This window comes from Melitaea cinxia, chromosome 17 (assembly GCF_905220565.1).
Source record: "Melitaea cinxia chromosome 17, ilMelCinx1.1, whole genome shotgun sequence".
Lineage (NCBI taxonomy): Eukaryota > Metazoa > Arthropoda > Insecta > Lepidoptera > Nymphalidae > Melitaea > Melitaea cinxia.
Window position 1 is genome coordinate 2752845 of NC_059410.1, and position 144179 is coordinate 2897023.

The 144179-nt window shown below is 38.1% G+C and overlaps 2 protein-coding genes, 3 long non-coding RNA genes and 2 other non-coding genes across 7 annotated transcripts; 2 read left to right on the plus strand and 5 right to left on the minus strand.

Annotated features, from left to right (window-relative positions):
• Positions 1-7777: 7777 nt before the first annotated feature.
• Positions 7778-69963, minus strand: LOC123661798 (phospholipid-transporting ATPase ABCA3-like). The gene is made up of 34 exons (XM_045596738.1): positions 69574-69963; positions 68219-68345; positions 67346-67443; positions 65284-65407; positions 65116-65201; positions 58706-58864; positions 57968-58196; positions 57612-57779; positions 56984-57162; positions 56417-56560; positions 55736-55853; positions 55140-55294; positions 52704-52931; positions 50041-50179; positions 47421-47670; positions 47163-47221; positions 46972-47084; positions 46500-46728; positions 45931-46013; positions 45621-45831; positions 43004-43266; positions 42130-42510; positions 33681-33927; positions 32002-32124; positions 29672-29780; positions 24794-24917; positions 22657-22801; positions 20994-21107; positions 20789-20922; positions 19947-20094; positions 19652-19859; positions 13042-13190; positions 12152-12237; positions 7778-8952 (listed from the first exon to the last, which is right to left on the minus strand). Exons 1-34 carry the CDS (start codon positions 69751-69753, stop codon positions 8782-8784), a joined length of 5481 nt encoding a protein of 1826 aa, XP_045452694.1. The 5' UTR covers positions 69754-69963; the 3' UTR covers positions 7778-8781.
• A 5590-nt stretch (positions 69964-75553) lies between these two features.
• On the minus strand, positions 75554-99053 carry LOC123661734 (peroxisomal leader peptide-processing protease). Its single transcript, XM_045596678.1, has 10 exons — positions 98701-99053; positions 98188-98351; positions 97464-97567; positions 95330-95457; positions 93753-93919; positions 79956-80062; positions 78889-79057; positions 78005-78146; positions 76227-76390; positions 75554-75693 (listed from the first exon to the last, which is right to left on the minus strand). Exons 1-10 carry the CDS (start codon positions 99051-99053, stop codon positions 75608-75610), a joined length of 1584 nt encoding a protein of 527 aa, XP_045452634.1. The 3' UTR covers positions 75554-75607.
• On the minus strand, positions 83197-83512 carry LOC123661735. Its single transcript, XR_006744392.1, has 2 exons — positions 83378-83512; positions 83197-83281 (listed from the first exon to the last, which is right to left on the minus strand). It is a non-coding gene; the product is annotated as an uncharacterized LOC123661735 (long non-coding RNA).
• Positions 91169-91484, minus strand: LOC123661736. Its single transcript, XR_006744393.1, has 2 exons — positions 91350-91484; positions 91169-91253 (listed from the first exon to the last, which is right to left on the minus strand). It is a non-coding gene; the product is annotated as an uncharacterized LOC123661736 (long non-coding RNA).
• Positions 99054-102651: 3598 nt separating the features above from the next.
• On the plus strand, positions 102652-102724 carry Trnav-cac. Its single transcript has one exon. It is a non-coding gene; the product is annotated as a tRNA-Val (tRNA).
• A 409-nt stretch (positions 102725-103133) lies between these two features.
• Trnay-gua lies at positions 103134-103220 on the minus strand. The gene is given in 2 exon segments: positions 103134-103169; positions 103184-103220. It is a non-coding gene; the product is annotated as a tRNA-Tyr (tRNA).
• Positions 103221-108791: 5571 nt separating this feature from the next.
• LOC123661679 lies at positions 108792-132952 on the plus strand. The gene is made up of 3 exons (XR_006744379.1): positions 108792-108807; positions 117917-117921; positions 132869-132952. It is a non-coding gene; the product is annotated as an uncharacterized LOC123661679 (long non-coding RNA).
• Positions 132953-144179: the final 11227 nt, after the last annotated feature.

A 144179-nucleotide genomic window follows, 5' to 3' on the forward strand; every position in this document is an offset into this window, starting at 1 on the left:
AAATATAATAAATAGTTAAATATATATACAATATATAATTGAATAGCTGGTGGCGCAGTTTGTAGTGGCCCTGCTTTCTGTTCCGCGGTAGGTTCGATTTCCGCCTACGACTGGGTGTAATATTTGTATTATATTTATATATGTATTATTTAAATGTATATATACATATATAAATTAGCTATACCATCCGGCTGTTATCTATAACACGAGCATTAAGTTGCTTACCATGGAACAGACGACCGTGTGTGTATGCTATAAGATATATATTTATTTATAATAATATAATGCTTCAACTGTGTCGCGTTGCTGTGATATCTATAAGAAATAGGATTAAGTTCATTTTAAAATGCTTTTTGTGTAGAGCTTAGGCACTTACTCGTAACTAATAGTGTTAAATGTGCGCAATGTAATTGTGTAAAATACAAATGTTTAATTTTATTCTTCCAAAGATATAGAGATATTGATGTTTCTATTATTTTGTATTTTCTTTTGTTTAAAACCTTGTGTTATTAATGTGACTAAGTTTTGTTACAGTTATTACGTTCTTTTTCACATGTAGTATTTTGTGATAATTAAATAAAAATGTTATTTATTATCAAAGAATATGTTATAAGTTTAACTAGTAATAGTTGTTAATAAGACAAGAAATAATGTCTTCTCTCTACCAATTATGTTAGCTAAGACTTAAAAAATTATGTTGTTTTTCTAACTTAACAATAATATACAAAATAATTGTTGTGATACATTAAAATATATAGCATTTAAATTACTAAAATGATAAAATTATATACAAGTGACAGAACACAAAAAAGACTGCCAGAACATAAATGACAATAGACGTTATTAATTAAACACTTAGGCCCGGTTTCACCGATTGTCGAGAAAGTATATCCTGCACATAACTTACGAATAGACTTTAATAGCAGGAGATAGAATAGGCCTTTAGAACCCGTTTCTCCTAAATTAATAAACTACAACTTCTAGATTCCTATTTGCGGATAGAAATATCTCATAACTTCATTATTATAGCGGAATACAATGGTAAAAAAGAATAATATATCTAAAACTTTTACTTTTTAATCTGTTAGATACCGCCATCGCAAATAGCGTAATCCACAACCGGCGAACCTGAACGGTGCTCTTAATAGTATTATTATTATTTATTAGTAAAACGTAGCATATATAATATTGGGTATTCGAAATTTTCCTAACATTTTAATATAAGCTGTAACTTTATATAATTTGTACTTATTTTTGATAGCAAACAAAGTTTAAATTATTGGTGTTATTTATAAGACTGTAAGCACTGCTTAATAAATTAAAATGAATGTGAAACTCAAAAAATCTGTTGTTTTTTTTAAGGGATATTTTAAATTCCTACCATAAAAACATCATCCAGCAATATATATTCGACTGCTAACTCTAGTCATTCAAAAGGGTTACAAAACCTGTAGACGTATAATAGATCACGCTCCGCGTGAAAAATATCCTAACCTTTTTTAAAATTTTACATTGCCTTAATACACGAACTAATCTGCCATAGTAACTGCATAAACCGTCCAACGAGTGCGTAAGCATGGCTATAATTTACAATGAAACGATGGACAAACTAATATACAGAATGTCCCAAAACTCAACGTCAAGCCGAAACGGGGTGGAAGGGAGGAGGATTGATTGTAACTATCATGGAGAAAAAATAGAAAAAAATCCACCCCATGCGGCTTCAAAATTATGGGCATTTGAGAAAAACTTAGAAATTTGGTCAAACTGTAACCATTTTCCGGTTATTGTGGTTAATTTTTATTATTTTTGTTAATTTAAACTTTGAAACCGTAACCTTAAATAACATTTCTAGAACCACAGTTAAAAATAATGACACAATTGCCTCAAGTTTTCTAGAATTAAGACTATTTGTTGAACTATGAATTTAAAATTTTCAAAATTTATATATATATATTCTTTATTGCACTAAGTAAATTTTACAATAGTCATAATAATAAAGGAAGTTGGCAAGGGCGAACTTATCTCTAAAAGAGATCTCTTCCAGTCAACCCATGGCAGTGAGTTATAATGTGAAACGCGGGGCAAAGTAGTGCAGGAATAGAGTAATAATAATAATAATAATAATAAAACATATAAAATGCATACACCACACATACATAAACATATATAAACATACACAGATACATCTAAATTCATACATACATACATACATACATACATACATACATACATATATACATACATACATCTACATACATATATACATAAAACATAGATATAATACATATATACATCTCATACATCTGTAGTGATTTTGGAAAGCAGATAGTTCTTAAGATTGTTTTTAAAAGTGGACAGCGATGAGCTTTCTTGGATGAATTTTGGGAGATTATTCCAAAGTTTAGCGGCGTATACGGAAAATGAATTTAATCGGAAGTTGGTGTTATGCCTAGGAACTTCAAGCATTGTTGTTATGCAAGAACGTCTAGAGCGGGTGGGGGTAGGAAGCAATTTGAAACGGGATCGAAGGTAAGGAGGAGATTTTTGATCATGGAGTATGTTATAAAGGAAAGAAAGGATGTGCATATCACGGCGAAGGTGGATAGGGAGCCACTTAAGTTTAGTACGAAAGTGGGAGATACGATCATATTTGCGTAAACCAAAAATAAAGCGTATAGCAAGATTTTGTAGACGCTCCAATTTACCAAGTAGCTCCTGTGTCACATCTAAATAGCACACATCTGCATAGTCGAGAATGGGTAAAAGAAGGGATTGCGCAAGCAAAATTTTGGTTTTAAATGGTAAAAAGAATTGGAGACGCTTCAGAGAGTGAAAGGTATGGTGCATTTTTCTGCTGACCTCGCTGACATGAGCTATCCAAGATAAGTTTTTGTCTATAACCAAGCCCAAGTTCCTAACTTTTTCACAGTAAGAGATAGGTGTGCCACGGTACAAAATGGGAGGAATAGCACTCCAATCGATTCGGTTTCTTAAGCGACTGCTACCGACAATTATTGCTTGTGATTTAGCTGGATTAATAAGAAGACCGAACGATTTAGCCCACAGGTCAATAGCTGAAAGGTCTACGTTTAGAGTTTTAATAGACTCATGCAGCTCGGTCAGCTCAAAATGACGATATATTTGCAAATCATCTGCATACAGGTGGTAGGGAGAAGAAATAGCACGAGATATATTATTAATAAATACAGAGAATAATAAGGGAGACAGTACGCCGCCTTGTGGGACACCAGCGGTGAGATCCAACCAGTCAGACGAGTTATCATCGGACGTTACTCTCTGCTGGCGTCCAGAAAGATAAGAATGAAACCAGTCAAGGACAGCAGGTGAAAAGTTAACTGCACGGAGTGAGCCAAGAAGTATGTCATAGTCAACAGAGTTGAAGGCACTACTGAAGTCCAACAAGACCATTGCAGTGAGCTTGGTGTTATCCATAGCCCAACGAATATCCTCCGTGACATTCAGCAGCGCTCCAACAGTGCTGTGGGACGGACGGAAGCCAGACTGGTAAGGACATAAGAGAGAGTTGGAATTAAGGAAAGAATAGAGTTGATTGTGTACTATAGACTCAAGGACTTTGGATAATATTGGGAGGATGGAAATTGGACGATATTGAGCGGGGCCGGAGGGGTTAGCGGTCTTAGGAAGTGGAATGACAATTGCTTTCTTCCACAATGTTGGAAAGACACTGCATGACAGTGAGAAATTGATAATGTGAGTGATCACAGATGCAATGTCGTCCAACACCGGAAGAACCATCTCCAAAGAGAGATTGTCACTACCTATGGCCTTCGTGGAAATGGAACGGACATACTTCTTTACTTCTTCCGCCGAAACTGGTTTGAAGGAAAACAGAGCCACGTCGGGGAGAACAACATCACCCAAGAGAGACAAAGTAGTGTTCTTGACGCTGGAGTCTAATGTTATAGGTGGAGTAACGAAGTGTGAATTTAACAAGTCTAGATCCATTGTGCTCTGGGAATCTTCAGTGGATTTGCCCACCCCTAGTGACCGCAGGAATCCCCAAACTTGCGTTTGGCTAAGATTCAGAAGTGTGTTGTGAATATAGCGACGTTTAGTATCCCTACACAGTCTGTTGCAGAGGTTCCGCAAAGTTTTGTATTTGCTTAAGTTTTCTGGCGTCGGAAATTTTTTATTAATAGACTTAGCTCTGTCTCGCTTAGACATGGTCTTTTTTATTGCAGGAGTTAGCCAGGGAGCTGGAGCCTGTTTCATCCTTACTGGTCTTACAGGTGCATGTGTGTCATACAACTTGATCAGTTCAGTAGTCAATGATTGAACCATATAATTAATGTCATCTGCAGCAAACACCGAAGACCAGTCGATTTTCTTCACATCTTCTCTTAATCGTTCCAAATCCATTTGTTTAAAATTGCGCTGAAGGAAAATTTTACCTCTAATTTTAGGAGGGCGTACTTTGTACGTTAGATAGATTAGGTCGTGGTAAGAAAAGGGGGACGTCATTTGCCCATGAGAAAGAACAAGGTTAGGACTGGAGACAAAGGCTAAGTCGATAAGAGATGGTCTGGAGTTAGGAAAGTAGTGAGTAGGATCAGACATCGGCAAAACGCACAGACCGACGGAAGAGGTTAGCGTATATAAATTTTGCGCTCTAGTGTCATTCTTTAACAGGCAGGTGTTAAGATCACCCATGCAGATAACGTGTTCATAATTAGGCATCAAGTTTACAAGAATATCTTCCAGGGTTGCAAAATAATTTAATTTGTCATTTGGACAGTAAGCAACACCAATAAGAATCTTTTGACGCCTAATTACAACTTCCAAGAAAAGGTATTCCAGAGCGCCTAACGAATTTGAGGAAGAGCAACAAACAGTAGTGGCAGGGATGCCACCGCGAAGATAAATACCAACGCCACCGCCACCTCGTTCCGTGCGATCATTACGAAATAACCGATACCCGGGGAGAGAACAACTAGTGGATGGAATGGAAGGCTTAAGCCAGGTTTCGGATATAAGGATGCAATCGACTATGGCAGTGCTAAAAGATGCGAGGAGGTCAGAGTAGTGAGCAAGTATACTTTGCGCGTTGATGTGGACCAGAGAAAGGAAATTATGGTCATTGCTGCAGATTTGCGATAATTTATCCGCAATTGTTACCGAGTCTGAAAGTGAAGTATAGCTGCTGTGTCCAGTACTTTCGAGTTCATCAGAAGAACATGTAAAATAATCATCCTCTATCATATTTTACCATAAAATACATACACACATATATATACAATAAAAATAAAGTAAAACGAATAAATACAAAAAAATAAATTGAATAAAAATATAAAATAAACAAAAATAAAGAAAAAAGTATACAAATACAATAAAATAATATGCTGATATAAAAAAAAATAATAATAATGTAGCACAAAAACAAAAACAACAAAAAAAAAAGTAAATACTAAAACGGAAGAAAAAATATTCACTCTCGCCCATAAGTTGACTAAAGTATATATAAAAAAAAACATGTACATGAAAAATAGGTAAATTAAAGAAGTAAACAATGGCAACAGTTCATAAAGTTCTAAGTGCAGTACTCGTACGCAACTTAAGATTAAACATCAATTATTTCTCAATACAAGAGTACAATTCACTTACATGAGAAACTACAAACACTAGAATTAAACAAAAATATGAGTATATAATTTATGTTGGGTACATCGCAATATAATATGTAAACAATTCATAGTCGAGACAAGAAATTAATAATATGTAGGGTAAAATATATTCTCAAGTTAACAGAAATATGCGCAACTGGAGTGTCATTGTTAAGGAGTTATATTATGTTTCATTATATCACAAAAAAAAATATTATAATAGGAGTCTATTCATATTTAATTATTTATTTAATTTATAAAAGTGAAAAACGTTGTCATGCACTGTTTTGCTTTACCGTGTGTATATAATTTTAGCATATTTTTTTTATTATTATTCGTAAATAAAGTTACTAGATTATTAATTAGTTATAAAATAAAATAAGATAAATAAATATCTTTAACTAACTTAAGAAAAAAAGAAAAAATATGACATTCTCGCCATGGTTGACTAAAACTGCGCATAAGATTAAAGAACAAGAAATAAATACACAAAGAAACAACTGATTAAAAAAAAAATACCACTGTTTACCAGTTCACTACAGGAGTGTTCGAACGTAACATATTTTATGCAACAAAAGTAAAACAAAAACAAATAATGGCAGTGACGTTAGACAAAATAAATAAATATGAAGGTAGAAATAAAAATGAGTTAATGTAATATGTTACGCACATTAGAGAGACAAAAAAAAGTGAAGGTAGTAAAAAAAAAAAATGGGATGTGTATACCCACACAGGACACAATTATGAGAAAATGACATGTAATATAAATTAAATTAACCAACTGGATAAAATCAAAGTAAACAAAACACTTATTTGTCCTTTGTTTGCGAAATGGAGCATTTAGGGTGCTGCGATGCTAGTTTTTTCAGTTCTGATGACGATGCAACCTTGGCTCTAGACTTGTCAGGTAAAAGAACAACTATGATACCATCAGCAGACCAGCAGTTTCTCATACCAAAGTGGCTGCGCGCCGATGCAAAGATATCCTGACGGGTCTTGGTTAGGAATTCCGTAAGGGTTAATTTCGTGCCTTTTAACAGGGTTTTTGCTTTCCAAACTGTGGTTCGAAGTTGTACTGAAGCAAAGCGTATCAAAATTGTCGATAAAATTTGTCGATTATTAAAGGCCCTCTTTAAAAAAAAATACTAAAGTGCCATTAAAAGTTTGCACATTTAATCAGAATTGTAAAATGGTACAATACTTGTTAGTTTCATACTAAAAAAAAAAAGTAAAAAATAAAAACCTCAAGTAAACCGATTTTTGCTAACCTATTTTACTCAGTTCAAATGTTTTTTATTCGCACAAGCTCTTGGTAGTTTCTTAATTTTAAGACAAAACGATGAGAGAAGGATAGTGGACATGTTTGCCATGAGTGAGCGAGACAGATAGTGACGCCACTTTTCGTGACCAAAGTCAACAAAAGTAAGTAAAATTAATAAAATAATGAAAAATCTTGAGCTAGTTTAGTTTTAGGTTTATTGTAATAAAAGTCAGATAGGGAACATTTTTTATTACAATATTTGTTGAACGTTATTTCAAGTGTTGTAGTACTGAGTTTTGAGACATGAGAATTTGCTCTGCATTTTTCTATCTTTTATGAGAGTAATGTGATTTTTTTTCCATGACCCTTTTTTTCCTATAATTTTAGAGGAATCTACAAATATTCCTTTCTTAAATTTACTAAAGTATAACTTCTTTATGATTATTAACTACTGACTTGGGGAGTAAGCTGGTGAATGCGTGACGAGAGAATTACGAAAAGGGTGATCGGGCGAGGCGAACGGTAGTTGAGTGGGAGATATAAGTTAGTGAGAGAGTTACGATTTGTATATTCCTGTAGGAGATAAGTAGTTAGTTTTACTTCAGACGTGTCTAAAGCACTATTAATGCACACTCGTTTAAGAAAGGAATAGTAATCGTCTTTCTGGTGATTACAAAAGTTACGAAAAATTATTTTGTGTCATAATAACGATTTCTGCGATAGCTGAGTGATAGCGTCATCAGATTACTGTTCACTGGTCCAAGAAGACGTTTAGAGTTTAAAGATTAAAAGAAAATTAGAGTTTTTATTTTCAAAATACAACAAAATACAAGTTGGAAAATGTAGGATTTTATTTAAAAAAAAAAATGTGTATTTCTTTAAATGTTTTATTTACAGAAATTTACCAATAGACATAAGTGCATACATTTTCATAAAAATTACATTCAATCAGTCATACCTATAATACGGTATAAATATTACACAAAAATTCTATACACACTGTGACTTATATTTTTACTCGATAATTATTTGATCATTCTTGTAGATATTTTTTACAATACTTTGTAAATACGAAACGACACGACCGACGCCGGATCGCAGACGCGTTAGTTTAACTGGCACAGGGTTTCTTTCGAAATCAGTGGTGCCGCCAGCGTTATGACTTAGAAATAGTTGCTAAAAATTAACACAGGTAATAGACAGCTTTATAAGTTCTAAAAAATAAATAAATCCGTTATTTATTTGGTTTACAGTTAAATCATATAGTTACAAATCTTATATGTATGACTAAAATGTATTTATCTGACTTATCGGTATTTTATCTGAATAAAAGAGTAGCTGTCTTCTTGAAATTGAGCACATGAGACATATTGTATCTTAATTGGACAGAGTTTACCAAATAATTCGTTCGCGTTTTAAAACTATAGAGAGACTATACGTTAAGCTAATGCTTTTAAAATGAGATTTCGAAAATTGACAGAGCATTTCCAATTTTGCCTCGAATTCGGAATAATGTTTATATACTTTACAAAAGTTATAAGACCGTAATATACTTAATAACTTGTAAATATCACATTTCCATAAAAGTACTTAAGTTACCATCATATTAAGTAGACCTATACAATTAAAAATGGTGGATGAATTTCTTTGATAATAAATATTTTTTATATGGAAAATATGTTTAAATGGAATGCTTAATACTGATTCCTTGTGCAACACATATTTTTTATTTTTAGCACACAAATTATTAGACATATAGTCGTTTAGTGCCATAGACACGGCATATGACATTTTAACTGATTGACCTTCAAATTTTATTTAAAGGTTATTTAAATAATTAAAGTGTTTTAAAGTTAAATATAACACGTGCATGGTCTAGACGGGTGCGGGCCCGTCCTCCCGCGCCAGAGACAAGAACACTTCCTCGAGCGTGGTCTCCGTCAGCGAGTAGTCCTCGAACAGCGCGAACTCGCCCTTGAGGCGCTCCAGCTCCGAGAACAGCTCGCTGTAGCGCAGCGGGGACTCGATGTGGTAGTGCAACATCGTCTGCAAGAGAGTTTTGAGTTAATATGTTACTATAAAAATATAATAGGTCGGGGAAATAGTCCTATCGTATTTTCTAGTATAAAGTTGCATTACAATCTTTTTGGTTACTGTATTGTTTGTAATTTGTGGCTAGTTTCGATACCATGCAAAGGTGGCATTTTAAATATGAAATCAAACGTAAGTAGAAAACAGTTTCCCACCATTTTTTATTTGCTTTTCTTTCCGCCAAAAAAGGCGAATTCAAGAAAGAAATTGGTACACTTTAAAGTTTTACTTTAAATAAAGGTAGAAATCCGACTCAAGCCGCGAAAAAATTTTTGTGTCGTTACGGACCTAATGCGGTGTCAGTAATTCATTTATTTTTTAATTAGTTTTAGCGTTCTCAGTCAGGAAATTTTGATGTCAAAGTTGCATTTTGCTCTGGTCGTCCAGTTATGGATAAACGTGACGACATTTTTGAAAAAGTGGAGCTAGATCGACATTTGAGTATTATATATTGATATAGCTGAAGATCTAAAAATTGAGCATATAATAGTTTCTACCCACTGGAACAAGGCTGGCTTTACAAAAAAAGGATCAATATATGGGTGCCACATGAACCCCCTGAAAGAAACCTAATGGACCCGGTATTCATTTGCAATTCTCTCTCAGGTTGATTACAGGTGACGAAAAGTGGACCACGTAATATCATCAAAGATCGCGCACAGACTATCGCGAAACTGGGGAAATCGCACGAACCTTATGAAAAACATCCCGTAAGGAAACTTGAGCGCCAAGATAGTAAATACTGCGAATAGCCCTTCTTTGCAATATAAGTCTTGACATCCTATGAGACTTAGGCAAAAAATTGAGAATAAGCGGCCATAATTGATCAACAAAAAAAATTTGTTGTCTTTCATCACGATACACTCGAGCATATATCTTTGTCTTTCTTTTTGTCTGTAGCCAAAACAAAAATTGAGAGACTTTGACTGGGAAGTCTTAAAGCATCCACCATACAACCCTTATCTTACACCCTCAGATTTCTAAATAGTAGCAAAATATTTTGGGCACAACAGAGCTAATGATTCCAGGCGAAAGCCTGACGGCCCATCAGCGTCTCCTTGTCGAGGGCGATTTAGTCCAACCGAAAAATAAACTAGCCGTGAAAAGCTAACTTCCTAGTAGAGGTTGAGAGTCAAAATTTGTAAGCTCACACCAGAACTGCTCAAGAGTTTTGGGATAAAACACAATCCGCAATCACTGTGATAGGAAAGTCACAATGGCGTTTCTAAGGTGACTAAGTGAAGGTGGTGATTCGAGCAAAGAAGACTTAGCTTAAAAAATTAAGCTTTTAAAAATGGACAACATACGAACTCTCCTGAAGATAGTGAAGTGTACAATGCTGCCAAACGTGCCAGCAAGAGAGTGGTAGCCATAACCCGTAGAGAGAGTGTATCACCACTATATGGTAAGCTTGAAATTGCGGAGAAGCAATAGCTTACAAGCTGGGCTGAAGATCTTTACATTAGAGACTCTCAGGACACGCTGCTTTGTAAGCACGTCTCTGTGAAGGATAGATGGAAAAGCTACTTCCAGGGAGTTCTAAACATCCAGCACCCATATAATCTTCCAAGTGAGTCACTACATAACCCAGAACTTGTTGCTCTAATAACATCTAACGAAATCCGTGATTGTTTTCGCCATTTGAAAAATCGGGAATCGACTGGTAAATCGAGTATTGGAAGTCTTTGAGCTCCCTTCAACTGCATCTTGTATATTGGAACCTAGCCAGTGACGCCTTAGCATCACCATCCCCATTTACAAGAACAGGGACAGTATCTAAGATCGCGGTCTTACTATGGGAGTCAACTTCCATAGAACATGGTCAAGTGTCACAATGTAGCTCTTCTAACGTGTTATCGACCGCAAGCTTCGTTAGGGGTGTGTTGACTGACTGTCAGTATAGGTTCCAGCTAGGATCAGGCACTATATATCCCTTTTTTGCGCTCAGAACTTTGATGAAAGCATACAGCAACAAAAGGAGAGCTTTGTTTTTAGTTTTGTAAAAGGCTTTTGACTTTGTGCCTCCTCAATGTATTTAGTGGGTGTTACGCTTGAAAGGTATGCTTGAAGCCTATATTGGCATACTTAGAGACTGTTATCGCAATTCTGCTTCTCTGGTTAAACGCCGTGTTAGCGCAACGGTCACAGCCATGTATTGTACCTGTCACGCTGGCGGTTGCGGGTTCGATCCCCGCACATGACAAACATTTGTATTGGCCATACAGGTGTTTGCCGTGGTCTGGGTGTTTGTGCAGTCCTTTTAGGCCTCCCTACCGTGCCTCGGAGAGCACGTTAAGCCGTCGGTCTCGGTTGTTATCATGTACCTGATAGCGATCGTTACTCATAATAGGGAATATATCCGCCAACCCGCATTGGAGCAGCGTGGTGGATTAAGCTCTGATCCTTCTCCTACATGGGAAAAGAGGCCTATGCCGAGTAGTGGAATATTACAGGCTGAAGCAAAAGCAGGTTAGAACCGCTGTTGCCGAAACCTGATTCTTAACGATTCCTGTAGTTAGTGTACAAAGGGCCCGGCTCTTTGTTCCTTCTTAAAAACAGCAGTCTCAAGCTAAATGTGGCGAAGTATGAGTAAGTATCGATCAAGCTTAATGGACAGATATACAAGAGCATTATTTAACCGGTCCTCTTTTATGGAACTGAGCGCTGGCCAGCACTATCTCTGCACACTCAAGAACTTCATAAAACGGAAATGAAGATGTTGCGATTATCGATAGATTGTGCAACTTCTTTATAGGAACTAAACCTCCCGCATAACAAACAAAGCGCTGGCTAGATGTCGTCGACATAAGGGCCAATGGTCAAATCGAGAATAATGAAAAAGATCGTGCAGAGTGGAGGAGCGTTAGTCGTAAGACAGATCTTGGCAATAAAAGCTATGATTAATAAAGCCAAGTAAAAGAAAAAAATTACACAGCTAATAGGAAACAAAGTATTTTCCTGAAAACTTAAAAATCCAAGGATTTATCATATGGACGAATGTCCGTGACATACACCGTATATGTCGAAGTTGAGTCACGAGCTATTTTTATATGTTTAAATTGTTTTTTTTTTAATTAGTAAAAACTTTCTATCAAAGCATAATATTAAGTATGAATATAGAGTAAGTGTTATTGAAAGTGATAATAAAGTTTACCTTATGTTCATCTCGTAGGGTGCAGTTAAACGCTTGTTGCAGAGCTGCTTTCAAACGGTTTACTTCGGATTTAGAACTATCAGTCACTGAAACAAATAATGAGTTTTACGAATGTGGAAAATCTAAGGCCGATAGAATATACATAGGAAAATTAGATGCTTATCGAATTCAATTATAGAACTGCGTATTGTAACTATCAATTTACTTTGTAAAATTTATATATTGCAACAAAAGTGGTACTGTAGTTGAACTGGGGGAGAAGGTCGCTACCCTCGGTACCACTGCCACCCTTCGGTACCCCATGGTTATGGAGATATCATGGAGATATCTATGGTTAAAAATTTTGAGATGAGAAGAAGAATTCCGCAGCTTTCACACGTTATATTCACATTTCACACGTTATTTTCACATTTTACTCGTTATTTTCTCATTTTACGCGTTATTTTCACATTTCTTTTATTTATAACAGGAATACGTAAAAATGATCTCGACTGCAAGATCTACAAACGAAACAACTTACGTTGCTCATGCTCCATTCCGCAGCTTTCACACGTTATTCTCATATTTCACGCGTTATTTTCACATTTCACACGTTATTTTAACAAACGATACGATGTTTTTTACTTAAATATATTTTATTCTCACTTATTTACTGTCATATACGAAAAATATTGAATATTTCATTTCATTTTTAATGATTGTTACTGAATATATGACAGTAAATAAACTATATTTTATACATATTAAAAACAATTCTTTGTCATATTTATTTTAACTATATATACTAAGCCCATAGTTTTTATATATCAGCTTATTTCTATTATTTATTTAACGTGATAAAGAGGGAGAAGCAATGCCGATGAGCTTATCAGTAACAAGATTTCGTTCACCATCAGTAGCTGCAGGGGTGGTGAGCTTGATGAGCACGGCGTGTCCCGCCGCGTGCGCCGCGCGCAGCTCCGCCGGCTCGCCCAGCGCACGCACCCGCCCGCCCGCCATGATGGCGATCCGCCCGCACAGCGCCTCCATCTCGTCCATACTGCGGACACGTCGCACTCGTTACCGACACTCATACAGGTGTAGCACGTCACACACACACACACGGCCGGCTCGCCCAGCGCACGCACCCGCCCGCCCGCCATGATGGCGATCCGCCCGCACAGCGCCTCCATCTCGTCCATACTGCGGACACGTCGCACTCGTTACCGACACTCATACAGGTGTAGCACGTCACACACACACACACACGGCCGGCTCGCCCAGCGCACGCACCCGCCCGCCCGCCATGATGGCGATCCGCCCGCACAGCGCCTCCATCTCGTCCATACTGCGGACACGTCGCACTCGTTACCGACACTCATACAGGTGTAGCACGTCACACACACACACACGGCCGGCTCGCCCAGCGCACGCACCCGCCCGCCCGCCATGATGGCGATCCGCCCGCACAGCGCCTCCATCTCGTCCATACTGCGGACACGTCGCACTCGTTACCGACACTCATACAGGTGTAGCACGTCACACACACACACACGGCCGGCTCGCCCAGCGCACGCACCCGCCCGCCCGCCATGATGGCGATCCGCCCGCACAGCGCCTCCATCTCGTCCATACTGCGGACACGTCGCACTCGTTACCGACACTCATACAGGTGTAGCACGTCACACACACACACACGGCCGGCTCGCCCAGCGCACGCACCCGCCCGCCCGCCATGATGGCGATCCGCCCGCACAGCGCCTCCATCTCGTCCATACTGCGGACACGTCGCACTCGTTACCGACACTCATACAGGTGTAGCACGTCACACACACACACACGGCCGGCTCGCCCAGCGCACGCACCCGCCCGCCCGCCATGATGGCGATCCGCCCGCACAGCGCCTCCATCTCGTCCATACTGCGGACACGTCGCACTCGTTACCGACACTCATACAGGTGTAGCACGTCACACACACACACACGGCCGGCTCGCCCAGCGCACGCACCCGCCCGCCCGCCATGATGGCGATCCGCCCGCACAGCGCCTCCATCTCGTCCATACTGCGGACACGTCGCACTCGTTACCGACACTCATACAGGTGTAGCACGTCACACACACACACACGGCCGGCTCGCCCAGCGCACGCACCCGCCCGCCCGCCATGATGGCGATCCGCCCGCACAGCGCCTCCATCTCGTCCATACTGCGGACACGTCGCACTCGTTACCGACACTCATACAGGTGTAGCACGTCACACACACACACACGGCCGGCTCGCCCAGCGCACGCACCCGCCCGCCCGCCATGATGGCGATCCGCCCGCACAGCGCCTCCATCTCGTCCATACTGCGGACACGTCGCACTCGTTACCGACACTCATACAGGTGTAGCACGTCACACACACACACACGGCCGGCTCGCCCAGCGCACGCACCCGCCCGCCCGCCATGATGGCGATCCGCCCGCACAGCGCCTCCATCTCGTCCATACTGCGGACACGTCGCACTCGTTACCGACACTCATACAGGTGTAGCACGTCACACACACACACACGGCCGGCTCGCCCAGCGCACGCACCCGCCCGCCCGCCATGATGGCGATCCGCCCGCACAGCGCCTCCATCTCGTCCATACTGCGGACACGTCGCACTCGTTACCGACACTCATACAGGTGTAGCACGTCACACACACACACACGGCCGGCTCGCCCAGCGCACGCACCCGCCCGCCCGCCATGATGGCGATCCGCCCGCACAGCGCCTCCATCTCGTCCATACTGCGGACACGTCGCACTCGTTACCGACACTCATACAGGTGTAGCACGTCACACACACACACACGGCCGGCTCGCCCAGCGCACGCACCCGCCCGCCCGCCATGATGGCGATCCGCCCGCACAGCGCCTCCATCTCGTCCATACTGCGGACACGTCGCACTCGTTACCGACACTCATACAGGTGTAGCACGTCACACACACACACACGGCCGGCTCGCCCAGCGCACGCACCCGCCCGCCCGCCATGATGGCGATCCGCCCGCACAGCGCCTCCATCTCGTCCATACTGCGGACACGTCGCACTCGTTACCGACACTCATACAGGTGTAGCACGTCACACACACACACACGGCCGGCTCGCCCAGCGCACGCACCCGCCCGCCCGCCATGATGGCGATCCGCCCGCACAGCGCCTCCATCTCGTCCATACTGCGGACACGTCGCACTCGTTACCGACACTCATACAGGTGTAGCACGTCACACACACACACACGGCCGGCTCGCCCAGCGCACGCACCCGCCCGCCCGCCATGATGGCGATCCGCCCGCACAGCGCCTCCATCTCGTCCATACTGCGGACACGTCGCACTCGTTACCGACACTCATACAGGTGTAGCACGTCACACACACACACACGGCCGGCTCGCCCAGCGCACGCACCCGCCCGCCCGCCATGATGGCGATCCGCCCGCACAGCGCCTCCATCTCGTCCATACTGCGGACACGTCGCACTCGTTACCGACACTCATACAGGTGTAGCACGTCACACACACACACACGGCCGGCTCGCCCAGCGCACGCACCCGCCCGCCCGCCATGATGGCGATCCGCCCGCACAGCGCCTCCATCTCGTCCATACTGCGGACACGTCGCACTCGTTACCGACACTCATACAGGTGTAGCACGTCACACACACACACACGGCCGGCTCGCCCAGCGCACGCACCCGCCCGCCCGCCATGATGGCGATCCGCCCGCACAGCGCCTCCATCTCGTCCATACTGCGGACACGTCGCACTCGTTACCGACACTCATACAGGTGTAGCACGTCACACACACACACACGGCCGGCTCGCCCAGCGCACGCACCCGCCCGCCCGCCATGATGGCGATCCGCCCGCACAGCGCCTCCATCTCGTCCATACTGCGGACACGTCGCACTCGTTACCGACACTCATACAGGTGTAGCACGTCACACACACACACACGGCCGGCTCGCCCAGCGCACGCACCCGCCCGCCCGCCATGATGGCGATCCGCCCGCACAGCGCCTCCATCTCGTCCATACTGCGGACACGTCGCACTCGTTACCGACACTCATACAGGTGTAGCACGTCACACACACACACACGGCCGGCTCGCCCAGCGCACGCACCCGCCCGCCCGCCATGATGGCGATCCGCCCGCACAGCGCCTCCATCTCGTCCATACTGCGGACACGTCGCACTCGTTACCGACACTCATACAGGTGTAGCACGTCACACACACACACACGGCCGGCTCGCCCAGCGCACGCACCCGCCCGCCCGCCATGATGGCGATCCGCCCGCACAGCGCCTCCATCTCGTCCATACTGCGGACACGTCGCACTCGTTACCGACACTCATACAGGTGTAGCACGTCACACACACACACACGGCCGGCTCGCCCAGCGCACGCACCCGCCCGCCCGCCATGATGGCGATCCGCCCGCACAGCGCCTCCATCTCGTCCATACTGCGGACACGTCGCACTCGTTACCGACACTCATACAGGTGTAGCACGTCACACACACACACACGGCCGGCTCGCCCAGCGCACGCACCCGCCCGCCCGCCATGATGGCGATCCGCCCGCACAGCGCCTCCATCTCGTCCATACTGCGGACACGTCGCACTCGTTACCGACACTCATACAGGTGTAGCACGTCACACACACACACACGGCCGGCTCGCCCAGCGCACGCACCCGCCCGCCCGCCATGATGGCGATCCGCCCGCACAGCGCCTCCATCTCGTCCATACTGCGGACACGTCGCACTCGTTACCGACACTCATACAGGTGTAGCACGTCACACACACACACACGGCCGGCTCGCCCAGCGCACGCACCCGCCCGCCCGCCATGATGGCGATCCGCCCGCACAGCGCCTCCATCTCGTCCATACTGCGGACACGTCGCACTCGTTACCGACACTCATACAGGTGTAGCACGTCACACACACACACACGGCCGGCTCGCCCAGCGCACGCACCCGCCCGCCCGCCATGATGGCGATCCGCCCGCACAGCGCCTCCATCTCGTCCATACTGCGGACACGTCGCACTCGTTACCGACACTCATACAGGTGTAGCACGTCACACACACACACACGGCCGGCTCGCCCAGCGCACGCACCCGCCCGCCCGCCATGATGGCGATCCGCCCGCACAGCGCCTCCATCTCGTCCATACTGCGGACACGTCGCACTCGTTACCGACACTCATACAGGTGTAGCACGTCACACACACACACACGGCCGGCTCGCCCAGCGCACGCACCCGCCCGCCCGCCATGATGGCGATCCGCCCGCACAGCGCCTCCATCTCGTCCATACTGCGGACACGTCGCACTCGTTACCGACACTCATACAGGTGTAGCACGTCACACACACACACACGGCCGGCTCGCCCAGCGCACGCACCCGCCCGCCCGCCATGATGGCGATCCGCCCGCACAGCGCCTCCATCTCGTCCATACTGCGGACACGTCGCACTCGTTACCGACACTCATACAGGTGTAGCACGTCACACACACACACACGGCCGGCTCGCCCAGCGCACGCACCCGCCCGCCCGCCATGATGGCGATCCGCCCGCACAGCGCCTCCATCTCGTCCATACTGCGGACACGTCGCACTCGTTACCGACACTCATACAGGTGTAGCACGTCACACACACACACACGGCCGGCTCGCCCAGCGCACGCACCCGCCCGCCCGCCATGATGGCGATCCGCCCGCACAGCGCCTCCATCTCGTCCATACTGCGGACACGTCGCACTCGTTACCGACACTCATACAGGTGTAGCACGTCACACACACACACACGGCCGGCTCGCCCAGCGCACGCACCCGCCCGCCCGCCATGATGGCGATCCGCCCGCACAGCGCCTCCATCTCGTCCATACTGCGGACACGTCGCACTCGTTACCGACACTCATACAGGTGTAGCACGTCACACACACACACACGGCCGGCTCGCCCAGCGCACGCACCCGCCCGCCCGCCATGATGGCGATCCGCCCGCACAGCGCCTCCATCTCGTCCATACTGCGGACACGTCGCACTCGTTACCGACACTCATACAGGTGTAGCACGTCACACACACACACACGGCCGGCTCGCCCAGCGCACGCACCCGCCCGCCCGCCATGATGGCGATCCGCCCGCACAGCGCCTCCATCTCGTCCATACTGCGGACACGTCGCACTCGTTACCGACACTCATACAGGTGTAGCACGTCACACACACACACACGGCCGGCTCGCCCAGCGCACGCACCCGCCCGCCCGCCATGATGGCGATCCGCCCGCACAGCGCCTCCATCTCGTCCATACTGCGGACACGTCGCACTCGTTACCGACACTCATACAGGTGTAGCACGTCACACACACACACACGGCCGGCTCGCCCAGCGCACGCACCCGCCCGCCCGCCATGATGGCGATCCGCCCGCACAGCGCCTCCATCTCGTCCATACTGCGGACACGTCGCACTCGTTACCGACACTCATACAGGTGTAGCACGTCACACACACACACACGGCCGGCTCGCCCAGCGCACGCACCCGCCCGCCCGCCATGATGGCGATCCGCCCGCACAGCGCCTCCATCTCGTCCATACTGCGGACACGTCGCACTCGTTACCGACACTCATACAGGTGTAGCACGTCACACACACACACACGGCCGGCTCGCCCAGCGCACGCACCCGCCCGCCCGCCATGATGGCGATCCGCCCGCACAGCGCCTCCATCTCGTCCATACTGCGGACACGTCGCACTCGTTACCGACACTCATACAGGTGTAGCACGTCACACACACACACACGGCCGGCTCGCCCAGCGCACGCACCCGCCCGCCCGCCATGATGGCGATCCGCCCGCACAGCGCCTCCATCTCGTCCATACTGCGGACACGTCGCACTCGTTACCGACACTCATACAGGTGTAGCACGTCACACACACACACACGGCCGGCTCGCCCAGCGCACGCACCCGCCCGCCCGCCATGATGGCGATCCGCCCGCACAGCGCCTCCATCTCGTCCATACTGCGGACACGTCGCACTCGTTACCGACACTCATACAGGTGTAGCACGTCACACACACACACACGGCCGGCTCGCCCAGCGCACGCACCCGCCCGCCCGCCATGATGGCGATCCGCCCGCACAGCGCCTCCATCTCGTCCATACTGCGGACACGTCGCACTCGTTACCGACACTCATACAGGTGTAGCACGTCACACACACACACACACGGCCGGCTCGCCCAGCGCACGCACCCGCCCGCCCGCCATGATGGCGATCCGCCCGCACAGCGCCTCCATCTCGTCCATACTGCGGACACGTCGCACTCGTTACCGACACACATATAGGTGTAGCACGTCACACACACACACGGCCGGACGGACGGACGGACGGACGGACGGACGGACGGACGGACGGACGGACGGACGGACAGACGGACAGACAGACAGACGCACACGCACGCACACACGTTACCTGTGCGAGGTGACCACCACGGCGCGGTGCGGCTGGGCGCGCCTCAGCGCGGCCCACACCCTGCGGCGCGCGGCCACGTCCACCCCGGCGGTGGGCTCGTCCAGCAGCGTCACCGCCCCCCCGCGACTCAGCGCCGCCGCCGCCGCCAGCCGACGCGCGCAGCCGCCCGAGTAGCCCGACACCGCGCGCCGTGCGTACTGCTCCAAACCTGCGGCACGGGTAAGTCACTTCAATACTATCCACAGGGAAACTATATGGAATCGGTCCTTTCCCGTCTCGGATCTGAGTCGCTCACCGACGGTCTCGATCCAAGCTTTGATTTCGCTCTCGACGTCTGCGGCGTTTAGTCCTCGTAAGGTCAAGAGCAGCTTCAAGTTGTCATAGCCCGTGAGGAACCCGTCGAGCCCGGAGAACTGAGGGCAGTATCCGAGCGACTGCATATACTGTGGACATGAAATTTGTAAGTACTACGCGAACAAATTGCTAAACCTTTATGAAAATGAGCAATATGATTTTGTTTTGTGAGATTTGTGTTGATGATTTCAAAGATAATCTAATTATTTTGTCACCAGGTTCAACTACACTAACTTCATCGTGCCATGTATCGCACGGCACGTTCTCGCAACACATAAAAAATACGGCTTGTTCTACTTCAGCATATCGCAGTCCACTGCTAGAGGTAGGCATCTCCAAATTCGTGATAAACATCCCGGTGCTCCGCAATCCACATCCAGCTTTCACCGGCAATCTTACGTAGATCGTCGGTCTATCGGACCGAAGAATATCCCACACTGCGTTTGACAATACGCGGTCTCCAATCCAGGAAACGTCTACTCCAGCGGCCATCGGTCTGCGACCTTGCTTATTCTAAGGATAGGTCGGTTACTTCCGCATTGCGAAATCTTTGAAGCGAAGAACGCCCAGCCCAACCAAATCCTTCCATTAGCTCCCTTCTCAAAGATGTTTCAACCAAGTTGAATGCTATGGCCTAGGTAGGCATAATCCTCCCAGGGGAAGTTGCTAGATCTCCTACTGGGCGTGTCCCCCGAGTGGCGGATGGGGGCATGTCACTTGCTTGCCCTGCTTGCGAGTGGTAGGGGTCGTAGATTTGGATATAAGAAGTATCTAGAGACTCACATCACTCGAGAATCTGGACATGAAGTGTCCGTTAGCGAACAGAGAGCCCCGCGTGGGCCACTCGATGCCCGTCATCATCTTGAACGTGCTGGACTTGCCCGCGCCGTTGACGCCCAGCAGCCCGAAACATTCACCTAAATATTATCATAATAGTTATTTTTCTCTGTCGACATGATACATGGTGATTCTAGAAGAAAAGTCGTACCCTTTTTAACTGAGAAGCTGACGCCTTGAACTGCGTTGCACGGCTTGCCGAATATGCGCCAATATTTCTTGTGAAGGTCGTTAACAAGCATCGCGTCCTGGATCTGCTTTTTTGCTAGGAGACAAATTGTTTTACTGTTATAGATCATTACTTTTAGTGTGAACGTAGCAACTAAAAGATTTATTTCCTTGGAACCGGCGAATTGTACGTTTATTAGAAATTTATAGTACCAAACATAGTTTAGACACACAAAATTAACGCAAGTCAATATATATATATATATATATATATATATATATATATATATATACATATCTTCCGGCGGACAAATATATTGGACAAAACCGGGCTAAGCTCTAGACTAGGAAAAACCGAATTATGGCGTTTTTGGGTGTGGAGGGCGGAGGGTGTAGGGGAAGCTATACAAGGTAACACTGCCACACTTCGAAAGCCCCATGGTTATGGAGATATCCATGGTTAAAGTTTTGAGATTAGAGGAAGAATTTAAAGCTATTATAATACCTTTGAGCTCCGCGTCGTCGTCGGACTTCACCTTAGCTCCGGCGCTGCGGGCAGTGCAATCCATGTACCGTTTCGCAACTTTATAAGTTATTTTCGAACAGGAGTACGTAAAAACGATCTCGACTCCAAGATCAACAAACGATACAACTTGCGGTAAGCATGTTTAGTTCCGTAGCTTTCAGATGTTATATTCACATTTCAGACGTTAAGTTATTATTTTCACACGGTTTTTTAACAAAAGATACAACTGATGTTTAATGACTGAGATATAGATGCTTAAAAAAAAATGGCGCGCCACTTATCGTTTCGCTCATGAAACGGAACATAATTAAAACATAACATGAAACAAGGCTGTATGGTCTTAGACCTTTGGTATTACAGTTATTTAAACAAAAACAATGAATTTATGCTTACATTGTTTTGGAGCGAAACGATAAGTGGCCTGTCATTTTTTATTAAAACATCTATTTCTCAGTTGTTCAACATTAGTTGTATCGTTTGTTAAAAAACCGTGTGAAAACGTTAAATTAACGCGTGGAATGTTAAAATCAAGTGCGAAATGTGAAAATAACATGTGAAAACTATGGAACGGAGCATGAGTAACGTAAGTAACGTAACGATACAATCGTTTGTTGTTCTTGGAGTCGAGATTGTTTTTATTTTGAAAATAACTTATGAAACGTGAAAATAACGTGTGAAATATGAAAATAGCGTGTGAAATGTGAAAAAAAAACGCGCGTGAAATGTGAAAATAATATGTGGACGCTGCGAAATTCTTCTTCTAACCTCAAAACTTTAACCGTGGATATCTCCATAACCATGGGGTTTCGAAGTGTGACAGTGGTACCAGGGGTAGCGTTCCCCCCACGGTCCCGAAATTCGGTTTTTCCTAATCTAAAGCTTTACCCAAAACTGTAGATGATCTGCTGACACAGAAATTAAGAAAGAAAAAAAAAATTGGGCTAATGTAAGTTTGAGCTTAAGTTAGGTTAACGTTGACTAATCACGAGAATAGTATACATTTTTTATATAATGAAATCGCCCTCTGGATATAAAGGTAATACTTATTACTTTTACAATAAAATAGCCCTCTTGAGGCTCAATTGTGGATGTTCACTTTGAATAATGGTACAATACTCACGCAGCGCTATAGCTTTCTCGACGTAAGTTCTTTCGGCGCGAACCATCTCATCCGGGTCGACGTGTGACGTGGGGCGGTACCTCATGTTCAGAGCGCGGTCGAACAGCATGTTGAACACACCGTACTGGGTTAGAATCACTATGGCCTGGAATATGTACGCGAATGATATACAAGGTCGTCTTTAATGTTACAAATTATCGAATTTGTCTTACATTGTATTGTTATAACAGATAAAAAAAAAATACAGCTGAATTGAGGAGATTCTCTTTTTTTTTAAATCGGTTAGCAAAATGAAAATTTTTATTTGATTATCTCTCTCGAGTCAGTACCTCATAAACGAGGATAGTGGTAAATATCAGGGTTGCATCTGGTGCGGATGATCTACCTCCTCTGGTTCCTGTCCAGCGCGTCTTTTACGGCAGAGTAGAAATTGGGAGTAGTCTTTTATTTGATCGGTCCAACTTGCTGGTTAATGGCCGCGTGATTTTTTGCCCTCAGTGTTCCCTACGACAATCAGCTATTCCATGTTTTCACTATTAGTGCGTTTTGCAGTCCATGGAATTCCTAGCATCCGCCAGCACCACATCTCTACCCCATACAGTAAGATGGGGAATAACAAGGCTCGTATCAATCTGGTCTTACTTTTGCTACCAATTCCTCTCTTCTTCCGGGTGTTGTTTAAACGGGTCATTACACCTTTGGCCATCCCGCTTCGCCTTTCGCCTTCTAATCTCGGAGACACAGATGTCGTAATCGCAGTTTTGGGAGCCTAGGTACATGTAGTGGTTGACGATATTAATGCCAGGTATGTTGAAGGTGACATTTAAAGGCTCGCTGGCTCGCTCCACTATCATAACTTTGGTTTTCGAGCTGTTCACTGCGAATCCAATATTGTTGTTTTCTAACTCAAGTCTCCGGAAAAGCTCTCTCATATCTTCCATGGATATTGCTAGAAGGACGGTCTCGGCGGCATATCGGTGATTAGATAATCTCTTTACATACAACAATTACATATACAATTACATAGGGAAACCTTTTTCCAAGTTCACGATGGTTTTCCGAATAGTGTACTCTCCATATATGTTAAAGATAGGAGGGGACAAAATCCCTGTCTCACGTCTGTTTTTATACGGAACATATCTAAGCATCAGTACCTATCCTGATGTAAGAACAGTTTTCAACATACAGACTCTGGACTAAAGCAACGAGGTGTTCAGGAATACCAATTTTGACAGTTTTCACAGTTTGTTCTATTGTGCGCTGTCAAAAGCTTTTGTGTAGCCGACACAAGATAATACAATACACATAACTACAGGGCTGTTGCTTTCCTCTTGTTTTTTTTTCTTGTGATGTAGCGGACGTTAATTATTTGTTCCAGCGTTCCTTCGGCCTTCACAAAACCTGTATGCTCTACGGGTATTTGTCGGCTTAAAAAGTATTATTTATTTTTACATTGCCTTTGAATGCGTGATAATCTTTGCGTCAGTTGCATAATATTATCTAGCAGCCAAATAAAGTTCATAAATTGTATATATATATATATATTTTTACGCATACAATTTACGAGAGCCGGTAGAACAGCTTCAGAATCGCTAATCAACTTAAGGCGAGGCGTCACAGTAGTATATTTTTAACCGAGTTCAAAAAAAGGAGGAGGTTACTCATTTCGACCGTATATATATATATATATATATATATATATATATATATATATATATATATGTTCGGGGATAACTCCGTCGTTTAAGAACCGATTTTGATAATTATTTTTTTGTTGGAAATGAGTTATCCCTAGTTTGGTACCATGATAAGGAAACCAGGATCTGATGATGGGATCCCAGAGAAATCGAGGGAAACTCTCAAAAATCCGCATAACTTTTTACTGGGTGTACCGATTTTAATGATTTTTAATTTAATAGAAAGACGATGTTTATCATGTGGTCACATTTTTAAATTTCATCGAGATCTGATTACAACTTTTGGAGTAATCTTTGATAATGCGTATTTACTTGACTATTTTTTCGTCTACCTACGTAGTATTACTTGTCGATATAATTGAAGGCGGTTTTTCTTCGTTTACCCGCAAACACAATTATCAGTTTTAATATTATACGTTTATTCATTTCAAAACACTTACCATGTAGATTACAAACTGTACGAACAGCACAATCATGAGTCCACCGGGAGTCTTATCGCTTATACTGAAGTAGTTCAATGGTTCTGTGAGATTTGCTGAAAGTGCAACTGAAAAGGAAATAATACTTTATTTTTAAAACTGTGTTTACGTGTTCATTGGAGGGTTCATGCAGAATAACTCGAGCAGAATAGCTTGTATATTATAGCTGAAAAATAACTTAAAACTTAAGCTTAAAAAGGGCGGTAAATGTTCTATTACACCTACATAACCCTTATTTTTGAAAGACCGCGTATAGTAGTTAAACATCTTAGCGTTTATGCTAAGAATAACAATAGTTAAACTCCTATATTGCAAAGGATCCTCATAGTCGCCGAAGTCCTTGTGCTCGTCTATAAGCTATACTATATAAATACAAATATACAGATACAATACCAGCGTTGAACCTAGCGACGTGTGCGCAGCGGACGGCTCCGGCCGTGAGCGTGTGCGGCGCCAGCGAGTAGCTCAGCGCCGACAGCACATAGTCGCCGAAGTCCTTGTGCTCGTCTATAAGCTATACTATATAAATACAAATATACAGATACAATACCAGCGTTGAACCTAGCGACGTGTGCGCAGCGGACGGCTCCGGCCGTGAGCGTGTGCGGCGCCAGCGAGTAGCTCAGCGCCGACAGCACATAGTCGCCGAAGTCCTTGTGCTCGTCTATAAGCTATACTATATAAATACAAATATACAGATACAATACCAGCGTTGAACCTAGCGACGTGTGCGCAGCGGACGGCTCCGGCCGTGAGCGTGTGCGGCGCCAGCGAGTAGCTCAGCGCCGACAGCACATAGTCGCCGAAGTCCTTGTGCTCGTCTATAAGCTATACTATATAAATACAAATATACAGATACAATACCAGCGTTGAACCTAGCGACGTGTGCGCAGCGGACGGCTCCGGCCGTGAGCGTGTGCGGCGCCAGCGAGTAGCTCAGCGCCGACAGCACATAGTCGCCGAAGTCCTTGTGCTCGTCTATAAGCTATACTATATAAATACAAATATACAGATACAATACCAGCGTTGAACCTAGCGACGTGTGCGCAGCGGACGGCTCCGGCCGTGAGCGTGTGCGGCGCCAGCGAGTAGCTCAGCGCCGACAGCACATAGTCGCCGAAGTCCTTGTGCTCGTCTATAAGCTATACTATATAAATACAAATATACAGATACAATACCAGCGTTGAACCTAGCGACGTGTGCGCAGCGGACGGCTCCGGCCGTGAGCGTGTGCGGCGCCAGCGAGTAGCTCAGCGCCGACAGCACATAGTCGCCGAAGTCCTTGTGCTCGTCTATAAGCTATACTATATAAATACAAATATACAGATACAATACCAGCGTTGAACCTAGCGACGTGTGCGCAGCGGACGGCTCCGGCCGTGAGCGTGTGCGGCGCCAGCGAGTAGCTCAGCGCCGACAGCACATAGTCGCCGAAGTCCTTGTGCTCGTCTATAAGCTATACTATATAAATACAAATATACAGATACAATACCAGCGTTGAACCTAGCGACGTGTGCGCAGCGGACGGCTCCGGCCGTGAGCGTGTGCGGCGCCAGCGAGTAGCTCAGCGCCGACAGCACATAGTCGCCGAAGTCCTTGTGCTCGTCTATAAGCTATACTATATAAATACAAATATACAGATACAATACCAGCGTTGAACCTAGCGACGTGTGCGCAGCGGACGGCTCCGGCCGTGAGCGTGTGCGGCGCCAGCGAGTAGCTCAGCGCCGACAGCACATAGTCGCCGAAGTCCTTGTGCTCGTCTATAAGCTATACTATATAAATACAAATATACAGATACAATACCAGCGTTGAACCTAGCGACGTGTGCGCAGCGGACGGCTCCGGCCGTGAGCGTGTGCGGCGCCAGCGAGTAGCTCAGCGCCGACAGCACATAGTCGCCGAAGTCCTTGTGCTCGTCTATAAGCTATACTATATAAATACAAATATACAGATACAATACCAGCGTTGAACCTAGCGACGTGTGCGCAGCGGACGGCTCCGGCCGTGAGCGTGTGCGGCGCCAGCGAGTAGCTCAGCGCCGACAGCACATAGTCGCCGAAGTCCTTGTGCTCGTCTATAAGCTATACTATATAAATACAAATATACAGATACAATACCAGCGTTGAACCTAGCGACGTGTGCGCAGCGGACGGCTCCGGCCGTGAGCGTGTGCGGCGCCAGCGAGTAGCTCAGCGCCGACAGCACATAGTCGCCGAAGTCCTTGTGCTCGTCTATAAGCTATACTATATAAATACAAATATACAGATACAATACCAGCGTTGAACCTAGCGACGTGTGCGCAGCGGACGGCTCCGGCCGTGAGCGTGTGCGGCGCCAGCGAGTAGCTCAGCGCCGACAGCACATAGTCGCCGAAGTCCTTGTGCTCGTCTATAAGCTATACTATATAAATACAAATATACAGATACAATACCAGCGTTGAACCTAGCGACGTGTGCGCAGCGGACGGCTCCGGCCGTGAGCGTGTGCGGCGCCAGCGAGTAGCTCAGCGCCGACAGCACATAGTCGCCGAAGTCCTTGTGCTCGTCTATAAGCTATACTATATAAATACAAATATACAGATACAATACCAGCGTTGAACCTAGCGACGTGTGCGCAGCGGACGGCTCCGGCCGTGAGCGTGTGCGGCGCCAGCGAGTAGCTCAGCGCCGACAGCACATAGTCGCCGAAGTCCTTGTGCTCGTCTATAAGCTATACTATATAAATACAAATATACAGATACAATACCAGCGTTGAACCTAGCGACGTGTGCGCAGCGGACGGCTCCGGCCGTGAGCGTGTGCGGCGCCAGCGAGTAGCTCAGCGCCGACAGCACATAGTCGCCGAAGTCCTTGTGCTCGTCTATAAGCTATACTATATAAATACAAATATACAGATACAATACCAGCGTTGAACCTAGCGACGTGTGCGCAGCGGACGGCTCCGGCCGTGAGCGTGTGCGGCGCCAGCGAGTAGCTCAGCGCCGACAGCACATAGTCGCCGAAGTCCTTGTGCTCGTCTATAAGCTATACTATATAAATACAAATATACAGATACAATACCAGCGTTGAACCTAGCGACGTGTGCGCAGCGGACGGCTCCGGCCGTGAGCGTGTGCGGCGCCAGCGAGTAGCTCAGCGCCGACAGCACATAGTCGCCGAAGTCCTTGTGCTCGTCTATAAGCTATACTATATAAATACAAATATACAGATACAATACCAGCGTTGAACCTAGCGACGTGTGCGCAGCGGACGGCTCCGGCCGTGAGCGTGTGCGGCGCCAGCGAGTAGCTCAGCGCCGACAGCACATAGTCGCCGAAGTCCTTGTGCTCGTCTATAAGCTATACTATATAAATACAAATATACAGATACAATACCAGCGTTGAACCTAGCGACGTGTGCGCAGCGGACGGCTCCGGCCGTGAGCGTGTGCGGCGCCAGCGAGTAGCTCAGCGCCGACAGCACATAGTCGCCGAAGTCCTTGTGCTCGTCTATAAGCTATACTATATAAATACAAATATACAGATACAATACCAGCGTTGAACCTAGCGACGTGTGCGCAGCGGACGGCTCCGGCCGTGAGCGTGTGCGGCGCCAGCGAGTAGCTCAGCGCCGACAGCACATAGTCGCCGAAGTCCTTGTGCTCGTCTATAAGCTATACTATATAAATACAAATATACAGATACAATACCAGCGTTGAACCTAGCGACGTGTGCGCAGCGGACGGCTCCGGCCGTGAGCGTGTGCGGCGCCAGCGAGTAGCTCAGCGCCGACAGCACATAGTCGCCGAAGTCCTTGTGCTCGTCTATAAGCTATACTATATAAATACAAATATACAGATACAATACCAGCGTTGAACCTAGCGACGTGTGCGCAGCGGACGGCTCCGGCCGTGAGCGTGTGCGGCGCCAGCGAGTAGCTCAGCGCCGACAGCACATAGTCGCCGAAGTCCTTGTGCTCGTCTATAAGCTATACTATATAAATACAAATATACAGATACAATACCAGCGTTGAACCTAGCGACGTGTGCGCAGCGGACGGCTCCGGCCGTGAGCGTGTGCGGCGCCAGCGAGTAGCTCAGCGCCGACAGCACATAGTCGCCGAAGTCCTTGTGCTCGTCTATAAGCTATACTATATAAATACAAATATACAGATACAATACCAGCGTTGAACCTAGCGACGTGTGCGCAGCGGACGGCTCCGGCCGTGAGCGTGTGCGGCGCCAGCGAGTAGCTCAGCGCCGACAGCACATAGTCGCCGAAGTCCTTGTGCTCGTCTATAAGCTATACTATATAAATACAAATATACAGATACAATACCAGCGTTGAACCTAGCGACGTGTGCGCAGCGGACGGCTCCGGCCGTGAGCGTGTGCGGCGCCAGCGAGTAGCTCAGCGCCGACAGCACATAGTCGCCGAAGTCCTTGTGCTCGTCTATAAGCTATACTATATAAATACAAATATACAGATACAATACCAGCGTTGAACCTAGCGACGTGTGCGCAGCGGACGGCTCCGGCCGTGAGCGTGTGCGGCGCCAGCGAGTAGCTCAGCGCCGACAGCACATAGTCGCCGAAGTCCTTGTGCTCGTCTATAAGCTATACTATATAAATACAAATATACAGATACAATACCAGCGTTGAACCTAGCGACGTGTGCGCAGCGGACGGCTCCGGCCGTGAGCGTGTGCGGCGCCAGCGAGTAGCTCAGCGCCGACAGCACATAGTCGCCGAAGTCCTTGTGCTCGTCTATAAGCTATACTATATAAATACAAATATACAGATACAATACCAGCGTTGAACCTAGCGACGTGTGCGCAGCGGACGGCTCCGGCCGTGAGCGTGTGCGGCGCCAGCGAGTAGCTCAGCGCCGACAGCACATAGTCGCCGAAGTCCTTGTGCTCGTCTTCGAAGGCGTCCGACACCGACTTTATAGTGGGTGTGAACAGACCTGAAAGAAACACAAGTTAAGTACTATTTGAAGTGGGATAAGGAAATATGCGAGTGTCGGATTTAGATCGAGTAGTTTGGTCTGAGAAACGATTAGAAAGATTTTAAAATGAATTTTAAGCGAACTTGTAATCAAGTTATTGAGTTGTGTTTGAGGTGCGGAACTTGCATGAAACTATAAATCAACACGAAATATACTAACATAAATAAACATAGTATGTATGAACATACATACATACATATAATCACGCCTCTTTCCCGTAGGGGTAGGCAGAGACCACTTCTTTTTACTTGCTAAGATCCTTACATACTTCTTCTTTCTTTCGCTTCGTCCACTTTCATTATTCCCTTCATACATGCTCTTCGGTTTAGGGTACTCTTGACCTGGCCCTTTTAAAGACGTCCCTTATTTGGTCTCGGGACGTCCGCCTAGGTCTACCCCTTCCAACCCTTCCATTCACACTCGCATTATACACTTTTTTGTCAATCGTTCTTCACTCATTCTCTCGACGTGACCAAACCATCTGAGCATACCTTTCTCAATTTTTGTCACTACACCTTCTTTCAGACCACAACGTTTCCTTATCTCACTATTTCTTATCCTGTCACTCAGTTTAACTTCTATGATACTTCTTAACACTCTCATCTTAACTGCATTTATTCTGCTTTCGTGTTTTTTCTGCCATACCCAACTTTCACTTCCGTTCATGAGTGTCGGAACCAATACCCCTTCATGCCAAACGAGTCTTGCCACGGTGACGCTTCACATCCCTGTCTAACACCTTTTTCGATATTAAACCATTCAGTGTATACCCCGTTTATTCTCACACAAGCACTAGAATCCCCATAAAGAGTAAGAGAGTTCTTGCTTTCTTTATTTCGTCATCCGTTGCCTTTTGAACTTTTTGGTTAGCTTTTGTTGCTAACTAATCACACCACGCTTTCTTCTTTTTTTGCATAGCCTTTTGTACGTCTTTATCCATCCACACATTATAGTTCTTTCGTTCTTTTAGCTACCCCGCATACCTCAATAGCAACATTCACCACCCCATTTTTAAATGTATCTTACAAATCTTCAATCACACCTATCTCTTCTATGCTTTTAAAACTTTCTTTCAGTTTCTCTACATCCTTTTCTTGTAGTTTTTCCACTTTCACTCTGTCCAAAACACTCGCAGGCTCGGCCCTTCGGTGTCGCCATCATTTAAAGAGGTCACGCATTCGGGCTATGACCAGGAAGTGGTCTGTATCGAGGAGGCCTACACCGTGGTATGCCCGAGTGTCTTTCTTCCTCACTCACTCAGTGTCACTTTCTTCCTCCTTGGTAAGTTAGTGTGGGAAATAGGAAATGTAGGATATTACCGCCCAGAGGGTAAGTGATAGGACAGTAATAGCTAGGGAAGCCGGGGTCGCATACCCGTATTCTATACCACAACTACCGGACAGGTAATTGGGATGAGTATATGGATAACTTCGTCGGTTATAAACCGATTTTGATAATTCTTTTTTTGTTAGAAAGTGGTACCATGTAGGTACCATGATAAGGACTCAAGGATCTGATGATGGAATCCTAGAGAAATCGAGGGGAACCCTCAAAAATCGTCGTGACGACTAGTGCGTTTGTTAATTTTTTTTCGTTAACTTACGTTGTATTATTTGTCTATGCAATTGAAGTCGGTTTTTTTTCGTTTGCGAGCAAACACAATTATTTAATGTCACTTCTAGTTTAAATACCCTCATTTAAAAGGTTACAAAAATTTATCTAAACAGGCGTCCGGCTTCTATATACCTCTTACCGTCTTTTTAAAGAGAAAAAATTTCTAACACTTGGTTAGTTTTTCTTTGCCATAAGATACACATATATATACATAAATATATATTTCAATCAAGTAGAATATCAAGAATTATGAATATTTTATGCAGAATAACTAAGTAGAGTAGCTTTTATATTATAGTTGAACTTAAGCAACGCTGGTCTTTATTCTTATTTTTGAATGGCGGTATAGGTTAGCCGAGCACCAACATATTTTGTATATATTATATTTGTAACACAACGAACCATTTTATCGGAAATTGTGATATTTTTATCAATATTTTGATTCGCTTATGGCATTGTTTATTTTAATTGATTGTATAAACACAAGTCGGACCATTTTTCTATTATATGATTCAAAAACATGTTAACAACATTATTATGTTCCCATAATAAAAAAATAAAGTACCGAATATGAACACCATAGCGACGAGTAGGATGCTAGAACCGCGTTCCCCTAAGTTGAAACTGACGATGTAGACCAGCGCTAGGAACGCAAGTATTCCTAGCATCAGTGTCATGGCCATAGCACCTGAAATATAATAGAAATTGCTAATAAATTATTTATTTATTTATTCAGAAAACCAACAGCTTCTTATATACTATTCATATCATAAAGCATATTACAAAAAATCAAGCCAATAACAGGTTTCCCTAAAGTTAACAAATTGTGGAGATATCGTTGACAAAAAAGAAAACAACAGTCACAATCAGTACATTCTGATACACAAAAAATGCTTATAAGAGATGCAGTTAACTTACACTTAACAATATACATATATAAATACATAGTAAAAGAGGCATATATAAAGAGAGCTACACATCATACATATACGGATACATAATATATACTTATAGTTTATACATTGTTACGGTGACTCAGATAGTATTTTTATTATATTGGTTTTAAATATCCTTTTAGACTTTGTGAAGATGTCGACGTTTATTATTTAATTATGATATATCTTGTCGTCATTTTCACTTTGAACCTAACGTACTTAGGTGATATACGTCGTCTCTAACCACTAGATTCTACGGAACTTAGACGTTGTCTAACTTTTCGGCGGCGTTACATAAGTCACGGTCGCGAGTAACTAAAAACTTATATCATGTCCCTACACTGCACGTTGCACAGAAAAATAAAGTGTACAACCTGTTCATATGCTTAGCATTATTTGATTACGAAAAATAGAGACAAGATTCCATTTGTGCTTACCGTATATCAAATTACAGTACAAGAGGAACTGCAGCGAGAAGTATGACAGACATGTAATCTCCTTGAAGTTACTTATCGCTACGATAGAAAACGTCTTTGTCTGCACTTGGCAATAAATCAACTGCGGGTACATCATCATCATTATTGACAGTACCATCATCATAGTGACTCTAGAGGACCTTGACGTAATGTTATCATACAAAACCACATCGAATAGTCCAACTTCAAGAAAGACGTAAAAGTCCCTTTGGACGGCAAACTTTCAAAATTTTTTCGTTTAAAATTTCTTAATATCTGAAGACCAATCTTACAAAAGGCGTGTTGATATTGAGGATGGGTCCCATTGTTCATTCGGAACTGTTCTTGAATCTTAGAGTGAAAGTAGTAGTCTCACCAATGAAATTGGGAAGCGTGCATACTTCGAAAACTTTCCCTTATTATTTTGAGAACGTTCTAGAAACCTAGAGCAGTAGTGCTAGTTTCACCGGGGAAGTCGGGTCGGTCGATGGTGTGGTCCCGCTCGAAGGCGACGCAGATGACGATGATGGACAGCGCGAGTGCGTATATAAGCGCGAGAACGTTCTAGAAACCTAGAGCAGTAGTGCTAGTCTCACCGAGGAAGTCGGGTCGGTCGATGGTGTGGTCCCGCTCGAAGGCGACGCAGATGACGATGATGGACAGCGCGAGTGCGTATATAAGCGCGAGAACGTTCTAGAAACCTAGAGCAGTAGTGCTAGTCTCACCGAGGAAGTCGGGTCGGTCGATGGTGTGGTCCCGCTCGAAGGCGACGCAGATGACGATGATGGACAGCGCGAGTGCGTATATAAGCGCGAGAACGTTCTAGAAACCTAGAGCAGTAGTGCTAGTCTCACCGAGGAAGTCGGGTCGGTCGATGGTGTGGTCCCGCTCGAAGGCCACGCAGATGACGACGGCGGGCAGCACGAGCACGAGCGCGTATATAAGCGCGTGCGTCAGTAGTGTCGCGGCCCAGTGCAGCGCGGGCGCGCAGCCCGACAGCACGTGCGTGTGGCGCGTGCCGCTCGCGCGCTCCTTGCACGGCAGCGACACCGCGTTTACGACAGTTGTTAGAATCACTGTGAGCAGAAAAATTTGGTAAACCTAAATACACACAAAACTTTAATCAGTGACAGACCTATGTTTTTTCACTGATTGTACAACACATCCAAAAAACCACACCTTTACTATACCTTTACAACTGTACTATACTTTTACTTAACCACACCTTTACAATATAAATACGCCGTTGCAAGGTGATATGGCTATTATTTAAGAAAAACAAAAGCAAAACAATTTTGTCTGGAGACCTAGGTATACGTTGCAGTCAAAACTCTTAACCAGTCAAAAGCGCTATTGACTAGCAAAATCAGTCAAAAGTACTTTTGACCGTTTGCTTTAGTTAATAATACTTTTGACTAAAATAACAGCTAACAGTACTTTTGCCCAATGGAGCTGGTTAAAAGTACTTTTGACTAAATGATTCCGTCAAAAGTTGTTTTGACTGGTTGTATCAGTCAAAACTCTTAAAAAGTTAAGGTGGTCGATAAAAATAACGACAAACGCACATATAAACTTTTATATTACTCATTATTAGTGGAGAACGTGCTGATATTAAAACAAAAATGAGTAACTACGAAAAGAAAGAAGACTTTTTGCAAAGAATTTTAGCGATGGAAGATATGAAAGATTCATTTCAATGTGATGTCAAAAGAAACATTTGAAAAGTTTGCAATGGATGTGGAAGACGCGAAATTTAATGAAAAGAAAACACCATTACAGTACAGTAAACTACAACGCTTTAACATCATTGAAGTTTGTGGTATAAAAAAAAATACTTACAAAAACAGAACCTGTCAAATATTTTTTGCCGGCTGAGGAAATCTACGACATTATTGATGCTGCTCATATTTCTATAGGGCATGATGGTCGCAATAGACTCAAGAATGAAACGGCAAAAAAGTACGCTTTTGTTACAAAAGAAATGATTAATATATATAACATTATATACAGTCGTCCAGTCGTCTCTTGGCATTGTCGCTAAACACACGCTTGTTCGTTTGAATAGTTATTTTAGTGTTTCTCAAACTTTTCACGATGTTTTCCTGCTCGAGTTGCGGTCTTCAACACTCTGACGGTCCAGTGTGTAGTTTGTGTAAAAATCGGTACGACTTCGGTTGTGCTGGAGTTACTGAGGCCGGGTTTCGGAAGCTTGGTGACAGAAGGAATAACTGGCGCTGTCCGAAGTGCAAGGCGGGCCCATCACTTTCATCGACTCCTAACTCACCAGCGGTTAGTCAGATGGACAATATACTTGAACAACTGAACTATATTAATCTGCAGTTGGCTCCATTGGCATCCCTGATGGAAGACATCAAATCCATCAAATCTGATGTCAACAGTCTGAAGTCATCGCTAGAAATGGCACACGAGTCAATAAATCAATTTTCGAGCACTATAAAGTCCTTGGAATCGAGGGTAGCTAAAGCTGAGGAGATGGTGAATGATGTGCCGAGGCTGCGGGAGGAATTAATCAAGTTAAACCAGGAACTTGACGTTAGGGATCAGTGGGCTAGATCCAATAATGTTGAAATCAGGGGAATACCACAAAAAAATAATGAAGATCTCTATGATTTAACTCAGAAAATTGGTAATAAGTGTAATTTTCCTATAAAAAAAGAAGACATCAATTATATTGCCAGAGTGCCCACTCGTGTACTGAATGTTGAGAAACCAATAATTGTTTCTTTTAACAACCGATATATTAAAGAAAATTTTGTTTCGTCTTCGCGCAAGACTCGGCTGTCGGTGTCGGACTTGGGCTTTGCATCTACTGGATATTGTTACGTGAATGACCACCTAACCCAACGGAACAAGGTTTTGCTGAGTAAAGCCAAATCTCTGGCAAAGAATAACAACTTCAAATACATATGGGTTAAGCACTCAAAAATTATGGCTAGGAAGTCTGATACTTCTCCAATATTTTTTATAAGGTGCGAGAAGGATCTTGTCAGAATAATTTGAATATCACTTCGACATCTTCTTTATTATACTTAAATCTTTTATTTTTATATGAAGCATTGTTACAAGGTTTGAGAGCCGTCACCGTTTATTTGTTATCGTTTAATATTATTTATAAATACAATTGTGTTGCAGAGTTCAAGCTAATATCATACGTGAGTATGCAGCCTTTGACGCAAAGTTCACCTGTATGGGTACGTTTATACATTATCGTAGTGCCCATTTTAGTTTGCGCGCTACTTAACTTAAGTTTAATTTCGCCTGTCAATGACCTCGACTACTCAAGACCCATTATTAACTATTTCAAATCTACCCTACTGTTTAATGGTGTTATTATTTGTTATTTTAATATAAAATTAGTTCGAATTAATACTAATATAATTCTAAATGCCTATCCCTCCAAGTACTATACGCGTAACGGTATATTATTATTACCATTATTACAAAATATTTATTATATACTTTTATATTTTACAGATGTGTATTCTTTGTTATTAAATGTGAGTACCCGTCCCTTCGGGGATTATCTGCCTGACAGTGTATTTATATTGTTATATATACATACTTATATATATGTAATAATGAAGTTATACTTCATTTTGTTATGTGGGAGAGTGAGTGATTGTTGCACTCCTACGTCAACTGGTCTTGTGGTTGTCTATAGTGACAATTGGTACCTCATATTATTATTATTTTACCCTTTTGATAATCCTATTATTTGCGGATTTGCTCAGATCGTTGATTCTATTTATATGTATTTATGTATGTGCGTGTATATGTATGTAAGTTTTTACACGTATATGTATGCGTATGTATGTATGCGTATGTATGTATGTGTGTGCATGTATGTGTATGTGTGTGTGGGTATATATGGATATATATGTGTGTATATGTGTATCATGATTACTGATGGCTTCGTACGACCTTAAAGTGTATTACCAAAATGCTCGGGGACTACACACCAAGACTCACGCGTTCAAACGGGGTGTGCTCCTGTCCTCTTACGATATTATCTCACTAACGGAAACCTGGCTTCCGGATGGTCTAGGTGATAATGAATTATTCGATGATAGGTATATTGTCTGGCGGCGTGATAGGAATTATCAATCAACACAGTTGAGGTATGGAGGTGGAGTATTGCTTGCTACTCACCGTCGGTTAACCGCAGTGGAACGCCCAGAATGGCACTCCTCTGCTGAAGACATCTGGGTTACAATCACAACGAAAAAAACTATACGGGGATCACACTCAATTAAAATTCACATCTGCACTCTATACTTATGTAAGGAAAATTTAGGTAATTCTTTCAATACACAATTGCAAAACTTCTCAGAGAAGCTGTCGCTCATTGTTAGTTCATGTCCGAACGACTTATTTCTAATTTTGGGTGACTTTAACTTAAGCAACATCAACTGGAATGGTGAGATTAACTGTTTGCAGCCTAATGGGATCGTTGGCGAATCGCAGGTATTATTTTTCGATACTCTAGCAGAGTGCAACCTTAATCAGTTTAACTTAAATAGAAATATTAAAAATAGAATACTTGATTATGTTTTGTGTAACGAATACGTGTGTGTATCGGCATGTGACGATCCTCTGGTACCAGAGGACCCTCACCATAAGTCGTTAGATCTAACTTTGACCTGTGCTCTGCATGACTCACTTGGAACTAATCGCAGACTTAAATATTTTTATGACAAAGCAGATTACGAGGCCATTTCTTCCTCACTAAATGAAGTGAACTGGGCGATGGACCTGAACAATAGCCCTTTGGACAATGCCGTTGATATATTTTACCACCACTGATACAATATTAGAGATAAACATGTCCCTCATAAAATAATAAGTTCTTCATCATTTCCACCGTGGTATAGCTGTTCACTTAAGAAACTACTGAAAGAAAAATATAAATATAATAAAAGATATCAAGTTTATGGTAATATGGCTGACCTCGACACTTTTCGACTTCTTCGAACTAGGGCTAAGCGTCTGGAACAGGAGTGCTACAATAATTACATAAAACGCACGGAAGATGCGATAGTTAGACAACCAAAAAAGTTTTGGTCGTTTGTAAAATCCAACAATAAGGGTTCTAACTCGCTTCCGTCTAAATTATACTATGAGGGACAGTCTGCGGATACTGGACAAGGTGTTTGTGATCTTTTTGCTTCATTTTTCCAATCCACTTTTCTTTCTCCATTGTCACATAGGAACAACTTAAATTATTCACCTTTAAACCCAAATAACGTCTCTGTTTGTATTAGTAATATATAAATCAGTATAGATTCAATTAAGAAATTATTAAAGGCATTGGACTTAACCAAGGGTTCAGGACCAGACCAGATTGTACCCATCTTTGCCGTCAAATGCGCTGAATCAATTTCCGTGCCTTTATCTATTATATTCAAGCGCTCAATCTCGGAGGGACTCGTACCTCGTATTTGGAAATCCGCATTTATTTCCCCGATACATAAAAGTGGTAGTAAAAATGATGTCAAGAATTACAGACCTATATCTAAATTATGCCTCTTCGCTAAAGTGTTTGAACGCATAGTGTATTCTCAAGTTTATCAATCATTATCATCATTCTTTATTCCAGAACAGCATGGATTTTTAGCGATGCGTTCTACTTCGTCTAATCTTTTATCTTGCACAGATTTTGTTACAACTGGCATGGATTCTGGGGGTCAAGTTGACGCAATTTTTACGGATTTTAGCAAAGCTTTTGATTGCATTGATCATCAAATATTGCTACAAAAACTTCTCTTTGCTGGAATTCATGGTAATTTATACCGATGGTTTACCTCCTATATCGAAAAGAGATCGCAAGCAGTAGTAGTGAACGGATTCTCATCAAACTGGAATAATGTCCCTTCTGGAGTTCCCCAGGGGTCATTGCTTGGGCCCTTGCTTTTTAATATTTTTATAAACGATGTAGCCTCCTGTTTCCAACACTCTAACTTCCTTCTGTACGCCGATGACATGAAAATATTTAAAAATATCGATTCACCAAGCGATTCTAAGCTATTACAGGAGGATTTGGAACGTTTCGAGCAATATTGCCTTCGTAATAACTTACAGCTAAACATTCAGAAATGTTACTGTATGACTTTCACTCGTAAATTTAAATTCCTGAAAACTCTATATAAATTTACAGATCAGGTGTTACACAGGGTAAATGAGATCCGTGATCTGGGTATTATGCATGATTCTAAATTAACATACGACAGGCATATAGATCTGATCTGTAAAAAGGCTAATAAAACTATGGGCTTTGTTTTTCGGTCAAGTTCCCAATTTAATAGTATAAAGGTAATTAAGGTCCTTTGTTGTTCCTTGGTGCGTAGTATTCTCGAGTATTGTTCACAGGTTTGGAATCCACGATATAATGTCTACATTGATAGGATTGAGTCCATACAGCGTAGATTTTTGAAATATCTACAGTACAGGCTGGAAATCAACGATTGCAATTATGAGGCAAGGTGCCGTAGACACCATTTACTACCCTTACGGGAACGGCGACAAATTGCCTACGTTGTCTTTCTAGCCAAAATTGCTCAAAACGTATAGATTCTCCACATTTACTCTCGAAGATTAATTTGAGGGTGCCTTATAAAACATCTAGGCAACCTTTATGTTTAGACATTCCGCAGTCCGCATCAAATTATAGACAAAACTCTTTTTTTATTCGTGGCGCTAAAAGTTTAAATAGTGTGGTGGCATCCACTCAGCTTGATCTCTTTACTTCTTCAACACTTCATTTCAAAACTACTTTGACGAACACTTGGTTTGACGGCTCTCGAACTGATCCGTAGGTGGCATTTATTATTTTAATACAACTGTATCAAGTGAACAAGCTTTTGTAATTTAATTGTGAAAACATGTAATTGGTGTATAGTTTTCATTTGGATATGTTTTTTTTGTAATGAAACACTGTTTGTTTTCCGAATAAATAAAAATAAAAAATAAAAAATAAATAAATAAAATATTTATCAAAGTCAAAGTTCCGTGGAAAGGGCTAATCAAGATGTTGAAAATATGCTAGCTTCTTGGATGGAAGACAATTAAACCACTAACTGGTCGAATGGACTTAAATTTGTTCAATTCATGAAGAACAGAGCATTTCACTCAGGGATAAAGCAGTCTCCGTATTAAGCAATGTTTGGAACGGAACCTAAAGTGGGGCGAACAACATCTAATCTACTATTTTTTTTTATGACAAATAGGCAGGCATTTGACCACAATCTCATCTGATGTTAAGTGACGATGCGGGCGAAGGTGGAGCATGCCTGCCTAATAACAGCCTATTCACTCTGGCCTTGAAGGCACCCAGATTGTATCGTTCGGGAAACACAGACGCGGGCAACGAGTTCCATTCCTTAGCTGTGCGCATCAGGAAAGTAGAGCCAAAGCGTTTTGTACGCGTAGGTGGCATATCGATGACATAAGGATGGAACGATCGACGGCGCCTAGTGTCCCGATGGCGGAAGGTTGTTGGGGGAATTAGATCGTGCAATTCCTTCGCACACTCACCGAAATATATTCTGTAGAACACCGACAGACGAGCTATCCTACGCCGATGATCGAGACTCTGCAACTTAGTGTCTGTCAGAGTAGGGTCACCTATGAGTCTCTTAGCTCGTTTTTCTACCGAGTCCAAAGTTGCCAGTTGGTATTTGGCGGATCCATCCCAAAGATGGCAGCAATACTCCATACAAGACTGAACTTGTGCTTGATATAGTTGAAGCAACTGTTCTGGAGTGAAGTAACGCCTGACCTTAGAGAGAATACCTAGTTTTTTTGCTGTAGTTTTTGGTTTGGACTCGATGTGTTGCCCAAAGTTCAGATTGGACGATAGCTCTACACCGAGGAGCTGTAGGGAGTCGGTAATTTCCACAGAAACATCCCGGAAAGTCGGAGCCAGGTGTAAAGGGCTCCGTTTAGAGGAGAACACACACGCCTGTGTTTTTGTAGCGTTGAACGTGACCAGATTGGCATCGCCCCATTCGGAGACTGCCTGGAGGGCGACGTTCAAGCGGCTGACCATATCCTCTCGACAAGACTGGATAACATCCTTACTAGCCCTTGCACTCGAAAAGTATCTATCCGTCACTGCGCTGTCGTCAGCATACCCAAAGGTACCGGTGACGAGCAGATCGTTAATATGCAGCAGGAATAGGGTAGCGGACAAGACTGATCCCTGAGGAACACCGGCGTCGATAGCCTTTTGGTCCGACGAGTACCCGTCAAGGACAACTACTAACACGAAGAAGACTTGAAAGTTGCAATCCCAGAAATGAATCAAAACTTCGATGATAATGAAGAGAACCAAGACAAAGAAGAAAAAATTGAAACAAAAAAAAAACAGGTAAAGAACAAGAAGAAATCAAAGAACAAAGAGAAAACAAAGAACAAGAAGAAGTATTTGAACCCAACAGAAACGAATCAATGATATAGGAGAACATAGAAGAAAAAAAGCTCATTTGAATTTAGTAAAACAAGCAAAGAGAACGAAAACAGGAAGCGATCAATCTCATCCACCACTAAAAGTTGAAGACAATGTGACCATACCAATCCCAGATATAGACAAAGGAAAGGCAGACCTTCGTGATTTAATTGGAGTTGATTGATTTCACTCACATTTAATAAATATCTTTTTTATTCACATCTAACGCGTTAATAATGCTTTTGACTGACGCTTTTTTGCAGTTAAAACTACTTTTGACGGAGAGCGTTAGTTAAAAGTATTTTTAACCGCAAATTTGCAGTCAATAGTACTAATAACCAATAATTTTCAGTCAAAACCACTTTTGACCAACTTGTCCAGTCAAAAGTACTTTTGACTGATTTCGCTAGTCAATAGTACTTTTGACTGGTTAAGAGTTGTGACTGCAACATATATATATATATATAGATTCTGTAGAATCAAACGTCACCGTGATTCAGCGGCTGCGATCAGCCGTATCGTGCGATCGTACGCTACTCGCGCCGTTGTATACATATATTTGTTATTATAATATTCTAGCGCGATTCAGCAATGACTCGCAGTAAATAAATATAAATAAATTTTCTAAACATGAGTTTTCATCACTTTATTTTTATATATTTGTTTTGGTAGAATCGTCATGTAATGTGGTAAACGAATAGTGAACTATTGTTGCTTCCAAGGAGTGTTTACACTATTACTATTTATATCAAAACAATCCATATTCTTGTGAATATACATAATATCGTTATAAATATGTTCATCATCATCATCATGAGGCATTACAGCCGCGGGTGGGCCTTAGCCTGGTCCAGCAAAGCTCTCCAGTCCGATCTTTTAGAGGCTTTCTCTCTCCAACTTGTTGCTCCCAAGATCTTGATATCTTGCTCGACGCCGTCCAACCATCTGAGCTTGGGCCTGCCTCGACTTCTGCGGCCCTCCGGTCGGCCTTCTAAAAAGCGCTTGGGTACTCTGGCGTTGTCCATTCGTAACACGTGCCCTGCCCAACGCAGGCGTCCGATCTTTATGGTCTTAATTACATTTGGCTCATCGTACATTTGGTATAGCTCGTGGTTATAACGCGTTCGCCGTCCCTCATTTTTCATCACAGCACCGAAAATGCGTCTTAGTATTTTCCGTTCAAATACCAACAAGGAATTTTCGTCTTTTTTGCTCAGCACCTAACTTTCGGAACCATAGGTGAGTATGGGCTTTAGTAAGGTTTTGTACAAGAGAAGTTTTATGCTTCTTGAAAGAAGTTTCGAACGTAAGTATCTTAGTGGTCCGAAGTAGCACTTGTTAGCCGCCATTATTCTTCTACTTATTTCTGAATACACATCGTTGTTATCAGTTACTAAGGATCCCAGGTATACGAAATCATTGACGCTAGCGAAGGTGTTGTTTCCAATGTGAATTCCTTGTAGTAGAGTTTGCTGGTATTTTGACGCTTTCAGGTACTTTGTTTTTTTTTTTTTTTTAACAAGTCTTATACATCCACGGGCTTATGAACCCATGTCCTTTTTTACTCTAATACATGCAAATTTTAATTTTAATTTTTTTTCTATTTCAAGGTAGGCGTTACGAGCTTTCAGGTACTTAGTCTTAGCCATGTTAATTCGGAGACCGACCTCCGCAGCTGATTTTTCAAGAGCAAGGTATGCATCTTCCTATCACATCGAGGTCATCTGCATACCCTAGAATTTGAACGGATTTGTGGTAGATAGTGCCTTTGGTCTCGATCTTTGAGTCGTGAATAGACTTGTCAAGAGCGATGTTAAATAGTAGGCACGAGAGCGCATCCCCTTGTCTTAAGCCGTCATTGGTTCTGAAGGGTTCTGATACATTTGTTTGAACTCTGACAACGCTCTGAGAGTTTCTAAGAGTCATCTCCGTCAGGCGCACGAGCTTTGTTGGGATGCCAATCTCCATCATAACCTCTGTGCACATTGTCATAGGCAGTCTTAAATCTATATATCTCTTATAAATATATTGCGACGCAATTTTTAGTTAGCCTCGAGCTCCAAGATTGAAAACGACGCGAACAGCCTTTTTTTGCAAAATAAATAGCCTCAATATTTGTAGCATCATCCCACAGTAACAAAGCGTAAGACATAACCTATGGAAATAGCTAAAATATATTAAACATGGAGTAACAACGTCGGTCAGTTGTCGTACTTTTCTTACTGCGAATTTTGCGGAGCTGGGTTTATCATTCAAGGATGACAAATGGCAATTCCACTGAAGTTTGGAGTCAAAATTTAACTCTAAGAAAACTGTTGTATCATTGACAATAATCCTCATGTTAGTTATTTCAAAATTATAACTCGGATGCTTATTATTGGGTAACGCAAACATAACGCACTTGGTTTCCTTGGCGTTCAAAACCAAATTCTTTGTTTTAAACCAACCTTGAATTCGCGATAAGGAACTGTCTACGTCATTATAATTTACGTTTTTTCCATCAACTTTAAATATAAGCGATGTATTATCAGCAAATAGCACTATATTACAAATACCCTTAACATAAAATGGCAGATCATTTATACATATTAAAAAAGAAAAGGACTTAGAATTGATCCCTGTGGGACACCCATTTTTAGTATAGATCCAGAAGACTTTGTTCCGTTTATTGATAAGTGTTGAATTCTATTAGATAGATATAAAGCAATTAGATTAAGAGCTTTACCATTAAGACCGTAATGCTCAATTCTACTTTATATAACACGTGGTTCAATAAGTCCCAAAACTAAGTACTAAAAAAAGGTCTTTTTTGTAAAATTAATTTTTATTCATCAACATAGTCTCCTCCAAGAGCGATACAGTCCCTCCAACGCTTTTCTAACTTTTCTATCCCATGTGTGTAGAACGATTTGTCTTTGGCTTCAAAATAAGCCTCCGTTGCTGCGATAACTTCACTATTTGATTCAAATTTCTTACCCTGAAGCATTTTTTTGAGGTCTGCAAACTGCCAGTAATCGCTGGGGGCCAAGTCTGGCGAATAAGGGCGATGAGGAAGCAATTCGAAGCCCAATTCGTTAATTTTGGCCATCGTTCTCACGGACTTGTGACAAGGCGCGTTGTCCTAGTGAAACACCACTTTCTTTTTGTTCATGTGAGGCCGTTTATCCGCAATTTCGTACTTCAATCGCTCCAATAAGCACATGTAATAGTCACTATTTATATTTTACCCCTTTTCAAGGTAGTCGATGAAAAGTATTCCATACGCATCCCAAAATATAGACGCCATAACCTTACCGGCCGATTTCTGAGTCTTTGGACGCTTCGGGCGGCTTTCACCAGCCGCTCTCCACTCCGCTGCCTGCCGATTGGATTCCGGAGTGAAATGGTATATCCAGGTTACATGCATTGTTACATACCGACGTAAAAAATCCTTTTTATTATGATTCATCAGCGCCAAACATCGCTCTGAATCATTGATACGTTGTTCCTTTTGATTAGTTGTAAGCAAACGCGGCACCCACTTAGAAAAAAGCTTTTTCATGGCCAAATTTTTATGTAAAATAGTGAAAACACTACCAGCTGAAATCTTCACTATCTCGGCTATCTCTCGCACTTTTACCTTCCGATCTTCCAATACGATTTTGAGGACTTGGTTAATATTTTGTTGAGTCACTGCTTCATTTGGACAACCTGAGCGTTCCCCATCATTGGTGTCCATGCGACCGCGTTTGAAGTCGGCATACCACCGACAAATGGTTGCTTTAGAGGGAGCTGATCCTGCATAACATTTTATAAGCCATTGCTGTGCTTCAACGGTATTTTTTCCCATTAAAAAACAATGTTTTATCAACACGCGAAACTCGTTTTTTTCCATTGTATCAAAATTACAACCGTAGCGTCACTTAAATGTTTCAAAATCAATAATTTTATTGTTCCATTTTTAAAAATTTGACACATATTCTTGTATTGATAGCCAGTACTTTTTAAAAATCAAAAGAGTTTTTAATATATGCGCCATTTCCAGGTTAGTCTCGGGACTTATTGAACGATCTAGTAATTAAAGTGGAGGTAAAAGTTTAGCAAAGCCGATTGTGGTCAGGAATAATGAAGATCAAAACATTACGCCTTCATTCATAAACAAGGCTGATCAAGCGAGAGATCTTCCAAATTTGGTCTAGTAGGATAAAATCGCTTGACAGGAGCCAACAGAAGTAGATCCGTTACGGATGCAAATTTAATCCGTCCTCTGCATTGAAGTAACGACCTTAAGACAGATTAGAAAAAACATCTCTGTACAAACTTTTGTTTAAATACATACTCAATAACTCACCGAATGCCACGAAAACAGCCCACAATGCAGCAGCAAACATATGTTTAACTTCTTCTTTGTTTGGTTGGGAGTCCAAAGAATTGTCGATCGGATGGTTATAGGTAGTGATAGTTTGACCATCTGCATAAGGTAGCAACTGAGTTGCAATCATATTGGTCAGTAAATTCAGTGCCACTGGCGCAGCGTGACGAACCACTGTTGTATATAATATCTACAAAAAGATAAAAAATACATCAGAGAAATTTAAAAACACGTTTCGAGAATTTTGTCGTTTATAGTATAAATATGTGTTACACATGAAAAATCTTACCGTGGCATCAGTTTTGTTAAGTTCAATTCCAAATAGGTACTTATTATATTCGATGATGTCATTTTTACCGGTGCGAAGAACCGCTGAAAATCGTTTTTTTTTTTTAGTTTTTCAATACGGAATTACCCATTTCCAAGTAGGCATTAAAAGGACAGCGGCAGAACATAATTAATTTGTTGGTCTAAAGAATTTATATGCCTATCTATTATAAAAGAAGTAGTGATTTAAAAAAATCAGAATAATCGTCTAATTTCACATAATTAAAATCACATTTTTCTTATTTTTAAATTTAGGAATTCCATGAAATGTTGCGTGAATGTCCACAATTCAATTGAATATACTATTTGTTTAATATCGACGCATACTTTGGACTTTTGGAGTATACACTTTACAGTCACGTTTTCAAAATGTTTCTGACACGTGAAACTTAAATTTACATTAGAAGAAAAAATGAAACTTTAAAAAAGAGTTTGTTCGAATATGCTATAGTTTATTGTTTCGTAATTCCGTCATGCCAGTATTATATAAATTGAACACTGATTCGATATGAATTATTTTTGTATGCTTACCACCATAAACGTCTGGTGTAGTTTCAAAGTCAACTTTTGGATTTCTATCTCTGATGGTCTTCAAACTGTCTTCACTGACGCTGTAAAATACTCTGCGTTTGTCCATTTTATCGTAAACACCCAGATCTAAGGATATTTTTGTATCATCTCGAGTATTATCCGTCGATATGAAATCATTGTTGGTAAGTAGCGTTATACCAAAAATACATAAAATAGGTATAACTACTTGCTGAAAACGAAATTAAAAACAAACTTTACAGATGTTTCGTAACTTTTTTACTTTTACTTATTTACTTTCTCAAAAAATAATCATAGTGACGTAAAAATTATAAAGAAAGTTTTACAATACGGACTTATCATAAATAAAAAAAACAAATAATAATAATAATAAGATATATTTTTTAATAATAATAATAATAGTAATCATTAAAGAGATTATCTATTAAATATATTTATATATTAATTTACTTACAATAATTAGGAAAGATATCTTTTTCGACCAGAGATATTTCAACTGTCTCATAATAAGTATGGATAGCTGATTGAAGTAGAGACGCGGGCCAGTCATCAATTTGAAGGTCGGTTCTGTAGGGAGATAATTTTGAATTGATTATGTTTAGAATTACAAAGAAAAGGACTAAAAGCGGGTTTTTGTATACTTACCTATACTATCACCATCGACTGCATCTTCAGAAAATTCAGTAGTGACGTCACTGCACAGCCTGTTAGACGGACAAATTTAGTTGCCTAGAAATAAATCTTATCGAATAGTAGTTCAGAAGTAATAAAGAAATTAAAAATAATTCAAAGTTATTTTATACAATAAATAATGAGCATTAGTAATACTTTGTTTACTTGCAATGCAGCGATCAAAGCGCGTCTTTTTAAAATACATATTAAAAAAAGGCAAAGCACACTAACTTTAAAAACACTTCTTCTAGCGTCGAAATTCCTACACCGATAGAATTGATTCCTAATTCTGATCTTTTAGACTCCAATATGCTAAAGAGTGAAGGAAATTTGTCACTGCTCTTAGAGGGGAGGTTGTATGAGATGGAGTTGAGAGAGGTCTCCTTGACTGTGGCTTCCGGTATCTTCGAGGTGATGACAGCGGTAATGGCTGGCTCGTCCGGGAGTCCGATTGTAGTGAAAGAGAGACGGTAACCAGTTCCTACAAAAATAATAAGAAATTACTACCTACAATCAAGAAAATAAAACATTGAAAAGAAAGTGTAAATAAATGTACAGTGAACCGAACCGAACCGAACCGTACCGAACCGTACCGTACCGTCACCGTACACTCACCGAGCGCGCGCTTGAGGTGCATGGTGGTCGCGTGGCAGCGCAGGCGGCCGGCGTGCTCCTACAGTACAGTACAGTACCGTACCGTACCGTACCGTACCGTACACTCACCGAGCGCGCGCTTGAGGTGCATGGTGGTCGCGTGGCAGCGCAGGCGGCCGGCGTGCTCCTACAGTACCGTACCGTACCGTACCGTACCGTACCGTACCGTACACTCACCGAGCGCGCGCTTGAGGTGCATGGTGGTCGCGTGGCAGCGCAGGCGGCCGGCGTGCTCCTACAGTTCCGTTCCGTACCGTACCGTACCGTACCGTACACTCACCGAGCGCGCGCTTGAGGTGCATGGTGGTCGCGTGGCAGCGCAGGCGGCCGGCATGCTCCTACAGTACCGTACCGTACCGTACCGTACCGTACACTCACCGAGCGCGCGCTTGAGGTGCATGGTGGTCGCGTGGCAGCGCAGGCGGCCGGCGTGCTCCTACAGTTCCGTTCCGTACCGTACCGTACCGTACCGTACCGTACCGTCACCGTACACTCACCGAGCGCGCGCTTGAGGTGCATGGTGGTCGCGTGGCAGCGCAGGCGGCCGGCGTGCTCCTACAGTACCGTACCGTACCGTACCGTACCGTACCGTACCGTACACTCACCGAGCGCGCGCTTGAGGTGCATGGTGGTCGCGTGGCAGCGCAGGCGGCCGGCGTGCTCCTACAGTACCGTACCGTACCGTACCGTACCGTACCGTACACTCACCGAGCGCGCGCTTGAGGTGCATGGTGGTCGCGTGGCAGCGCAGGCGGCCGGCGTGCTCCTACAGTACCGTACCGTACCGTACCGTACCGTACCGTACCGTACACTCACCGAGCGCGCGCTTGAGGTGCATGGTGGTCGCGTGGCAGCGCAGGCGGCCGGCGTGCTCCTACAGTTCCGTTCCGTACCGTACCGTACCGTACCGTACACTCACCGAGCGCGCGCTTGAGGTGCATGGTGGTCGCGTGGCAGCGCAGGCGGCCGGCATGCTCCTACAGTACCGTACCGTACCGTACCGTACCGTACACTCACCGAGCGCGCGCTTGAGGTGCATGGTGGTCGCGTGGCAGCGCAGGCGGCCGGCGTGCTCCTACAGTTCCGTTCCGTACCGTACCGTACCGTACCGTACCGTACCGTCACCGTACACTCACCGAGCGCGCGCTTGAGGTGCATGGTGGTCGCGTGGCAGCGCAGGCGGCCGGCGTGCTCCTACAGTACCGTACCGTACCGTACCGTACCGTACCGTACCGTACACTCACCGCGCGCGCGCTTGAGGTGCATGGTGGTCGCGTGGCAGCGCAGGCGGCCGGCGTGCTCCTACAGTACCGTACCGTACCGTACCGTACCGTACCGTACACTCACCGAGCGCGCGCTTGAGGTGCATGGTGGTCGCGTGGCAGCGCAGGCGGCCGGCGTGCTCCTACAGTACCGTACCGTACCGTACCGTACCGTACCGTACCGTACACTCACCGAGCGCGCGCTTGAGGTGCATGGTGGTCGCGTGGCAGCGCAGGCGGCCGGCGTGCTCCTACAGTTCCGTTCCGTACCGTACCGTACCGTACCGTACACTCACCGAGCGCGCGCTTGAGGTGCATGGTGGTCGCGTGGCAGCGCAGGCGGCCGGCATGCTCCTACAGTACCGTACCGTACCGTACCGTACCGTACACTCACCGAGCGCGCGCTTGAGGTGCATGGTGGTCGCGTGGCAGCGCAGGCGGCCGGCGTGCTCCTACAGTTCCGTTCCGTACCGTACCGTACCGTACCGTACCGTACCGTCACCGTACACTCACCGAGCGCGCGCTTGAGGTGCATGGTGGTCGCGTGGCAGCGCAGGCGGCCGGCGTGCTCCTACAGTACCGTACCGTACCGTACCGTACCGTACCGTACCGTACACTCACCGAGCGCGCGCTTGAGGTGCATGGTGGTCGCGTGGCAGCGCAGGCGGCCGGCGTGCTCCTACAGTACCGTACCGTACCGTACCGTACCGTACCGTACACTCACCGAGCGCGCGCTTGAGGTGCATGGTGGTCGCGTGGCAGCGCAGGCGGCCGGCGTGCTCCTACAGTACCGTACCGTACCGTACCGTACCGTACCGTACACTCACCGAGCGCGCGCTTGAGGTGCATGGTGGTCGCGTGGCAGCGCAGGCGGCCGGCGTGCTCCTACAGTACCGTACCGTACCGTACCGTACCGTACCGTACCGTACACTCACCGAGCGCGCGCTTGAGGTGCATGGTGGTCGCGTGGCAGCGCAGGCGGCCGGCGTGCAGTGCTGCTACGCGGTCTCCGAGCGCTTCCGCCTCCTCCATGAAGTGCGTGCTCAGTAGCACTGTGCGAGAGCCGCGGAGCGACTGCGAGAGAGAGAGAGAGATTTTGCGCAATTATTACTTGTTCAGTGTCCAGCTTCTATATACTCAAGTTTCCCCAAGTAGGGGGGGGGGGGGGGTAGAATGTTAGAATGATAGAATATGCTTTAATGCACACCACTCAGAAAAGATTTACATAAAACACTACAATTTTATGTTGTTGTTATTGTTATTGTTATTATTGTCGTTGTTGTATTAGAGATCACGGTCCGCATGGAAATATAATTATTTACCACTGTGTAAAAATCACAAAAGCGAATGCGAGGAACAAGCTTCTTATATGTATACTATGGTATACATATTTTTTGCTATAGCATAAACCCATCCAAGACCACACTATTAAATGAATAATTTTTTGTTTTTGAGAGTACCAAATCTTTTATCATGTTGTGATTTTTTATTTATTTATTAGATAATCCAAAAGTTTCGATACACAGGTTATTTTCTTAAGGTATAAATGTAACAATTACTAACAACCAAAATAGGATTACATAGTGTATAATTTGAAAATCATTATATTATTTAGTTATAATTGATAGAATAGTTCTATAAAATAAAACTAGATGGCGCTGCCCTGTGTTTAAACATGCTAACGTTTCGTTTTCTTAATTACATATAGTTTAAGAATATTTTTAATAAATTGCTATGCGTTTTCCGGGTACATGGTAGTTTTACTGGCCCTGGCTCTATCGACTGAGAAACAAAGGTCCTTCGAGCCGGATCGTTTTTTGAAAAGTATATTGGTACACCTAAATATTAGTTCTAATCGAGTAAAAAAAAATAGTTCAGTGATAGTTGACGAATTAAAAAGGTCGCCGTGATTGTGCAAAGTTTACAAATTAAGAAGTCGGTGCAGCAGTGGCGCTACCTGGTGGAGAAATTTGGAACTAACTGGAGGAGGAAAATATACACTCTGGTGAAGTGGTAAAGTGCAACAAACTGTGAGTACGCTAAAATTTGAATCTTATTAACAGTGATAATTTATTTATTAATTAACCTAGGATGGAAGAAATACTGGGCTCTAAAAGATATTATGAAAAATTCGGAAATACCAATAGAAGGGAAGAAGAAAATATTTAATACATGCATTCTACCAAGCATGACCTACGGATGCCAGATATGGAGTTGTACAAAGAAAAATATCAAAACACTAGAAACCTGTCAACACCGAATGGAAAGAAGCATACTCAACATAAAATTAAAAGATAAAATTAGTTTAAAAACAATCAGAAAACGAACTAAGATTAAAGATATAAAATACCAAATTAAACAACTGAAATGGAAATGGGCTGGCACATAACAAGAAGTAGGACAGAAAAGTGGACAAACGAAGTGACGGAATGGTGCCCTAGATATAATAAGAGAAGTAAAGGCAGGCAGTATCGAAGGTGGGAGGATGATATCAAGGAGGTAGCAGGACCATGCTGGATGAGGATAGCAAGAGATCGATCGTTGTGGAGAACACTTGGGGAGGCCTATGCCAAAGAGCAAGACAATCACAAAACCGGTGTCTAATACAAATAATAAAATTAATTACGTTGCTTTCATAAACAACCAATTTAGTATTAGTAAGTAGTACATAAGTAGTTATAAGATGAAATGTAACATATAAGATTGTTAATAAAGGCTTTTATTATTATTATTATAACAGTGATAAAATAACTTAGAAAATATATTATTAAAAGTGGACTTGTAAAATTTTGTGCTGCGTGGCTACAGCACTAAAGAATTTAGCCACCCCTTCTCTTCCCGTGGGTGTCGTAAGAGGCGACTAAGGGATAACAAGGTTCCACAACCATCTTGGAACTTAAGAAGCCGACCGATGGCGGGATAACCATCCAACTGCTGGCTTTGAAATACACAGGCCGAAGACGGGCAGCAGCGTCTTTGGTGCGACAAAGCCAGTACTGCGGTCACCAACCCGCCTGCCCAGCGTGGTGACTATGGGCAAAACACATGAGTTCACGTTATTTTTGACGTAAACTTGTGGAGGTCTATGTCCAGCAGTGGACTGTATAGGCTGTAATGATGATTGTAAAATTTTAAAGTGTTTGTTCTTAAATATATTATTTTACAAACTAGAAGACATATCTTATTAGCGTTTGCAAAAAATTAAGCTACGAATCTAATTGAGTGAGTAGTGTGTGTGTGTGTGTGTGTGTGTGTGTGTGTGTGTGTGTGTTTGTTTGTGTGCGTGTGTGGGTGTGTTTGTATATATATATATATGTGTGTGTGTGTGTGTGTGTTTGTGTGGGTTTGTTTGTGTGTGTGTGTATTTTTTTGTATGTGTGTGCTTGCGTGTTTTTAATTTTTTTTTATTTATTTAAACTTTTCTTTAGGAAATTATTCACTTTGAAGCTTAAAATAATTAACTGTCACTTGTTCATTGTTGTCAGTATCATTTACACAAACCATTCATACATAGAATTTAGAATTCTTTATTATTTTGGTAACCGTATATTGGTAGGCTATGTTAGTTGAGCTTGGTATCAGAGGTGCATATACTTACGAGCAGAAGATCCCACAGTCCTCTCCTGGTCTCCACGTCCAGACCAGAAGTGGGTTCATCGAGCACCAGCACTTTGGCGTCTCCAGCCAGTGCGCAGGCCAGTTGTAGTCTGCGCTTCATACCACCTGACAGTTGCCTGCTTTGGTAGGACGACCTATCGGCCAATCCCAGTTGTTCGAGAAGAGCTCGTGATGACTTTGTTGCTTCCGTGTAGGAAACGCCTTTCAGCTGTTCAAATATAAACACACATCACAATCCTAAACAAAGATTTCTGTCTGTATATGTATTTTTTTAGTATATAGGAATCTATTATAATATATTATTACATAATATATAATCTATAAAATATCACTGACTGAGGTAGGGCACAGCAGGAAATTTCCTGCTCAAATTATGGAGCAGCCCTACTGGGAAAGTACCTCGACATTACAGAACAACTAAATAATAACTGTTTTTAAGCAGTGTTGTGTTCCTGTTGGTTAGTAAGGTGACCAGCGCTCCTGGAATTGGGGACAGAGTCGGAAATGCGCTTGCGAAGCTTTTGATATACAACATTAAAAGCTATTGCTTCGGATACTGTTTCCTTCACAATTGCTATTATTTAATTTTAATAAAGTATAACTTTTAACGTTTTAAGCCAGAGAATTTTTATTGTAGGTTCTAGAATTAATTTAGTGCAACGTGTTGCCATTATAGATAAACTTTGAAAAATTTCAAAGATAATGCGCGGGTAATTTAAATTAAATGAAGAGTGCAACAGCTTCATTTACATATATGATATTTGTAATCGCTAACAATCAGGTGAGCCGTACGCTTGTTTACCGACCTAGTTTGTTATATAAAAAAATAACTTGCAATACAGCTTTTAATGACTTATATTTTTGTAATTTCTGTTCGTATAGTAATAAGTAGTAAAAAATTGTAATAAATTAACATTGTTGTGGTCTGTGGTTAACTCAATAAACACTGTAATTGTGAATTTGCTCGTGTATATAATATAACGATTGCCACTAAAGTTACCTAATTTTTCCTCCTCTTTTTTCTTAATGTGAATTTAAGAACCATTTCACAATTTTACGCTCTGCAAGTTTAGGTAAATTTGGTCGCATCGCGCGAGTCGTACGAGCCGCGCGATCTTTGTGCTAGTACGTATAGTGTGACAACCAAAAGACCATCGTGATCATTTTCTGATGTATAATAAAAATTATAACTATGGTATAAAATGTTTTTTACATAATTAATTTGTTAAAAATTTCAAGTATGTTATATAACAACAGTCAATAAATTTAAAATAAAATTAAAAAAATCAATTTTATGAAATAATTTTTTTAAATTGATTTAGTTTTTTCAGTTTACGAATGAATCTAATATTTACGATATGAATAAAAAAGCATTTAATGACATCGACACCGACAAACATATTAATTAACAAATAACAAGACAAACAGATTGAAATGCCTATTTGTATTGATAGTGTAAGAAAAGAAAATTAAATTATACATTTGTTTACAGAAATTATCATTATATTATTTTACAGTCATTTTCGTAATATGTTTATTTTATTTATATTTTATTATGAAAGTATCAAATGCGTTTTATCCGCTATAACAACAGGCGCTTGGCGCGTGTGAGCGAAAGAGACGGCTGCGCAGAATTTGGCGTGGACCTTACCTCTAAGAGCGCTAGCGCTCGACTGATTTACCGGGCTTGATGCGTGGCAATATATACTATCTTTTTATTATTTAATATAAAATGTATTAAAAATAATTACATCTTTTAATTATTTTTTTTGTATTCCTTAATGATGTAAGTTTACTTTGATGAAGATAGTTCGTTAAAATTTCTTAGTTTTCTAAGAGAAATATCGCTTTTAAAATTGTACTTATTTGGAAAATATTCGTAACTTTAAATTTTTTTTATCGTTTAATAGAGATACAAATGGAATAAAAATCTATGATAGTGGACAACAAAATTATATTCCACATATTATGATATTTTTTTTAAATGCTTTCAACGTAGAGGTTATTGAAAAGTAGGACTTCAAAGTATACATTGCGACCGTTTACCCAGGGAGGAGGCTGATGATAAGGTTAATAATTTTATACACATAATATAAATCAAAATTCTGATCTGACTATGGACTACAACAAAGGTTGCTCTATTATATTTCAAGAATATAAATTACATTATTGCATCCAACACTGACATTAACGACGACAAAATATTACAATTTCGCGGATTGTTACCAATTTTTGTGAAATGGCTCTTAACTAATACTCAATTTTGCACACCTACAAACATCTGCTCTTGTACGTCCTAAGGTTGTCTGGTAGAGAATGCCCTTAGTATTAAGCCCGCCTTTTGTACAATTAATACATAACTAAATTGCAAATGAGAAATTAACTAAAAACAATAAATACTTAGCATGTTACTAACCATAGTGAAGAACATGACGTGCTCCGAGACAGTAAGATCGGGGAAGAATAAGTTGTGTTGAGGACATAATCCAAGTATCTTATGCATTTCGTCCTTTTGCGTCACAGTTTCCAAACCTTCTACATACACGTTACCTTCAGTGGCTTTCAGCATACCTATGAGAAAGGGTTAAAAAAAATTATACCAGATTTATTATATTTGTTTAAAAATTTGAATATTGTAATTACTGCTAAATGTCTCTCTCTCTTCCCTTCACTCTCTGTTTTTCAAATTTAAATACTTTTTCTTGTGGTTACAAGCTTGCTCAGTATTTGGACTGTAACTTTCAAAGCCCTATCTCTATATCTCATTTCAACACAATTCCACCTACGACAAGATTTACAAGAAAATTCGTTTGTAATAGGCTACTTACAAAAACGACAAAATCTTAAAATCATATTTAAAGACCGTATTAGGCTTGCTTCTAACTTTAAAAGTAATTTAAAAAAAAAAATTATATTTGATTGAGATGAATTTTAAATTCACCTGAAATATGTCTGCAAGTAGAGCTGTATGGTCTCAGACTGGTTAGCAAATGTTTTGTGCAAAAAACTCACCAGTTATAATCGACATAAGAGTTGTTTTTCCGGCGCCGTTGTGACCGAGCAGTACAGTGATTTCCCCTTTATACACATCTAGGGTAACTTCGGAGAGGGCGCGTTGATTTGCAAATACCTGAAGTGGGTTATGAATTTTATTTTTATGAAAGTTATTTTTTGCTACTGGTATGTTTCGGATTATTGACCCGAAATAAATGTTATGACCTAAGACCCCTTAAACCTTTCTTATTTTCTGATGGACAAAATTTATACAATAGAATAGTATTAGTGTGTACAGAGAACGTCCACATACCCGCTAGCATTGGCGACGGCCACCTCTTAGGTTTCAGGTGTTTAAGGTAAGTAAAAATTGTACTACTACATATCCTTATTTATTTTTTTATTGAAATTTCATTTTTTTACACATCTAAGTCAACAAAGTTTTCCTATAAGTCTTAAGCTCGTAGTAGGTAAGGCTTTATGACTTTTAAGTCCACCGTATGCGTGACGTATTGAATTCAATTATGCACACTTTTTATACCGCACGTCGTACATATATATATCTTTGTTATTTGCATTACTGTTGTCTTTTTTTTATTTAATTGTATTTACTGTTAACTATCTGTATAAAAAATGTCTACCATGTCTTGAATAAATGTGTTTCTTTCTATCTATATATTTATAAAACGTAATACTAACTTTGGAAACGTTTACAATCTTAATTCCAACTTCCATATTTTTGGGCGCCGCCTCAAAATACTGCGGGTCCTCGGTTGTCTTCTTGAGATCTTCTAACTCTTCGTATTCATCTGGCGTCACTCTTTTCTTGCTCCAATACTTCTTCTAAAATTTGTTAAATGTTTGTTACGAAGTTCTTTTAATTAAACCTATTGCTAAGTAAAAAAAAAAAAACATATATATATATATTTATCAGTTCAACACCACTCAGCTCAATTCTTTGACAATGATGCTAATCGCCAAATGGCCAACTTCGGTGTATCCCTTTTTATATCGCACCCCCTCTACTGCGCCAGGTGTCACACAACTATATTATTTTGTCTTCCATTACACAATTTAGAATTTAGTTATTTTGTAAATAAAATAATTTAAAGCAATGTGCAATATAATAAATGGTGTGAAATTATACATTTTTTCATATAATCTTGAAAAAAAATTCCAAAAAAAAATTTGAATCGAAGGTTATGATTTATAAATTTGTCAATAATGGCTATATTGTAAAGATATAATTTTTTGCATATTACTTACTTGAAAGAGGAATTTCCAAGGTAACGCCTGACCGTACGGCCCCGGTCTAACCTTCGCCAGGTACCAAGCGAGGCCGAAGAACAAGAAAGCTTGTACCATCAAACATAAGTAACAGGCCAACACTGAGCCACTGCTGCGGGTGTGGCTGCTCGTGACGTAGAAAAATGAGAGACCCATGCCTTAAGAAAGAAGAACATTTATACTTTTTTTATATTTTATTTTATACAAAAATTTCTACCTTATTGTTCATAAAAATATATATGGGCTATACTGGTAATACTTACCGTATTACTTCAGTATATCCTACAGGTAAGTGACGTCAGTTATCATACTGCTGCCACAAGTACCACAGGTAAGTGAGGAAAATTATTGTACTGATGCAGTACGCTTTAGAGGTAAATGTGGAAAGTTATTATACTAATGCAGTACACCCTAGAGATAAATGACGACAGTTATCGTACTGCTGTATTATATGTTACAGGTAAGTGTCAACAATTATCGTATTGCTGCAGTATATCTTACAGGTAATTGAGGACAGTTATCATACTGCTGCTGTACATCTTACAGGCAATTGCGGACAGTTATCGTAATGATGCAGTACATCCTACAGGTAAATGAGGAAAGTTACCATATTGCTGTAGAGCAGCCACTTCATCCCAGAACCAGTGCATGGGTACGTGAGGTAGAAGTCCACACAGGGGCAATGTCCAGCGCGGTAGCTCACGACTTTGCACCAGATGTCCAGGTAAGTACAGCAGAACATAGGCTAGAACTGCTAGGGTCTCCGTGTATTGGGCTAGACAAGAAACATACTATATAATAAATATAACATATAATTGACAGCACCGAATCAGATAATTCTTTTTCTTGACTTCATTCTTGTCAGAACAAGATTTGTATAAAGGAAAATAATTATAAATATACCATAAATATTGTGTTAGCATTATATGAATCAAATATAAATTTAAATCAAAATCGACTTACTGTTATTGACAATATAGCTGCTGCAGAAGGCCAAGGCGATAACCGTTATATAATGAAGCACCAGCATGATAAAAATGAGCAGTGGGTTGGTGTTGGGCAAAATTGGTTGAGAGCTGACGGTGACGAGAACTGTGGTCACGACGCCGTACACGAGACCGGCCGGTACTACGTTCAATACGTGACTTATGCCGAGGGCGTTGTTTGATACACCCACCATCTTGATCAGTTCCTGGAATAACAAATAAAAAAAAACAAAAATGTACGCGCGTGACAGACGGCACCAAATTGGATAATTCTTTTTTTGTGATATTTACAGAAAAAGATTTGTGTGAAAAGAAAATTTAAAAAAAATCTAAAGATATATTTAAAAAAATATCAATGCGAAGTTCATTGGCACAGATAGTAAAAAATAATTACTAAGAAAAAAAATTTTCAAGGGAGACCTTTTTTAACAGACTTCAAAATAAGGTGCTCAAAAGCTGGTCCTTGTCATCATAATTGTCAGTTTGTCATGTCTCATTTGAATTTTAGCTAGAACTGACGAGTAATTTTTGAGTTACGCTTAAAATTGCGTAACTCAAAACTTCGATCATTGATGATCCTTTTTTATCAGTCAGTGTAAATTGAAGTCAGTTTTTTTTCTGTTTGAGGATAAACATAAATATTGACAAGATTTAAAACACTGGAATATTTAGGTACATAAACTTTTACAAAATAAATGTAGAAAATTTAACGTACCTGTATACCAGAGATTCTTTCTTCCAGTAAACGTGCCATTAGAAATACGAAGACCAGCAACAGTGACAAATAGCAGAGAATTTTCAGCAGGGTACTGATTTGGTTCGCCATTTGATTTTCTTTTGTCCTCACATACGGAAACTCTTGTAAGTATACACGCTGAGTGATGTGACAAAAAAAAATTATATATATATATAAGGACAAAACTTACAAAGTTGTTTATAGCACTTTTAATAAATGACAATTATTGATTTTTTTTTTAACAAGAGTTATAGTATTATTTATTTATTTATTTATTTATAACTTCCCTGAACGAGTCACGCAGTATGTGTACTGTAGTGTGCCTACGATATAACAGTATGTAATCCATTTATTAGAGTAGTAATAAAGTATATTTTCAAGCCTTCGGACGTGTTTAATTTAATAGCCACTGATCTGCACAGTACATGGCGACCCTGCCTGTAACAGGAGATCAGCGCGCTCGGGCACCGCATACGTACTCCTTACGTGGAGTGACTAATAAAAAACAATGCTCGTGTCACAGTGCAAAGAATTAGATTGTGCTATTGAGTGCAATTGCGCAATTATATTAAAGCTGCAAACGATATTTAATTAAAATGTGCCAATCAACCCAGAATAAAGAAGAAGTGTTTCTAAACCAAAACGCAGCCGGTTCTAACTCAAACAGTGGAAACGATGTACAAATGTTGCACTGGAATTTACTATCATTTTAACTATTTTCACTATTTTGAGTGGCATTATATTAATTTACTACGTTTACAAATTATATAAAAAATGCCATACGCGATGGATAAGACAAGAATTATTTGCAACGACGTTTAGAAGTTCGAGGAATTTTGGTAGACAAGACCGGAACGTCCCATGTATGCGAGCTTTTGACCCAGCCCAGCGGACCCAGCAAGTAGCAAGTGATTAGTGAATTTGTGAAGTGCGTTTTCTTTTTTTTATAGTGCGTAATACATATAAAGGTGCTTTTATAATGTGTAGTTCAGTGCGCATAAGGAGGTATGAAAATATTTAGTGGACTGTAATCCTTATTTTATTTAGCTTATTTATTTAAAACTAGTTTGTGTTTATATAAATACCATTATGATAATACCATTAATATATAATAATATATGATTGTTAATGGCTCAAGATCTTGATCGTATTTTAAATGAACTTAAGTCAATTAAAAATTATCTTATTAAATTAGGACCTTTTCGGAGTTCGACGCAGGATATAAGTGGTAAATATAAGAAAGCCCATGAGTTATATGATTACTTTTTGTGTATTGTTAAGAATATAAAAGAGGGCGTAACTAAGGAGGAAATAAAATCCTCTGATTTAAAAGATTTAGAGCTAACATATGGACAAATAAACCATATTTTTCTTAGAATAAAGGAACTGTGTTCAATTTCTACTGATTGTACTGTCGTTGAATGTAAAAACACCTCTAGCAACATGGAAAAATTTAATTTAAAAACTGCAATATCTTTGCTGCCAGTTATGACAGGTGACGAAAACGTCACAAAGCAATTAATTAGTAATATCGAAATGTATTCGGATATGATTGATGAAAACGGAAAAACCTCCCTAATAACTTTTATTTTAAAGTCTAGGCTGTCAGAGAGTGCTAAGCTACGAATGTCTCAAAATTATACATCAATTTCAGACTTGATAAAGGATATGAAGTCTTTTTTACTACCAAAAAAGTCTGATACTGCGATCCAATCGCAGTTGCAGCGAGCAAAACAAGGCGGGAGGACTATAGAAGACTTTGGTAAGGATATTGAATCTATGTTTGTTGATTTAACTATTTCTCAGGCCGACGGCGATTCACAAAAATACGAAATTTTGAAAACTATTAATGAGAAAAATGCTATTAAAAGATTTTCGGACGGCCTGCGAAATAGTCGAATAAGTACTATTATAGCGGCGCGAAATTATGTCACATTACAAGACGCAATTAGAGGCGCAATGGACGAGGAATTATCAGCGCAGCCAGAAGGAACAGTTATGAGTTATGGAAACACAAGAGGTAGGTCATCAGTTTATAATAACCATAATAGTCGTGGTTATAGACAGAGATATTTTAACAGTTATAACAGACGCCCCGATTCATCTTCAACGGCGTTGGCTACAGTTCGCGGTAGAGGTACGGTAACAAATTTTTCACGTCATAGTACTCGTACTAACAATAGGGGTCGTTCATATTCTCGTCGCGGGAACCGTAGCAATACAAATACTTTTAATCGAGGCCATAGGGTTCAAGGTCGTGAAAATCATATGAATATGATTAAATCGGCTGAGGAAACCCCTCAGGAAAATAATTGCAATATAATTAAAACAGATCATTTTTTTCGTCCATAATAAAGATAATGTAATATGTAATAATATTAACTCTGTTACTATGAGCGTATTAGACGTTCCTCAGAATTGGTTAATTGACACCGGAGCCTCGTTGTCCGCGGTAAAGTATGAGAATTTGATCGCGCTTAACATTCCATTCCAAATTGAGAAAATTTGTATCAGAGGTATAGGTGGCAACATACATTCCAAGGGATATGTTTATTTAAAGTTAAAAGTAAATGATATTGAATTAACGCATAAATTTTACGTATTTGAAAATCTACCCTGTCGAACCGACGGTATCCTAGGTCAGGATTTTTTAAGTAAATATAACTGTATTTTAAATTTTGAATTAAATACCCTATTACTTAGTACGAATATCGGAACTACTGTTATAAAGTTACAGATGGGTCAAATTGGTTATAACAATTATTTAATACTATCACCTCGATGTGAATCCTTGCATTATATTGACACAGATATAAATCAAGATTGCGTAATATTACCACAAGAATTATGCGATGGAATTTATTTAGCTAGTACATTAGTAACGCCTAAACAGGGAAAAATACCGTTAAAAATTTTAAACACAAGAGATGACGTAGTAAAATTAAGTTATTTTACGCCAACGTTTGATTTATTAAGTAATTATGAAATTTGTTCTTTTAGACCAAACTTAGTTAACGCGAATCGAGTAAAGAAATTATTCAACTTATTAGAATTAAATCATTTAAATGAGGAGGAAAGAATATCTATTGAGAATATATGCGCGAAGTATTCAGATGTATTTTATATTGATGGAGATAAGTTAGGAGTAACTAATATATACAATCAGTCTATACATCTTAAAGACAATGTAATGCCAGTTTATAGTAAACCGTATAGGATACCAAAATCATTAAAACCCATAGTAGATCGTCAGATTAGTAAAATGTTGGAAGAGGATATAATAGAAGAAAGTCAAAGTGAATGGTCTAGTCCCCTTCTTCTTGTACCAAAAAAAAGTGAGACTTTAGGCGATAAGAAGTGGCGCATAGTAATTGATTATCGAAAGTTGAATGAAAGAATACAAGACGACAAATTTCCTTTACCAAATATCAATGATATATTAGACGCTTTATCCGGTTCCGTATATTTTAGTCATCTCGATTTAACACAATCTTATTATCAACTTGGCCTTCATCCAGATAGTCGAAAAGTAACCGCATTCACAACCGATAAACAATATCAATTAAAAAGGTTGCCAATGGGTCTAAAAACTAGTCCTAGTGCGTTTAGTCGAGCAATGACAGTGGCAATGTCTGGATTAAACTATGAAAAATGTCTTATATACCTGGATGACCTTGTATGTTTTGGCCGAAATATAGCTCAACATAACAAAAATTTAATAGATATTTTAGAAAGACTACGAAAGGTAAATCTAAAGCTAAATCCACAAAAATGTGTTTTCTTAAAAAAAGAGCTATTGTACTTAGGACATGTAGTTTCGGCGCAAGGTATAAGTCCTGATCCTGAAAAAACAAGAGTAATAAAAAATTATCCTAGGCCATGTAATAGTGATGAAGTAAAGCGGTTTGTTGCCTTTGCCAACTATTATAGAAAATTTATCCCTAATTTTGCTGAAATCACCATACCACTTAATAAATTAAGTCGTAAAGGAGTTGAGTTTGTATGGACGGATGAATGTGAAAACTCATTTTTAAAACTTAAAAATTGTCTTGCATCCCCACCCATATTACAATACCCAGACTTATCAAAAGATAATGAATTTATTTTACACACTGACGCGTCTGGGGTGGCAATCGGTTCAATGTTGTGTAATAAAAATAATCTACCCATAGCATATGCAAGTCGCACACTTAACAAGGCTGAAATTAACTATCCCACAATAGAAAAAGAATTGCTGTCTATAGTATGGTCAGTACGTTACTTCAGACCCTATTTATTTGGTAAAAATGTTACTATTAGGACTGATCACAGACCTTTAGTATATTTGTTTAATATCAACAGTCCCAGCAGTCGCTTATTAAAATTTAGGCTGAGTTTAGAAGAGTATGATTATAAGATAGAGTACGTGAAAGGAGCGAATAATGTGGCTGCAGACGCATTATCTCGCATAGTTGTGACATCAGATGAGTTGAAAGAGGTGAATAAACATATCGCATCTGTAATGACTAGACGGATGAAGAGAATGCAAGTCGATGAATGTAAAGATACCGATTTGGTCGATAACAGTTCCACAGATTGCAGGATTGATCACCCTAATGTCGTGGAATTGCTTAAAAAACCAAACTCGGGAGTCGAATTTAGATACGAAAAATATAAAGCTAGTTGTCATGATGATGTATGTATACAAGATAAACAATTTTTATATTTACCATCGAAGTATACAATCTATAGCGATGTAGACACCCGATCATGTTCTGCGCGAGCCGCATTCGTGAGGGGCTTAGAGTCTTTTTGTAAAAAAATAAATGTTGACGAGTTATATATTGTAAAAAATAATAAAAACAATCTATTGATTGAATGGTTAACCAAAGAAATAAATAATAATCCAAAGTGGTCCGGACCACGACTTTGTGTTATTAATGGAGTAATGAAAGTAGATGACGTCAACGATAGAAGAGTGATTTTAAATGATTTTCATTTACTACCCACAAGTGGACATGCAGGCGTTAGGCGCATGCTAAATAATATTAAACGATATTATTTTTGGCCAAACATGTGTGAAGATGTTAAAAAGTTCGTAAGAAGATGCGATAGCTGTCAAAAGCAAAAGCACTCCTTACCAACTAAACAACCCATGGAAATAACAACAACAGCTAAAAGCGCTTTTGATAAAATTTATTTAGATATCGTTGGACCATTAGAGAAAGATTATGATAATTTTTCATACATATTAACTGTTCAATGCGAATTAAGCAAATACGTAGAAGCTTATCCTTTAGAAACTAAGGACAGTGTTAGTGTAGCTAGAGCTTTTGTAGAAAATTTTATTCTTAGGTATGGGGTACCGCGAGAAATTGGAAGTGATCGTGGTACTGAATTTATGAGTAGTACTATGACTGAGGTATGCAAGTTGTTGCATATCACACATATTTCATCCACTGCATATCACCACGAATCTTTAGGATCTTTGGAAAATACTCATAAATCTCTTAATTCTTTTTTGAGAATACAAACAGATAACAATTCTAGACATTGGAGTCATTGGTTGCAATATTGGTGTTTTTCGTTCAATACAACCGTACATAGTGAAACAAAGTATACACCTTATGAACTTGTTTTTGGCAAAAAATGTAATTTACCGAGCAATTTATTGAATAATAATTTAATAGAACCTTTATATAATGTAGATAATTACCCTAAAGAATTGAAATATCGTTTGCAAAAATCTCAATTTGATGCTAGGCAAAATTTAATTGGAAGCAAACAGCATAGAAAATGTATTTTTGATAAATATGTAAATCCTATAACTTATAATAAAGATGATTTGATCTTAGTTAAGAATGTAACAGGAAATAAATTAACTTGTCCAATTTATTCAGGACCTTATAAAGTCTTAGAAGACATGTCATCAAATGTGAAAATTTTGAAAAATGGTAAAGAAGAAATTTTACATAAAAATCGTACAAAACTTTACTACACTTGATATTATATAAATTTATTCGAAATTTATGTCATGTGTAAATCCTAATATTGTATTATAATACAAATTATTACTTACATATATGTATTGTTAGTTTAAGTTAAGAAAAAAAAAAAATGTAACCTTAGTATATTTTTTTTTTTTTTCATTTTATGGGGCGTGTAGTGTGCCTACGATATAACAGTATGTAATCCATTTATTAGAGTAGTAATAAAGTATATTTTCAAGCCTTCGGACGTGTTTAATTTAATAGCCACTGATCTGCACAGTACAGTACGTTCCCTTATCTGCATTTTTAAAATTTTTATTTTAATCAAATGTAATAAAAAATTAAAGATAACAAAAAAAAAAGCATGACGTTAATTAATCAATTATTAGTATTAGAAATTACGGAGAAATAAACGCATACCTGTGTTATTGTGTTGCCAGTTAATAGTTCCAAATAGTTTCGATCGATGGCCCATTGAAGTTTCATAAATGGCTCGTAAATTGTACCTTGAAGTTTTAAAAGTAATTAAAACGTATATTTATTAAAAATACATATATCTTTTATAATTATATACAAATTTATATATACCAAAATACTCATGTGGGCCGAGCATATCGCTGCTCGAGCGAAAAGAATATGTTTTAAAATCTTTTAACATCCGAATTGTGTATTTTAATTTCTCTGGCCACGTTTCTGACGTCACGTTCACGTTCTGAAAATATTAAAACAATATTTAAAAAAAAAAAAAAAAAAAAAAATTAATAAACCGCTATAAAATCCGAAAAAGTTTCATTATAATGATTGAAATTCGTGTAAGCATTAGAAAACAATATGACTACAGATCAATAGATCTGCGACTGCCTAGTGACGCTAGGACGTGGTAAGACGCTTATGGTGATCATCTGACATACATTTTTATACATTTGTTTTTATTTCGCTGAATAGTTACGATGTTTTACTATACTCATAGATTTATCTTATTTGTCGAATACAACATACAATAATGGATATATATAGCAAACGAATGTTTGATTACATAGATTTTTAGCTGTGAGAAAAGCTATATTGATTAGATCGAGAAAAAAAAAACATTTATTTTGTAACATAATGATGCTGCGTGGTTATGTGCATGCTTTATGGCATCAAAGAATATAGCCACCCCCTCTCTTCCCGTGGGTGTCGTAAGAGGCGACTAAGGGATAACACAGTTCCACTACTACCATGCAACTTAAAAAGTCGACCGATGGCGGGATCACCATCCAACTACGCTTCAGCTTGTAATATCCCACTACTGGGCATAGGCCTCTTTCCCCATGTACGAAAAGGATCAGAGCTTAATTCACCATGCTGCTCCAATGCGGGTTGGCGGATATATACCCTACTGTGAGTAACGATCGCTATCAGGTGTACATGATAACAATCGGGACCGACGGCTTAACGTGCTCTCCGAGGCACGGTGGGGTGACCCATAAGGACTGCACAAACACCCAGATCACGGCAAACAGCTGTATGGCCAATACAAATGTTTGTCGTGTGCGGGGATCGAACCCGCAACCACCAGCGCAACAGCTACAATCCATGGCTGTGAGCGTTGCGCCAACGCGGCGTCCAACTGCTGGCTTTGAAATACACAGGCCAAAGACGGGCAGCAGCGTCTTCGGTGCGACAAAGCCAGCCCTGCGGTCACCAACCCGTCTGCTCAGCTTTTTTTTCATTATTAGAAGACAAATTTATACAAAAGAAAAATGTATGCGAAAAAATGAATTTTTTGGTGCGTTTCTCTTCACCTTTGTGCTATTATATAAAAAAATATATATTTATTTTAAAAAATTTAAATATTTACGCAATTTTTTATTACTGCATATTCTCAATTTGTCTGTTTCATATAAATTACACCCTATCTACAAACGTATTCAATGGAATAAATTATATGGTTCAGTAATTCTTATTCACTTCGAAACATGATAGTGGAACGACAAACAATGTTGACAATCATTAGGAAGCATTACTGAAAGCATCATTGTATCAACAATTGAAGGCCACTAGAAATAAATGTGGCCATTATACTGGGAAATTAGTGACTCACAATTTTTTTTAAAATAAATATTTTAGTTTAGAATTCTTAAACTATTTAGCACAGGAGAACCGTCCTAGGACCCCATTGCCAAGTTACTTTTAAAATCCTGTCTCTAGCTTTTTCCTATTCATATTTGTCTATTTTAAGAACTTTGACTCCAGAAAAACCAATTTTAACTACTTTGGAAATCTTTGGTGCACACTCATTTATGGATATTGATTTAAGCATTATAATTTGAAACATTAACATTTCAACTATCGCTAATTTCGCTGATGATAATAAATCCCTATTATGGTATATTTTGAGTCTTGTTGCAAACACCCTTTCCTGACCTGACCCAGGATTTTTGGTTACCTTAATCATCACAGGCACACAACACTACTTAAGGGCAGTGTTATTTAGTTGTATCTTCTCCAGCTTCTCCTAATTTTAAGCAAGATATTTCTCGCCATGCTCTATCTTAATCAATAAATTATATATATCCTTGACAAAGAAGAAATTCCTACTTAGGGCTGCTAAGGGAGGCATTCAACTTAATGAATATATATTGATGTATGACTACTGACTAAATACCTGAAATATTATAAATGCGAAATCATCCCACACTTCTTTTGAGAATTTCTGTAGCTCCGCTTCATTCAGAGCTGGTGTAATTTTTGGTTTTCTGATAGCTGTAATAATTAAGATGAATGCATTGAAATATGTTGTCAGGAAGAGACTGCTGCTATAAAAATATTTCTTTTGTAAATATTTTTAATCTGTAGTTATAATATTTTTGGTGTACAATAAAAAGCATTATTACTTATGTTTAATAAATAATATACTATATTATAAATCTATACTAATATTATGAAGCTGAAGAGTTTGTTTGTTTGTTTGTTTTAATGTGCTAATCTCCGGAACTACTAGTCCGATTTGAAAAATTCTTCGCAGTGTTAGATAGCCCTAGCTATATATCATCACACTAAGATAAATAGGAGCGGTGCATCAATGAAGAATGTTTCAAAATCTAGGGAGTTTCTTTCAAGAAACTATTCCACGCGGACGAAGTCCACAACAATTACATTGATTAAAAGCTAGAGTTGTATTAAAAATTAATTTGTACAAATACCATATTATTTTATTTACAACTTATAAGCCCTTTAGTATTATTTCTTATAAGGTTTTTACTATTACTAGCGACCCGCCCCGGCTTTGCGCGGCTGCAAAAATTATCAGTGGTCCTCTACAAAATTATGCATGTATTATACATATAACTCTTCCTTTGGAATCACTCTATATACTAAAGAAGACCGCATTAAAATCCGTTGCGTAGTTTTAAAGATCTAAGCATACCGACAGCGGGAAGCGACTTTGTTTTATACTATGTAGTGATTATCTAATTATCCTGTTCTTTTTAATAAAAAAGGGATAATATAAAAAAAAAACTAAGTTTATAAATGTTACCATTTGTGTATTTTTCTTGATAAGCCAAACTGTCTTCAACTCTGCTCATCAGCAGACTTGTGAGGTTTGTTTCCGGTGTGTAGAATATGGAACTAGGACCAATGATGGAGTTTAACTCGACTGGATCCTAAAAATATAAATAATGACTTATGAAATATGTGTGTGCGTGTGTGTGTGTGTGTGTGACGACTGATAACAAATCCTTTGCAGCAGGGGTTCCCAAAATTATTTTGTCTACTGCCCATTTTGAGAATAAATTATTTTATAGTGCCTCCTTTGAGCAATCTTTTAATGAATATTAGATGATGTTGACAAGTTGTAGTCGAGAGTCACGAGCTCAGTCGATGTCTAAGAGATTAAATTACAAATCACTCCCAACACCTCTATGCAATGCCACTATTTTTTTTTTCTCTTACAGCTCTTCAGTACTGCAGCGTCCACAACAAGGGGGCGTTATCGCCCACTTTGGAAATACTGCTTTACAGTACCCGTATTGTATATTGTTAGTAGTGAATGAGTCACAGAAGTACCTTAATATAATAAATAAATGGATTCAACAATGCAGGTGTCATATGCATGAAATACTAAACTCAAATAAAGATACCCATAATTGAAAAAAAAGGGTTTAGATCATAGATGTTTGTTGCGGTCTGTTTATTTGTGCATGTATGTTCTGTGTCTTTCTGGACCTCCGATACAGGATTCACATACTAGTAAAGATGGAGAGGCCTTTGATTTATAGGTACTTTAATAAAAAATTTAATGTGGTATTTTGACTGTTGAAACTCAAATATTATAGGAGGATATCAACAAATACTATAACTGTTTTAACACTTATACAAAACATAATAGCAAAAGCTAAAGCATTTTATATGGTTCGAGAGTATTAGTGATATAGATGCATAGGTTATTGGGGCTGTTTTTCCTGCATGACATGACTAAATTTATATTAATGGCAGTTTTTAAAAGTTTAGTTAGTTTAGTTTTTAAGAATCTGCGTTCCAAATTGATGGTAGCTTCACATTAACCATATAATCTTCAAAGGATTATTATAATTATAGTTTGTTTAAAAACCGTTGTTGTATATAAGTTATTTGAAAAGTTTAAAAGCAAAGCCTACTTGAATAAAGAAACTTTTACTTTTTATTTAATTGACATGAATCTAATTTGAACTAATTCAAATAATAAAAATTAATATTTATGTATTAAGGTCATCTCAACATGAATGTAACAATGAAACATTAAGCAGTATGAATACTTATGTATAAAGGATTTGAGTAGTTGGAATAAAAAATTACTGTATAGAATAAAATACTTAAATATATAACTACTATAACAGATAATATAATACTTACGTTTTGTTTGATATTAAATTCATCGTGATATCTTGTACTCGGTACCAGTAAGTATTCTTTAAAAGAAAATAGTGCTATGAATAATATAACTGGTGATATTATTTCGATCGGGGTGTGTATAAATCTTCTAATTCGTACGATCAAGTGCTTCCACAAAAGAACTTTTAATGTCCCTTTCATTTTTATAAAATTTCACTTCTAATTAAAGACACGACTAAACAGTGTAAAAAGTAACGTTCCCTTGCGTTCTCCAGGTTCTAAGAAGTAGTTTGTTTATTAAACATAAAATGACAGAGAATAATTGTTCATTGTGTTTGGTAAATAGCAGAATCGCTTAAACAAAACTACTAATGTGTCAAAAATGATATGTCACTTGTACGTGCGTCATATGAAACTGACATTTAACTTAACTAAAAAAAAAAAAATATTATATTTTTCATTCTACGTGACATTGGTGAAATAGTTTGTGCTATCACTGCGCTATTGGAAGCTAATATACAAAAGAAATTAATAAAACCTTATAATCAGAAATTAAAAAAGTAGCGCCTTGTAATTGGTCGTATTTTTAACTAATGAGAATAAACTATAAAGGTTGTCTGTTTACTTGCGTTCTCTAATATTCTATTGAAGTATATTCTATTGATTTAACCAAGTATGTTAGTGGGCTATAAACCCTGTAATAATAAAATTTTAATACTCAGTGTAAATTACCTTGTTTTTGAGTCACTTTCTACATAAATCATTGCTTGGTAGGAAATTAATTTTAAGCCACATTTTCCGTTACATCCATCCATATTCCATCCGTCCATATTTCCGTTGCAGCTGAATTTTAGTTTTTATTTAGTTTATTTTTAAGTTCGTTCTCAAAAGAAGCTCAAAGTATTAAAGTTATGTAAGCAATGTGTGCAACCGATTTGATACGACACAGTAGGATGAATTCTTTTCTGTTTTTAATAAATTCGTGCTAACAATCATTTCTGCGTTGACGTATAGTGATGAACATCTTATGCGTAATTGATGTTACCGCATTGTGTTGCAAAACATCACGTAAGAGGATAATATCCGTTAAATCATTTGTTATATTACTATAATGTTTCAATCGTTATAGTTGTAATAAGCGAAATGAATAAAAAATGTGATAAAGCTTGCACACACGCATCAGCCTCAAGCTACCCATTGCCTATATCCATATACCCATACCCATATAGGCCTCTCTCCATTTAGGAGAAGAATTGGAGCTTAATCCTCCACGCTGTTCCACTACGGGTTGGCGGATATGTTCCCTACTATGAGTAACGATCGCTATCAGGTATTTTATGATAACAACTGGGACCGACGACTTAATGACTCTCCGAGGCGCGGTGGGGAGACCCACAAGGGCAGACATCCAAATCGGAAAGAACTATTTGAACAAATACAAAGATCCATTCCGAGCGAGAATCGAATCTGCAAACGGTTGGTGTTTTAGGCGACTACGCCAGAGCGGTTGTTTGTGATAAAGCTTATGAGAAAGTATTTTCCGTGTTTATACCTGTGTCGTAATTAAAGCCATTTTTAATGAAATATGTGTAGTCACTGTAGATGGAAAAAACAATAATTGAATTTTAATGCGAATAATAGGAACACGGGTTAAGACTTGTTAATTGAAAATCAAAAAGAAATTATTAATTGAAATTTTTATGATTACACAGAGAAAGATTTTTTTTCTTTATATCCTTATGATTACAACAGTCCGTTAAAAAGATTTTTTTCTTTATATCGTAAAATAACCCTAAAATGGTCGTTGTCACTGATTTAAGCAACCTTCGGGTCCTTCGATTATTTTTGATCGCTATGCTTTTATGCATACTCACAGTGTTGGCATGTTTATGCATTGAAAGTATATCTGCCTGTAGATCTCAAGAGGATATTCTTGCTATGAAAAACAACAAATATTTTTCCAATAGCTCTACGTGGGGTGGGTGGATTCCACCACATGGGAATGATAGTTGGAAGGTTTGGGTTGCTTTATGGGGAACGGAAAATTCTTCAAATTTTGACAGCACCGAAGAAGGTCGAGGACCAGAAACAGGTTGGCCTACATATTGGAAGGGTACGTGTTGAGAATCCACTAAGAGTATTTAATTTATACTTTAGGATAGTTAGAAGGAATATTCCTTGAAATGACAATAATTTAACATGACAACTTTTCAAAAAAGGAGGAGGTTACTCAATTCGACTGTATACATATATTTTATTTATTTATTAATTTATTTACACTTTCGCACACTAATACAAGGTTTTAACAGCACCACAAAAGATATATAATTTTTTTTATGTATGTTCGGGCATAACTTCGTCGTTTATAAACCGATTTTGATAATTCTTTTTTTGTTGGAAAGGAGATATCCTAAGTGTTGTACGATGATAAGGAAACCAGGACCTGATGATGGGATCCCAAAGAAATCGAGGGAAACCCTCGAAAATCCGCATAACTTTTTACTGGGCGAAAGCCGATGTTTATTGTGTGATCACATTTAAATTTCATCGAGGTCTGATTACAACTTTTGGAGTAATCTTTGATAATGCGTATTTACCTACTTGACTATTTTTTTATCTACCTACGTAGTTGTCGATGTAATTGAAGTCGGTTTTTTTCCTTTGCCAGCAAAAACAATTCATTAATAAATATGACCGATGAAATGCTATCTCCAACGACAGTGCCGCAGTCTCGCAGAAATTCGACATAAAAATGTTAAAGTTTTCAACCAATGAGTAGAAGAGTTAAAGCATTCATCCCTCCTAACTTAACCATATTTTTAAACTTCTCACATTTTTGTTACGATTACAAAATTAAAACATCAATATCTGGAAAATGACATTTACTGTACAGCCTATATTAATACGGGGTTAGACGCCAGAGTCAATCGTGACTACTGCGTCAAACCTTCACCAAAATGATAGATAGGTAACAGATCTTAGTAATAATACGATATACGCATACGCATGTCGATGTTACTGAATATTGACAATTTTCAAAATAATTACCTTTTTTTCAATTAAAAAAATAGGTTTAGGAAAAGGAAACGCCGGTGTACCGCCACCGCCTTGGGCTTATGTGCCATTAGGTTACGGCAAACCAGCGTTTTGTTTCCTACAACCAGCTAAAGGTGACTGCGAGTTTAATTTAACCAGGTAAATATATATCTACTTCTATTACATTTTCAAAATTTAAATTTTATGGTATATAGTTTTGTCTTGGCCTTTGGAGGGCTAATTCACTTGTCTAAATAATTGAAATTGCGATTGCAGAGATTTTATTTTATAATACATGGACCATAGAAAGAAAAAGATTCATAGTAGTGCACATAGCAACCATTACCACACTCCAAACTACTGAAATCAATTTGAAACTTGCTTTTACCCGCCGCTTCGCTCGCATTTCATTTTTTTTTAATAAAAAGTATCCTACGTTACTTTGAATACCTCCAAGATAATAGTGTACAAATTTTCATGACGTTCGATTAAGTAGTTTTCGCGTGAAAGCGTAACAAACAAACTTACATTCACATTTATAATATTAGTTGGGATACCTATTATATGAGCGAAAATGTTAGTATCCTTTCTCATTTTTACCTTATAGGCTTTAATTAAACAAGTCAAAAATAATGTAAAACAGCATTTTCTTTATGGAAGAAACATCACAGAACACACAGAAACAACTTTATTGACCTGAAGGTACATACTTAACAAACGTCGAAAAAATCTACACGTCAAAAAAAGCTCATGGTCGCAAATCAAGGAACAATTTCAAAATTGCTACGTTAACATTAGATACATTACAAACTTAGCTAATGTACCCAATTTACTATTAAGTTTTAACTTTTTTTTCGTAGATGGGGCTTCAATCCAACACACAATGAATGTCAATTGTTTGAATATAGCGGTTGCGGCGGGAATGAAAACAACTTTACTGATAAAAAGAGTTGCAAGACAGCTTGTGTTGACGTCCCGTCAACCGGATGCGAAAGTAATACCAAGACTAACATTGAGGAAATTATATTTGATTGAACATTTATTAAGGGTGAATTTAAATAATATAAATAAATATAAATATAAAATCTTATAACACATACACGACCGTCTGTTCCCATGCTAAGCAACATAATGCTTGTTACAGGTAACAGCCGACTGTTATAGATATATATTTTTTGATAAATACATATAAATACACATATCACACCCAGACTCAGGCGGGAATCGAACCCGCAACCCGTGGAACAGAAAGCAGGGCCATTACAAACTGCGACAACGGGCTAGTCTAAAAGTCGATGAAAAGTCTTAGTTATCTGTCTCATTACGGCATGTTTCTGATACGTTTTATTTTTCTTCTTTTCTTCGTTCTGTTTGAAAATAACGCAAAACTCCACTTTAAATGTCTGATATTTTTATTCACGTTTGACTCCTAAAGCTGTTGTTTATGTGACGCGATGTGAAATGGGTCTTAAAGGCTTTTTATCTCAATGATAGGCATACGATGCCATCAATTGGAGCCAAAAGCTTAACGTGTTCTCCGAGGCACGGTGGTGACGCCCACAGCGACAGACACAGACCAGTAACAAATTTTTATATAACTTCATAATATCCATCCGTAGTGATGTGACCAATGCGATAGGTAGATAGATTAGGCGAAGAAAAGGGAAAACAAATAATATTAAATTGTATTATAATAATTTATTAATTTAAACATAATTTATTCAATTATAAAAAAAGCGTAAAAATAATTTATATGTACCCGAGTTACCATAAATTTGTCAACTATATATAAGCAATTAGGTAAAATAATTATATTGATTTTGATACTAGCTTACTCCGCAAACGTTGATAATAGGCCTGTTTTGACATTTGTCATCGGGACGTAAATAATGAAGTATAAAGTATACGACTCGGTATTAGATACCCACGATAAATCGATTCAAGTTTACGAGTATTTTATCGAATGTAAAGTGCAATTGATTAAAATTTTATTTTATTTATTTATTACTTCTTGCATAAATATAATCAAACACTTTTACGTAGTAAAAAAAGGTAAAAAAACAACAGTATAAGAAATAAAATTAAACAAAAGGTAGTTACAATGTTAGCATGCAAAGGCGGTCTTATTGCTTTAAGCAATCTCTTCCAGACAACCTTAGGTAAAAGGAGATTATTAGTAATAAAGTTCGGGATTGTGCAAAAGTAGATTAATAATAATTAGATTAATTTTAATCAGTAATTTAACTTAAACTTTAATATTGTAGGTAATTTGAAACGTTACAATGGTACAAAAGGTCGTCTTTATTTTATATTTTTATATTGTTTTCTAATATTTACACGAATTTTAATCATTATAATGAAACAATTTTTTCGGATTTTATCGCGGTTTATTACCGATATCAAAATTTTATTTATGGCTTTGAGCCCCAATACAATATTTAATTACGATTAAAATCGAATGAAGCTGGTGAAATTCAGTAGTTGATTAGTTACAGCACTAGTATTAAAAAAAAGACTTAGAAAATAGTTTTTGAGACGTTTTGTAATAATTAAAAATTGCATGCTGCTTTAAAGTAAGCGCGAAAAGAATACTCCCAATATATTCTATTATATTATTTAACGCGCCAAAAAAAACGTATTTTTTAAAAACACTTTATGTTATTAATAATTCTTTTATTGTTTCTTTATAGTTTCGTACCAAGTTACGTTCAAGGGTATTTGTCAAATGTCAAAACGGGCCTCTTATTTTGTGACGATTATAATCCCCTCAATCCCCGTCCCCCTTGCAACTTAGTGGTATGAAAAATGATGTTGACCTTGATGTTTTGAGATGTTGACCGATTCTCAGATCTACACGATATGCACACAAAATTTCATAAAAATCGGTCCAGTCGTTTCGCAGGAGTATGATAATTAACATTATGACATGAGAATTTTATATATAAGATGTAAACTATAAAACTAATTTCAATTAAAACGTTTTACATAATTATTTACAAAGATGATATTACACTAAGCTTCATATTTTCGATCTATAGGGCAGTAACCTCCACTGTGATTGTATCATTTCTTTGTTGCTCTCTATGTTAGCTAGTTGCTTGTCATCTGAAAGGAATATTTCGTGTTGAAAATCTTTAACTTTTTTATACGTATAATTAAACTTATTTATTATATTATGGAGGTATAAAATTTAAAAATAAATGTACTCTTACGTATTGAATAATTTTACAGATAATAAAAAAATCGGATTATACCGTAATTTAACAATGAAATACACACAATATATTTCAAAAAAGAACAATAATATAGGTCAGGTTATAACAGGTCCGATGTTTAGAAATGCCTGTCGAGTGTGAAGTGCTACACGAGGCACCACCAGGTTGATGTAAGGGCAGGGCAATACCAGGAGCATAGCAAAGGCGTTGTTGACCCCCCCCCCCCCCAACTATCTAACAGCTCTCTTTACCTTACTCACCACAGGAACACAACACTTTAAGAGCAGTATTATTATTTTGCTGTAATCTTCTGTAAGATTGAGATACTTCTCCACTCAGCCTGTTCTCGATTTTGAGATTTATCCTGCTACCCTATCGCAATTGAAATAAAGCAAGTTTGTCACATATCCGGCGGCTACCCACCCCTGTCGAGTATGAAGTGCTGCACCAGGTGCAGGAAGGCGCGCGTGGGCACGGCCATGTTGATGTAGGGGTAGCTGGCGCCGGCCTGCGTCTTGGCGTTGCTCACGATCGTGGCCAGCACCGACACGCGTAAGTCCGCGCCGATGCGGAATATCGGCCCACCGCTGGGATAGAGGTTTTATTTTATGTCACTAGATCGGCAAACAAGCGTACGGCTCACCTGATGGTAAGCGATTACCGTAGCTTATAGACGCCTGCAACACCAGACATCGCAAGCGCGTTGCCGACCCAATCCCCAATAGCTCTGGTCACCTTACTCACCAACAGGAACACAATACTGCTTGAAAACAGTATTATTTAGCTGTGATCTTCTGTAAGGTCGAGGTACTTCCCCAGTCGGGCTGCTCCATATTTTGAGCAGGAATTCCTGCTGTGCCCTACCTCAGTTAAAAGGTGCTTATTGAAGTTAAACTTCCTTACGCGCGCTTGACTTGGCGAGTGAGCTGGTGAATGCGTGTCGAGAGCGTTACGAAGTGTCATTGGGTGAGCCGAACGGAAGTTGAGAGGGTAAAAAGTTTAGCTTCAGTCGTGTGGTCTAAAGCACACTCATTTTTTATTTACGGTTTGTTATTACAGCCTATTCGTGTTGAGGAAATAGTGAATCATCGCTGCTATTTTGCGAAGCTGTGCTACTTTATCGATTAAATCTATTTATTTTATTAACGATTAAATTACAAACAAAGCTTAAAGAAAAACAAGGAAAAATTGCGCTTTAGCGAAACGACTGAAGTAAAACTTCTTTAGCTCCATCTAACTTATACCTCCCACTCAACTTCCGTTCGCCTCCCCCGATCACACTTTTCGTAACGCTCTCGTCACGCATTCATCAACTTGCCCCCTAAGTCAAGCGTGCATAGAAAATAGTTACAGACTTTTTTGAATATCATATCAAAAATTGACCGCTCCAGCGGGGTTCGAACCCACGTCTCCGACCAAAACAAAGTTTTGGTCGGTGGACTCACGTAGGATTAGAGATACTAAGTCTAGTTTAATTAGTCCTCTAAGTTGCATGTGTAAGTACCAAGTTATCGAAACTAACAAACTAATATTGGAATAATAAAAGCACGGGCATTATGAGCCCGTGGATATATATTGTTATATAAAAAAAAAAACCCACGTCTCCGACTGACCGTGTCGGCGCTCTAGCCAATTAAGCTATGGAACGGGTTCGAACCCCGCCGGAGCGGTCAATTTTTGATATGATATTCAAAAATGTTTAGAATTCCTAATGTGTGGGTAACACAAAAATAAAATCGTACATATTAGTTACAGACTGTAGTACAATGGGCGTACTTTTCGCTTATTAGCCATTTCTTCCAGACAAAATAATCCCATTAAATTAAGTAAATTAGAACGCGTGTCTGAAAGGCTTACTTCAACTGGTCAATTTGAACACGGCGTTCTAATTTAGATGACTTCGAATCTATGTAATCATTATATATTTCACCAAATGCTAAAAAAATTTAGAATTAATGAATAGATGTGTATAACCATTTAACTTCAAGAAGCACAAATTTTTTTGGTACATTTTTTTTTTTTTTGATAGTTATAAGGAATACAGGGCTAAACAAATATTGCACTTTTTTCCGACTCACGGAGTTAGATCTTTCGCGAGTAAAACCATGAAGACTAACTAGTATTAAAAATATTTTAAAATTAATAGAAATAATGAAAGAATATGAACCATGAATTAATATCATACAGTCACCAGCACTCACCTAAAGCCGGACTGCACGCAGCACGAAGTTTGTATCATGGAGGGCGATACGTTGTTGATATGACCGCTCGTGACGGTGGGCTTCAGATCGTCCAGGTTGTCCTCATTGAAGTACGGGAAACCCGCTGCTAATACTGATTCGCCTGTTTTCATAACATGAAATAAATAGACACCCATAGACACTTAGTAAACAGCTCTAGAGGTTTTGGCGTTTATATTTGACATGACAAAAACTGTATGGCTCATACCAATATTTATTGTTACAGGGACCATATGGTGGACATAGCAGCCACCGTACCCTGTCTTAAGAAATCTATAGGTATATTATGAATCAAAACCTTTGGTACCCCTTTTACGAAAATTGCGACGGAGGAGTATGATATTTCGCACACTAATAGTTTATATAGAGAAGGAGTGCAGAATGCTAATATATTTTTTAAAATTATGCATAAAAATACATTAAATTGATAATAAAAATAACATTACACACTACCATATATTTGACATACATTCGCATACATAGGTATTCTTTTGTTTATTATTATAGAAGTAATGTCTGACAACAGAACCCTAATAATATCCAAACTTATCATTTAAATTAATTATGGTCAAATTTCGACCACTAGTATATATTAATTGTTTTGGTAAAGACAATTATTACATATGAAAAATCTTTTAAATTGTTAAGTGGGGAAACCTTCTTACCCAATTTCACCCCATTACAAGTCATATTTAAAGAACAAATCTGAATCAAACTTGTTTTACAAAGACGGTAGTGTTAGAAAAAACACCATAATATTGAAAAGTACGGATATTAATATTTTATATAAAAACGTTTACGATTTTAAAAATCTCGATTTTATCAATAAAAATCACTAAGTATACCTTTTATAGCGGGTGTCTCAGCGAAAACAGCCGGTGTCAGATGTGTCCAATGATCGGGGTTCGTGTAGAGTAACGCCAGGTCGTAAGCCTTGTCGTCTTTTGTCATGTACCGCACTATGGCCGTCTCTTTCACTTTTTGACAGTACAGCGACACTTTGTATGATGCGTGCTGTAATATTATTAGTTCCAAAATATTTTTTATTTTCAGATAAGCTAAAATTTGAATAGTGAATTTTGAACTTCAAAAGTTATTTGTTTGTGTAACTATTTGTTAAAACTTAATTTGTTCTTGCTTTTTCATCGTAGCGGACAAAATTGGTAACATAATCATTAATCCAAAATTGTATTATTAAAATAATTTTTTAAACGGTTTTTAAACAGCTTTAAAATGTCGGTTTCTTTCAGAGAATAACGAATGGCAAGCTCGATCGATTATTATGATTTAATCCTTTGAAAGCCTTTGTAGTAAGTACCCGGATAAGGTAGTTTGAAAGTGAAGATAACAGTAAGAGATTAGAGAGTCGCGTTGGCGCAACGGTTGCAGCCATGGATTGTACCTGTTGCGCTGGCGGTTGCGGGTTCGATCCCCGCACATGACAAACATTTGTATTGGCCATACAGGTGTTTGCCGTGGTCTGAGTGTTTGTGCAGTCCTTGTGGGTCTCCCCACCGTACTTCGGAGAGCACGTTAAGCCGTCGGTCCCGGTTGTTATCATGTACCTACACCTGATAGCGATCGTTACTCATAGTAGGGAATATATCCGCCAACCCGCATTGGAGCAGCGTGGTGGATTAAGCTCTGATCCTTCTCGTACATCGGGAAAGAGGTCTATGCCCAGTAGTGGGACGTTACAGGCTGAAGCGAAGCGTAAGAGATTAGTATATTGTTAAAGTGCTTTACACAGTCTAAGCACGATAGGTGGTTACGAGGTTAATGTAAATATGGTGGGTTAGTAGTGTTGTGTGGTTTTGTGTTGTGTTGTGTTGTGCTGTGTTGTGCTATGTTGTGTTGTGTTCTGTTGTGTGGTGTTGTGTTGTGTTCTGTGGTGTTGTGTGCGTGTACGCACGTGCTTGACGACGTGCGCGCAGGTGAGCACGTGCCCGCGGCCCACGTACAGCCCCGCGCCCCACGCTGCGCCGCAGCGCACCAGCACCGTGCTGCGGTCCACCGCCTCTGCGACACGTGGGACGCTTGCTTACGAACGGTAACACGCCGGGGACAAGCCGGTAGGCTATGACTGTGACTTTGTAATCTTTGAACCAGTTCAAATAGCAAATTCGAGTTCTTATCAAGGTACGGTACAGCAGGATATATCCTGCGCAATATTTAGAGCCCGACTGTGGAATTATATCAACAAAATAGAAGATCGCAGCCAAATAGCACCTTTCGCAAGAAGTATTGTGTTCGTGGGGTGAGTAAGGTAGCCAGAGCTCCTGGTCTGACGTGCATGTGAAGTTTCTGGTGTTGGAGCTATCTACCAACAGGCGGGCCGTACGCTTGTTTGCCGACCTAGTTGTAAAAACATTTTAAGGGTTGGTAATCGAAGAGAAGTGAGTGCGTGAAAAGCGCAAAGATCTTGACAGTACGGCACGCAGGGCACTACACACTGGCCCACACCCACACACTGCCCCACACAGTACGCACCCAGCACGGCGCGCAGGGGCACTACACACTGGCCCACACGCCACACACTGGCCCACACGCCACACACTGGCCCACACGCCACACACTGCCCCACACGCCACACACTGCCCCACACGCCACACACTGCCCCACACAGTACGCACCCAGCACGGCGCGCAGGGGCACTACATATTGCCCCACACGCCACACACTGCCCCACACGCCACACACTGGCCCACACGCCACACACTGCCCCACACAGTACGCACCCAGCACGGCGCGCAGGGGCACTACACACTGCCCCACACGCCACACACTGCCCCACACGCCACACACTGCCCCACACACACACACACAGTACGCACCCAGCACGGCCGCGAGCCGCGGGTCGGGCGGCGCGCGCGGCGGGTGCGCGGGCGGGACGCGCAGCTTGGCGGCCAGCACGGCGCGCAGGGGCACTACACACTGGCCCACACCCACACACTGCCCCACACACACACACAGTACGCACCCAGCACGGCCGCGAGCCGCGGGTCGGGCGGCGCGCGCGGCGGGTGCGCGGGCGGGACGCGCAGCTTGGCGGCCAGCACGGCGCGCAGGGGCACTACACACTGGCCCACACCCACACACTGCCCCACACACACACACAGTACGCACCCAGCACGGCCGCGAGCCGCGGGTCGGGCGGCGCGCGCGGCGTGTGCGCGGGCGGGACGCGCAGCTTGGCGGCCAGCACGGCGCGCAGGGGCACTACACACTGGCCCACACCCACACACTGCCCCACACACACACACAGTACGCACCCAGCACGGCCGCGAGCCGCGGGTCGGGCGGCGCGCGCGGCGGGTGCGCGGGCGGGACGCGCAGCTTGGCGGCCAGCACGGCGCGCAGGGGCACTACACACTGGCCCACACCCACACACTGCCCCACACACACACACAGTACGCACCCAGCACGGCCGCGAGCCGCGGGTCGGGCGGCGCGCGCGGCGGGTGCGCGGGCGGGACGCGCAGCTTGGCGGCCAGCACGGCGCGCAGGGGCACTACACACTGGCCCACACCCACACACTGCCCCACACACACACACAGTACGCACCCAGCACGGCCGCGAGCCGCGGGTCGGGCGGCGCGCGCGGCGGGTGCGCGGGCGGGACGCGCAGCTTGGCGGCCAGCACGGCGCGCAGGGGCACTACACCCTGGCCCACACCCACACACTGCCCCACACACACACACAGTACGCACCCAGCACGGCCGCGAGCCGCGGGTCGGGCGGCGCGCGCGGCGTGTGCGCGGGCGGGACGCGCAGCTTGGCGGCCAGCACGGCGCGCAGGGGCACTACACACTGGCCCACACCCACACACTGCCCCACACACACACACAGTACGCACCCAGCACGGCCGCGAGCCGCGGGTCGGGCGGCGCGCGCGGCGGGTGCGCGGGCGGGACGCGCAGCTTGGCGGCCAGCACGGCGCGCAGGGGCACTACACACTGGCCCACACCCACACACTGCCCCACACACACACACAGTACGCACCCAGCACGGCCGCGAGCCGCGGGTCGGGCGGCGCGCGCGGCGGGTGCGCGGGCGGGACGCGCAGCTTGGCGGCCAGCACGGCGCGCAGGGGCACTACTGCCACCCGACACATTGACGGAAAAAGTTGCCCGGCTATTTCGGAATACAATGTGCCGTTGACAAAAAAAATAGTGATATAACTTTAGGGCTAGGACCAAATACAAATTTTAAGCAGGTAGGAAAAAAAAAAGATTTAAATAATAAACCAACTAGATATTCAACATTAAGGTAGTTTAATTTCCATTTTTTTTTACACTTACCCTCATGTAACAAAATATAATAAATAAGCCTACCTAGCTAACCCCAAAACCATCACTTCAGAAATTACAATTTAAACAAATACTAAGGTTGCTCAGTCGTAGAGAGAAGGTTCTTAATATATTTACTACATTAAAAAAAAATACGTGATGAGTATAATGTGCTTAACGAGTATAATGAGCTTAACGAGTATAATGAGCTTAACGAGTATACCACCAGAAATCAAATAACCTTGTAAATAAGCATAGATCAACTAAATAATGAGAAAGTCTGTACCTCTTCTGCTTTAATTCATACCAATTACTTGAATTGTCAATTTGCTCTGGACATCCACCGGGTGTTAAGGTTTCAACAGGAAGTTTCGATGAGCAGGATCTCCCGCCCAAAGGTTCTACTTTAATACGGACAGATGTTTCATTGCTCTGGTGATCCACGGTAGACTCAGCTTTCAAAATATTGAAAAGATACCTTTTAGTGTTTTATTTAAATTCCAAATTCAAATATCCAGGCCTCGATGATTGAAGTTTAACGAAAATGACAGAATGTAATCGAAATATAATTTTAAGTTTGAGTTCTGTTTGTAACTCATTTAAGTTCCATCTTAATTTCAAATTATAAATTTTTCATATTTAAATTTTTCCTACATCATGGTAACGCAAGTGTATTTTCTTCTAAAGTCATATCTCCATTAATTAGTTACGTAATATAATAAAATAAAACAATAAAATACTAAGGAAATATAAAAATGAAAGAATCAAAAAAAAAAAAACCCTGAAACAAAGAAAACACGTTGTCAAAATGGCGGAATCGAACCGATGCAAAATTTAAAAGAATGGTTTAAAATCTTACCAGAGTAGATTGCATAAATGTAATCTCTCGTTCCCACCATCCCCGAAATCAGATAAAAATATCTATTTCAAAATGAACAAAATAAGGAAGCTGTAACAAAAGTAAATTACGAGTTAATATGACACCTAAAGGTTATCACAAACACAAAGGGAAAAAGGTCCCACCAAAATATCGAAATTAACTCACCATTATTGTTGAGATAAATAAAATTATTATTCTCTACTTCAGAGACATAATTTTTAATATGCAGGCGAACCTGGCCAACAAAACACGAAAACGTGAAATCTTTCCCTCGCCGTTCCCAATCATGGTCGAAGCGAAAGTCCTTTTAATCTGGCAGTGTTGCCACTCAAAATTAAAAATTTATCCAATACAGTAAACCGAAAGACATCTATATAAATATTTTTTTTTTTATTATTATTTATAAAAACAATTTAGACAAAAATCCTAAGCAATTAAATAAATATTTAAATATGAAACAATGTAAAAACAAAACCGTGCAAATACATAGCAACTCTCCAAGCACGCCATCTAGTGAGCCCGCAAGCTTCGCTAGACAAACCTCAATACCAGGATCAATAGTAATACCGCGGCTATAACTAGATGTCGCTATGCACCACAATTTTACTACGTTACAATACCCCCCCCCTTACGAAAAGGTTCACCGGGTGAACCACGCTGCCCTCAGCGTTTCAGACCTGAACTAAAGAAATTCCAACTAAACTATCCGGAACACTTAAAAAAAAAAATGTATGAAAAAAAACAATAATATTGCGGTGTATTAAAATGTGCTTAAGTGAGAGCACCTTGACATCACCTCCCAGCTCATTGTTAAATGCAATGAAGCTATCTCCACGGTGACTCACTCCTTGCTGCCAACCGCCGGAATACAATTGTCAAAAGACAATGCTTGAAATCGAATCATGTGTAGTAGTGCGCCCTTCCTAGCGACTAATCACAAGAAAATGCAAAAGTTTCTACTATTTATTAGAATTGGTTCTAAATAAGAAATAGTAGTTTTCCTGGAACTGAACATAACAAAGACCTGAAATCAGAATCTTGAAATAAAATTCAATAACCCAGGAACTAAACAAAACGGAAAATACACGGAAAAATCCAAAAAAAATAAAAAAAATACAATGTATCAATCAGCCAAAATCTTAAGACAGTAAATATCAGCATCACAAGTTATTTACTCCCTTTTGCTAGTCTTCCACGAACACTCAAATCTCAAGCATCCTAACCTTACTTACATCAACTTCATCAATCCCTATTCAAACCATGGTAATGTAACTGCTAACTCAGTACATCACTACACACTCAAAAAAAACTAATTGAATATAGTCGAAACTTAAATATCCAAACAGTAAAGACCACAAAAATGAAATGCTAAATATTTACCTCTTAAAATCCTTAATATGCCAAGTACCTATAGGATGGTTGTCAGCAACTCTAACCAACTCATACACTAGAGGTGACAAAACTTTTACTACCCTGCACTTTTCATATTTAGGAGCCAACTTGGCTGTAAAAAATTTCTCAGCATCGCTTTGTGTATACGTCTTTTTCCACACAATATCGCCTACCGCATAACGTGCTGGTCTGCGCCGCAAATTATAATGCGTTGCATTCTCTGCATGAGCCTGGAACAAATTCTCTCTGACTTGACGAAATATGTCCTGTAAAATTCCAAAATTTCCAGCATATTCCTCCCTTGGCATTCCTACCTCGTAATCCTTATCCGAGTCTTTATAAAAGGAACCATTTAGTACCGGTTCTCTTCCATGGACAAGAAAAAACGGGGAGAAACCAGTGGACTCGTTTACCGCGCTGTTAATGGCAAACTGGACTTTATACAAGTTTTCATCCCAGGACCTGTGGTTGTCTTTCACAAAAGCAGCTACTGCAGTCATAACAGTCTTGTTATACCTCTCTACAAGATTTACTTGTGGTGTATACAATGGTGTGTAATGCAAATTCGGAATATTGTAACGCTTTATGAGATTACGGAATTCGGAACCCGTGAATTGCGATCCATTGTCCACAATCACCGTTTCCGGAACACTATGGTTCAGAAAAACAAAATTCTCAAGCGCCTTTACAACAGCGGCACCTGTGGCACGCCTTAACGGAAACAACATTGTATATTTTGAGAAGCAACAAGTTACTACAAAAAGAAACGTAAAACCTGATCTAGATCTGGGCAAAGGTCCTACCAGATCAGCAGAAATAACCTGAAACGGTCTACTACAGACTTTTGGTTTTCCTAATAAACCAGGAGTGGCTGTTGTTGTATGCTTATAAGCAGCACAAACATCACAATTTTTAACATAATCAACCACATCCTTATACATACCGCGCCAAAAGTATCGAAGTGATATTCTACGATGAGTTTTGAACACGCCGAAATGACCAGCAGTTGGGTCTGCATGGTTTTCTTTCAAAATCCTATTAATGTCGCTCTTATGGACTACCTCTTTCCAATCGAACTCACTCAAAAGCTGGTATTTACATTTACTGAAACGGAACAATTTATTATTCAAAATGCAAAAATTTGGAAAATTGGCTGGATTATTTTTACAACCATTAAATATTTTGTCATACCAGTCATCAACGATAGTCTGTTGTCCCGAACTACTTCGTCCAACTTTAACCACATCAACCTTTATGAGTCTCGACAAGGTATCCGGAACTACGTTATCACTACCCTTTCTATGCTCAATAATAAAATTATACTGTGACAATCTGCAACCCCATCTGGCCAATCTCCCAGAGGGATTTTCCAAATTCAAAAACCACTTAAGCGATGCATGATCCGTAATAATCGTAATTGTTTTTGAACCAAAATAAGCCTGAAATTTCTCCACTGCAAAAATGACAGCAAGAGCTTCGCGTTCTGTCGCACTGTAATTCCTTTCATTTTTATTTAAACTCCTACTGACATATGCGATGGGATGATCATGTCCATCTACCTCTTGTGTCAACATACCGCCAACTCCATAAGCTGAAGCATCGCAATGTACCTTAAATGGCTTGTCGAAATTCGGAACCGCAAGCACAGGTGCCGTTACTAGTGCATTTTTCAAAGTATTAAATGCCACCTCTGCTTGTTCACTCCACTCAAATTTTGGTGCGTTCTTGCCTTTACTAGTTAATCTATTGAGTGGGGCTGCTATAGTCGAAAAGTTTCTAATAAAACGTCTATACCAGGAACATGTACCTAAAAATATTTTTACATCCTGTGCGGATTTTGGTGTCGGAAAATTCATGACCGCGGCAACCTTTTCTGGATCAGTTCGTAACCCAAATTCATCTACCATGTACCCTAAATAACGTAATGATTTCCGAAAAAAACTACATTTTTCAAAATTTATTGACAATTTAGCCATTTCTAATTTATCCAAAACTCTATTTAACAAAATTAAATGCGTTTCAAAATCTGAAGAGCAAATCACAATGTCGTCTATATAACAAAAAACTCTCCCATTCGTTATATCGTTACAAAAATTTTGATTAAATAACCGGTCCATTAATCTCTGTTGTCGTGCTGGAGCACCGCATAAGCCAAAAGGCATAACTTTAAATTTAAACAAACCCCTACCCGGAACTGTGAAACTAGTTTTCTCTTGAGAATCTTCACTTAACGGAATTTGCCAAAAACTAGAACTTAAATCAATTGATGACAAAAATTTAGCTTCTTTTAGGCTATCCAGAATTTGCGGAATGTACGGAATCGAATATGAATCCCCCTTGGTTACTGAGTTTAACTTACGGCAATCCAAGCAAAATCTCCAGTCTCCATTTGCCTTTTTAACCAAGATCACTGGGTTATTCCAAGGACTCTCACTAGGAGTGACTACATCCAATTCCAGCATTCTATCTAGTTCTTTACATAACGCCTCTTTCTTTTCCGGAGAAAGTGGATATTGTTTAATCTTAATAGGTAAAGCATCACCGGTATCAATAATATGTTCAATCAAGTTAGTTCTACCTAATCCTATCCTTTGTGATGAAATATCCAAAAATTTATTTACTACTGAATTCGCTAATTCTTTTTGCTGGTTTGTTAATGATTCAAAAGATTTTATGGTATGAACTGGTTCATTATCAATAACATTTAAATTATAAAATCTTGAAGGTGCCTTACTCAATTCCAAATTATCAAAAATTCCTGGCGCTAACTGAAACGTTTTCCAAAAGTCACAACCAAAAATAACATCTACCACAATAGATGGAATTACAAAAAATTTAATGATGTGAGTCATAGAATTGTAAGTAATCGGAATAAACATGTAACCCAAGCAATGGAGTTGGTCCCCATTTGCCACAGAAAATGTGGTGTCATTATCCACATGTAATTTGTAACCCATTTTCAAAAAAACCTTGTGCGCCTGGTTACCCAAAATTGACGCGCAAGCACCGGAATCTAGTAATCCTGTAATCTCTAAGTTGTCTACTGAAGTCTGTAAATGCGGTCTAACATCCTTTTCATTAATTGAAAACAGAACTGTGTCAGGTATGCAAGTTGTTTTATTATAATTGACACCACTATGTAATTGTGTCTCTGCACAGTCCTGGTATATTAGTTTTTTGGATTTTTATCTGAAAGTGGTGGTCTGACCAAAGGCTTCTTACTACACACTGGACATGTTTTAACTGTGTAGTTCTGCAATCCACACGAAAAACACCTTAGAGACCTCGGAACAACCCTACAAAATTTAAAGTTGTGGTTACCCTTACCACATTTATAACAAAGTTTTCTTTTTGACTGTAACAAATTATTATCTTCACTCCTATTAACCTTAACCGCTGTCGCCGAAACTGTGTTTACTTGTTTTGAATTCGGTTTGTAAGCAAACTCAGAACTTAGAAGTGCTTTATTACTACTGGGCTCCGAAAATAAAGCAGAACGTTGTTTGGCAGCCTCTAGTTTACGACACTTTTCTTTCAAAACTGCTACTGAATCTATGGTTACTAGGGCCAGTTGCTCGGAATAACATGGACGAATGTTATGTAAAAGAATGTCTAATTTTTGTTTTTCAGAAAGTTGAGTCGTTAATCTCGCAAACATACAGAACATTACCGAAAAATAAATACACACTGGTTCATCGGGGCCTTGCGTACGAGCTCTGATTTCTCCAATTAACCTATGATCATAATCGACTGCGTCAAATTCTTCCAAAAATAACTTTTTTAATTCTAACCAATTTGAGACTAATGATTTATTACCTCTGAACCACAATAAAGCTTTACCTGTAAAAAGATGAAAGGCAGAAATGAACAGCTTCGAATCTGAAACTCCATACGACTTCTTATATTCTTCCACACGTTCGATGAAGCTACGTGGGTCTCCCTGTCCATTGTAAGTTAACTTCCACTTGGCGACATTTTTGTCCCCAGTGCATTCTACTGTGGAGCTGTCTGAAGTCAAAGATTCGCTTTCCTGAGCCCAATCATTGTTAGGTTCCAATCTTGAAATTAGAATTTCCAATTTTGAACTTATCTCACTCCTCTTACCTTTTAGGGTGAGCTCGGAAGAATGTATTCTTAAATTTCTGAAATATAAATGTGACGCTAAAGCTTTAGCCCTACAAAGAATATGTCGCTCTTTATTTTCCTCAAATTTCTTAATTAAATCTTTTAAATCCTGAAGTTTTTGAGAAACAACCTCCAACTCGGTTTCAGCATCAATGTCCGTTTCCAAAATTGATTCAGAAGGAATCTCTGTTATTAAATGTTTTAATTGTTTCTTTAAACCAAGCACAGTAGGTGCTGGCGTTTCAGAACGAATGGACACCTCATAAGTTAATTCGTCTTTCAAAAGAGAGTGAAATTGCACAAAAGTTTGTTCCATTTTGATTTATAAAAATCGGTACAGCCAAGATATTAGAAATGGATCCCGGTGGTATTATCGTTACTAAAAAAAAAAAAAAAAGGTTACAAAAGCTTCAACAAAATCAAAATTACTTATACGGAATTTAAGCATACTATTAAAAAAAAACAAAAAAAGAAATGTTTAAACTTAGCCTACTCTAAATAATATCTCAACAACTATGCTTCCATTACAAAATAATATTTCTAAAGTATACAGAAGAAAGAAGAAATAATACTAAATAACATACAAAATTGTAAGGTGTGATACAGCCTTATGTGTCAAAATAATCAATGTGGCACAGCCTTCATATACACAACTCAACAAAAAAAAAAATATGTATATAACCTAAACTAGGTATAAATTATAATAACTCTAAACAAAAACAATCAACTTACTATGAAATACCAAATACAATTTAACATTGGTCAGTTGAAATGTTCATATAACTCTATATGAACCCAGAATAAAATAAAGAAAATACATAATCTAAATTATCAGAATTATCCAAACAACTTGAAGTGTGGTATGGTATAACCCCAACCTCTAAATCAAATAAAAGTAACTAATCTAATCAAATAAATAAATACAAATGCAACTATGTCTAAGAAACTACTGAATCTTAACAATTGTCAAAAGAACGTCTTCACGGAAAACTTTAAAAGTCAAAACCTCCCAAAAGAAAAAATAAACAAAATGCCAAGGCACAATATGCAGTGCAAACAAGAATGAATAATTGCAAATATGATTTGATACCAACAAAATGCAAAAAAAAAAATTATTTACTTTTAAAATTTTTTCTTTACACACTGACAATTGTCAAAACTCAAAATACTACTAATATTACAGTATTTTCAAAATCTACGGGTGATATACTCATCAAACAAGATAACATTAAAAAAAAAATTATACTCGCAACAAAAAAATGATATTAAACTGTGATTACAACAAAAAAAAAAATTCAAAATAAACCATGGGTTTTATTGCTTCACTCTAACATCTATGTTTGTATATAAACATCACAATTTAAATTAATCCGTGGGCGCCATTTGCCACCCGACACATTGACGGAAAAAGTTGCCCGGCTATTTCGGAATACAATGTGCCGTTGACAAAAAAAAATAGTGATATAACTTTAGGGCTAGGACCAAATACAAATTTTAAGCAGGTAGGAAAAAAAAAAGATTTAAATAATAAACCAACTAGATATTCAACATTAAGGTAGTTTAATTTCCATTTTTTTTTACACTTACCCTCATGTAACAAAATATAATAAATAAGCCTACCTAGCTAACCCCAAAACCATCACTTCAGAAATTACAATTTAAACAAATACTAAGGTTGCTCAGTCGTAGAGAGAAGGTTCTTAATATATTTACTACATTAAAAAAAAATACGTGATGAGTATAATGTGCTTAACGAGTATAATGAGCTTAACGAGTATAATGAGCTTAACGAGTATACCACCAGAAATCAAATAACCTTGTAAATAAGCATAGATCAACTAAATAATGAGAAAGTCTGTACCTCTTCTGCTTTAATTCATACCAATTACTTGAATTGTCAATTTGCTCTGGACATCCACCGGGTGTTAAGGTTTCAACAGGAAGTTTCGATGAGCAGGATCTCCCGCCCAAAGGTTCTACTTTAATACGGACAGATGTTTCATTGCTCTGGTGATCCACGGTAGACTCAGCTTTCAAAATATTGAAAAGATACCTTTTAGTGTTTTATTTAAATTCCAAATTCAAATATCCAGGCCTCGATGATTGAAGTTTAACGAAAATGACAGAATGTAATCGAAATATAATTTTAAGTTTGAGTTCTGTTTGTAACTCATTTAAGTTCCATCTTAATTTCAAATTATAAATTTTTCATATTTAAATTTTTCCTACATCATGGTAACGCAAGTGTATTTTCTTCTAAAGTCATATCTCCATTAATTAGTTACGTAATATAATAAAATAAAACAATAAAATACTAAGGAAATATAAAAATGAAAGAATCAAAAAAAAAAAAACCCTGAAACAAAGAAAACACGTTGTCAAAATGGCGGAATCGAACCGATGCAAAATTTAAAAGAATGGTTTAAAATCTTACCAGAGTAGATTGCATAAATGTAATCTCTCGTTCCCACCATCCCCGAAATCAGATAAAAATATCTATTTCAAAATGAACAAAATAAGGAAGCTGTAACAAAAGTAAATTACGAGTTAATATGACACCTAAAGGTTATCACAAACACAAAGGGAAAAAGGTCCCACCAAAATATCGAAATTAACTCACCATTATTGTTGAGATAAATAAAATTATTATTCTCTACTTCAGAGACATAATTTTTAATATGCAGGCGAACCTGGCCAACAAAACACGAAAACGTGAAATCTTTCCCTCGCCGTTCCCAATCATGGTCGAAGCGAAAGTCCTTTTAATCTGGCAGTGTTGCCACTCAAAATTAAAAATTTATCCAATACAGTAAACCGAAAGACATCTATATAAATATTTTTTTTTTTTATTATTATTTATAAAAACAATTTAGACAAAAATCCTAAGCAATTAAATAAATATTTAAATATGAAACAATGTAAAAACAAAACCGTGCAAATACATAGCAACTCTCCAAGCACGCCATCTAGTGAGCCCGCAAGCTTCGCTAGACAAACCTCAATACCAGGATCAATAGTAATACCGCGGCTATAACTAGATGTCGCTATGCACCACAATTTTACTACGTTACACTACACACTGGCCCACACCCACACACTGCCCCACACACACACACAGTACGCACCCAGCACGGCCGCGAGCCGCGGGTCGGGCGGCGCGCGCGGCGGGTGCGCGGGCGGGACGCGCAGCTTGGCGGCCAGCACGGCGCGCAGGGGCACTACACACTGGCCCACACCCACACACTGCCCCACACACACACACAGTACGCACCCAGCACGGCCGCGAGCCGCGGGTCGGGCGGCGCGCGCGGCGTGTGCGCGGGCGGGACGCGCAGCTTGGCGGCCAGCACGGCGCGCAGGGGCACTACACACTGGCCCACACCCACACACTGCCCCACACACACACACAGTACGCACCCAGCACGGCCGCGAGCCGCGGGTCGGGCGGCGCGCGCGGCGGGTGCGCGGGCGGGACGCGCAGCTTGGCGGCCAGCACGGCGCGCAGGGGCACTACACACTGGCCCACACCCACACACTGCCCCACACACACACACAGTACGCACCCAGCACGGCCGCGAGCCGCGGGTCGGGCGGCGCGCGCGGCGGGTGCGCGGGCGGGACGCGCAGCTTGGCGGCCAGCACGGCGCGCAGGGGCACTACACACTGGCCCACACCCACACACTGCCCCACACACACACACAGTACGCACCCAGCACGGCCGCGAGCCGCGGGTCGGGCGGCGCGCGCGGCGGGTGCGCGGGCGGGACGCGCAGCTTGGCGGCCAGCACGGCGCGCAGGGGCACTACACACTGGCCCACACCCACACACTGCCCCACACACACACACAGTACGCACCCAGCACGGCCGCGAGCCGCGGGTCGGGCGGCGCGCGCGGCGGGTGCGCGGGCGGGACGCGCAGCTTGGCGGCCAGCACGGCGCGCAGGGGCACTACACACTGGCCCACACCCACACACTGCCCCACACACACACACAGTACGCACCCAGCACGGCCGCGAGCCGCGGGTCGGGCGGCGCGCGCGGCGGGTGCGCGGGCGGGACGCGCAGCTTGGCGGCCAGCACGGCGCGCAGGGGCACTACACACTGGCCCACACCCACACACTGCCCCACACACACACACAGTACGCACCCAGCACGGCCGCGAGCCGCGGGTCGGGCGGCGCGCGCGGCGGGTGCGCGGGCGGGACGCGCAGCTTGGCGGCCAGCACGGCGCGCAGGGGCACTACACACTGGCCCACACCCACACACTGCCCCACACACACACACAGTACGCACCCAGCACGGCCGCGAGCCGCGGGTCGGGCGGCGCGCGCGGCGGGTGCGCGGGCGGGACGCGCAGCTTGGCGGCCAGCACGGCGCGCAGGGGCACTACACACTGGCCCACACCCACACACTGCCCCACACACACACACAGTACGCACCCAGCACGGCCGCGAGCCGCGGGTCGGGCGGCGCGCGCGGCGGGTGCGCGGGCGGGACGCGCAGCTTGGCGGCCAGCACGGCGCGCAGGGGCACTACACACTGGCCCACACCCACACACTGCCCCACACACACACACAGTACGCACCCAGCACGGCCGCGAGCCGCGGGTCGGGCGGCGCGCGCGGCGGGTGCGCGGGCGGGACGCGCAGCTTGGCGGCCAGCACGGCGCGCAGGGGCACTACACACTGGCCCACACCCACACACTGCCCCACACACACACACAGTACGCACCCAGCACGGCCGCGAGCCGCGGGTCGGGCGGCGCGCGCGGCGGGTGCGCGGGCGGGACGCGCAGCTTGGCGGCCAGCACGGCGCGCAGGGGCACTACACACTGGCCCACACCCACACACTGCCCCACACACACACACAGTACGCACCCAGCACGGCCGCGAGCCGCGGGTCGGGCGGCGCGCGCGGCGGGTGCGCGGGCGGGACGCGCAGCTTGGCGGCCAGCACGGCGCGCAGGGGCACTACACACTGGCCCACACCCACACACTGCCCCACACACACACACAGTACGCACCCAGCACGGCCGCGAGCCGCGGGTCGGGCGGCGCGCGCGGCGGGTGCGCGGGCGGGACGCGCAGCTTGGCGGCCAGCACGGCGCGCAGCGGGGCCAGCAGCGTCAGCCCCACCCACTCGCCGCGCCACCACGACACGCTGCACACCACCGCGCCCACCAAGCGCCGTCTGCAACCGCGCGTACGCCATTGGGGACTGGACTGTTTTTTTTTATATCACTAGGTCGGCAAACAAGTGTACGGCTCACCTGATGGTAAGCGATTACCGTAGCTTATAGACGCCTGCAAAACCAGAAGCATCGCAAGCGCGTTGCCGACCCCATCCCCAATCCCCCCAGGAGCTCTGGTCACCTTACTCACCAACAGGAACACAACACTGCTTGAAAACAGTATTATTTTGCTGTGATCTTCTGTAAGGTCGAGGTACTTCCCCAGTTGGGCTGCTCCATATTTTGAGCAGGGAATTCCTGCTGTGCCTTCCTCAGTTAAATAAACAACCCTCTTAATATTTGACACAGCTTCCGCAATGGCAATTAATTCTACATGCATAATGGAAATATTACAATATATTTTAAATTTAACGGAGGATGCATGTGTTGATCAAACACTGCTGCTCCAACATCGCTTTGGTTTTTAGATCAATCAGTAAACAAACAATAGTGATTTGGAAAGTTTTGCTGTATTGATTACAAATAGTTTTTAGTTATTCAAGGTCATATATTTTTTTGTTTTTTAATTTGTTCTATAGTTGATTGAATTATTTTACACAGGTCAAAATTTGTCATCCATGTTTGTAGATTAAACATATCCAAATTACTACTAGCTTTAAAATAATTTTCTTTAAGACATTCGTGGATTGATATTAATAAAGGCTTTTTCTTATTTCTCCAATAAAGACTTTGGCAAGCATATTTTAATTTTTCTATTAGCCTAATAATTTCACTATTTGCGGTTGATCTTGGATCTTGTTGATTCCGATTCCTTGGTGCCAATATGAGCAGAACCAAAATTGTAACTGCCTTCAGGCTGCGATCCGGATATGTCCCGCTAAACAGCTTTGCCGCATTAATGGGCAAAGCTACGTCACCAACTTGTCGCTTTTTAGCGATAAGGCCGCCCTTTGTACCCAATGAATATATTGTCAAAATTTTTTCTTTCTTTGATATCTATCATTTCTGTTTTTGGTGTACAATAAAGTGTATTATTATTATTATTATTGTTCAGAATACAACAAAATAGAAGATGTGCTTTACATAATGGCTGAATGCATCCGGAACGAAGCAGAGAGGGCAGAATTTCTTGTTAGAATTGATGTAAATTCTTTCGATAGATGAATATGGAACAGTATCCTGGCCTTTCCAACATCTGGAGAGGCAAGGATGCTATACAAATTAGTATTAATAGGATTAAGACGTAAGTAGATTATTTTAGAGATTAAATGTATAGCAGCTCTCCTATTGGGGTGATCGTGATCAAACTCATTAATTAAATAAAGATTTAAAAAATTGCCTGTATCATAGCAGGAAAATAGCTACAACACCAGTTAGACGTAAATATTGGTACTTTGAGCCAGACTTACTCATTTCCTTCAGTAAACACAGGTCCTCCTTCAGAACCTAAGGCAGTCGCCGCGTCTGTCAGTACGAGAGATGGTCTCTTCCCCACCAGTCCGCAGACAGAACCGCGCGTCACTGCGTTTAGGAATACCTGGATCAATTGTATATTATGTTTTCAAACATAACATTTCTAATTTTTTATCATATCAAGTACTTATCTTATTATATAATATATCAGCTCTTAAATTAATTTGATTTTAATATATCTATAATATAAAAATGAGTCGCTGAGTGTGTTGCTAAGCGCAAAACTCGAGAACGGTTGGACCGATTTCGCTAATTCTTTTTTTAAATATTCCTTGAAGTACGAGGATGGTTCTTACGGAGAGAAAAATTAAAAAAAAATTTAAATTTCCTGAAAAAGTCTAAAAACAACACTTTTCTATATGTACGATTTTTATTTTTGTGTTACCCACAATTAGGAATTCTAAACATTTTTGAATATCATATCAAAAATTGACCGCTCCAGCGGGATTCGAACCCGCGTCTTCGACATACCGTGTCGAAGCTCTAGCCAATTAAGCTATGGAACGATATACTCGCTAGAGCGAAACTTTTGATATGATGATTTTTACTTTCGGTTTAAGCGAACCGTGGCGCCGTCTATAGTGAGTTCTTTACAGAGACTCGTAACTATTCAAAGTTTCATATTACAATGAAAATCTTTGACAGGAGACGACACCATGCTATTTTTAATATGTACGATTTTTATTTTTGTGTTACCCACAATTAGGAATTCTAAACATTTTTGAATATCATATCAAAAATTGACCGCTCCATATATATATATAATAATATAATATCGTTCCATAGCTTAATTGGCTAGAGCGTCGACACGGTATGTCGAAGACGCGGGTTCGAATCCCGCTGGAGCGGTCAATTTTTGATATGATATTCAAAAATGTTTAGAATTCCTAATTGTGGGTAACACAAAAATAAAAATCGTACATATTAAAAATAGCATGGTGTCGTCTCCTGTCAAAGATTTTCATTGTAATATGAAACTTTGAATAGTTACGAGTCTCTGTAAAGAACTCACTATAGACGGCGCCACGGTTCGCTTAAACCGAAAGTAAAAATCATCATATCAAAAGTTTCGCTCTAGCGAGTATATCGTTCCATAGCTTAATTGGCTAGAGCGTCGACACGGTATGTCGAAGACGCGGGTTCGAATCCCGCTGGAGCGGTCAATTTTTGATATGATATTCAAAAATGTTTAGAATTCCTAATTGTGGGTAACACAAAAATAAAAATCGTACATATTAAAAATAGCATGGTGTCGTCTCCTGTCAAAGATTTTCATTGTAATATGAAACTTTGAATAGTTACGAGTCTCTGTAAAGAACTCACTATAGACGGCGCCACGGTTCGCTTAAACCGAAAGTAAAAATCATCATATCAAAAGTTTCGCTCTAGCGAGTATATCGTTCCATAGCTTAATTGGCTAGAGCGTCGACACGGTATGTCGAAGACGCGGGTTCGAATCCCGCTGGAGCGGTCAATTTTTGATATGATATTCAAAAACACTTTTCTATACTCCCATACAAAAGATTTGTGATAATACTTAAAAGTCACTGTTAGGCGATACAAAGTTCGCCGGGTCAGCTAGTAATTTATATATGTGTGTATGTGTGCGCGTATATTTGTATATATATTTCAATGATTTAATGTTTTCTTATTGTACGTCTGCATACTTTAATTTTTGTCTGTAACCGTTCCTTTTTGGGTGTGCTGGAAGAAATCTCTTACAGGGTAAAGCACACCCGTTTATACATGAGTCTCCATGACAAATATATTATGTATATAATTTTGTACGTATAAAAATTAAACTTTAGAAAGACATATTTTTGTTTGAGAATTGGCTGACATACAATATGCAGATAAATCTAATATCTAAAAAGTCGTGGTAGGAATGGAAACCACGAACCTGGTTAACTAAGCTAGCAGCCAGCTAGTAGCCCTCACTATGAGTGCAAAAGTAATTTTTTTTAATACAATGAAGTTGTTTTTATATGTTATCGATGTTGTTGTTGTTGATGTCGGCTGTAATACAACCTATTTTAAATAATTAGTATTTTTTTTAAATAGTTATCGCACCTCACAACCAAATGGTGTTGAATGTACTTGAATGTTGGTACCGCGTTCTGGAGGCGCTTCGACTATGTCCAGTAACTCTGAAAGTGGCCTTAGAGTTTGGCGACCTGGAAGGGATTACAAGTTTTTATGGACACAATTTTATAACAAAATACTAAAGGAAGCTTTTAATTTACAATTATAGAAAGTGCAAATATATCGTTATAAAGGACCCAACAAGAAACTATGAAATAATAGAACCCATAGATATAAAAAACACAATCATGCAAAATAAGGCACAATCATATAGAAGCACCGTTAAAAATTTAACTGTGTACAAGTAACAAATTGTAATATCTACATGTGATTTAATAATAGAGTCAGCCTGTAACATCCCAGTGTTGGACACAGGCCTCTTCCTTCATCTAGACTATTACTAGTTGGCAGATATATTATACTATGAGTTACGATCGCTATCAGTTGTCTATGATAACATCCGGGACGGACTGCTTAACGTGCTCTCCGGAGCACGGTGGGGAGATTTGTACAAATACAAATATTTATCCCGAGAGGGTATGACACCTGATAGCGATCGTTGCTCATAGTAGGGACAATCTGCCAACCCGTATTGGAGCAGCGTGGTGGATTAAGCTTTAGAATAAAAAAGAAAAGAGGCCTAAGCCCAGCAGCGGGATATTACAGGCTGAAGCAAGGGATCTCTGTCTACCCAAAAGTTCAACAAACATACTTCGGTTATCACTCTCAAGGTCAACAAGCACGAAAACAGAAAGAAGAGCCTTTCCGAGCTGACTCTGTGTCTCCATATCCCCATCTCGGTGACCAATGGTCCAGCTGTATAATATGTCATCCACACATCTGTCTAGAACTGGACACTGCCAGACGTGACAAATTCTGGAACCAGAGCAAAATACATAGTTTTTATGGATAGTTGCAGCAAAAGAGAGGGGTTCTTATGGATTGATTAAGGTTCTATAAAAGCTGTTCTCATTTTGTAGGACTTTAGATAATGTGGCACTAAATTGAAATTTTGTTTTATTCGATCTTAAGTTGTAGTAAATGACAAGATATTACAAACAATTTAATGCGAAAAAAAATTGTTAAATGCATATTTAGTTCGGAAGAACCCTTGTCATTTAGGTGACTATTTAAAATCTAATTATTAATAACAGAGGTAAATAATAATTTATATGAAGTTCTAAGCCAATTATTATATCTTCCCAAAATAAATAATGGTAATTACCTCCCAGTCAACACTCTGACTTGATAGCTACTGTGTTCGAAATCAGTATCATTATCCAAACTTCTCTCTCTGCTTATATTTTCAACTTTATCATACACATTTGGAAACTTCGAGTGTGATTTCTCACACGTCACGTAAATCTCTGGTAAATGGTCATAGAAGTCTTCGTTCAAAATGGGTTTTCCTCGGGCGTTCTTTATGACGTCCGCTTGTTTTAATGGAGAAAGTATGGAGCCGTGTGTGAGTACCCATCGTTTTGAGAATTTCATGCCTGATGCGGACACAGTTAGGATGTTAGCATGTTCACCGTCGTCGGAGTAGTTGTAGGAGACCATCACGCCTTCCACCTCCATCTTAAATCTGAAATAAGTTTTAGTTATAACATTAAATGTTACTACATTATAAATATCTAATAATTTTTTAGCGCTAAATGGAACTTCGTTCACGATTACACATTTTGGTTTTCACCCCCTCTATTTTTTTGATAAAAAATAATCCCCTCAGCTCGTGGTATATCTAATAATAATAATAATAATAATAAATTCTTTATTTTAACCAAACATTTACAAATTTCTTCAGCGTACATATTTAGAAACATGTGCATTACAGTTAACATCATTACATAATATAAAACGAAAGTCGCTTCCCGCTGTCTGTATGCTGAGATTTTAAAAACTACGCAACGGTTCTTGATCAGGCTTTCTTTAGTCATCACTTCAGCCTGATACAGTCCACTGCTCGACATAGGCCTCCACGAGTTCGTGCCAATAAGGCGTGAACTCATTTGTTTCTTAGTAAAAAGAGTGATTCCAGAGGAAAGTTTCTATGTATAATACATGCATAATATAGTAGAGGAACACTGTATACTGACTACTACTACTACTAAACTATGACTGATAGTTTTTGTAACTGTGCGATTCCGGGGTAGGTCGCTAGTATATTTATATACCTAATAGATATGGGCAATACGATTATACTACATTTTGCATTGCCATTTATCATAGGAACATAACAGAAGTCAATGACAAAAAAAAAAAAAAAAACTATAGATCAACACAAGAAATAATTTTACAACAGTGAGTAAACAAAGCGCAAAGGCATCGTTATCGTAAACAATTTTTGTAAATCGCGGGTAATTGTAAATACACGGCCGCCTGGATCGACCGCTTATGCGACTTTCTCAAATTGGAAGTTATGACAATATATTAGTTTTAATTTCTATAAATTATTATTTATTTATTTATTTTATTTTTTATAATGCTGCAAGGGTGTTCGGTTCGCTGGTGTTTGTAAATGCTTATTTTAATTATCTGATAATATACCTATTTGCACACTGTATTGTCTCAAATCTAGCTAATTTTCATTTAAATCTGCTATACAAATAAAATAAAATTGGAGTGTCTGTTTGTAATATTGAAATAACAGCTTTTTACTAAATGCGTATATATATATGGTAGATATACCAAAATAGCATTTTTTACAATTTTTGCCTGTCTGTTTGTTCCGGCTAATCTTAGAAACGGCTGGACCGATTTTGACGAGATAGCAGATAGCTGATGTAATAAGGTGTAACTTAGGCTATTTTTATTTTTGAAATTTAATTTTTTAATAAATCTGTGAAATGAACAATAAACCTTTTGTTAAATTTCGAGCGGGTGAAGTCGCTGGCACAGCTAGTAAAATATATAATTACATAATAGTTCCGGTGTGATACGCAACCAAGATACAGATTAAAAAAATAAACAAAATTACAGATTTGGTTGACCTAAAAATTACAGAGTACTCTTCAAAACAATGGCTTAAAAATCACATAAATGTACAGAATTGGATGGATTACAATTGATGTAAGATGTATACACACATATACATGATTCTCGACATCTAATAAGTTTAACATAGTGATGATCAGTGGATCATGACCACAAATGTCACACCATATAACTTCTATAAATAAAGCAGTTATGAGCATTTGTATGTTGGCTATATATAATCGTAAACAGGTGTTGTGAGAATACGAGCAAAGCTAGCGAATTGTCTTCAATTGAATCATATTGCCTCATCTTTGACTACTTGAAAACATTGTTGTCCATTACAACTAGGACTTAGGTATGAGTTCAAGATAGGTGTTAAATATAATGGTCATATGAACGTATATTTTAACTGACTTAAAATAATTGTGTTTGCTCGCAAACGAAAAAAACCGACTTCAATTGCATCGACAAGTAACACAACGTAAGTTGACGAAAAAAATTAACAAAAACATTAGTCGTCACTACGATTTTCGAATGTTCCTCTCGTTTTCTCTAGGATACCATCATCAACTACTGGTTTCCTTATCATGGTACCACCCTTTGCATATCTCCTTTCCAACAACAAAAAAAAAATCATCAAAATCGGTTTATAAACGAAGAAGTTATCTGCGAACACACATAAAGAAATACGGTCGAATTGAGTAACCTCCTACTTTTTTGAAGTCGGTTAAAAAGAAAGAGTTCTCATTTTGATTGTTTTTTTATCTTATAAAATACACCCGCGGTCGTCTGTTCCTAAGTTAAGCAACTTAATGCTCATGTTATAGGATGAACATACATAGAAATAATACATCCCTACTAATATTATAAATGTGAAAAGTCTGTTTGTTACGCTTTCACGCAAAAACTACTTATAGATAGATATATAAGAAGTAAAATAGGATACTTTTTATTAAAAAAATTCATGTGAGCGAAGCCGCGGGTAAAAGCTAGTGTATAAATAAATAAATACAAATATTACACAGACTCAGGCGGGTCGAACCCGCAACCCGCGGAGCATAAAGCAGGGCCACTACAGACTGCGCCAACGGATTTAATAGCACATCCATACAAATAAATAAAATTGGAGTGTCTGTTTGTAATATTTAAAAAAACCGCTTTTTACTAAATGCATATGGATTTGGATTTGGTAAAATGTAAATTTTTATACACTACGAGTATACATTCGTACACGTACATATACCTACCAAAATTACATTTTTTTACAATTTTTGTCTGCCTTTTTTCCAGCTAATCTCTGATACTTTTACTGGCAGAGAGCTGATAACTTAGGCTACTCTTATTTTAGAAATTTATTTATTTTCTAACTCTGCGAACTGAAAAATATTTTTTTTAAATTACACGCGGACGAAGTCGCGAATACAGCTAGTTGTTTCACAAACACACCCACCATACTCAAACGAAGTTATGATACATCTTTCATTATCAAGATAATAATCATACATTGAAAATAAAAATATCTACGTCGACAATCATGACTACGACACGTTTAAAGTTTTACAATTCATTGCTGGTTTACTCCACACTACGATTACAAATATCTTAAAAAAGCAGCAGTGAATAGAGTAATGGAAATATTGCTTAGTATGTTCGGGTTTATAGTGCAAGGTAGTATGATGTAGGATGAAAATAGGGTGCTAGATGGATTACAAAGCACCCATAAGACACACCCCATAGAATAAAGTAATGAGGCTTATTCAGCGGGTGGTCAATAGGACTGTAATTTGTTCAACTATATAAGATGGTATCCCAACTCATGGGTAAAGTCTTCTGAAGCGCCTTCATCGACGGCGCTCGCTTCTTTCCACATTGCTTCGTTGTATTGTGCCAAAACAACGAATAAGGTAAGTTTAAATTATTTATTATGGTGATACTACAAATTTTATAGTAATTTATGTCAAACAGAAGTTTATCATATATAAAACGTAATCGTTCAATTATAATATTAATTAATTTAACAAACGACAAATTCAAAAGTTCTAAAATCTAAACCATGCAACTTTAACAACCAGCAAAAAAAGGAAATGTAAAAAAAAAACTTTTCTAATGCATTCTATTTCTAAAATTATTACTAAAAAATTATATATTTTTTTTTTTGATAATGTTGAATCTAATTCATAATTTGACACGTAACTAGTAAGTTTCCGTAGTGTAGCGGTTATCACGTGTGCTTCACACGCACAAGGCCCCCGGTTCGATCCCGGGCGGAAACAGAAAATCATTTTTTGTTTTTAATATTTTTAATTTTTTAAAATAATGACATAAAGAGTGTATGTAATACAAAAAGTTACAGTTTGGCCAGTTTAGGTATCCAAAGAAAAAGTAAAAAATTGAAGTTTTATTTTGTAAAAGTTAGTTATATAAATAATAATTTCTAATATAAAATTTTCGAAATTTCTAATTAATTGCCGCTAGTACTAACGTATAGATAGAAACAAGACACAAAAATAGTGATTAAGTCATAATTATGTAAATTAAGTTTTATAACGCTTTTAATAAAATACGATTTGTATTTGCTTTTCATCCTTATAACATATAAAATATTAACATTTATACACGTTAGAAAATATTAAATTAGATACCAAAAAGCATATTTTATAATATAAAAAATGAAAAAAAAACTCCTTCGAGCCGGATTTGAACCAGCGACCTATGGATTACTTTGAGACACTCTACAGTCCACCGCTCTACCAACTGAGCTATCGAAGGTTAGGAACCTGACGTAAAAAAAGCAATCATGTTCTAAGACTTATTTTTATCTTATACATATTAGCACATGATTATGAATTTTAATATACATAGACAAATTAAATAAAAAAAAATTTTGTTAAATAATTTATGGCCGTTAAGACAAACAACAAAAATAGTACACAAAAAAGTTTTTATATATTTTGATTTATCTACATCGTAGCTGTTATATTTTGCTTACTTCCAAAAAAGGAGGTTTTCAATCCTACTATATTTTTTTAATAGTATATAGCTAACAGTATATATCAACCACTGCCGATTTCAATGAACTGTCTATTTATAGTCAGCTAGATCAGATACATTTAGTCGTGAGATAACATTTACAAAAACTTAAAGAAATTTCAAAAAGGAACGATTTATGACGTTTTGTCTCTTGTTTAGGATCCATGTTTTCGCTATCCTTACGTTTACAATACTTTTGATTTAAGCCTTTATTATTAAGACCAATATTGGTACCGATAGTTCCAATATTACAATTAACTAGATATTATTATTGTTAGTATCTTTTATTAGTCAGATGTGTCATCGACCGTTGTTAAAAATCAAACAAACCATTATAATTTATGATGCATTTGTTATCAATTATTTGTAATTATTAAAAAAGTGATAACGAGAAGTTAATTCAAATTACAAGAAATAATAAACAGGCTATTGGCTGGAAACAAATATTTTTAAACTCATTAAATTTTAATTAATTTTATGATTAAATTTTTATTGAGATGTTTTATTATGACGAAAGTTGATATATATTTTTATGAGGAAAATATAAAGACAAAACAATAATATTATATGAAACGTGTGATAAGAACTTTAAGAGCAATGACTTTTCAACTTTTTTTGTAAGTAATTCATCATCAACACTTATTTTTAGTAGGTATAGTACAATAGAGTACTTAATATGAAATCAAAGTAATTGTACGAACTTTAATAACATAACTTTAAAATAAGTAAGTATATATTATTGTAACAATAAAATAGTCTTAATAAAGAGGATTTTTTTTTCTTTTATCATGGTCCAGTGCATTTTTGTCTTTAGAAATGTGATTGTGTTTAAAAAATTATTCAAAATTAAAAAAAATGTTAAAAAAAGGTTAGTTATTTTACTTACTGCTCCGTTTCTTTTTCTTTTCTTTTTGGCCAGTTTAGTTGAATTTAAAAATTATAAAAAAATCAAACCACGATTTTATTGTGGTTTCGTCACGAGATATTGCATTCTGATAAAGTAACACACATTATCGTACCAACAGTTGACAGTTTACATTTATTGATGTCGGAAAATTTTATTAACCAATATATTACTCTACGTAAACATTTTATCATTAAAAGTAATTAATTTGACATTTCTCTGATAAATGTATATCCATAACTTTATTTGAATTTTGTTATTGTTGGAATATTTTCAAACTATTTGATGCGATACTATATTTTTTTTTAGTTGGAGGGTAGGTTTTAGGGTGAAGACTTATTCGAAAAAAAAAAATTAATATAAAATAAGTCATTGTCTGTATACGTAATTATAGATAAATAGACCAATCTCGAAAATCATGTAAAAACTACAGTAAAAAATGGATTTTTTGTCATGATATAGTATTAAAAAAAATCCTTTCAGCTATCGAGCTAGTTTTAGACCGAAAATCGATACTTTAAAGATTTCATTGTAACCTAACCCTACTATGTAGCAGTACTGAATTAATTTATAATCTATACTAGCTTTCCACTTCTTCTCTTCTCTCGTGTGGACTACACGACTGACTGTTTCGTCTATGTACGAGTATCTAAGTGATAAAGTAAAAATCTAACTTTTGAAATCGGGCCAGCAGTTTTTGGGTCTATTCGTTACATACGCTCAAAATATAATTTTCTTCTCTCTATAATATTTAAAAAAAAGTTTATTTCAAATAATTGATACCTGTGACTTTTTTTGCTTTACTTCAACGATGTAAGAAACAAATATTTGACTTTATTTTTCGTACTTAGTTAGGTTCTTTACTGTACATTTAAAATTGAAAGCGCAAAGGAAAATAAAAAAACTTGCACTAAAATATTATTTGTAAGCATTGTAATTTGATTAACGGCCAGTTTCAATATTCTTTCTATCTTTGAATTTCTTTTCTAAAGAATGAATTTTGACGTAAGTTCCAAACAAATTGTGTCAAAAATCTATTGCTAGTAGGCAAAACCAGAGATTGATAGATTAATGAAAACGGCCGATAGACACTTAAACCTCAATTGGTTTCCTATAAAAATATATAAATTCTATTCTGACATCCTCATCTTTACTACTCCGTAGTCATTGAGTTACAAAACAGTGCATCTTCTAATTACTGGTTTAATAATCCAGTAAATTCTTCGTATGGCACGCGTCAGTTTCATCAGATCGGCTATGACCTAAACCTAGATCTATGAACCTAGATTTTATCATCATGAAACAATGTATTAGCTACAATTCAATTTATTTTATCGGTAAACGACATTTGACAGATTAATTTTTTTAACATAATTATTTTTTTATTTATTTTAATCACTTGTTTTTTTTATTTTATTTTTTTAGATTAGACTATTATGGTTATTTTTTTATATTTATTACAAGTACCTAATTAACGTAATGCAAGTAAAAAAAAAACAAAGAACAATTTTTCAATTATTACTTGCTAGTCTATAAATTCAAAAATCATTCTCATGGATTCTGTTTATCGATCTAATTGAATACCACACTAGGTAAGCAATTAATGTCTCTGATCTACATTTTGACGCATTCCATCGATAAGTTTGCTTACTTTCGCTGCTGTATTCTACTTCTTCTTCTTCAGTTTAAAATGGCTTTCAATAGTGCCAAATGAGCGCAGATGATTTCGCCAATGTCACGTAGAATGGAGAATACACGAAGGGGATTGATCGGTGCTGCTGTATTCTATGTGTTATACTTAAACCGTAATGTTTTACAGTCTACAACTTTCATTTAACAATCAAATAACATCACAAGTATACAAACGCAAGTAAATTCGAAAGGGAGGTTTCGTTAAAATATAAGGAAAATGAAAATACTTGTTGATTCGCGAGATTAATATCTTTAAAATAAGAGGAAAAGAGAATACCTTGCATATAACATTTTACTGTAAGAATAAATTAAATTAAGCGAACGCTTGATCGCGATTGGTGCAAAAAGGTGGTGTGACCGCCGCGACGCTGTACGGTTGGCTAACACCGTTACCTGTTTGTTTCTCAAGCTACTTCTTTACAACTACCTGACCCGATCTTCGTACCGCCATATTTTTTTAAAAATATATCTTTTTTTTTAATTTTGTTTGACACAAACCTTGTTCTGATAATAGCGAACATAGATAAAAAAGAATCTAATGCGGTGATGTATTCCGGAAATTATATGCACATACATACTTTTCGGTGGCTTTTTAAATTTTAAATTTATTTAGATGTAATATTGGTGTTAGACATCGTGGTTTTTCCGCGTAAATTTCAAATCATAAAGTTTTGAGATTAAAGCCGTCTTCATCAGTCATCATCAGTCTGAATCTTCGACTAACCCACATAAGTACAGATCAATCTAATGGTAACATAATAAAGGCAAAGTTTATAAGATTGTCTTTAGGTTTGTAGTGAAGTCAGTTTTGGTCAGCTAGTACTGGTAGAAATGAAAAATTTTTATCAATCACATTAGAACATTTGTAGGAATTTAGGTGAAAATTAGCATTGATATAATATAAAATAGCACGGGGCTATTTTCCAAAACGGAAAAATATGATTTCCAAGGTATAGACTTCGCTACGGCCGAAGTCGAAGGCAACAGTAGTATTTATATATGTATCCTCACAAATTTTCATGTTCATAATAGGTAAATCTACTGGTTTTCTTATGAGTAAAACACACAGACAGTCGGGCGCTTCAATCTAAAAATGTTATTCGTATTATTAGATACTTAACTCTGTTTAATTTTATGGTCATCATTAATCTCGATATCTAACCTCTGATCTGTCGTTAAACTCAATTTGCATATCGTATCAAGTTGCATGCGGAGTAAAGCAGATTTGTGTGTTGCGAATGTGTGATCCCAATATTATTATTGTATTACCAGCTGAATCAGGTTTTCGTTTAAACCATATTCTGAACCGTAGATGGCCTAAAGGTTGACTGTAAGCGGATGGCACTAGGCAATTAAGTCCACATTATGTATCAAATGTTTTATTTTTGTAAATGTTGGCCAATGAAGAGGTAGAAATAAAATAGATGCGATCTCAATTATTGACATCCATATATAATCTTATTTTGTTATTATTAAACTTTCATGAATACTAAAACTATGATTTATACGTGGAGTGGGATATTTACCACGTTTTTTGTCATTTCGAGTTCTCGATGTTTCGGAATATATGCAAGGGCCAAAATCACGGGCATGGGTACTGTGTATTGTGTGTGCATATCCCATTTTTCATATACCTAAATTAATGTACCAAATACCCATAACTTGCCTATTTCAAAAAAACTTATTTAAGTAAATAAAATTTTGTTATTTCACACCCTTTTGTTTAGCTGCTCATCTGTCTCTCTATACCGTCAGTGGAATAGATATTGAAATGTTGATCCCTGTTGCTGCGGCATCGAACGCGCTTGGCTCGGTTCCTGTGTGAACGACGGAAATGACCGGCTTCAGAGCTTCGTTGGTCCTTAACTGTCCAATTGAACAAACGAGCGTGAGTAACCCGGGTTCCGGTCCCGTGACATTATTAGTTAGTCCCTTCGTACCGTCTTCATTTACGAACTAGTTAACTCATTAATAAATTTGGCAATGTACAAATACCTACGCTAGTTTAATTTTGATTTCTAGGATTACCTTATTATCTTACAATTAGTGATTATACTAATTGGCTAATTGCTTCTTCTAGACTATGTCGTGTTATTAAGAATATAAGTACCAGTAGGATATGAAATTATATTAGGATGAGTGAAAATCACCTATCACCGAAATTCTTAGTTTCGTATAGTTCCTGGCGATACAAGGAGACAAGCGCTACGATAAGCCCACGACAATACAATAATGGACGCTCTTTTGCCTAATGGGCCGCATCCTGCGCAGTCAAAGCAGTTCCAGTCAATGCTAAGAGGCCGTTTCTCTCGCTCCTGTGTCGCACTAACGCGTCCCTTTCCAGAGAAACAAAAAAAGGAATTTCGTTCGTTTACTTGATCGTGTGTAATCACGGACAGTTTTATTGTCCACATCCTAGCGTGGGTTTCGTTAGCTTTAACGTTACTCCGACTGAATTGACCGACGCACGTTGTAACGATGCATACGTGTGAATACCGAAAACGATAATTATTTCTTTTAAACTATATATTTTATACAATTTACTGTGTTGAGGATGCAGTGTTGACTTAAGGTGCACTTTCGAAGGGAACTCTCGTCGTTGTTGATTTCAACGGATATGCCTGCGCTTCGACGTCTGGCATCGAGTGTAAAGAAAAAAAAGTCACTTTCGCCGGCTCAGACATTGAGTCAGTCGCACAGTTCCATTTACTTGATGCGATAACATTTTAGGTAAGTCAGTTTTAGAACTCATTAGTACGAAGTGGGGTATCCTTTATATGAATGTCCATTACGGTCGTAAGACTGGACAGGTGTGTTGCATTATCCACATGATGTGTTTTCAAATTACACTAATATACCGCATTAAGGTGAGTTGTTTTGTTTTTATTCTATTTAAAAGTAACAAAATACTTTATTTAATGACGAAAGAAATATGGTGTAACAATTCCAAATTAAAATGCGATTAGTTTAATTAACTCGATTGCTTGTTCTTAAAATTGAATAAGTTATCAATTAGTAGACGATACGAAGTTATGTTATATATAAAAATAAAAAATAAATAAATAATAATACTGAAAATAATTGTAGGTAGGAATTATGGACTTTGATTTGTGTTGTACTAAGCGCATATTAGCAATTGATGATCAACTTTAAAATGAATAATATATCTTTATGTGTATTAAAATATATTTATATTTAAATATGAAGAAACCGGTAATTACATGATAAACTTGATAATCTAATCAACAGCAGTGGATTTAATTGGAAACTCAAATAAATATAAGCTTTGACCTTTTCACACGAATAAATTAATTTAACACGCTCTTGTTATGCATAAACATTTTATAAACATCGTTAAAATTTAAGTAAAAAATATTATCTCACCACATGTATGTAAATAATAGATAATCAAAATAATTTTGTGTTTACTCACCATTTGGCGTAATTTGTTTACAATTTGAGGTTATTTTATTATTTCACTAAAAAGCAAATTCGCTTTGGAGTATGTATAGCACAGCGCGATCCCTCCTTAAGACTAACTTGCGTGATAGCTTTACAATATTGTTTACTATATTACATTTATTTTAGCATACAACACAATGTCGCACCTAATTCAACATAGCGATATCAGCTGTTGAACTCTGTCATAAGTTCATGAAGTTAGAAGTTGTTTGTAGTTGGAACTACTTAGTCTGTCAATTTTATTGTACGCTATATTTTCATTCAAGTATTGTTGCTACTGCGTAGTACATATGCTTTTCACTAGATGGCGCTAAATATATATATTTATATCATGGTAATAAATTTTTTTGAAGGTTTTATAAAAATAGAACAGGTTCATTAACGATTATACTATAATAATAGTACATAATTCCTACATGAGATATTAAGACATCTCAGCTGATCCAAAATCAAATAAACCGTTGCTAACAATATTAACCTACCCGAATTATACTGGATGTGTGAAATAGTAGGTAGGTACATCAATTAATTACACTTGGATACTTGTGTATTATAAAACTGCCTTTTTTATCCATAAGAGATATTTAGCATAAACGAATTATAGGGTTCTCAATGAGGATAATGTAAACCAGAACAATTCATTTTTGAACTTTTTTCTGCCTTTTTGTGTGATTCTTCCGGCAAAACGCAAAAGCTTTAGCACGAATTTTATAACACGAGTTTAATTTTATTCACTATTGAATTCCTGGAATTATAACTAAAAAGCTAAAATACGTTTCTATTATCCAGAACGGCCATACTCAACTTTTTTAGCGGCTACAGATACGTTTCAGTTATGGTGTCGCAGGCCGCACGTAAAAATTATTTATAATTATTTAGGTATTAATTAAAACGTAATATACCAAAGTAACAATGTAGTTACTTTATTAGGTAGTATAAAAATAAAAGTTTTGACAAAGATATATATGCGTAAGCAGCCCACGGACCGCAGGATGAGTATAGCGGGTCTAGGAGATAAGTTATTAATAGAATACTGTTTTCAAGCAATGTTGTGTTCCTGTTGGTGAGTAAGGTGACCAGAGCTCCTGGAGCGAATTGGGGATAGGATCGGCATCGCAAGCGCGTTTCTATCCCCAATGGTGTTGCAGACGTCTATAAGCTACGGTAATCGCTTATTTTTACCGTTGTAGATATAAAAAAAAATCCATAAGTAATTTGTGTACTCATAACAAAGTCGTGTTGTACCAGAGGTATATTTTAAAAAGTAATGTGCTAAAAATATATTGATAAAATTTTAAGAATATAATATGTTACAAATCTTTATTTTTAGAACTCTACCGAACTTCATTTGTTTTCGCAAATGTAATATTTTATAGTCTTTGTTATTACATGTAGAATTAAAAAATATATATCCATACCTATAATAAAAAATAAAAAATAATAATAATTCGGCTAGCGCTTACTAAAAACATAATAGACAACCTAATGTGATATTCGGCACTAAACAAGAAACTAAGAAAACGACTTGTCGCGAAAAGTTGTTTTGTTTATACAATTTAATACTCTAACAACAAAAAATGAACATTAATTAAAATTAATAATAATATATAAAACTGATAAAATTTAAAAATATAGAGTAACTTCGGGTAATATGGCACATCATAAGCTTTTTTGGAAATAAATGACGAGATTTATGAGATCAAACAGTCTTTATTGCTTAAATCAGTTCTTTGTACTTAATAGTAATCAACAATTATAAATTTAAAATAATTAACATCGAAACATATGTTTAATTAAGGTTTTTTTAATCTTAAATAATTATTAAAATTTAAACATGGTAGGTCAATATGGCCTAGGGCCATATTGGCCACAATTGAAGTGAGCCATATAAGCCACCATAATAAATGAAATCAAAAACTAAAGAAATATACTTTGCTTTACTTTGCAGAACAAAATTCGCAGAAAAAAACGTCTGTTTCCACTCCTGAGCATTGTTCGTGAGCCCATAATTTACAACATAGGCATTGAATCCATGATTCGCCTCTGTTATCCATAGAAAAGAGACCCTCACAATACAAACATTTTGCATCAGAAACATTGCTCCTATCTGGACTTTCGTCAGAACTGTCGTTGTACAGAGGTTCATTTTCTTCCTCCGAGCTAGACATTTTTACGTCCTTATATTTTGACTTTGTCTTTTTACCTTTACCCTTTCCTTGTTTGGCTTTATTCATGTGTTTTTTGATTTGGTCTTGTTTCTTTTTTAACGACTCCAGCAATTCATTTTTGTACGGGGATGATGTAAGCAATGTCGACTTCGCAGCCCTTCTGCCTCGGTTAGTAGCTTTCCTAGGTGTTATTTCTGGTATCGGAGATAATTGGAATGGCGTTATAAAGTTATCATCTCTTGAAATTGATGGCTGTGGCGAAGTCGCAACGGGAACTAAATCTTGTTCGAAACACGCAGGTGGAGTATTGTTCTGGTGTCTTAACACTGAGGTTGCATCGTTACCCGTCGCATTACTTAAATCAGATTCGTTTATGGAAGGTGTCATGTTAAAAGATTTATTTTCGATTACGGGAGTAGAGTACGAAGCAGCTGGTTCTGGAATGATATTTTCTTGATTGGTGATTCTATTTTCTTGGTCATCCATATCAATAAACTCGTGATCTTTAAAAACATTTCTGTCTACTGGATATAGCCCTGTTGTACGAAAAGCACTGACAGCTATCTCACCGCTTTGAGTGCGTAGGTACGCTCGTCCAAATACTTCCATCATATCATATTGGGTAAGGGGGCGTGAACTGTTCCTGATCCATGATCTTATTTCATCAGAAATATATTTTTTTAGCGGTCCCATGAATGACCTATCTAAAGGTTGTATTTTGTGGCTGGAATGTGGAGGAATTGATAGTAAGTGGACATGATTTTTTCTGGCGAGATCAATCAATTCAAGGTTTCTGGTATGACTGGTATGGCCATCTAAAATAAGCAATACCGGAGATTCTTCAGTGGGTTTCACGTGCTGAATAAAATGTTGAAACCATTTTGTAAATAGGTTAGTTTGAATCCAACCAGAAGGATGACATTCGTGTATGGCACCAGGAGGTGCACCTTTCATTAAAAGCGGGTGACTTCTCTTTCTGGGGAATATAATCATGGGTGGAACAAAAGAGCCTCCAGCGCTCATACTTATCACGCAAGTTATTAAAGAACCCCTTTCAGCAGATGTCAAAGCACCAACTTGCCGTTTTCCCTTTTGACTTAGAACTTGGGGCAGTTGGGATGGAACAACACTAATGCCAGTCTCATCCACATTGAAAATTTTTCCGGGTGGGAACTTGTATTCATCCATCAATTTCTCGTAAATATCAAAGAAATGGTTCACACTTTCTTTATTGAATCCCTTTGCTCTGGCAAATGATGTTCCTGTTGGACGGCGAAAAGAAAGTTCTGGATATCTTTCTAAAAAAGATTTCAGCCAATCTTTACCAACACTTTCATTTTTTGCCGAGAAGGTATGAGTGATATTATTTTTTATAGCCAACTGATACGCTAAGCTCATGACGTCCTTGCGTACTAAGCCGAACAACTTAGCTTCCATTGTTAACACATACTTAACTAATTGTTTCTCTAGTTCTTGTGGTAATGTTGGTCTTCTTCCTAGTTTCGCACAAGCCGCTTCCTCTGCTGGTACATCTACTTTAGCAGCCAAACGTCTTAGAGTTGTTCGGGGTACTTTGTACAGTTTGGAAGCTTTTAAAGAGCCCATTTTCTTACTTCGAACATCTTCGATCGCTTTTTTCATTGACTCTTTGCACCAGGTTTGCCGTTGTCTTTGCGAAATTGGTTTTCGTGGAGCCATTGTCCTAAAAGAAACAAAAAAAAACAACATGTAGAAAATAACGTTACGATAGGCCAATATGGCCTGGTAGTCCATATTGGCCAACTGCCTAGTGAGCCATAATGGCCGCAGGGATGTTTTTGATTAATAAAACATTTAACCTAAAAAGTGCTAATAAGGTGCTTCAAAAATTTCACCACATTATAGACTAAAAGTTTACCTTCAAGACTATGCACTACTTATATAAAAACGACGATTATTTGACGAAATATAATGAGTAAAACTTACCAAAAAAATAACATCAAATTCGATAATTTTTGATCGTCGCACGCACAGAACACACGCGCACTCGCCGCAACGCAGCGATCAACTGAGGGGGTCAAGGGAAGAACCACGACTATTCAACAGATACATACGGCGCTAGTGTTGTTTAGTTTTAGAAAAAGTAAGGCAGGCCATATTGGCCGGCTAGGCCATAATACCCGAAACTACTCTACCTGTGGATCAGAACGTGATTCATAAACAAGGTATATAATTTTAAAAGAATTACGGAAAAGACATTGCCTTATTAGTATCAAAGAAATTTTAGCTAAATCTCTAAAAGTTAGCTAGTTTTCTAAAAATTGCTTGGTTCTTACGGAATAGTCGAAAAATGTGCAGAAAATCTTAAAATTTCACAATACGTATTATTAGAACTTCACGTGTTTGACAGTTTATCAATGTAAGCAAACAATACCCTCAAGGCCGGAATTAGAGGTCTGGAGGTCTCAGGGCAACAAAGAAGTGAAGGCTCCTTGGCCCCAATGTTTTTTAAAAGGTAAAACGCGAAATAAATATTAAAGTAAAAGTTGTTTACTAGTGTTTACTAGTCGGAATTAGATTTTTTTTTCGAATTCTCTATTGTGGGGCCCGGAAATGCAAGCCTTGCCCTTTCCTAAATCTGGCCCTGAATACTCTACATATTGAATGCTAGTTTTCCGCTCGGAACTTCGTCCGTTAGGTCGTGTGAGATCATGGAAGCTTCGCTTTCGTTAAAACATAGATGTCAGTTATTGCTAATGATAAAATTGTTAACAAAGCAAAGAACAAAAAAAAGCGAGTGCACTATAGACCACACAACAGAAGTAAAACTCTCTCTTTCTATCTGCACTAACTTATATCTCCCACTCAACTTCCGTTCGCCTCGTCCAATCACAATTTTCGTAACGCTCTCGTCACGCATTCACCAACTTACTCCCCAAGTTAGGCGTGCGTAAAGAAGTTTTACTTCAAAAAACTAATTTTATCAAACTACAAATTCTGTATATCTGTCATATGTCATAACTATCTGGATTTCATCAGGAACCCGGTAAAAGTCACTCTGTAATATTTATAAAGTGTGTCTTGGATTTTATCACATTGTTCTAGTAGTCTGTCGTGGTGTCTATTTTTATTACGTTTTCTTAATAAGATCATATTATATTCGTCAAAAATACATATACCTAGTTACCTCTGCCTAACATTTTATAGTTTCACCTTTACCTCTGCCTAAACATTTTATAGTTTCACCTTTACCTCTGCCTAAACATTTTATAGTTCACCTTTTGTCAACTTTTTTATCATTTCATATTTCTTATATAATTTAATTGGGACAGAATATTTGTGTTATTTAGAACGTTCCACGAAATTATTTAACTAAACTTCAAAAGATTCATAAAATTGAAAACGCTGTAAATATTCGCTTGTTATTTTCGTTATTGCCTTTAATTGATTTAATTCAAATATCAAATTTTGTGCGATCATTCGAGAATTTTTAGCTGAGAATTTTCCGAACCTAATTTAAAGGCTCTTTTCAATTCGTAATTGATTTTAGAAATAATGCGTGTTCGTTGGATGGAAATTTTTACTGTATTCATCGTAGCCTTATTTGACGTAAAAAAAAAATTGAAATTGAGAGAAAAAATATCTTATTTGATAGTCTCTTATGAGAAAATAAGTAGTAATATGTGTTTTAAGGTAAGCTATCATATATAATATATATAAACCAGTTTATTTGTAGCTTTAGAAACGATTAATTATTAGCAATTCTCGTTAAAATAGCCTTTTCGTATGCTAGAAAACTTAGATTGTGTTCTAAGAAATGTGGAAAGAAATATTGTACCAAAAGAATTACTTTTTGATTAATATTACTTTATAATTAAAGCTAATATAAAAGTAAATATATAGTTTCATTGCGATTTTATCAATGATCCAAGATTCGCCGATCGAAGATCGAAGATCCAAGATTGAAAATGTTAATTTTATGATGATGCCGTCAAATTGTCTATCTCTTTGTCTGTCAAAATATAACTATTCAGTGATTTTTAGACAGATAAATAATAAGATAAAGATAAGTCTAATCTTTGACAATAATCACCGTGACTGGTCAAAGATAAAATCATAGCAACATAGTATATACATATATATAAGTGAGTTTCGTAGTCTAGTGGCAAATCTAATAAAACTCTAAAAGATAAATGTTTTATAATAACGTAAAAACGGTATTGGGTCTTAATCATAGTTACTAACTAGTTCCATATGGTTCCTACCTAATGGTTCATCTCGGTTTCCTCGTTTTATCGAAATCTTTGAGACATATTTTCAATCGATTTATTAATTTTATAGGGTTTTTGTAAGATAAAAAGTAACTTGTAAGCATTTTTATTAAGTTCGCTTTACAAAGGACACGGCTGTAGTATTTATCAATCAATACTTATATAATAATAATAATATTCTTTATTAAAGTAACCAGTGACTCATTTTGGTTAGTAAACAATATTTCTTACATACTATGTTAGTTTAATTATTAAATTTTATTTTAAATAAATAAATGTTACAGTTAAATGTTACAATACACACGAAATACTGCTGCACCGTTCCATTTGCAACGGCACAGCAATGATTCATGTATATGCAATCCAGTCTACTGGATATCATGCCCAGAATTCTGTTGGCACTACCCCATGCCCTACGCACCAGAGACCCACATCTTTTTCTCGTGATAGCGTAAAAGCAATCAAAATTTCAAATCAATATTGCAACAATTATAGAAAAATGCACAATTAACAGACGTCACGAAATGTTTTTTTATTTATACTTAATTGCACACTTACAAGTGCATTAAAAAGAAACAAAAAAAAAAAACACACTGAATACAGTGAAAAGGCGGTCTTATCTGATAGTGATTTCTTACAGACAACCCACGGGATAATTTATTATGTACATAGTATAAGATTCATATGTACAGCATATAGGTACAATACACTAAAAACTATATACACATATACATAAACGTACACATACATTTACATAACATACGCTTCAGCCTGTAACATCCCACTACTGGGCATAGGCCTCTGTCCCTATATGTAGGAGAAGGATCAGCTTAATCCACCACGCTGCTCCAATGCTGGTTGGCGGATATATTCCCTACTATGAGTAACGATCGCTATCTGGTGTACATGATAACAACCGGGACCGACGGCTTAACGTGCTCTCCGAGTTACGGTGGGGAGACCCACAAGGACTGCACAAAGACCCAGATCACGGCAATATAACATACATAATTAAATAATTATTTACTAAAAATAAAATATAAAATTATCATAAACATTATTGTTATGGACTATATATAGAATGACAAAATGTTATTGATAAATTTTACGATTATTCCAAGGCGTTTGATTTTTTTTTAAATACCTATATGACGTTAACTGCAATTTACGAGTAAGTGTCAGACGCTTTACAATTACCTGTAAATGTTAACTTTAATATTATTGAGTTAATGGAAAAGTATTCCATCTCAATGATTCGTAAGTGAATCCAACATAACTCTTAATTGTAGCAAATAGTTTTTTTGGATTAGTACACGTGTTGAACATGTGCTTAGCAGGGGTCAATTTTATATACTTTTTAATTAATATCGATTATTTTTATTTCTTATTTTCCATTCTGTGCTAAAAAAGTTCTGGATGTGGTGATAGATTTAAATTTTAAAGTTAAAAGTCAGTTAAATGTAATATCAGTAAAATATTATGCAAGAGATAACAGATGGATATATATGGAAGAATAGACATTAAAGTCTTAGTAATATTATGATAATATATTATATAACTAGCGACCAGCCCCGGTTTCGCACGGGGGCATTGCTGATACTAAATATAAAATAAATATTTACAATTTAAAGTGCAAGAAAATGTGTTTATTTATGACATCACATTAAAAACCTCTAAAACTATCGGTGTGCTTCTACTATATTATGCATTTATTATACATAAACCTTCCTCTGTAATCAGTCTATTTACTAAAGAAAACCGCATCAAAATCCATTGCGTAGTTTTAAAGATTTAAGCATACAGACAGCGGTAAGCGATTTTGTTTCATACTATCTTTTTTTACGTGGGGAAAATCCATCATGGATACCCGCCGGCGCGGGGGCGCCAGAGGGTTATGTCAGACTCCTACTGACTAAAAAACCATCACGTGTGAGCAGTCGTCCTCCTGGCTGGGGCAAGATGGGGTCGCGCTAGCATTCGCCACCTCGCCCCGCCTAGTCCAGCCATAAGTTCTGTTACAAATGAAAATACATTTTTTTAAATGAAGTAATGTAATATTATTAAAATTTATACCTACATATTTAATCTGTTTGACCACGAATCTACGGATTTACGTACTGTTTCATCATTCATTCGATCAACTCTCTTTAATTGTAAATATTGGTTTAGGGCGTGTCTTGTATATCGGCGATAAGCACCGAGCTTCAGGTCTTGTTTTATAATACGCGACAGAGTCCTAGCGGGAATCTTCATTTCTCACGATAAGATTTTTTGCTTCCTAATGGGGTTTCGACGAATTCTGGCTTTAACAGCATTAACAGCCTTTGTAGTTCTAACAACACGCGGCCACCCCGATCTTTTTTGGTCTTCGACAGACGAAGTGTTGCTGTATCTGTTGATAGTACGATATACGAACATACGGCTGATACCAAGCTTTTGAAGAGTCTGGAATATGATCGACGGCTCCATACCCACTGTTCAAGGCGATCACTCCAATTCTATTTTCTTTAACACCCTATTCCATATTGTAATTTGATAATGAACACGAAAAAATATTTGAAATTGCATTGGCGCAAAATCGAAAAAATGTTTTTAAAATAATATGTGTTCTAATTTCAAAATAATTAAAAAGTTGAAAAAAAGAAATGTTTTTATGCAACAGTATTTATGGCCAGATTAGTTATACAATGATTAGTAATACTATTCAAAGTTAAAGTCAAAAAACTCAATAATAAAATCAAATAATTTTCGTTTGTTTTGTTCGTAACGTTTTTTTTTTTTCGTTTGCGTAAATACACAATTTCCACAAAATTATTTAACATTTTGTAAAAAGATTATTTTGGTTCTAAGCTGTATTCACTGGATCGTCTTAAGTCCAGCTGGGTGTTGGATTCCGGAACCGTGGCGTTATGTCAGGGCTAAAATAATTTCGTATCGTATGACGAAACGTAACTTCCTCCATTGCATTATGCGTTATCATGGTGTTCTATTGAAGGAATTAAGCGTTTTCTCGTACGTTGATTGTTCCGCGTAGTTTGTGACGTCATTTCGTTATATATTTACAACTTATATGTGACAATAATAACAAAAAATGCTTATTGAGGTGTTAAGCGCAAAACTCGAGAACGAAAACACAAATACTAGCTGGCTTCTTAAAGTTGGCTCTTACGGAATGGAAACTTGTATATTTGTATAATTTCAGAAAACCTAACGATTATTTCAACTGTAAGTACGTATTTGACAGTGCATAAGATAGGACTGTATTTGTCGTGTGGTGGAAAAGCTATTTATTAAATATCTTTAAGTTATATTTATCGTTGAAGATTCTGTTTTTCCGATATTTTAGTTCTATTTCTATATATATTAGGCTTTCAAGGGAACTCAGATTAACATATTATGAAATTTTAATGATCATTAATTTATTACACATAACACTCTCCCACATGCAACACACAAACTCACATACTAAAACAATTCATGAAATAATTTAGAAGTTTTTTTTTTTTTTTTTTTTTTATTTAGAAGTTAAGTTTATGTACTTGCCGTCATACAAACTTAAAGCTAATGTACATATTAAATGAATGTATAAGATATATATTTCCTGGCACCTATTATCGTGTAATAAATAATTACTGGAAGGGAATGGTGCTGATAGCCGAAATACAGGCTATGCCTAGATAGGTTACAGATGCTAATCTCTTTACTTCTGATATTGTTGCCACATTATCATTGTAATATAGTTCTAAGTTTGTAAAGTAAAGATATAATTTCAGAATTTCGTAATATTGCTGTTTCAGAGTTACTTGTGATACTTACTGATATAATAATATGTGCAAAAGTGCCATTTTTTTAATTATTTCTTCAATTATTTCATTATTTTAATTTATTAAGAGTACGATTAAAAGAATTTTTTAACGTTGTGGTACTATTGTTGTACTTGTGTGATTTAAAGTACAACCAAATGCCGGATATCAATGGACGCATAAACATGGTGTAATAAGAGTCATCAGATTTAATTTGTTCTTGGTAACGTATTTCCTATTTATTAGAACAATAGCTTACAAGGAAAAAATTATGATAAAAAACACAAAAACCTAACCTCGTAAATCATAATTTAAACTCTTTATATATGCCTATCTACATGATGGAGACAGTTGTCTGTCTCCTATGATATAAATACGAAAGATAAAATATAAAATAAAAAAAGAAATTATCTTTATTTGAAATGGGCTTTAAAGTTCTTTTGGATCTACAGTACGAAATATTAAAATAAAAATATATATAAACTCACTTTTGACTTACATTTAATTGATTCACCTTTCATTAATTTAATCAGCTTAGCTTTAATTAAACTAATGTGAAACTCAAGAGATTAGTTGAGCGTGTGATTCATTCATTTATTTGATACTAGTAGTGCCCACGACTTCGTCCGCATGGAACTTAACAAAAAGTTATTGTGCAGTTCGCAGATTTATAAAATATATACATTTCTAAAATAAAAGTAGCCTAAATTACACTTTGTTACATCAGTTACTTGCTAGATTACAATTCTTTTTACGATTATTCGTTTATCAGTGTTCTGTACGTTTTTATTTTATTTTATAATTAGTTACGCTTGCGTTTGACCACTATTTCATCTGATGTTAAGTGAGAATGTGGTCTAGGATGGAGCACGCTTACCTAGAAGTAGCCTACTCACTCACAACTTAAAGATCCCCAGATTGTAGCTATCCGGAAACACAGACGCTGCTGGTAGAGTTCCATTCTTTAGTCGTGCGCAGCAAGAATGTACTAGCGAATCGCTTAGTGCGTATAATGAATGTGTCAACCATAGGTTCATAGTATCATCACTAACATCTTTTACTACGGTACAAAAAGTAAATTTTATTCTATAAATACACATATCGGAACTTATTTCGTAATGATTATCAAGTCAATCAATCAAATCAAGGATCTTGAAATCTAAAATTAATATAATGTGTCAAATTCTAAGAAAAAAATATATTGGTAACTACAACAGGGAAATATGATCAGTGGTCACGAAATTTTTTAAAATATCCGTCATCTTATTTAATAGATAAGGATAATTTTTCATTTTGTTTTTATTTTATTGCAAACTAGCTGACCCGGCGAACTTCGTATCGCCTAACAGTGACTTATAAGTATTATCACAAATCTTTTGTATGGGAGTATAGAAAAGTGTTGTTTTTAGACTTTTTCAGGAAATTAAAATTTTTTTTTAGAATTTTTCTCTCCGTGAGAACCATCCTCGTACTTCAAGGAATATTTAAAAAAAAGAATTAGCGAAATCGGTCCAACCGTTCTCGAGTTTTGCGCTTAGCAACACATTCAGCGACTCATTTTTATATTATAGATTATGGTTTTAGAAACGGATGACGTTTTGAGTTATCTAACTTTATGGATACATTTAAAATATTTATTTTGTTTCATAACTTTTACATTTATTTTTAATCGACTTCAGAAAAGGAGGAGGTTACTCAAGTCGACCGTATATTTATTTATTATTATTTTTTTTAATGTATGTTCGGGTATAACTTCGTCGATTTTGATAATTCTTTTTTTGTTGGAAAGAAGATATCTCAAGTTCCTTGATAAGTAAACTAGGATCTGATGTTGGAATCCCAGAGAAATCGAGAGAAACCCGAATCGTAGTGACGAGTAGTGCGCTTGTAAATTTTTTTCGTCTACTTACGTTGTATTACTTGTCGATGTAATTGTAGTCGGTTTTTTTCGTTGGCGAGCAAACACAATTATGTTCATTTATTTTGAGGGCTGCCGCTAATATTGAAATAAAACGCCAATGTCATTGTACAATGCAGGAGATTTAAAGAAGATTTTACACATGTAGGATATTGCCGTACTTAGGTAAAACCTGTATTTACTGTACATTTATTTAGTTCAAACAGATATAAAACTTTTTACTACTCAATTTTCTTCAATTTTCTAAACATTCCTGGTTTCTAAGCTTTACAGTATAGATGTAATTTTATTTCTTATTATTTCGAATTAATGGCTTAATACGTAGGCTTTTGAACCAATATGTCAAAATTTTAGTCGTTGACTTAATTTTCAGTCAATTGGGTTCATGATTGAATCATGAATGTAATCCTGCAGATCGTAAAAGAAGCACAGAAGAAAACAAGAAGAAAATTTTCTTTCTTTTGCCAACGAAACTTTACTTCAGCCTATCACAGTTCACTGCTGGAGATAGTCCTCCCCAAGTTTGCACTAAAAATGGCGTGAATTCATGTTTGTTGCCCAAAGTCGCCACGCTGGGCAGGTGGGTTGGTGACCGCAGGGCTGGCTTTGTCGCGCCGAAGATGCTGCTGCCCGTCTTCGGCCTGTGTATTTGAAAGCTAGCAGTTGGATGGCTATCCCGCCATCAGTTGGCATTTTAAGTTCCAAGGTGGTAGTGGAATTGTATTATCTCTAGTTGCTTCTTACGACACCCACGGGAAGAGAGTGGGTGACTGTATTCATTACTACCGTAGCCACACAGCAGGTAAACAAACTTGGAGGCAATAAATACCTCTACGGCTAGAGTATATTACAATATTGATGAAGTTACAGTTTAAAAAAATATATTTGTTGCATAAAAGTATTTCACATAATTATTATTTATTAGTTATCTCTCCGTTATTAGTAGAGGATAATCAATGTCGCAAAGACTTGTACACAGTGTGCCTTTTACTAAGAAGTGTGCTAATAATTACGGCAATAAATCGTATAATATAATTCGCTTGTGGAAATTAATTTACTTGTTGAATGGCTAAAAGTGCTATTCACGCAGCGACAGACTGTCTTACTTTTGTGTAATTGTAATTACTCAAATTACTATTGTTGCCATTTATAATTTATCTATGCTGATTGATATAATTAGTCTGTGGGTTTTGTTTTAGTCTGCGACATTGTTTTACTCTGTGTAACATTAATTTAAATATATTACTTCCGTTTTGGTCAGCACAAGTAAAGCACGTTTTATTGAAACCTCTTATTTATAACAATTACGAACTGGGTTCGCATCGTCTAAGTACTATTTAAGCTATCCCATATAATGGGCATTTATTACTAGTTTCGTCTACCTACGTTCTATTACTTGTCGATGTTAACTGAAGTCGGTTTTTTAACACAGTTATTACAACTCACGACTTAATATTTTTTTTTATACAAATAGGACGGTAAACAAGCACCGAAGTTTATAGATAGACGCCTGCAACACCAGACACATCGTTCGTAAGCGTTTTGCCGACCCTACTCCCAATCCCCGTAGGAACTGTGACCACCTTACTAACCACAGGAACACAACACTTGGAAGCAGTATTATTTAGCTGTGATCTTATATAAGGTCGAGGTACTACCCCAGTCGGGCTGTTCCAGCTTTTGAACAGGATGTTGTCTACATCTGTTATAACTCTTACTCAGTATACGACCGTCTGAACATGAATGGCTGCATTAGCAAATTACAAACGGGTAGGTTACTTCAAGGTAATGGAAAAAGAGGTGAGCGAGTTAAATATTTTCATGCCGACAAAGATAATGGTATAATGTTCTATGTCAATAATTATAGGAAATTTATCACTCTGTCTGGCAATGAGTATTTATGGAAAACCACAGGGTGTAGGTACTCTATGGTCTGAGGAACTATATCCGTATTGAATCATCGTTTTATTTTTTACTCGTATCGTTGATGAAATATTTTTTTTTATTGTAAACTTCTTTAGTAAAACTTCTTTTTGCACGATTGACTAGTGGAGTAAGCTGCGTGACGAGAGCGTTACTAAAAGTTTGATCGGGCGAGGCGAACGGAGCAAGAGAGAGGTGTCAGCACTGAGCGCACATTTTCTTTCTCTCTTTCTCTCATAGCCAGTAATGTTTCGTATTTATATATTATACGTTATTTCTTTTAATTAAACTATAAGTAGGTTTAGAGTTAATTTTGCTATTCACAGCAACAATTCCAATACTTAAAAAATAATTATCAAGTTTACATTCATAAATTAGTACAACAGATGTTATAGTCACCAAATTAAAAAAACGTTAATAGTTTTTGGATTTTCCTACTCTTCGGCACATATATGATTGGTTTATGGTAATTAATTCGGGTATTATGTATCATAGGGTTTTTTAAGATTTTTCCCAAAGAACAGGTAATTTAAACTTATAAAAAATTAAATCAGATCGATAACTTCTGAAATGATCGCGTTGTTGTTATTCATTATTAATTTATATTAATATATTCAAATTATATAAAATATTATATAAAAGATTTTTATGTAAAGACACACAAACAATGTATATGTTTATTTTAGTCTAGTAGGTATGAAATATCTAATTTTAACGAAATGCGTAGGAAGATTTTTTGTCTAGGTTTCGCATGAGTCTTAGCTAATAATAGAATTATTTCTTTTGAAAATATTGTTATGATTATTCTTTTGAAGTGCATCGATTTTATGGTCTTACCTACATAAATTTTGAAGTGATTTATGATATTGGTTAAGATTAAAATTTCCTGGTTCCAAGAACTTATTAGACGCCACTAACTTAATATCTCCAAGAAATTACTATGTATCACAATAATTAATGGATGCGTCACTTCCAAACAAATAATTAAAAATTAAAAAAAGGGTGTAAGGAACAAAAACCAGGAAATGCTATTTTTTTACTTAATGCTTTTGTTTATAAGAATTACTGCTGATTGCAGGTAGAAAATAAATATTTAACCTCATAATCATCTAATGACTAAGTTGAGAAGAATAAGATGATTTTATTTCACCGCGATATTATTTATATATAGAGTGTCGAATTCCTAAATTCTCTGCAGGTGTTAATAATGTTCCGTGTCAAAAAAAATCCTAGCCACTTTTTTTTAATTTTGCCCCCATTTGAAGGAAAGCAGCTTGAAGTCTAACCATTTATATATCCCAAAATTTACGTAGACGTACAGAAAAATTACAAAGTTGTGATCGTGATTCCTGATTTGTATTTGATTATTTACGCATTCTTAATATTAGAAGCAGGTTTCACCGCTGTTGAAAAACGTATCTAATGTAAAGTGGTATCCAAGATATAAAAGTCTATGATATATTTTCTTTCGTTATCAAACTCTAACTGCTAGACCTGTCAAATATCTATAATCGCGACCTGGTAATCAAAAAGTTGTGATTTATTACTTTAGTTGGAACAGGTCTGAAAACCCCGTTTTGCTTTATGGTGACAAACTACCAGATACTTATGTGCTAGATACGTCATGCATGTCCCTTTCTCCATATAGGAGACGGATTTACCCATTTTCCATAAAATGCATTGTTTGTAACTGGTGAAATACGCTCGAATCGTTATAAATTTCTGTTATATAACAATTTGATTTTACTTTTGAATCTATAGTATATATGCAGGTGCAGGTTAAAACGTCTTGTTACTTTATTGGTAGATTTGAAAAACATTTTTCTCAACTTTGTCACGTAGTGCTTGATTCAAACAACCAGTCTGTCAGTAATAAATGCGCCACAGCCTTCCAATTGAGAAGAAAAAGAATGCGCATTGAATGTATCGTAGTTAGATACGATCAATCTATCTCTTAAACTAATCCCATGGAGAAGTCTGGCCTTTTCGCCGAGGCCAGCCGGTCGCTGGAAGGATCCTGTCACCTGCAGATCCGGGACCCTCGAATTAAAGCGGCTGAAGGCTCCCGCAGGGGTTTGGTCGGTACTGCACCCCCAAGTGTTGAAGCCGACATACGGTCTAGGAATGCCTACCCGGGCATCCTGGATATCACCCATAAATGGGTTCCCCTGCGATAACAAAAAAAAAACAGTAAATATAAGTGAAGTCTATAAAATGGTAATGACATCACTCATAATATCTCAAAAATAACAACAATAAACCATGACATTAACTTGTAAAAAAGTTTCTTTAAAATAATGAAAGTCATAGCCTTGAATAGTGATTGTCGCGACATTAGTTCAATTTTATGGGCAATATCCTTATTATGTCTCTTTATTTTATTGATAATTAATATGATCGTTAAAAAAAATTCGATCACGGGAAATTACGCTTTTGTCTTTTATTTTATGCTTAAACGAAACCATTTAAGCATACAGTTTCGCTTGTACCCGTTTTTGATACTTATCAAAATGGCTCGCTCGCTTCAGCCTGTAATATCCCACTACTGGGGCTCTTTCCCCGTGTAGGAGAAGGATCAGAGCTTAATCCACCACGCTGCTCCAATGCGGGTTGGCGGATATATTCCCTACTATGAGTAACGACCGCTATCCAAACCGCCGCCGCAATACAAATGTTTGTCATGTGCGGGGATCGAACCCGCAACCGCCAGCGCAACAGCTACAATCCATGGCTGTGACCGTTGCGCCAACGCGGCGTCCAACTGCTGGCTTTGAAACACACAGGCCAAAGACGGGCAGCAGCGTCTTCGGTGCGACAAAGCCAGCCCTGCGGTCACCAACCCGTCAGCTCAGCGTGGTGACTATGACCAAAACACATGAACCAAACAACTTGTGGAGGCCTATGTCCTGTAGTGGACTGCGAAAGGCTGCTGTGATGATGATGATGTGATTGTAACATAAATACTTCTTTATTTTGCATTTTTTTTTTCATTATTAGAAGACAAATTTATACAAAAGAAAAATGTATGCGAAAAAATGAATTTTTTGGTGCCTTTCTCTTCACCTTTGCTGTGGCTGTGGGATCGAACCCGCAACCGCCAGTGCAACAGGTACAATCCATGACTGTGACCGTTGCGCTAACGCGGCGTCTTATCAAAATGGATTACCTACTACTCAAATAATTTCGTTAATTTGAAGATTTTTTTGAAAGATTTAATTGAAAGATTCTCTGTATTATTTTATTTTATTATTAATTAAGATTCATAAAAGAAAGAATATGAACTACAAATCGATGGCTCCTAAGTATACTGAGTCAACTAACAACTTTTGACTATTTCATTTTTTGAAGATATTAATAACATTTACTTCATTTCCTATCTACCTATGTAACAAAAAAATAAAGTTATTAGAAGTAGAGTTGACTCAGTATACTTAGGAGCAATCGAAATATCAGTAGTGCCACTAAAACTCTTTCGAGTTTTACCGGTCATCAGTGTTGTCATATATTGATATAAAGGGGTTGTTTCATTTTGGGCCAGGTCTTTGTACAGTATTCGAAAAAATAGTATAAAATCATAGAAATTAAAATAAAATATGCATTTAAGTAGTTTTACAGTGATTTAGAGGTAGTTTATAAAATTGATAATTGGGTACATACGTAGAATGGTAACTCTAGAAGTGCATCCACGCCATCTATCTATGTATTTTTGTTATCTATGTTAGATGAAATGTCACTATTTAAATAAATAAGACATGGAAATATCCGTCTCAGCCCCTTTTCACAACCCATTACTAGACACAGGTCTCCTCAGAATCGACTTGTTGTTGGGTGCGTAGGTACCAATTGTTTTAGTTATTTATAATTATGTAAAATGTCATCATGACATTTGTGTACATGTCATTGTCAAAAAGGATGCCAAGTGGTTGCGATTTCAATTCTTAAAATAAAAACTACCTCGTAAAAAAGGCCTTTTAATGAGAAATAATTACTATTTCATGAACCTGAACATTTTAAAATACTGTACAAATACCTAGCCCAGGCTCCATATAAATTTGAAACAACCCCTTTATCATCTTTGTAAGAGTTTTATTTGTTTTGTATACAAGTAACTTAAAAATTTCCTCAACAAATAACCCGTCCTTCAAGCTACGAATGTGTAATATATTAATCAACAGTTAATATAAATAGTTTTAGAACAAATAAATTATTTATAACTGTAAGTAAGAGTTAGATAAGCGCTTGAGACGCTTCAGATGTCACAGGCGTACGGTAATACTAAGAACCGCTTTACCGCTTTTTAGCCACCATAGTGGTATAAAAAAGTAAATAAAAAAATAAGTTTTCAACGTCTGACGTATTCTTTTGAAATCACATAAAATACTCCTCAGTACTTGTTATTTACGATAGTTAGAAGTGAATCAAGTTCATTAGTGTATAATAGTATATTTTCGGTCTATTACCGAAAACGTATGTCTGTCAATAAAAGCTTTTACACATTACAACTGTACATTTTTGTTTACAAGCTAAAGGCATAGAAAAGATTTTTTTTTAAATGATAAGATATGTATACCTCTATGAGTAAATGAAACTATTGATATCTGACATACTACGCCATTGTTCTTGCTATATAGTTTTACATTACCTGAAACGAAGTTATTTGTACACTCTACTAGTTGTGCCGCGGTTTTACTCACGATAATTTGAGGTACAAATAGCTTTGAACTTTCCTCGGTAAATGGGTACTTTTCAGTTTTATAATATAACTAGCGACCCCGGGGCGGCTTCGCACGGGTGCAATGCTGATACTAAATATACTACAGAATGTCATTATTTATAGTGTGAAGCTAGCTTATAGCATGGTTATTAAGATAATAACAATATTCAAATATGCGTCGTTAGATTACACGTTGTTACAGAATGCGTTGAAGAAATAAAGGTTCACTGCTCGTTCCCCGTAGATGATAGCGTAATAATTTGTAGCTTATATGTTGACCTGACTTCTTAATAATATTCGTGCCAAAATTTGAAGTAAATCCATGCAGTACTTTTTGAGTTTATCCCGGACATACATACAGACACACAGACAAACAGACAAATAGACAAACAGACAAAAATTCTAAAAACTATATTTTTGGCTTCGGTATCGATTGTAGATCACACCCCAAGTATTCTTTTAAAAAAATATTCAATGTACAGAGTTTTGACTTTCCTATCATTTTATTATATGTATAGATATTATATATAGATTAGGGGTGTCAAACTCTATTTTTCAGAAGGCCATATATTAAATTTAGAATGTTTAGGCTGGTCAAATTATAAAAAAAGTAGTGTGCTCATTTTAAAACTTCCGTAGATGAATCGAGTGAAGTCATGATTCTTCTTTCTATGACACATTGCGATCGCGGGCCGTATCTTTGACATCCCTGGTATAGATTATAAAATACAAAAGTTTATGAGGGTAGTTCGAAAATTGTTAGTTTTATGCAAAAAGAAATACAAAATTAATTGTAATGAGAGTTGGTACGTAGATAGTTAAAGAAGTAACGCATAGGCTATATTTCATCCCAGCATTCCCACGAGTTGAAATTGCGTGGTGCATCGTGGTCCTTTTGACTTTTACGTTGCTACGTTTCTAAGATTTTTATGTACTCGAAACACGTGTAAAATTAAGATGATATCTCTCAATATACAAATGAGTAAATATTGAATATCATGGGAAAATAAATGCAACAGGTGTTAGCGATTTTAATATGCTAAAATTTCAAATGTCATATTATAATAATATTAAATATACTTTAAATTTCTTTTTTATAATTCTTATTAAAATTTATTTTATTATTATTTATATTTGAGCAAATTTATTTTGTCATTTCACAATATCATAAACACGCTTTCAATATTTGTTTCTTTAACCAATAAACTTTTTTTTATTAAAATCATTATTTATAAACATATTCAGATAGTTATGGTTTGTTTTACTTCAAAACCTATACAATAAAATTACCCGTTTGCGCAGTTTGTAGTGACCCTGCTTTCTGCTCCGGGGGTTGTGGGTTCTGTTCCCACCCGAAGTCTTGGTGTATTATATATATTTATTTATATATGTATTATTTATATGTATGTTTATCGAAAAAAAATGTAGCTATACCAGTCGGCTGCTACCAATAACACAAGCATTAAGTTGCTTACTTTAGGAACAGATGACCGTGTGGGTATGTTGTAAATAATGTTTATTATATATTTATTATTATTATTAAAAATCTTTTCTATCTATACATTTATGTTTATGTTTGCAGTAGAAGTCTAAACTGTTAACGAACATTGTCAGTTTTGAAATTACAAGAGACTGTAAAAAAGTTAAAACTCTTTTATCTCTTTCTCTATCTTTTAAGGAATATTTTCTGATATCGAATTAAAAAGGACACTTTTTGCGAGTAATACAAGCCAAATAGAATATTTGTCTGTGTTTTTGTGTCAGTATCACGCATTTTTTTAAAAAAATAGGATGCGCCGTTCTTGCAATGATCTTCGAGATCTAACTTGTGGTATGTATGTTGTATGCCTGATGTAGGTTTCGATGATTTAATTTATCAAAGTAACCAGCAAGAAGGGAATTTGTTACTCTATTAACAATTGTCATGAAATCGCAACGAAGTTGTTTTGTAATCAGGATGTCGTTTAAATATCTGCCAAATACAATACAATTTAAAATAAAATTAATAACATATTAGAATTAATAATTTATTAAAAAAAAAATTACGTTTTTTCCTTAGGTCTTTTATGTGTAACAAAATTAAAAAATATTAAAATCAAAAACAACTTTATTCAAACATGCCTTAAAAGCACTTTCGAATTTTCATTTTACCTACAAAGTAAAATTTGTAAAGTGATTATTATTTTTAAAAGTGCCTTTTTGCCAATGATTCGAAATGTAGATTCTGCAGAGACGACTCGGCAAGAATCTTAGTATTAACTCTGTGCCTGTATAGTAGCAGGAAAAAGAAACTTTACAGTAATCTTTATACGTTTAAGTATTTTTATTGACTTGTGCAATTAGTGCAATAACGATAAAAGGAAAACGATGTCTTAAAATACTATATTACTCAGACGCTATTTTTGAAACTTCTATAATTAAAATGACTATAAAAATCTACGAGCATGACTACCAACATTTATAACTATAACGTAGTAACTATTTAGTAATCTGTGACTATACTAGCTTTTATTTCTTACTAGTACCCTGGGCGCGTTGCTACGCTTTTTATTTCTTACTAGATTTTACCCGCAGCTTCGCTTGCTTTGATTTTTTTTATATAAGAAGTATCCTATGTTACTTCTAATACCTCCACGAATATGTGTATAAAGTTTCATGATGACTGGTTTAGTAGTTTTCGCGTGAAAGCGTAACAAACAAACTTACATTTACAGTAATAATATTAAGGGATTTTTTGGTCGTACCAACTCAGAAAACTTTGTGGGCTCATGCATAACACTTTGCTGAAGATCATGTCATGATAAACATATGACAATGACATGACAGATGCATATTTTACGATTCTATAAAGGACCTTCGAATATTTGCGCTCGATAATTGACAATACTGCCATATATCGTATTATCGTTCTATAGAAAATAGAGATATCTTACAAATTACATGCCATATCTTCAAAACTAGAATATTAAATTAAAATTGACATGTTGAGTTCATGGTGACTTTGATATTCAACTCGATGGATTTAAAACCACCGTTACTTATGCCATGTTCATTATAACATAATACTCATAAACAAGTTTTCGTACAGGATTTGTCTGTCAAAGATTGTTATAAGAAAAATTGGATGCCTGTAGTCAAACTGGGTTTTTTAGTGTACAAAATAAAATATCGGGAGTGTTTTTTGCGGATTAAGAGTTTTGTAAAAAACTATATACTATGGTTCAAAGTATTTTAAAATAATTTATATTTAGGTATAGTTACTTTTAAGTTGTGTTGTAATCTGGGCTCTAAGCCTTTCTTTTCTTTGTACCCGTGTTCAATGTAGTATCATAAATACAATATTTCGGAATCATTTTCTGATATGATCGCTAAAGACCAACATTCTTATAGTACGTGTGCTACTTCATTACGCGTGCGAATAAAGCGGCGCAGCAGAGCTTTTTCCTTCACTTGTTTTACGAATGTTTATTTTTTAGTCTGAAAATTTATGATTACGAAAATTAAATATTATCCGTGAAATTTAGGAATAATATTAACTAAAATTAAATATTAATTATAGATATTGCAATTCTGCAAAACGGGATCCCGTTCCGCTTATTGCAGACACGCGGGTTCCGCAAGTTTAAAAAATTTGTGCGAAATAAGTATATTTACATATATAGTCTGTTCTTTCATCATATATAACAAACTGGTGAGCTGTGCCTCGTGATTTCATTCGGGTTTTTTTTCCGATTCAATGGAAACGTAAGGATTAAAAGTAACTTGTGTATTGTTCTAGGTTTCAAACTATCTATGCACGAAGTTTCATTACAATCAAGTAGTATTTGCGTGAAAACCCAGTGCGTGAGCCCAAGTAGTATTTGCACGAAAGAGTATTAAACACCCATCCATTGATTCTCACAAACTTTCACATTTATTATCTATATTTGTAGGATATACAAATAAGTATTTATTAAATAAATGTGTAACTGCAAACGTACAAAGCAAAACAAAGTAGAATTATTATTGATGAAATAGGTTTTATTTTAAGAGCTAAAATACCAGCGTCCAAGTTGAACGCTAATTATAGTGATTTTGTTTTTTTTTTAACATGGCGCCAATTTTTTGTTAGTCTATGAATGATTGTTTGCTTATTATTCATTATACGTTGAGACCAACTTTTTTTGAGTCACTGGACGGTTGAGTCTGTAGTTTTTCGATATTTTATTTTTCCGGTTGGCGTTTTTTTAACTTTTTTGTATAATTTATGAAATACTTTAAATTACAATGATTTAATTCTCATTTCGTGATTCATTTAAAAATCCTTAGCTATTTCGGTCGATCCTCGTGATTCACTACTAAAAAAAGTATTTTTGACCAGTGCAGATTAGATGTCTTATCAATATTACACAATTACTTGAATTTTTCAATAAGTAATTAATTAATCTATTAAAAAAAATTGAAGTGTCTGTTTGTAATATTAAAATTTTTATTTTTTTTTTATTTTTTAAATTATAAACTTTAAATGCATTGTTTTTGTTTAAACTAACGGAATCGTATTAAGCTAATGGAAGGGACTGGACCCCACGACACAGGGAATGCTAGTGTGGGGACTAGAGACATACTGTTCTTTTTGTGACTAAATATAACTGATAAAATATGTGTTAATGTTATGTACTACTGTATTATTATTATTATTATTAAAAACCGCTTTTTACTAAGTGCATATGGATATATACACGGTACATATACAAAAATAGTATTTTTAAAATTTTTGTCTGTCTGTCTGTTTGTGCCGGCTAATCTCTGAAACGGCTGCCCTGATTTTGATGGGAATTTCACAGGCAGATAGCTGATGTAGTAAGGAGTAATTTAGGATACTTTGATTTTAGAAATTTATTTATTTTATAACTCTGCAAACTGACCATAACTTTTTTGTTAAATTTCATGCGAACGAAGTCGCGGGCACAGCTAGTGAACGTATAAAACGAGATGATATTTATATTCTCATCTGATGTCTAATGTCTTCAAAGTGTGTTTAAAGGATTGTCGTCTTGGAGTCTGATGTTTTGTCAAACCGTCCCTTTTATTTGATTAAATTTTCATAATGACATACACTCCTTTGATGTCAATTCTCTTAATTTGAAACGTATACGCTAATTACTTGTCATATGGTTTACATTTTAAAATAACCGCTTCAGACATATTAAATAATACTTGTATCTTCCATTAGTAAAATCTATCTATATTTAAATTTATAAACAACACAAATTATACAAAATATATAAAATTCTATTACATATGTGTATTAAAATTGTCTAACGTTTCTTTTCAGTCGTAACGTAATATTTTATGGCCTTTCTCTTGAACTAGTTCTTGATATAATCGTTTAAAAATAAATAAAATAACACTCCAATTTTATTATATCATTGATGATTAATCATTTGCAACCACACTTAAATTAGCACGGGTGTTTAATGTTTATCTTTCATTTTGTATTTACTCAACAAATAAAAGTGTCATTATTTAATATCTGTCCAACGAAAATAGAAATAAAAATTTTATATACACAACTAGCAGTGCCTACGACTTCGTCCGCGTGGAATTAACAAATAAAGTTATTTTTCCGTTCGCAGTTATAAAATAAATAAATTTATTAAATGAAAGTAGCCTAAGTTATTCCATATTACATTACCTATCTGTCAGCGAAAGTCCCATCAACATAGGTCCAGCCGTTTCAGAGATTAGCCGGAACAAACAGATAAAAAATGTAAAAACTATATATTTTAGTGTATGTACATCTCTATATATGCATTTAGTAAAAAGCGGTTATTTTAATATCACAAACAGACACTTCAATTTTATTTCTGTTATCCTTACACTTTACATTTGATATGAACTAATTAAAAGTATTTTTAAATCATATAAAAGGCTTGCAGAATATATTGTTAGACTATATTTTGCTAACCTTGATTCGTTTTTTGTATTTCACTATAAAAACAACTGATAGCTAGGTTCAAGGCGAAGTGGCTCTTGTGGCTACCGAAAGTGTTTATTATTTAGAGGTTTAAACTGAGGTAGGGCACAGCAGGAAATTCCCTGCTCAAAATATGGAGCAGCCCGACTGGGGCCGATTTTTATGAAATTTTGTGTGCATATCGGGTAGGTCTGAAAATGGAACAGCATCTATTTACATACCCCTAAGATGCCCCTAAGTTATTAAAGGGGGGGGGGGGGGGTATTAAGGGAGTTAATAACATATATGGCAAATCAACGTTTGCGGGGTCAGCTAATCTTATATATAAAATTCTCGTGCTACAATGTTAGTTATAATACTCCTCCGAAACGGCTGGATCGATTTTTATGAATTTTTTTGTGCATATCGAGTAGGTCTGAGAATCGGCTAACATCTATTTTTCATACACCTAAGTTATAAGGGGGAGGGGATTTATAACATATTGCAAAACAACGTTTGCGGGGTCAGCTAGTAATAAATAAATATTAGACAGTTCTTCGTCACACTATACTTTATTGACAAATTACAAAACGCTATGTAATTGTTACACAAATTTTATTAGCAAACCTCTTTTCTCCAATTAAAATATTTTCACACGTGCCTCAAAGCGAATAATAATAGATCTTTTATAGTCGATATTAAGGAAAGAAGATACGTCTATGGAATTGCCATACATCCGGTGCATAACTCCGGGGGTGTGTATACGCTATAAAGAGTTTATTTCAAATTCGCGCGTCAAACAACACAAAAAACAAATACCAATGGTTTGAAGAAATCGATAAATTTTATGAGTAGTCGTTTATGAACAGCGGATTCGTGAAGAATGTTTATTACTTAAGCTATTTCGATAAACCCACTCGTTCTAGTTCGGTGTTGGGTGGAAAAGACTCTTTCGTCTTCATAATATCGTTACGTTAGTTACGTTGCTCCTCTTTATTTAAAAAAATAAATTATGTGGTTGTCATGGGACACCAGGTAGGAACGAAGTTCCTTCGGAAGTATAGAAGCAACACAATTTGAAAAAAAAAAATAGAATTTTATATATATTTTCTAGTTCTTGATTTTTTTTTTATATTGATTGGTTTTTAATTAAGTACATAAAAGTATTTAGGAAATTTAGTATTTTAGAAAATAATAAATACCGTAAAATAAAATACACCAAACAAAATAATAATAATAATAATAATAATTCAAACTATTGAGTGAAATAAAAAAAAAACATGTCTTTATTTATTTTTGTCGACAGTATAAAATTACATAAATAATTTAAAATAATTGTGTTTGCTCGCAAACGAAAAAAAAAACCGACTTCAATTACACCGACGAGTAATCGAAAACGTAGATCGACGAAAAAATAGTCAAGTAACTACGCGTTATCAAAGATTACTCAAAAAGTAGTGATCAGATCTCAATAAAATTTATATGTGACTACATGACAAACATCAGCTTTCGATTAAATTAAAAATTATCAAAATCGGTACACCCAGTAAAAAGTTATTGCGGATTTTCAAGAGTTTCCCTCGATTTCTCCGGGATCCCATCATCAGATCCTAGTTTCCTTATCATGGTACTAAACTAGAGATATCTTCTTTCCAACAAAAAAAGAATTAACAAAATCGGTACAGCTAGTAAAAAGTTATTGCGGATTTTCAAGAGTTTCCCTCGATTTCTCTGGGATCCCATCATCAGATCCTGGTTTCCTTATCATGGTATCAAACTAGGGATATCCCCTTTCCAACAAAAAAAGAATTATCAAAATCGGTACACCCAGTAGAAAGTTATGCGGTATAATACAACGTAGGTCGACGAAAAAAGCGTCAAGTAAAAACGCATTATTAGATATAACTCGAAAAGTAGTTGTTAGATCGCAAATAAATTTAAATGGGACCAATTGGCACACATCACCTTTCGATTAAAAAAACATTTGTCGAAATCGGTCCACACGGTCAAAAGTTCTGATGTAACATACATAAAAAAAAAAAAAATACAGTCGAATTGAGAACCTCCTCCTTTTTTGGAAGTCGGTTAAAAAGTTTACTAGTAATATTTTAGTTTTACAAACGTCATATTATACAGTCGTGTGACTGATATTACGTCACTTCCGTTTTATATTTTTCTTACGGTTTTAGTATCACATTTTTTCAGTTCGGTCGCCCAGCAAAATCAAGCCTGCCGTAAGGAACTTCGTTCCAATAAAATCTCATTCAAACTTAATAAACTTCTTATATGACTTTGTTTTTAATTAATATTATTTTTAAGGTTTTATTATAAACTAGTTGACCCGATGAACTCTGTTGCCATATTTTTTTTGTGATTGTGACATATTTTATACAAACATTGTCCTGACAACAACGATCCAAAACATCCAATTTGGTGCAGTCGCTTAAAGTTATGCGCTTACATTCATTTTGGAAATTCATTTTTATTTATATAGATATTTACAGACAATTTTAGCTATTGCTTGACCTTCAAAATGGTCTCAACTAGATGCAGGTAGCCGTTCCGATTTGTTTTAAAAGTGCAAACATTTTTATTCAATGTCGTTTACGATAGCAGCTCGTACTAACGCGCTGTTTACTTACCGCTTACCGGAATCTTTGAATGGTTGGCGCACGCACCACAATCCACCTGGTACATTCCCCTGTCAACTTTACATTGCGTATCAAGCACACGACTCCCGAAACAACGTTACTACTGAACAAGTAATGATAATTTAACAAGTAAAATTTTTAGTGAATTTCGTAGAATGTGCGTGAAGACGATCGCAGACAGCGCGTCTACTCGATTCGTCCATCTTTATTCCACGTCTTAAGCGATTTTAGCCCTTATATCGGTGATTATAGAATTAAAATCTGTTAATATCGTGAACGGTGAATAGTGTTTTTGTCACATTGTTTATATTTGAAATCAACGTTTGGTTACACGAGTTCCGCGTAAGACGCGGGGCGTCCATCAATTACTGGGATTCGAGGAAAAAAAAGATTTATAGTAGGCGTGACGGGATCGACACAATAAAATATTTTGTTGATTAAAATCTTAAAATGATGTACACGACGATGAAATGTCGGATGTATTGTCTGCATAAGATTTTACTGCTATGCTGTTATATTATACAAGAGTTCGTAGTGAATATTCTGAAGCGAATGATATTTGACTGAATCAGGTTTTGGAGTTTTTCTAAGGATATTGAAGGTAATATTAACACAAACTTCATAAGAACTATTAAACCAAACTATTTTTTTTTGTGACCAAACTATTTATTGAGCTACTGTTTTCCCAAGTTTCAGTTATGATAGAATACTTCTTCCCTCCTTATGGATTTAAAGGTAGGTAGTTTTTAAATTCCAAGTTTATATTCGTAGAGTAGAAAAATATACCGTTTTGATTTCCTATTTTTTTTACGACAGTTACATGGAAAGTAAAAAAAAAATATTGTTTTCTAGCTGTGCCCCGCGGTTACACATTAGTTTGAAGAAAAAATATCCTATAGCCTTCCTCAGAATTCCTCGGTAAATGGGCTATCTAATACAAAAATATTTTTTCTATTCCAACATATAAAACCAAATAAACAAACATTTCAGCTTAATAATATTTATTGTGTATTTTTTATCTACCTCATGGATGTATCATCGTTGAGCTTTAATGGGACATCATTAATACACCCCTCATTATATACCGACCTTTAAATAATAATATTTAAACAAATATATCGTCATAAAAAGACTCATTTCCTACTTGTCTAAATAGCTGTCTTTTAAAAATAGGAACCAATTTTGTCTGACTCGATAATTCGTATGAAGTTTACTTTAAAAATTCTACCTGTAGCAAGTAGAATTAAACAGTCAGGGTTTAGTAACGGAGATTAGTCATCAAATATTTAACATTTCGTGGCACGTAAAAGATACGTTGTAATAAACTCATCACTACATTTGTTTTCCGCAGTAGGTGATAATCGGTGAGGTAGTCACTATACAAAATTAGCTTCAATTTTGCACTTAATACCGAGAAGTAAAATTGCGTGTCATTCTAAATTCAAAATACCTAGGCACCTAATTTCGTAAATTAGAACGTAAACATGTCATTCACAAGTCGTTGTGATCACTTTTGTGTATTTATGACACTACCTAATTTTTGCAAGTTCATCTTTATTTGTGTTAATCACCATGTTCGAAAATAAGCAATCCGTAGCAAACGTCTGTATGGTGGGTCTCCTTTTCCAACAAGAAAAGGAATTAAGTCACTTGCAATGACACTCATTGCCATGGCTATAGTACTTTTTACAGGGAGAGGCCTTTGCTACGAAAAAAAAATATCGAACTAGAGTAGATTTCTTAGGTAGAATCGATTGTGAAATTTTGTTTAGCTTCAAATTTCGATTGCGTAACTCAACATCCCTGTCCTTTTTTATACGCCTTCTATGACACTCGAAATAAACATTTTTGATTCAATGATAATGGATCATATAAACACGAGTACATAGTCCAACTTTCAGAAAATTCTGATATAGTCAAATCTTTAAATGGTGCTGTGAAAAGCGCTACTTTAAAACTGTAGATACTTACACAATATAATGTAATGGTTATTCAAAGTCATGTATTTTTTATGACAATCTGAATCACCTATCATTATCATAGGGATTGACACGCCAACATTGTTATAATTATTTAATTCTACGAAGACTCGAACATAATTGTACACGTATTTTATGATATAATATGCTATGAATGAAATGGTATTTCCTACTGCCAACGTCACACGATGTAACAGAATTTCAAAAGAGGTTATATAATTATGTTTCAAGTTTAATTCTATGTTAAAGATATGGAGGGTAGAGAAAACTTGAAAAAGTGTCCAGATGTATACTGAAAATAAAGGTCCCAGTATCTACCACAATAGCGCTGGCGTTCGAAAAACTACGATATGAAAATAGCTTTTGTAGACGGAGTGAAGTTTACTAAGTAAAAATATTTAAAAACTTTCATTACTAGCGTAGTTAGTAAAATTTCAGTACACAATACCTAAACTATTTACTTAGTTTAAAGTGTTTTAATAATTATAACAAAAATACTGCCATGAGAAAACTTGATAAATATTATTCTAATTACTGTTAGCACTTACTTTATAATTAATTATTTAGTTATTTTTTTTAAATAATCCTATACGAGTCGCCCTTATTGGACGCGTTTTGCGGACACTTTTAATACATAGAAACGGTTCTCTTTTCTTTTAACCCTTCATCTGAAATCTATTCTGCATTACAAACAAAATTATATTTAAAAAAGTAGGAAAACGCAAGTCAACTTGCACCATTCGTATTTCAAAAATAACAAACACGCAGTGTTCAATGTAGGTACCATAAAAATTCAGTTCACTTTGAATTTTATTTCGCTTTCTATAAAAAATACTTGTACTTATAAAAAAAAAAAACAAAAAAAAAAATCATGGCAAACGTATAATAATTAAAATGTGTATATGGCGTATATGAAATAAGTGGCTCTATGATCAACGTCATATCGACGGTATTTTTAATGAGCAATATTAAAAAGTCGTAACTTAAAAAAATAACTTGTAAAGATAATGATGTAGCTATCATTCACGTTGAGGTTTGCGTGTAACGTTTCAATATTACCTTTTTTTATAAGGCGATTCAGCGAACACAGCCCGGCGCGAGCGCAGACGATGACGTAAAACCCTTCCAGTCGGGATCCAAGCGAAAAAAAACAATTAATTTCTCAAAAATGATACGTTTTGACTGATCGAGTAATATATTCATATGTATTTGCGCCCGTAGTCTTATATCATGTAATAATAATCTCTATTTAAATATGTGTAAGGATTATTTTGTTGTAAATCGTGTAGTGTAAGCGCGCTCTGGTCGGTGAACTGATCTGACAGTTCAACAATGTGTGGTTACGTAATGCGTTTTTATTAAACGAGGAATGTAATTGCATGTGTAATTTATTATTAAGTATATTATGTGGACGAGTATATTACAAATACTCAAATTAATATTCAAAATTTTAAGCCATTAAACGTTTCATCTAATAATTGTGTTTGCTTGCAAACGAAAAATCCAATCCAAATCGGTATATCCAGTAGAAAGTTATGCGGTATAATACAACTTAGGTCGACGAAAAAAGCGTCAAGTAAAAACGCATTATTAGATATAACTCGAAAAGTAGTTGTTAGATCTCAAATAAATTTAAATGGGACCAATTTTTACTGGATGTACCGATTTTGATAATTCTTTTTTTGTTGTAAAGGGGATATCCATAGTTTGATACCATGATAAAGAAACTAGGCACGGATGATGGGATCCCAGAGAAATCGAGGGAAACTCTCGAAAATCCGCAATAACTTTTTACTGGGTATACCGATTTTGATAATTTTTAATTTAATCAAAAGCTGATGTTTATTATGTGGTCACATATAAATTTTATCGAGATCTGATTACTACTTTTTGAATAATCTTTGATAACGCGTAGTTACTTGACTATTTTTTCGTCGATCTACGTTATATTACACGTCGATGTAATTGAAGTCGGTTTTTTTTCGTTTGTCTGCAAACACAACTATTATTTGTAGATTGTAACACTGACGATGAACGAATGTAACACTGACTAGTCTCCTTCATATAATTCTCATTGATATCCATTTAACCAAATGAATGTTCATTTCTCACACACTCACTTCTGCCTAAGACAGTCCACTGCTAGACATAGGCCTCCACAAGTTCCCTTCAGTTTAGTTCACTTGAGATGTCTAATCTTTTGTTATTGTTAGCCAGTGGTGGATTTACCAGTAGGCTGAGTAGGCTGGAGCCTAGGGCGGCGATTCTTCTTAGTTGATGACCATTTATTAATTTATAATATGCAAGATTTTTTACACAGTTCGAATAATTCATATACACATTATAGATGTATGTCAATATTTTTATGTTATAAGGTCAAATCCTTTTCAAGTACAATATAGAAATACCTAACCTTACCTACACCCACATTCCGCGCCACTTTTACCAACATCTAATGTAATTAGCACTCTACAGCAAGCAACGCTGTGACTTCATCAGTCGCCGAAGACTGACCTTAAACTCGAAACGATCTCTTGTCAATAGTGACGTTTGGAAGTGTATCGTTGCATCATTCTATTCAGCTTTTATATTTGGTAACGTTTCTGTAATTAAATTATACTCTATGACATGGCGACCGATTTTCTTTTCTTAATTTTCTTTTATACAAACTTATTCTGACAATAACGAACACAAAAAAAAAAAAAAAAAACTATACAATTAGGTGCAGGCATTCGGAAGTTATACGCGTACATACATATCGGGGATATATATGCGCTAAATCATAGTTTTTTTTTTAATATAGCCTGTATTTGCTTTTTTTTTAATTTTTCCTCGTTATTGAGGTGACACAGCAATGAATATCTTGCTCAAAGTCTGGAGCAGCTCAATTGAGAAAGTATCTCAATCTTATAGAAGAAAGTTCGGCATCGTAGTTGTATAAAATTAAAAGATGTATGGTTATCCTTCCTTATGCTTTTTCTGTTTGTCAGAATAGTTGCCAACATAGTATCAACACATGGAAAGCAGATAAGCGTACACCAACTTCACGACCCCACCCACCAAGTTTAACATATCTATTGCTTAGCATATTTACGAAATCTTGTAGACAACATTAGAGTATTAGATTCCACTTCAAAGATTTAAAACTGACGAAAATATTGATAGATAACGTAAATTAAACTATTCAAGATCAAATAAAAGCCAATCAGCACCAATCAGTAGATAAGATAGTCAGGGCTCGTGTCAAAATAAGACATTGCAGTATATAATAAACAGATTTGTATGTTTGTAACAGATAAAATAGTACCTGCGAGTCTCTTGTTGATTCTACAAAGCAGAATCTTGATTCCGAATCGTCGGTAGCTTCATTTTAACAATAATTAATTTATAAAAGACCAATGTAATTAAAATTTTAAAATAATGATTCAGATCGTACATTTGAAAATAATTCTGCTAGAGTATTTACTCTAAGAGTCTTGCTATGTCAGTTAAGAGCATAACACAAAATGGACAGTTGAAGTGCATACGCAAACAATTCCGCAACTTCTCAGAATTATTTAAGAGGATAGATTCCACATAGCATAGTTTCTTTGTTGGGAAGCGAGTACCTTTTGTTGATTTCTAAGTATCTTAAGTATAGTTTATTATAATAACCCACATAGGTCAGGCAGTAGAATTCAAATAACTTTTCGGGCAATAAAAAATAATACATGTAGTTCGTCTGATTAAGTGCCTGTTTCACCAGTTGTAGATAACGCTATTTGACGAATGTTGATATCCAACAGATAAAAGTTTATGATATATTGCTTTTTTTATTCACCATAAATTGAATCTAAAAGCTGTACTTCATTCATTGAGGTGAAACAGGTCCTAGTGGCCTATTTGACCTCTTGCTGTTATAGTCTAATCGTAACTTATTTGCAGGATAAACTTTACTCATAACTGGTGGAACAGGACCTAAGGGTCTTTATAACTAATTATATATTCCCCGATGACGACGATGACGGTATAAAATGTGATTTAGAAACTTGAAATCCAAAACCTACTAACTAAAATACTTTATTCTATTTATATGTGTATATACACAACATAGATCAAAGCAACGCATATTTCCACGAATGTGTAGATGCGATATCCGATATGCATATCAAATCGTAATATATAGATAGGACTCGACACATACCTATATATGTGAATAAATAATCGTAACTTGTATAGACTTCACATTGAATGAACTTAGTGAACGTTACTTTTTGATCTAAGAAGTTAGGTTTTATGAAGTAAAACTTCTTTCCGTAACGAGAGCGTTCCGAAAAGTGTTCCGTTCGAGGTGAATGGATTTTATTTTGTATAGATTATAGATCTTACAAAAATATGAATTATTACCAGCTAGTTATATATATGTTAGGTTAATATCATTTCATACACAGGTATTTAATGAATATATGTACCAAAGCAAAAAAATCAAGAAGGGTAAGACTAATTCGACAAATTTTCTAATAATAATTTGTGTTAGGTTCCTAAGGAAAGATTATCGCAGAAAACTATTTTTTTTTTTGAAAAAAGTATCATCTTCCATCGTTTACAATTGACAAGACATTGTCTGTCTAGTTGGTTAGTAGATGATAAAAAACGCGAGATAATCTTTCGAAATCTGCTAAGGCCTTGCGCACATATTGTTAATCTTAATTAAATTTACCGTTAGAGCGAATAATATCTGCACCATCTACCTTTCACGTGAGTCACTTATCGTTTTATAATATTAAATCAAATTATAAATATTATATTTGTATTATATTTGCATTATATTCGTATATATACGTTTGTGAGAGAGGGTTAATGAATGTACTTATATTGTTTCTATGTTATATTATGATTTGTAAATCAATAATTAATAACAAATATAATTTTAATTTGCAAAATAACAAATTTTAATGTATTTTATTTTTTATTTTGACTTGCCTAAGCTATGGAAATATTATTCCCCAATTACTTAACACCAATTATGCCCCAATTACTTCAGGGATTTACACAGGGTTTGCCCCAAAACCCAGCAATATTTTTATAGTATTGACGAACATTATAGGCTGTATAATGTTGCGCTATGCATCATCAATCATTTGTCAAGTTTCAAAACTATATAAAATGCTAACTATATACTTCCAATAGACTAAAGTCCTGTTTCGCCAGTTATTGATAACGCTATTTGACGGATGACAGTATCTGACAGTAAAAAGTTTTTGCTTCGTTATTCTTTTTTACCATCGAATTCTACTGTATTTATTAGACATTTCTATTC

Coding starts and splice junctions, on each gene's coding strand:
- LOC123661798 (XM_045596738.1), bottom strand. CDS start 69,753: ATGAAAGGGACATTAAAAGTTCTTTTGTGGAAGCACTTGATCGTACGA. Junction 29,781..32,001: donor CGCTATGGTGTTCATATTCG/GTACTTTATTTT, acceptor TGTTTCTTTCAG/GTCTGTTCACACCCACTATA. Junction 24,918..29,671: donor TACTCGCTGGCGCCGCACAC/GCTCACGGCCGG, acceptor TTAAAAATAAAG/TATTATTTCCTTTTCAGTTG.
- LOC123661734 (XM_045596678.1), bottom strand. CDS start 99,053: ATGGAGGTGGAAGGCGTGATGGTCTCCTACAACTACTCCGACGACGGT. Junction 78,147..78,888: donor TGAGACACCCGCTATAAAAG/GTATACTTAGTG, acceptor TTATGAAAACAG/GCGAATCAGTATTAGCAGCG. Junction 75,694..76,226: donor GCACTTCATACTCGACAGGG/GTGGGTAGCCGC, acceptor TATTCCTTTCAG/ATGACAAGCAACTAGCTAAC.